The following is a 143,846-nucleotide window of genomic DNA, read 5'->3' on the forward strand; positions in this document are numbered from 1 at the left end:
ATTTGGTCTTCTGTTACATGCCATCACAGTTTCTTTTCGTGCATTTTTCTTCCCAATAACTGGAGAGATGACTTCAAATGTCACACCCTGCAAGGTATGCAAGTATTGTATATCGTAAAATGCTAATTCCTTTTTATCCACAATACTTTTTCTTCTCTGTTTGTTCAAACACACAGCCCCTAATATCCAAAATAACTATTTAAGATAAATTTTATTATTTCAAAATAACAAAGAGTTGTTGTCTTGCTGCCAATCAGAAATCCAAAAGTCTCTTATTCTTGGAATGTCTATCTTTCCAGCTTAACTAGAAGAATGAAATATCGCATATTTTTCTTGCTCCAGAAGAGCTGGAGTCAGCTTTTTTCCTACTGAAAATAGAAATATCGATGCATCTTGTGGGTATATCATCTGACAGCAGGATGAAAAAGATAAATCTAACTCTGTTGTTTCTGTTAGGTATTCCTGAGATTATGTTAAACTAGAAATATTTAGGAATATAGCAGTTGCCAGATTAGATCAGATCAGGTTATGGTCTGCTTTGAGAATGTCAAGTTACACTATACAAGAATCATATCAAAAAAAGTAACCACCAGACTATTATGACAGATTTTGTTGGAAGAAGAGAGGAATTCCTCTCTGAAGCACACAGTTTAAGTAGAACTGTAGCTGCACAAGTTCCTGATGTTTGCCTGGTCAGTCACAACAGGAGACTTGTCCTGATTCCTCTCCTGTGCCTCAAGGCTTTCACAGCTGGCCAGGAATGACCAGCTACCCACTCACTGTGGGAGCACTGTGAGTCCCTTCATATCAAATACTACAAGGTATCTGTGGTGCAGGCGTGAATGCTTGAGCTGATCACCCAGGCTCCTTCTGGTCTACCTTAGTCAAAATTAACTCTAGAAGAGCTTTCAGCTGTCTCCTGTCTCCTCTTGCAGAGGACAACAACGTCTTTCTCTGCATGTTCGCTATAAAGGCAACCTTGACAACTAGCTCAGCTCCATAAGCCCATGTTGTAAATGCCTAAATTTAGATATCCGAATGCCAAGCATACAGATAGTAATGGAATTCCCTGTGGAGCACATAGCTGGCTCCAGAGCTCTACAAACATTCTTCAGGCTCTGCAAGAGGCTCCTCATGGGCCTGTGTCCCCTGGCAAAAATCTCTTGCTCACGTACATTTCAGAGCTCAGGCCTTCCAGGAAACATGGGATGGTTGTTTGAAAAACAAGCCTGGGCACACGCTCTGGGTGTGGAGCTAGGACTCGAGTCCCTGGCAGAAATGTCTCCTGATCAAGTGATTCACAGGAAGGTGAAATATGCCTGGACGGCAGCTGTCTTTGCAAATGACTCAAACTTTCAAGCTCAATTCCAGAGTTTTTTAGACTCAGCTAGCTCTCTCTGGGCTGTTGACTTCTCAATTTACATCCACTGGTACATATTTCACCCTAATCTACCAAAACACGACAAAACCCAAAAGTGCAACATTTTTCATTTCCAACATTTCTTGGCAGAGGGGTAGCATCTCGAAAACTTTTGTTAATGACACTCACAGCTGATCTGAGTGGTAAGTGCTTGTTGCCTTTGTAGAATTCAACACCAGATAAGGACACAGCATACTCCTTGTTTCCCAAAATGTAAGGTAAAAAATAATCTATCACACATAACAAGGAACAGGAGGGAAGGATGCTCCATGACAAATTTAACTCCCAAGCCTTCAGAACCACTAGCTTGAAGCAGCTGGGAAATCAGGCAGTGGATAACAGCTCTAAAGACTCTGTCCCTGCTGTCATGGTGTGACTGAGCACAATGAGTGTTGGTTAGGGACAGAACAGTTGTTAGAAAATCAGCTTTAGAACATCAGCTGGCATTCACACGAGCTTTTTGTTTGATCAGTTCTGTCCAGGATGCTAACTGAGCATGTTTTTAAATTGAAAGTAAACATGGAAGCTTTACAGAACATCTCTTTGGGTAACAACCACAGCTGAAATATTTCTATGCCCTCTTCAGCTGGGTTCCTGGCCAACCCACCCTAAAAGCATCCTTCAGACCTATTTTCTTCTACATGCAATAGAGTATTTTTATATTCTGTTTTACAGGCACTTTGGCAAGAGTGAGTGCTCCTTCAACTTCTACTTTGACTTGCTGTGTGATTGAGGCAGTGAGTGCTAAGCTGGACCACGCTGTGACATTCACAGCAAGTGTTTGTGCCTTCAGAACAATTTACAAGATCAGACAAAAAAAGCCCAGTTTATGTGCTACAGTGAAGTTAAATGTGCATGTATTAACAAGATACACTACTCCGTGGACTCACTCATGTCCAGACATCCCACACTTTGATTGGCCAAATTCAACAGGGATTCAGGACAAAACCTAATAAACTGGTCCCATCTATGAATCTCATCCTTGTGAAATGCCAACAGTTCATCAACGACTGGAATTCCAGTGTTCATATACCTGTGATATTGTCGTAACTCCTGAAATTCATTTCAATGTGATCCCACTCCAGCACCATGCAGTTCTCCATGCTGGGCTGTGCAATGGCTACGAACACATCATTCTTTGAGTTGAACGTATCCACTGAAACGGACTGGTAGGGCAAAATCTGATGAACAACAAAATCTAGAAATATACATTTACAACAGTTAGGTTACATCCTTGCTGGAGACACAGAGAAATTGGTAGCTGATTGTAATGATTTATACTGAAAAATGAGTGAAATACTCTGGATTTTGTGTAACACTAGAATGGAAGTCTCAATGCTTATGTTAGGCATGCAGCAACAGGGGAAAGTGTCTCCTGCTTTAGCTATCATAAACTCTCCTAGGAAAATATAGTTGCCAAGGAGATCAAATAGGTAAATAGTGAAAGAAATCAGATTTTCCCGCTAGGCTGGCTACTATCAATGCAATCAGGATATCGAGAGAAAAGCCTCTTTTCCTACAGCTGGAAGTGGCTTTCTCACCAAGCAAAATGGCCTTGCCAGAATCACTTTGATGCTGAGAGATGAAAACTACCAGCTGAAGTCCAATAACTTCTTAAGTCGTGCAAATTTAATCACTAGCAATTTGTGATATGCTAAACCAGACAGAAAGTGAAATGATATCTGAAGTTTGTCTGGGGATAACCCCATTTCACCTAGACCATAGACAAAGTGGTGTAATCAAAAACTCAGTTAACACAAAGTTTTATGGGGCATTGTAATGTAGTTTAGGCATAAAATACAACCAACCTGAGAATTACTATCCAGTGGAAAACTTATCCTAGACTGAAGAATTGGAGCAACTTGTAAAAATTAGGAGTGCAATTCCGAAACTGAAGGTTTTTTTTCTCAAAACCTAAGTGCCTTTGTAGATTTAATTATAAAAGTCACCCTGGTGTAAGTCAGCAGTCAGCACAGAGCCAATCTGGGTCAAAGCAAGGAGACTGCGGTCTGAATTTGATCTTTGACCTGACAGCTGGGCAACGTCATCATCTTTAGGAAAAAACCCACGGTATAGCAGACCTGGCAAAGAAAAGCCAGCACTTGAGACTTGAATGGGGCGGGATGCCTGTGTTGAAGTAATGTATGCACAGAGATACATAGAAAAAGAAAGGCATCTTCTGCTATGATGGCATTTCTCTGCAGAACCACACACTACTCTGTTTTAAGCTCTATTTGCTACATGCCTTCATCACACACTCCTATGCTGGAAGGGCCTGAGCATCCAGGGATTTTGGTGAAATGGTAATTAAGTCCTCACTCGAGTCCCTTATTTTGGAGCATTATGAAATAATTGCTTCTGAATGAAGAACCCTCTGTTTCTGCATGCTTGAAAGCCTTGCCCTTGAGGAGTTACACTTCTGGAGAATAAAGATAGATGACTACCATTAAACAAACAGAGCAGATTCTACAGCTGCAAAAGAAATGACAGTCCTCATTCTTCGAGGGACTGTTATAAATAGAGCTTGGGCTTGGTTCATAAATGCTGTTAGGCAAACAGGAAAGTTATCTTCATTCCCACTGAGAAACTAAAAGGACTGGAGAAAACTGGCACCAAAGTATGTAGAAAGTAAAATTAACTGACCAATCATGAAAGGTAGATAAAGGATGGAACAATAGCAGATAGTCACAGAAAATAAAAAAAAAATCTTTAAATCTTGAGAAGAAAAAACAATAAAAAACTAATCCTGAAAAAGACATGTCTTGAAGTCTGAACAGTTGTGAAACACTTCGGAGAACTCTGTGAATTGAAACAAACCAATCTGTATGTAAAAATAGCTAGCAAAATCAGTTATAATCAGTAAAAACCACTATTTTTAGCACCTTCTGGAAATACCAGACTCTAATGTAGAACAGGGTTACACAGTAAAAAGATGCTGCCACATCAGGCTTGCCAAAAATTTAGGCTTTGGGGGCTTGCTTTAGTTCTACGTGCCTTGCTTTAATGCTAGACGGAGCTAGTACAGTAAATACAGGATTGAGGGGGCTCTTTTCCAACATTTTTCTCTTTTAAGCTGGATCCCCTGCATGGGAGAGGGAAGAGGATGCAGCCCCCACTTTCCCCAAGTGCTGCAGTCCCTCTCTCCCACTCCATACATAGTTTTGCTCTCCCTGTCTCAAGATGTGGTTTTCATGCTGGTTTTTGCTGGCTGAGGCTGGGGTGGTCCCCTTGTCCTCCAGTCACTCACTCTGCCTCTGCTCCCTCTGCAGCTGAACTGGCATGAGGAGTTCATGGATGAGGGACCCAACACTTTTATTGGGCTGATTTCTCTTCCGGCAGACCCTGCTCTGGCTGATCCCAGCACACAGGAGCATGGATGCTGGCAGAGGAGAGAATGCAGGTAGGACGCTGGAGGACACTAAGGAAAAGTGGCAGTGATATGTTTGGGCAGCAGCTTCTAAACTGCATCCTGTGAATTGGTCACACTTTCCTCACATCCCTTCTTCCCTGCAGTGGAAACTTCTACTCCAGGTGAGGCTACCCACGACCTGGATGTGCACCAGGGAGCATTAACTATCCCTTCCATTCTCCCAGCACAGGAGATTTCCAGCACAGGAGCACTTATGGAGCAGGTACCTATTAATTTGTAACCTACCTCCCTTCTAGCCAGTGGGGAAAGACAGGACCACCTCCAGAAGGCAGTCTCAGCTAGTTAAAGAAAGGAGAAAACAAGCTTCCAAAGCTCAGTGAGATGATCCCTGCCTGCAGGTCTGAGCAAAGGGGTGCTTACAGCCACAGCACAGCCCCCTTACACACTGTTGTGGGAGACAGACAAGAAATGAAGTGAAATGGCTTAACCTGCTTCCATGATGCAAGCACTGAGAAATGGAGAAGACAGATGTTATCACAAAAAGAGTTAAAAGTGCAGATCACCAACACTGAATCACTTTCTCTGTGAAGAAGCAACAGGACCATTTTGTTTTTTGTCTTTCTTTCTGTTTAAATTTGGCAGCACCTCTTTTCATCTCTCCTCCTGTTACCATTGTAGTAGTTCAGCTGATGCAATGAACTGACTGAGCCGACAAGATGCACAATTTATCAAGCAAACTGCTTTGTTACCACATCCTACATCCAGTCTTACTTGACAGAGAGTACTGGAGACCAGAAATGATGGAAAGTCTGATCCCACCTGGCAAAGGAGGGAAACACTAAAGTCTAACACAAATGAAAGAGGTTTGTAGAGCCCTTCCTGTCACTGACTGGGAAAGGAAAATACACCTACAACGTATGTTGCTTTACTTCAGAATATGGTATAAGCCTGAGCCTCTGACTAATCAATCCTCAAGCACTGAATATGGGCTCCCTTTGGAGCTGGGGGAGGCAATGGCAGAGAAGGAAAAAGGAGCAGTGGCTTGATATCACAGACCATGAGGGTCATACACAACAGTGTGTGACAGCTCTATGCTGTGCTGTGGAAGCACTTCTCCAGTGGCATTTGAACAAATATTCAGCTGGGCAATTCTAGTCCCATAGAACAATTTCAGTCCCCAAAAACTCTATAGCACATGAAATTAGATTTGTGCTTGATGTAATTTCCCTTAGAGCACACAAAGTGACAAATGTTAAGGGTGAAATTTGCCTGTAACAACTTCATAGTTTCTAGGTAGGAAAAGGTGAAAGACGGCAGGTAGGTCAGTATAGGTCTGAGGATCAGTATGGCTTGTTTTTGCACATTGTTAGTTCTTTTAAACCAGACTGCAACGAAATAAAGCCTGCTTTTACTTTGTACTGTTGCCTCTCAGTGATTTGGCAGTCATGGGAATGTAACTGTGGTACCATTCTAAGCTTCATTGCTCTCCTGTGCTTGACATCCTTATATGCAGCAGATTATTGCACTTTACCTCTGCTGCTCTTCTGTCATAATTTTGAATTCTGAGTTCATTCTCTTTTCCTTCACATATTGCCACGGAATTACCTTTCATACCTTTACCTGAAACTTTGTTTCACATTACTAGTAATCAACTTTTCTGTTATCTTTTAATAATGATGACTGACTCGATGACAGATGAGAACACGAACATCTCTGATATTACAGTGTAGAAAAAAGGCAGAGTGCTAACATTCTATACATAAAATGAAAAACAATACTTGCAGCTGATATTTTCAGTTATATGATGTGACTACATTTAAAGACAGGTAACTGCAGCTATTTGGTCATAAAATATAAGCATAATCACATGCAACTTTCTCTTCATTTCCTTTAGCATGCTTTACATTACCTAAAAAAAAATGAAGATCCTAAACAGACAGTAGTCAGAGTATTATTGGACATTTCTCTCCAACTTAATGGAGTTCCATGAAGATCTGCTGGCACTATTGCCACCACATTTGATGCTAATAAGTCGTGGCTTATTAAATAAATAGAACAGATACAGCCACATTTTTTAACTTATTTTTATTGCTTTCTGTGAAATACTGAGATTTTGTGAAGCTCATCTGCCATAACTATATGGCTTTATTCCAGATAATAGAAAGCATTCTGTGATGAAAATTAAGCCACAAAGTGAGTCATAATCAAGTCTTTTGGAATACAAATTGTCAGAGCTCTTTTCCCATTATCACTTAATCCAAATAAAAACTCAGTACTTACTTCAGCTTTGAAATGTAATTTTCCCATTTTATACTCGTTCTAGTACTTGGATGTACTTTGTATGTAACCCTTTCCTCCCCCCAGGTCATGCTCACAGAACAAAAGGGTATAGTCTAAATGTCTGATATTTAACCATTTGTAGTGTGCTTAGAAATATACATTCTGAATACCTGTAGTGATGCATTCATAATCAAAACTTGTCACATCATTTAACTTCTTATCCTGATATTCTGCTGGACCAATACACAGGACATCAGAAACAGTGGAATTTGTCATCTTTAACCACAAAAACAACCACTTGGCTTTGCAGTCACACTCAAATTTATTTCCCCTTAAATCTCTAAAAAACACACAGAAATAAACATATTTGAAAAGGTTGATAGCAATATGAGTACTACAGAACTGTTATCACCTTGACATGCTGAATTTCAAAATATCTGAGTATCCTTGAATTGTTCTGAACTGAGAACAGGGAAGTCTCTTAAGTTTTATTTGGACTCTCCTTCACTGAGTTTTTTTGAAAAATTGCTACAGTCTACTCTCACTTATAATCATAGTAATAGAACACTGTAATTCATGTGTAAAGTTAATTTTTGGTAAACTTCTATAGGATTAGGACTGTAATGTAAATAAATCCTGACAGTCAGGCTGTCTGCTGCAAGCCTCCTTCACACCACCTACCACTGACATGGATAAATCCCATTCCTTCACTAAGCTGTTCCAGTACTCCTGGTTGACCAAGTGGCCTTGCCGGCACCATTTCTGAGTTACATTACAATGCAGATGTAAGGCTTGTATTGTTTAAGTTGCTACTGATGTAGAGTCAATTTAACCTCCCTCTACTAATGTATGTGCAATTTCAACATTGTACTTGTTCTTTGATCCCTTGGCAAATTTTGTGGCTTACAATTATACTTTGCTGTTTGGGAAAGCCAGGCCAAAAACAGGGGAAGCCGACTAGCAGCTCAGTTATACAAGGAAACACTGACAGTATATTAGCAATGTGCTACAACTGCACAAAACCAAGGAAAAACAGCTTTTTTTTTTAATTAATGCTTTTAACTAAAATAATCTCAGGGAATGCATGCAATATTAACAGGGAAAACTGTTCAGAGAAACTGAAGTTTTAAAATTCATTGTCTCCCTTTCCCTAAAAAACAATTTACATGAAATATCAGAAGGAAGTACAATGACACAAGCTATACATGGCATCGTGAGGAGCAACAGTGATATAAGAAAAAGGAGTTACTTTAGAGGAATTCTATCAAGTAAATAATTATGAAATGAAAAAAGGTAGAACAAAAAAATACACTTTCTTTTCTTCTGTGTAGTTACCAGATACAGCACCACACCCCCAGAAATCTAGAACAGAGAACAGCAGAGTGACAAAAGCAGGCATTCAATAGAAAGATTGTCATTACTTACAGTTCAATTAAAGAATCTAAATAACTGAAGACATCCTTTGGCAGGGCTTTGAGGTGGTTATTGGCCAAAGAACTGGAAAAGAAAGTTAGAGCTTAGTATCATTGCTTTTTTCTGGTGGCTCTTACCAAGTCTGAGCTCACTTACAGGTTGTTAATTATCTGATATTGTCCTGTCACTGGCATTGTTAGTAGTTACCAGGAACAGGTGTTAGTTACTCCCATTCAAGAATGGGGATTGCTCGAAGATCACATAAAAGTAAAATATTTAAAGCATTTTTATTGCCGCAATGCAAATGTAGCACACAGAGCAATAAGTGAGATGCTGAAAAGAAGCAGCAATGTTAGTCACGGTGTGGCGGCCGTACCGGTGCAGCACTGGGGGTACCAGCTGCACCCCACCCCAACATGCTGCAGTGCTGCCTGAGCAGGAGCTGCTTTAAGGCCAGTTCTTAATTTATGAAAGGCACATTGTTGACAGAAGGAGGAAGCAGACACACAGAGGGAAGAGAAGGTTTCAGTGTAGTGGTTCCCCAGAGGAGTTTCATTCAAGTAGGAATTACTCTATCAAGTCTTAAACAACTTACAGGTGAGTCAGGTCTCGAAGGCCACGAAATGCATTTTTTGAAATGGTTTCAATTTTGTTTCCTTCAATGAATCTAGGGAGGAAAAAAAGTATTTTAAAATACTTTAATTAACATTATTATTAGCATCACTAGTGCTTTAAGCTATGGTTGCCAAACTCAGCAGGTTCCTGGGCAGCTCCTTCAGACTGAAAGGTAGGAAGTCTCAGTGGAGCTGCTCACTTTCCCTTATCCTCTTTCCTTGAGCAGACTGTAAGGAACGATGTAAGTACCAGGCAGCACAAGGGACAACACATAACAAAAAACATCCAGCAGAAAAGGAACAAAGTGAATAAGGCAAAAATAATTATTCCTCCTGGTTAATCCTCTTGGGATGTGTTGTGTGAGGCAAGAGACCTGCACAGAAGGGGCTCCTGAGGTGGGCTTTAGAAGCTAAAGTCCTACCTTCCCCTCACAAATCACCTGCCTTTTAAAACCATGGGGCAGCACAGAGGTGCTAGGGCTGCTCAGGCTGCAGACCAACACTGATTGGGAGCTCCAGTGGCTGCATGCACAGTGCCACCTCCACACCCACACAGCTGTGACTGGAGCTGCAGACATTCAATGTCTGCATAAACGGCACGACCACTGCCTTGGTTTTGTTCTGGGCGCCGCAGTTCAGCTCTCTCCAGCTGGGACATCACCTCTGCAGGGTGCCCAGCTGCACACCAGTCATGGCCCCATGGGCTGGGGGAATAATGACAGGCACATATCGATTCCAGGAGCACGCTACTCCTCCTGACTGCATGTCAGCATTTAAAGAAAGAGCTGATATTTGAGCATCTTGACCCCTAAGCACTTAAGGACACATCCCTAAATACACCATCAGCCCAGCAAAGCGATTGCAGCCAGGTGGTCATCAAGATATTGCTTGGTACAGCTGTACCTGGATGAAGACAACTGCATGCTGACTTTATAAAAGGTTTGATGAGATAAAAGTGCCTCCCTTCCTCCTATGCATCCTTTTTTTGCCTTCCAGAGAAGTTACAAGAAAAATGCTGTGAGACAAGATCTCCTCTCTCAAGAGTCAAGATGGGAATGCAGGAGATGGCAAGTGCTCTTGGCTCTGCAGTTTAGATGTAGCCAAGATCCTCCACAAAGTGACTGGGACCCTGACTGGATGAGAAGGTGCTGTGTCTAGGTAGAAAATGTCAGAAGCGAGTCAGCCATTACAAGACTGTCTGGGGTCATGAATTCAGTCTGCAGAGCAGAAAGCCACACTGCTTCCTGACACCTTCACTGGCATCTGGCATCTCTGCACAGCACCAGCTCACCAGTCTGTGCAAATACATAAGGCTTCACTGCAAATAGCACAGCAAGATGATGCAAATTTGGGCTCAGTAATTTGCCGGATTCGTGAGTCACCAAAGTTGGTCTCCAAGAGTGCTACCCTGGGAACACCACTCTGTTCACCAGCAAAGCTCCTGTCTTTATCAGACCTGTTTTACCCAGACTCTGTACATAGAGTCAATTAGTTTAATTGCATTGAATGCCATTATCAGTGCTGCAAGTGCAGCAGGACACAGCTGGTGCTCCCCAGCTGCTCTTCATCCAGAGACTTTGCTTTGTACACAAAGACACTTCTCGTTCTTGTTTGTCAGTGAGGTTTCCTTGTTCTCCATAAGGTCTGATCCCTGGTAACTAAGACACATGAGTTATGGAAGCTGTAATAGTCTTCCTGGCTGCATGGCCAAAAAAACGAACCACAGAGAAAGGCTACTCAGGGCCAGTTCCCAAAATGTGTAGGGTAGATTTGCTAGGAAGAGGAAGAGCTCTACAGACTTGGCTGGAAGGGCAACCACAACCAGTACCCAAGACCACTCGTTCAGCTGCTAAAGTAATTTGAAACTATAAGGCTTTACCAATCTTCATGCTGCTCCCTGGCTTGCAGCTGGTGACTGGGCACAGCTGAGGACAGTAGGATGTTTCTTTTGGACAGGGATCTGGCTGCAGTAACAAGCTCATCAGCACTTGAAAGTAAGTAATTAATGATACAACATAAAAATGTTATTCTTCCTTTTCACAAACATACAGTAAATAATTCTTTTTCCTATAGACACAAGGAAAAGAGAATACTTAGATAACTTCCTATCTGAAAAATCCAGATGTAGCTGAATCATGGATTTTAGCATACAGCATTTGCCATTATCCTCTATTTCTTGGTCTGCAAATTCCATTGGTGGCTGCTCCACATGTATCAGACTATTAACCCTGAATATTTCTAATTTTAATACCTATTTGTCTGCAAGACTTTAGCAAGAGTCAGTTTTATCAGCATTGGTCTGTCTTTAGAAAAGGACAAATGCTTTCCACAGCTACCTTTCAGAATGGAAAGGTGGGTGGAAAGAGGAATTTTTTTGAGGTTGTATTCATAGTTTCAAACACACCAGCTCATATCCAGTAACACAGAGAAATGCCAGTCCTTTGGAGTACAAAGGGAAGACAACCTTGTAGCAGGGCTAATACTTTTTTTTAAAAGAAAGTATTTAAAAGAACTAAAAATAAACACAAAATAAGGATCAGGAAATGAAAGTAATGTAGGAAATTAAAGCAATGTAAAAAATGTAAGTGAACTACGTAAACTAAAGGAGATTCAAATAAATTTAAATAATAATATAAACAATTACAATAACTTATGTTGTGTGACATATATTTATGTGGTTATGTATTTATAATTAATATACAAACATAAATAACATGGGCATTAAATGGGATATCAGAAAAAAGGAGAAGTTGGAGAAGAAAGCTGGGGGAAGAGAAAGAGGATGGTAATCAAGGTTGCTCTGGGCAGTACACGGATACTCTGCAATTCCTCTTCAGGCTGCCTGCAGGTCAGGACAGGCTTTCCCACCTCTTGTCTGAGGTTCAAATCCCCTTGGCAGTGATGACACTGTTCTGGAAAGCCAAGACAAGCTCTTGCTAACAATGCCTTTTTGATGTGCTGTAATTGCACAGAGACACCTTGCATTCATGGCATCTTTTAACAATGCACTGTAACCTTTGAAAGATCACGAGCCACCGTAAAGAACATTCGCACAGGAGTGAAACATAAATCCTTCATCTCCCCTGCTCTTGGGAATCACCGTAAAGACCAAGACTCCACAGCAGGAGCCTTGGCAACTTATCAAAATATCTTTATTTATAGGGGACATAAAGTACCAAACTTACAGGTATTCTAGATGGAAGAGACCAGCAAAGGCATCATCTCGTATAATAGTGAAGGAGTTGGAGTTCAGCAAGCTGAAAATGGAGAGCAGGCATTAGGAAAGCACATTAAAACCTGACACACTGGATTATGGCTTTTGTGTTTACTGCCCATGACCAAACTAATCTTACTGACTTGAGCCCATATTGCCCCACCAATGCAGCACACATAAAATATTGTGGAATGGTCTATTAAAAAAAAAAATCAAAGGCATTATGTGATGGCAGTTAATGTCCACTACTCTCCAGGAAAATGCTTGTTGTGTCACTGACCTTGACTAAATGCAACCTGGTCCTCAATTCTGTGGTCCCCTGAGCAGGACAAGCCATTATGAGATGGCAGGTCTGCTGAGTGTGGACGCCAGTTGTTTACCACCCCTCCTGCCCCAACGACAACTTTTAAGATCATCTCAGCACCAACCATAAGCTCAGAAGCACCAGCACCAGCTCTCATCTATGCAGTCGCAGTGGGTCAGTGCTCACTTATTCTGTGCTCCCAGGGAGATGCTCCAAGCTCTGTACCCCTGCAGATGGGGTACAGCCCACGGTATGGGAGGACAGCACCCAGTTTATCAGCTGGAAACAGAGACATACCCAAACCACCAGAGATGGAGAGTCCTGCTATCCTGATAAAGCAAAGCCCTGTGTTCGCAGGTGGTGTGGAGGAGCAGTGGTGCTGCCTCCTCCAGGTTCTGCCTTGCCCTCCTCCTGTGTGAACTTCAGGGGCAAAACATATTAGAGCTGCACCAGAGTGGCTGTCACCTGAGCCAGGACAAGGCAATCGGGGAGAAGGATGCTACAGGGGCTTTGTCAGCAAAGTTCCTTCCTTGTTGTATCAAAGTACAACAGTGGACTATTTCCAGTGTTGGTGTTCAAAGGCATAGAGAGTGATTTCCTTTCAAGAAAATAGCAAAACTTCTTATTTGGTATAAAAAATGAACACTACTCAAAAGAAATAATTTTTGGAAAATCTAAGAATTTTTTGCTATGAATGAACATGTCTGCACTAATCGCTTTATTAGAGTAACTTATTAATCCTCTTTCTCTATGGTTTTAGGCATTTCACTAAAATTAACTTAGAAGACTAACGAACATGAAATGCAAACTTTCCCTGTGGTCCTTGGATAGTATGCTAATGCTAGACAAATGCTCCTTAAATTATCCCAAAGAAATCTGACAAAGATGCAGACTGCCATCAAAAATAAATCCTTGCGTTACTATTTTACCATGACTACTGCCACAGAAGACATCGTCCTGAGGTGCCCAAGTGCTCAATTATGCATGCAGCTCTTTTGCCATTTAATCATTATTTTTTCTCATGTTTAAGGGAATAGTCACAAATTACACTAACTGACAGAATTTGTCAGGGCCCAAGGCAGTCACAACGGTGACAAAACCCTCTCACTGCCACATCTGACTTACCACATAAAGTGACATGACTTCTGACTTCCTCAACAACTGACCTCTGTCCACCATTCCCCTCACTCCAACATCTCCTCCTGGAAATCTACTACAGCTAAGGAAAATGGACAACTTTCTTCTGCTCTTTCTGCCTCTTCCTAATACCAGCACCCAAAAAAAGCCAGATTTCCCCCATTTCTAATTTTCCACCCACAGTTTCTCTTAACTCACCCTAGGATTCCTCCCTTTCTTTCCCAGATGGCACAGCTGTTTGTTTGCCCCCATTCACCCATGGGCAAAGTCCTCCTGCCCTCTGCTCAGGGCTCTGTACTGATCCCCAAATCTCACAAAACCTTGGGTTTGGGACTGATGTCACAATAAAGGAGGTGACAGTTTCCACCCCTTGCTTTGCCCACTTCTCCCCAGCATTTTGCAAGGGATGCTGCTGCCCCTAGTAGTGAGATAGGCCTTTGAGTCAAACGAGTTGGGGTGCCCGAGGAGAGGAGGCTGGCCATCATGCTACCAGATGCCTTTAGGCACCTCTTGCTAAGACCAGTTTTAACATTTAACTCTGTGGAAAGCACTCAGCCTAGGTTTCTGGCAGGCTTCAGATCTTTTTGCTGAATTTTTCCTCTCAGTGTGTCTTTGCCTGGGGAGTAAGCCAGTCTTTATGGGGTGGAGGGGGAGGCATAGAGAGTCTGCTTGGTATCCAGGCGTTCCTGGCAGCCTACACTGGGCTAGGCAGGGCACAGGCTGCAGCTCAGCTTCGCTGCAGACTACCAGAGAAACGAGTACCCAGGCTCCCCAGGGGGGTTGTACCGCAGTCTGTGTCTGTACCTTCCCTGCTACTGCCTCCCAGGACAGCTAAATTAAGCGAGCTTGGGTAAGCTCCTTGAGCTTCAGGCACGCACCTAACTACAACCTGAGCATTGCGAAGCGACTTTCCCGAGGACATGAACGAGGGAAGGCTGCAGAGTGCTGGGAGCAGGACCACTGTTTCCTGGGACAGTGGACCACTGGGTCAGAAGGCATCCAAGGGGCCACTCTCCAAACTGGATACTGAGGCAGAGTCATGCTGCAGACAACACCAGCACTTCACACACAGAGGCTTCCCTCTGAAGTGTGTCCCGGCAGCCTCTGCTTGCACCATCCTGCCTGCAACATCCGAAAGCCACTGTCAAACTCCCTGGCATAAAGTGAACAGGAGTTAGAGCCACCACATGACTCCAGAGAGGAAAACTCAGCCCTAAACTAATTAAAGCTGAAGTTAAAAAAAGAGAAACTTAGGGCATCAGAAAACATTCTGCCCTACTTCAGTAGCTAAATACACATTTTACAAAGTAGTTTATGAGCGGAAAATGCATCCCTGTTATGAAACGGCGGCTACATCGGGGGGCTGCGCAAGCTGGGGATTTAGCTGTTACCTCTCTTATTACAAGGGAAAAGTACTCTGTTTAGGAGAAACGGGGGGGCTCTATGCTTAAAGGGACTCTAGGAGAAACGGGCGAAGTGCTACTTGGCCGTGCTCCTTTCCAATGCCATACTTACAGCAGCTGCAGGGAGGGCAGGTGGGAAAACATCCTGTCCTTGACTTCGGAGAAGGTCCCGTTGACCAGGCTCCTGGAAAAAGAGATGCTACCCATCAGGCGGGACCGCCCCGCACCCCTCCATCATCTCTCCTCCTCCTCCCGCGCCCCGCGTACCCCCGCACTCACAGGGAGCCCAGGCCGGCGGGCAGGCTGCGCGGCGCCCCCGCGGCCCCCACGCACAGCGCGGACTCCCGCCAGCAGCTGCAGGGTGGACCGCAGCGCGGGGCCCTGCGCGGGGCGGCGGGCGGCGGCAGGACGAGCGCGGCGGTGCAGAGCGCGGACAGCAACCGCAGCGGCACCGCCATCCCGCACGGCCGATGCCCGCCCGCCGCCTCCCGCCCGCGCCCTGACATCAGCGCGGCGCCGCCCCCGCTGCGGCGCCGGGACGCGGAGGGGGGGTCCCGGCGGGCGGGGCGAGGCGCGGCCGGGGACACCTTCGCCCTCCGTCTCCCGGCAAAGCGAGGGTGGCCCCCCGCTGGTGGCTCCCGAGTGATGCTACCCCAAAAAATAGGAGTGGAGAGCACTGAGGTGCTGGAGGGTGTCCAGAGGAGGGCAACGAAGCTGGTGAAGGGTTTTGAGCACAAGCCTACTGGGCAGCGGCTGAGGGACCTGGGGGGGTATTTAGCCTGGGGAAAAGGAGACTCGGGAGGGACTTGTCTCTCTCTACAACTACCTGAAAGGAGATTGTAGTGAGATGGATGTAGTTTCTTCTCCGAGTTACCAAGTGACGGGACGAGAGGAAATGGCCTCAAGTTGCACTAGGGGAGGTTAAGATTGGATATTAGGAAAAATTTCTTCACTGAAAGGGTGGTCAGGCATTGGAACAGGTTGCCCAGGAAAGTGGTGGACTCCCTGTATGTGTTCAAAAAATCATGGAATCACAGAATCATGGAATGGCCTGGATTGGAAGCGACCTTAAATATCATCTAGTTCCAAGTCCCCTGATAGTGACAGGGATACCTTTCGCTAGACCAGATGGCTCAGAGCTCCATCCAGCCTGGCCTTAAACACTTCTGGGGATGGGGCATCCATAACTTCACTGTGCAGCCTAATGTGTTGGTGTGGTGCTTAAGGACATGATTTAGTGGTGGACCTGGCAGTGCTGGGTTAATGACTGGACTTGATGCTCTTCGAGGTCTTTTCCAACTTTAGTGATTCTGTGGTTCTAAGATCAACTCCAGGGATGTCTAGGTCATGAAAGATGCAGATGGATGATGGCACCACACAATTACATTTGCTTTGTGGTAATATGTTTGTGTTAAGTACTGATTAATTGAATCTTGTTGTATCTGAATGCTCGAAAGGTTTCAGAACTGTGTGTAAAACCACATTTGGGGGGCCCTAATTTAAATTGGACACATCATTCACATCAGTAAAAGAATTACTCTTGTAACTTTGTGGTACAAGTTACTTGTGTTTTAACATCAAAGAATTACTCTTTGTAACTCTAGTAACTTTCTCTATTCTCCAAGTCTCTCTCCTTGCTTTGCACAGCCCAGTTGCAAGAATCTCGTGACAATTTCCACAGTTGCAGCTTGTGCCTGCTGCCCCTCACCATTGCCCACACAGCTCCAGCAAAGCCTCCCGTTAGGTGACTGAAAACATCAGAGGGACTCCTTCTTTTCATGCTGAGCAGATCCAGGTCTTTTCATCTCCACTTATACACAATCCCTCCAGCAGGCAAAAATTCAGAAAGCATGAGCAACACCTGAGTTAATGGGTTAATTAATTTATTACCTGATTAGGCAGAAACAAAGGAGAGAAATTGTTTGAGATCAGTGTTAGTTCCAGTTTTGTTTGCCTTGTTTTATCTTTCCAGTGATTTAAATTATTTGTGTAATACACCTCTTTGCAGGAGCTATTATGCACCACATCTGCATCTTAATTCTACAATCACAATAATCTAAGTATGTTTATTTCATTGGCAAGCAGACAGAAATTGTTGTGAACCATGAATGCTGCTGGATTTTCCTGTCATTCTCTTCCATCTGGGTCACTGGTGCTTTATCCTGAGGTCACTGTAAGTGGCAGAAAAAAAAAAAATCACAAGAACACAACCAGAAATCAAAAAGGTTTTATACTGTCTCTCGGAGTATGATTCTGGACAAAATATCCAGCACACAGCTAGACAAGTACATAATTGTCATGTACACTGAGTAAGCAACTGACTGACGGGTTGGGCTCAAAGGATATAAAGCTATTAGACTGTGTCCAGAGGAGGGCAATCAAGATGGCGAAAGATCTTGAGGGCAAGACTTATGAGGAATGGCTGCAGTCCATGGGTTTGTTCAGCTTGGAGAAGGTTGAAGAGTGACCTCATTGCAATCTACAGCTTCCTCAAGGTGTCAGCAAAGGGGCAGATGCTGATCTTCTCTTTCTAGTGTCCAGTGATAAGACGCAAGAAAATGGAAAGAAGCTGCATCAAGGGAAGTTCAGGTTGGCCATTAGGAAAAGGTTCTTCACTGAGAGGATGGTCAGCCACTGAAACAGTCTCCCCAGGGAAGTGGTAATGGCTCCAAGTCTGACAGAGTTCAAGGAGAATCTGAATGTGACTTAGTCATATGGTTTTGTGTTAGGTAGTCCTGTGAGGAACAGGGAGTCAGACTTGATGATCCCTATGGGTTCCTTCCAACTTGAGTTATTCTATGATTCTATGAAATAGAAAAGGCCCAACAATAATTTCCCAAAACTTCAATGAAGTCATGATGTTCACATGAACCAAACAAGACATTTCTCCATAAAGTGTGACTGCTGTGGCCATCCAGGGATGCCACTTTGGGAAGCCTTTTACGCATTCACCCTTTGCAAGTGACTCTCAACATGCTGTCAGAAACACAGTTCCAGGGTTCACTATTGCTACGAGGTTTTAAGTGTCTCCAAATGCCACTTTGGCAGGTAAGGCATCTTCTCTAAAAGATACACAGCTATTTCACCTCAAAGAGTTTAGGACCCTGCTTCCACAACTCGGTTCTTCAATTTGCACTCATGCTAAAGTGTTTCATGCAGACATCCAAAAATCTCAGGGCGCTTCAAAAGGGAAAACTATTTACCTGCTAGCACTGCCCACAATTCATTCTGCAGACAAGGTGTTTTCTGATTTAACTGATTTAAATGCAATTTATCAGATGATCACCTCCACCTCCCCATGGAAGAGGAAGAAGGATTCTCTCTTGCTCTCCCCACCTGAGTGTTCTGTGCAGCTTAGTCTGCAGCATCCATGCTACTCTCAGTGAGGGGCTGCCAGGCACGGACCACCCTCTCCAGAGGACTTGAAAGTGTTGAGGAGCCTTCCTCATGAGTCGGAGGAGGAATGAAAGGCAGATGCAGCAGGGTTGGGGTAGTGGGCAGGAAGGAGCAGGTGCGAAGAGTGAGGGCTTCATCAGAGGCTGAGGAGAGAGCCTGGAGTGCCAGCAGGATGCAGCAGACGGTCCTGTCTTGCTGATATTAAAAATGAGTGATTGTTTTGGAAAACCCACATGACAGAAAACAGGTGTTTGGGGGGTTAGAAATATAAATATGCGTATAGATGAGCACATGTAAATTTTCTTAAAAGAACATTAAAAAAATTGCTTGTTTGAAAAAGTGATGCCTATTGTATCCATGCAGTAGCCTTTTATAAAAAAAAAACACAACTCTCTCTTTATTGAGAAGAAAAAAGGTGTTGATATAGAGCATCAAAGACTGAGAAATAACATTGAAATATGCATTTTGTAGCTTTCCTTCAAATTCCAGTTCATAGGTTCAGGTGATTTTTTATGTAGACTTGCAGGTGCATCCATTCAAGTCATGCCACAAATAAATGCAGTCAGCAGCATATGAAGGATTGTGCTATCCAATACCCATAGATAAAATCGCATTTCAGATGGGTAACACAAGCAAAGAAGCACTTAGGCAGTGTGTCAATGGACATGATATAAAAACCTGAACAGATATGAAAGATGCCAAGACTGTGCCACAGCTTTCAACAGTCACCATAACTGAGTGTGCAGAGGAACATGGGTGTCCCTGGGGACACAACATGTACCCCAGTGCAGATGGGTGCAGTGGTGCACATGATCTTCCAAGTGGATCTTAAATGGAAAATATTCTGATTCCCAGGTGAGTACAGCTGAGACATCTCATCACTGTGATCTATGATGTTATCACTGACATTTCTGCTAACACAACGACCCTATCTCTTTTCTGAAATCTTGGATATTTATCTTGAATTGCAAAGAGAAATGGAATCAGATGAACGTATAGGAGCACATAAATATTAAAATAAATATCCTGATGGGAAAGTTGTCTGCTCCGTTTCTTCAAGACCAGGAAGGCCTTTCTCATATGTTCTCATTTTTGCTTCTCAATCCCTGTTTCATAAACCCCTGCTTTGTTGAATAAATATTAATGTAAAGGTTTTGACTATATTTTTTCCTGTAACTTGACAGAAGTGGACAGTAGTAGATAGAAAGCTGCTGATCAGCTCACTCTATACCAAGCGAGAAGTATGGAAGGGAAGAATATTTCAACCTTCTGTCTGAGAAAATTTAATTTCTAGGTTAATTTGCAAATAAAAATGAGTTTTGTTGGATCACGCCCCACCACCTGCCCAAAGTAAGAGATTTGAAAAAAATTGTGGGTGAGAGGAAAGTGTGTCAGTGGAAGTGTTCCCACTATGAGGACTCTTAATTGCTTGTGACCCTGCTGGGGAAGAAGGTGTGGGAAAATTAATGCTCTGAGCAATATTCATCTTGCTGAGTGTTTTCCTTTCTTCCTTCACTCATGGTTGGTGTGACCTTTATGGACTCCAACTGCTAGAGGAGATGTACTGCAACATGCAGAGCACGTTATTATTATCTTGAATGTACTCCAGCTTTTTTACCAAATGTTTAGTCTGCTTGGTCAGGATTAAATGTCCTTTGCTTTTGACTCCTGAAGATTTCTGGTCCAGATCACACACCTGGTATGTTACTGCAGTTTTCCCTTAAGGAAGTGCAGAAGCAATTTTCTTTGCTGAAATGTAGTACTACAAGATAAGCTTTCATGAAAACTATTTAAAAAAATATTTTCAGAAATCAAACAAAAATACAGCTTGCCAAATCCTACTTTGTGGGAGCTAGCATGTCCTCTGCAGCGACACCATGCCCCCCAGCCCTGGTCTCTTACACCAGTGGGGTGCTGCATTCCATGTGTGGTGAAGGTGGTTATTCACATTACACCAGAAAAAGAGGACTTGCTCACATGTACTCTCCTTGCTTTCATGTTTTCCAAAGGACCTTTTAATAGGGATTCCAGATCCCTAGACCTGGAGAGGAGTCACTGCAGAAAGAGGAACAGGTGGAACAGGTTGAGGTGCTCCTGAGATTTTCACACATAGCCTTACCTATAGTCCTACCCTGCAATAAGGCTTCTCGAGAAGAGGTATTTGTACTATATTAGCAGCATGTAAGGAATAAAAAAATCAATAAACATAACAACCCACATGTCTTTCTTCACTTGTGAATGCCTGAGACACCAAAGGACCTGCAAGTTGTTCCTTGAAGAGCAAAATTAATGGAATCTGACTGAAGGCTGTGTATCCACATCCATCTGCACCTTCCCTCTCTGCAGCATTCTCACCCACCTGGGATCTGTGCTTCCTCACTATCCCAGTTTCAGTGACCTCAGGCAATGGCTGCCCTCCTTCCAACAGTATCCCATCTTTGTGCTTTTCACGTGGGCAAGAAACTGGAAGTACCTCCAGCTGGTGTGGTACTCTGGGTGTATTTTTTCCATGTTTGGACAAAGTTTGATAATCTGCAGCCCCTCAAAACCAGAGGCACTTGAAAATAAATCCTTAGATACCCCATAATTTCAGATAACCCACAAACAGACAGGAAGGCCATAGGAGAAGGAAAGCAGGTTTTGTGGGAATCATGGCAGGGGACTATTAAGATAGAAAGCTAGATTTTTCCTTGTATATATTTGTTTATAGACAAATTATACAATCAGATAACAAATTTTATCAACTGCCATTTGACCAACTGCAGTTCCTTGACCATTTCACCCCAATTCTGCTTGTTGATTTCATGTGCACTGAGCTCCTTCCAACCTTGCCATTCAAACCAGGATTCCTGGGTACAACACCCTTATGGAATAGACAGTCACTACATTTTAGAAGAGCATCAATTCTCTGCAGTCCAAATTTCCCTGAAAATGCCCCCAAATTGGTTTCTGCACGTTTGAGATGAAGCTTAAGATAATGTCCATCATTGGGCAGACATTGCTCAGCTTGTAGGTTGTACACATCAGTCAGACTTAATCTGACACATCTTTAGTGATGCTAAAAAGTGTTGCAATATTTTCTGAATTTCAGAAAAGTCAAGCTCTATTTTCTCAGCAAAGGACAACAGACAGAACACTAAGATTACCCAAAGAGATGCAGAGCAGCTTGGGTGTTGTCAGTATAGCATTTGGTACTATCTTTGTTAGATGTTTCTCATCTTCCTCCTAATTTCTGTGTGGTTTCAGTGTGTTGTGCAGCCTGGGCATGCTAAATGCTTCTGGAAGTGTGAAGGGGCAGTGGCAGTGCTGACCAAACAGTAAGGGCTCTTAGAGCTTAGTCAAGCTCTGCCTGCTCCTTTCTCCCCTATCCTGCTCCATTTCCACCACAGTATTTATATACTGAAATACTTGTAGAAGTTTCTGCTCTCTTGCCAGCTCTTTCTTCATAATGCAACTGCCTGAAGGTGGGTTACTCATTGTTGGGTGCTATCCCACTTGTCTTGTTGGCGTGGAGAGCATCAGGATGGAAGCAGACTCCTCTGTTGCTGCTTATACTCATTTCCATGTGAGAGTCTCTCCCTTCACTTTCTCTTACCCCCGTCCCATGAAAACTGTGTGTGGTAACCACTGTGCTACAGGGGGCAAGTAGTATTTTCACTAATTATGTTCTAGTTAACTAATTCATTTTCACTAAGTATATTCTGTGTTCAATAATATTACATTATGCTACATTATGCTAGAATATATTTTATATTTATAAAATATATTTCTATTTTACTACAACATACAACCTAATCCAGTGCACTGAAAAGCTTATCCCAATGTATGGTAGCAAAGGTTTAAAACCCCAGGTATTAAGTAGATGGAAATCATGATACAGAGACCATGAACTTACAGTAATCATAACATCATTGTGCCCAACTTGGCAAACTATGTCACTGACTAGATTTTAATCTGAGCAAAGGAAAAAATTGCCAAGTGCATCTGTATTACATTTGTCAACCAGTTGAACAAGGCTCATTTAAATTGATTTGAGACACCACAAATGCTCTAGTGTAACTAGATCAGGCATATACATGCGTGCATTTTAGCAATCAAAGAAGTGGCACATGTATGGGAAGGGCTGAGGCAACCTTAGCACTTGCACTGCCATTCCCCTCCAAAAGCAACACAACATCCTTGCTCAGGCTTTGAGTGAGGAAAAGCTAAAACTGACTTGGATGATGACTTTAAGTGTATAACTCCGAGTGCACTTTTCCATTCCTCCTCTGCCCATGGCTAGTTACCCAGTTTGGGGAAAACCTTCCGATATTTTTCAAAAAGTCTTGTAAAAGCTGTTCACTGTTTTGCACCTAAAATGTTCTTGACAAAAATTTATACCTTTCTTCTTGGATCTACTAGGCTGTTCCGTCCCCAGCAAAGAGGGCCTGCCGTATTGTTTCACCCCACTGCCAAACTGCATCAGGAGCGCAGAGGGTAGGAAAAGGAGGAGACTGGCAGTGGATGAGGACTGAGTCAGGAATCTCAAGACAACTTGGCCACAGGTGTCCATGGGACCTGATGGGCTGCATCTAAGACTGCTCACTGTGCTGGTTGCTGCCCTTGTAAGGTCACTCTCTGTCACCTTTGAAAGTTCTTGGGGAGCAGGAGAGATCCCCAAGAACTGGAGGAGGTCCAATTTTGCACCTGTCTTCAGAAAAGACCAAAAGCATAATCAGGGGAACACAAGCCAGTTAGCCTAACTTTGGTTACTGGTAAAATCATGGAGTGAGTTTTCCAGGAACACCTGTCTTCAATGGATGGTATTTATCTGAACTTTAGTGAGGCTTTTGACACTACCTCCTGTGATATTCTTGCATTGAAGTGAGGATATTATGGTGTGGATGGGTGGACAACTGGTCTGTAAAACTGCTTGGATGGCTGGGCTCGAAGGGTAGCAGTAAATGGACCATCCTATGTCTGGAGGCAGGCACGTGTTCTGAGACCTGTCCAGTTTAACATCATCAATAACACCATGAGTGCACTGTCATCAAGTTTAGAACAAACGAGGGGACCGTTCAATAAATGGGGGGACAGGTCTGCTATCCAGAGGGACCTGGACATGCTGAAGGAATGGGTGAGCAGCAATCTCCTGAAATTCCACACAGATGAATGCCATATCCTGCACTTGGGAAACAGGAATCCCCTGTGAGAACACAACTGGTGCCCAACTGGTTGGGAAGCAGCTCTCCCAAGATGGACCTGGGGAAGTTGGTGGGTACAAGGTGGGCATGATCTAGCACTGTGCCCTGGCAGCAAAAGTGGCCAGGAGTAACCATGGCTGTACTAATGAGAGCGTGGCCAGGAGGTCAGGGGGGTAATTAAATCCCTTTACTCAGCAGTAGTGAGACCATGTCTGCAGTCTTGTGCCCAGTTTTGCCCCTTTCAAATAAAAGGAAGAGGATGATGAACTGGAGTGAGTTCAGTGAGGGCCTCCAGGCTGACTGGGGCCTAGAGAACTTCCCTCTGAGGACAGGCTAAGGAAACTGGGCTTGTACAGCCCAGAGAAGAGATGGCTTTGGAGGCACCTAACAGCAGTCCTTCAGCAACTATGGGGAAGTCATCAGGGAGGCAGGGCTAGGGTTTTAACTCACAGAGGTACATGGTAGGAGAATGAGAGACAACAGATGATGAAACAAGAGAGGTTCAGATTGGATATGTGGAGAAAGATTTTCCCCAGGAAGACGATCAGACAGTGGGACAGCTGCTCTGAGAGGCTGTGCAGTCTCTATGCTCAGGGGTTTCGAGGGACAACTGTATCAAGCCCTGACAAACCTGGTCTGACCTCAGAGCTGGCCCTGCTCGGAGTAGGACTAGTCATCTTCTGAGGTTCCTTCAAGTGTGAATCATCCTGTGATCATATGAGTCTGTGGTAATGGAGCCTTGTTTATGGACTTCATAAACAAGGAGCCTGGATGTAGGTGGTATCACTGAGAATAAGAAATGCAACTTTGAGAGGGTTTGGCTTTCCTGTATTTAAATTGTCAATAAAATGATGGATTACTTCAGAGGGTTTTTTTTGCATCTCCCAATTATATCCATGTACACACATGTCCATATATATAGAAACAGAGATTGTCTGTGCATTTTCCTCTGTGTATTTATCCATTAAATGCATGTTTTATAATCCTCAGTGTTTTGCAAGGCTACAGGGTAATCTGCTTCATTCAGTAGTTACCCTTGCTCAGGAAATGCACAACAGCCACAAATGCTCCACAGCTTGGTTGCTGGGTAAACTGTAGCTCATTTGTATTCAGCACCCTGCGTAAAAGTGATAAGAAGCCAAATACTCCTAGGAAACAGCACAAATGAAATACAGCACGCAGGAGGCGAAGTATTTATAGAAACAAAATATCAGCATTTTCCACACATTTACACAAAGCAATTTCAGTCTTTTCATAGGAAAAAAAGAACATCTCTGGCACTCATTTACTCATTTCCCTGCAGTCATATATTTTGGCCAAAAAGCACTGACTACATGGAAAACCTTCAGGTCATAGCAAATTAAAGATCAATGACAACCTAAAATAGATGCTGTCATATTTTCACTCCTAACATGTCTTTGCAATAAGAGTGTTGTTTTAGTAAGTAAATAACATGACATTTCTGCTGGAATGGAAGTTTAGCATTGTGGCTGAACCCTGTCCGCAGATCCCCAGCCTATGAGGAAAGGAATTATATCTGTGTTTAACTCCTTGGGACCTCTGGTTTCATTAGCTGAAGCCCATAAAGTACAGAGGCTACAGATCAGAAAAGCAGATGACTACATCTACCTTCATGTGCACCTATCAGCCGTGGGCTCTGTTCAGGATGGTGAAGCCTTGCTGTATCCAGATGTGATGCCAACCACAGCCCTGGGGACAAGGGCTGCCCCAGCTAAGGGCGCTCCTGGCAATTGGGCCAAAATGCTTCAGCTGTGCTCAAGGGAAGTGAGGGAAGGATTCATCCCACTTTTGTCAAATGGGCTACACCGGCAAAGGGAGAAGCAGGTCAGGTCAAACCCCCATTGCCCACCAGTACCTGGTGTTGCTGCACAACCCTAAAGCCACCGAGTGCAGCACCTGTGACACTGCCTCTGTCACCTTGTGACAGAACAGCTTGTCCTCTGCCTTTGAATGAATAGGTAGGAATAGAAAACTGTTAAAAAGTGTAGGTGGTTGATTTTTGAGTCTATCAGTGAGGTTTTAAGACTCTGACTGTTATGTGTCATCAGCCCTCCTGTGTCTCATATAGTCTTATGAGTAGCATTAAGCCTATGCAATAGCCCTGGAACAAAAATACAGCTGTTTAGTCATTCCACAATAAAGTAATAGAATAGGCAACAATTTCTGCAGGAAGCTTAGAAAATAAGCACCTATGCAGATAATTCCAAGTATTATTCCCATTTGGCTAAGATGTGAGAAGACATCTTCAGCTGTATCTTCTGCTATGTTCCCTAGGCTTTAATCACAATTTCCTCTTTGTAGATTTTGGGGGTAGGAATTTGGGAATGCACGAAAAATATATGATAAAATCCCATCTGAAGTGTGAATTAACCTTTTATTGGTCTTTTATTGCTGCAGTTTTCATTAGGAACACTGAGAAGCAGGAAAGACAAGAGAAAATGTTGGAACTGTCTAATATGAAGTAAAGAAATAAAATAGTGGAAAAAAGCATCTGAACTTGGAAACAGCAGAAAGACCTAAAAATATCTTTTTGTTGCCATAGCATACAGCTGAGTCAAAAATATTTTAGACAGAAATTGTCTTATCTGTTAGTAGAAAAGACAATAAATTTAATGGCACTAAGTAATCATTTGCACATCTCTATTTTAACCTTTGCTCTCTTCAGTCTTTACCAACATTAAATAAGCAACTAAACACATAGCGGTCAGTACATGCCAGTGATTTATAAACAGAAAAATAAGGCTTAGACAGCACTGGAGGCTGTGCAGCAGGAGCCATGAGGTGCTGTTGATGGCTTATAGTTCAACAGGGTATTTTCTTGAATCTATTTTTATCTGTATCCTCACACACAGTGTCTGCAGGTAAAGCAAAGACATTTTAAAAACGTACTCCTGCAGCACAGGTTTCTTGCTCTGCAGGACACCAGCCTGCAAAGCTTCAAATCTGTTCCTACCTGGCAGAGGAGTGACAATATGTACCAGCTCTAGACAAGCCTGATAAAATGGAATAAACTGGGGAAAAAAAGGTTGCAATTATGAAATGTTTAAAAAGCTGATCCTGAAGCAACTGCAAAGCAGCAAATCCAAGACTTTCTGGCCAAAAATATGGAGGCTTTGCAAGTTATTCTGTTTAGGAGAAATTGATGCAATGCTGTTTCTTACAAAATTTTGGAGCCTGTTCCTTTGGGCATTAGAGGGATTAAGAAAACAAAGATAGTCTCGGTGCTTCTAGCAAGTCTCTTCCAGGCAGACTATTTCCAAATCTGCCTCTCTTGTCTTTTTTTCAGGATCGCACTTATTTAAAGTAGGTCTGATTTGCTGCTATGTTCTACTCTTCCTTTACATCTGTAGTCAAGGATCAGAAAAGTTCCTCTTCCCAGATGATTCCGTTTCTTCAGTGAATTTATATATGTCGTATATTGTGTCTGGTGCTGATACTAAGTTGAAGACAGTTGCTTCACCAATTTCTATAACACAGCTAGGTTAGTATGAAACTTATCAGAGATAAAGATGTATATTCATGTTCAGGACATTTGTTTCACCCTTCAAGACACTTATTGATTTACCGAGGTCTTTAAAATTAATGTGGACGCTCTATTATGTTTTGGATCATATGGCTAAACTGATCCGGTTTCTCCAGAGCTGTAACAAGGATGTCGATGTTTCTCAATGTGTACCCAAACAATATCTCTTTTCCTCATATCAGATTTCTATTTCCTGTGCTAGTTTTCAATACTCATAAATCATACTCTTGCAACAAAATAATTCCTTTTATTGTGAAGTGTCCTACTTGGTCAGCAAGATCTTATCTAGAGCAATGCACATTAGAAATTGCAGTTTAGGAATTGTACTTTTCAGTTGAAATAAAAAAGACAGGCTGGGAAAGTAAGCTAATACCTCTCTGTAAACAGTCTGGGTGCAGAGCACTGAAACCTCAGTAAAGTATCAGATGAACCTTGAAGCCCACGAGTGAGGGCAGAAGACACTTCCTTCCCACAGGCAGGAGGATAGATCAGTAATGACAACTAGCTCAGGGTAGGCTGGAGACAAAAAAAAGAAAACCCAACGTAGAGGTGCAAGATTAAGGCATTCTTTCTTGTGCTTTGTCTAGAGTCAAACAGGCTGCATAGCTTGGGAATTTGGGCATCACATACAGAACACAGTTTTTAATAGTGAGGTGGCCTCCTCTCAACAGTTTGTTTGTTGCCCAGCTCTGGTGGGTCCTAAGTTCAAAAGATGCCCATGCCCCAAACTGCCCAAGACTTAGGGTCCCAAATCAGGAGTGCTTAAATTCAAAGGAGACACAGAAACAGGATGTTTATTTGGCTCTGTCCCCATGAAAGCCTTGAGCCACTATATTCTTAAAGCACCTTAACATAACAAGGGATCAAGGCCTTCATGAAATGCAGTTATGCAGTTCCAGCCACTATTCTTAAAATATCGTTATAAGCACCACCTTCCACCCTCACACAACAGTTTTCTGATCATCATTTATTAAGAAAAGGACAAATCTGTTCTCAGTGTTGCCCCAAGGGATTCCCTAAGCCTTGAGGGAAGAGTCTTAGCCTGAGGCTTAGAGTCTCCTCTCTCCTCTGGAGGAGATGTACTTCATCTTTCCAGGTGTGTCAAACAGAAAAAAAATTCCTCTCAACATTCATTAAGCTGAGCAGAAGGAACAAATAGCTTGACAACCTGTGGCCTCATAACCTGGGGAAGGAAAGGGCAGTGTTCCAAGGATGCTGCTGCTCCCCAGTGAGTGGTGTACGTGTCCCAGCTGAGGCCCAGCTAGGGAGCTCCCATGGCTGCCCACACCTCCAAGCAGAGCACTCCAGTCCTTTTGATATGTTATAGGGCTCAGAGTATCTATACTTTTTAGGTCAAAGGGACTTCAGGCAGCTTCCTTATATACACCGTAGGGACTATGGATGCCATTCAAAGGGGTCACAGAGCATGGCATCACATGAAAGACTTGGAGGTGATGGTTGATGAAAAACTCACTATGACCCAGCAATGTGCACTCACAGCCCAGAAAGCCAACCAAAGCCTGGGCTGCGCCAAAAGGAGTGTGGCCAGCAAATTGAAGGAAGTGATTCTCCCCCTCTACTCTGCTCTTGTTAGACCTCACATAGAGCATTGCATCCAGTTTTGGTGTCCCCAACATATAAAGGGCATGGAACTGGTAGAGCAAGTCCAGAGGAGGGCCACAAAGTTGGTAAGAGGACTGGAGCACCTCCCTTACGAAGACAGGCTAAGAAACTTGGGGCTGTTCAGCCTGGAGAAGAGAATATTGCATGGAGACCCCATTGCAACCTTCCAGTATCTGAAGGGGGCTTACAGGGAAGCCAGAGAGGGACTCTTTGTCAGGAACTGTAATGATAGTAATGGGTACAAATTGAAATTTAAGTTACATATTAGGAAGAAATTTTTTTACTGTGAGGGTGGAGAAATACTGGAAGGGGCTGTCTGGGGAGGTTGTGGATGGCCCAACCCTGGCAGTGTTCAAGGCCAGGTTGGATAAGGCCTTGAGCAACCTGGTCTAGTGGGAGGTATTCCTGTCCCTGGCAGGTATGGCTGGGACTAGATAATCTTTAAGGTCCTTTCCAACCCCTTAACATTCTATGGTTCTATGATTTGAGGTACTCATGTCTTTGTTTCTGACCATCAGGAATTGAGCCTCGAGAGGAGCGGCCTCTTACCAGAAGTGTTCTGGCCTAGACATACCCTCTAAAAGGAATCAAGAGGCAGCTGAGGGATGTGGACTGGCCATACTGTGCTGCAGGGTGCTGGAATTGGCAGCTTTCCTTCTCTTACATATTATGTCCCACTCCAGACCCAGGTTCTCAGAAGTACCTCAGTCAACATATGCTCAGTGTTAAGTCTACTGCTTTTTAGAGGCAGCACTGGAAAAAAAAGAGGTTTACCAAAGCCACTGCAAATACAGATACATACCCCAAGCATCACAGCTACAAAAGGAGGTCTGTTGGTCTCCAGTGGGGAGGTTAACTCATGCAAACCCTCTGGTCCAGTGGTCACTGGCATTTCTCAGCTCCTGCACAGGGCTTGGAGCAACATAAGATGCAATGCTGACAGCTGGATAGCGACAAGCCTGGCTCTCCCCATTAATGCAAATCCAACATCATGGCTTTCATCAGGAGAATCATCACTACAGTATCTGCTAGCTGGAGTTATAGGGTATTGCCCCGAACCAGACAGTCACTGAAAACAGAAAACACCTATCAGTTTGAATTGTGAATCAATGAGCTAAAAGAATATCCTTGCTTAAGATAAAAGACTGAAATCAGTGTTATTGTACACCATTCTGCTTTCAAAAGCAGAATTTTATGGAAGTTCTGTTAAATGTGAGTTCGAACAAAAATGGTTCATTTGTTTTGGAGCAATGTTAAGACCCATTTCCAGGAAGAATGGAAATATACAGTAATGATAAAAGAACTTTGGATGAAGACAAAGGTAAGCTCTTCGGGAGTGCAGCCAAAGTTCTGGGCGTGGGAATCATGTTCCCAGAAGTTCCTGCTTGACAGCTGTCTGCAACCAACTGGAGCATAGGGAAAAACCAAAGACTAGCATGCAAGAGCAACTAAAGGTCATAGCAGCAAAGAAGGAATATGAAATTATGAGATTAATCTGTTGAGAATTGCATATTTTTCAACAAAAGGCTTTGAGGAAGATCTGCCAGGAAGATGAGGCAGGTAGGAGAATTTTGCTTGAGGAACAAACAGGAAGAACCTTGCACTGAATTAAAAAAGATAGCACCACTTACTGGTGAACATTTTAGGTGGGAAAATGCTGGCATATTCCCAAGTATGCTTATGCAGATAAAGGAGAAAAGCCACTGCTACTGTGATGTTTGTTTTTATAATGGACACTTGAAATATTTATGAAGACAGGAATCTTACTTGCATTTCTTGTGACATAGTTTAGGTCGATTCTCAATATGCCTTAAGTACTCAAAAAATACATAGGTTTGAGCTTAACAAGACATGATTATGCCAGCATTATATCTGACCTAATTTCAATTCAAATAAGAGAAAATCCACAGAAAAACCTTTCCTATGTCTCTCACACTTATTAGTATTTAAAAATACATGCAAACCCCTCCATATGCACTAACAAGCAGCAAAGTGGAAAAGACTACAAGATAAATATCTGTAATAAAGAATTTGGTGCCTTCTCTCCAAACCGTGTAATCAATCAAAATGTATTTTGCTCTGCATATTTGCCTATTATATTTGCTGACCTGTGTGAGTAAAGCTTACAAATATTGGCAGTCTTGTGCTTTTCAGGAAAGAAGGTTCCAAGTAAGAAGCCATCCATCACAGCATTGGCACTCTGTTTAGAAATAAGCTAGGACTTCTTGGGTTGTTCTGGGGGCCCTCAGAGAGCACTTGTCATTGTTGTAGGAGTGGTTATCGGAGGGTTATTCGCAGTAAAGGGGTTTCTATCTTGGCACACGTGACTTGGGCATGGTGTAGTACAGGTGCTGCCCTAGTAAGCCCACAATTTAAATGCATTAATTTGTCTATTCCCTGTGCCCATATTCTTTTATTTTTTTGGGGTGGTGGGGGGAGGAGCTCTGGTTTGGGTGGGGTTTTTTGTTTTATTGCTAGCCTTTTAGCTAGAAACCTCTACTCATAGGGACCAGACTTGTGAGGTTAAAAAGTAGCGGGAAAAGGATGTGTGGAAAGACTTGATTAAGGTCCCTCTAGAGCTGGAGCTGTTGCCCAGGCTGATGCCAAGCACCAGCTAGAGTATCATCGTTCCCTGAAGTTAATTTGCGGGTTGTCAGCAGCTGGTAGGATCAGGCCCCTCTCCTGCAAGCTCTGTTAACATATAACTGGATTTGTTCAGTGGCATTCCCAAACAGCATTGTTTTATGTCTTGCCTTAGTTATCTTTCATGCGTTTAACAGTCGGTTAAATGACAGGCAGAGGCAGGAGAGAGCAGTTCTGCTGGTACCTGCCTGTGCTTGGCCCAGTGTGATCAAGAACCTGCTGGTGCTTCTGCCCTCACACAGACACAAGCTGGCCTGAGACACAGAGGGCACCCTTCACGTCTCTATCTACCCCATGTGCATATAACTTAGAAGGAAGAGTGACTTAATTCTCCTAGGTTTGACATTTCTGAATGCAGTTGTTAGTTCTATTAACTATTATACTGTATAACTATATATACAGCTATAACTAATATAGTTATGATATAAATTAATATAACTATGTTATTATCTGGATTTTGCAAAAATCTTGGAAAAGTATTTGTGTACTGAAAGCATTCATGTCAAATGTGAAATCACAAGGGAAATTTTGTGTAGGTATTTATGGATTTGGCTTAGATGACCACAATTTATAGCATCTATATTTTAATAATTCAACTACTCTTTTAGTAGGACTTTTTTTTTTTAAATAAGTCTTATAAATGACTGGTTTTGGTAATTTTTGCCTTTAATTTTAGGTATTTTTGTATGTCTTCTCTTATTTTATTGTTGAGACTTCACAGTAGAACTGAAAGTAGAGTTCAACAACAGCCTGAATTTGGACAAAAATTATAACTCCATTGGAAAACAAACCAAGTCTCTGTGTATAGATGCAGCGTATGATGCTGCTGTTCTGCACTCTGTCTGTTAAAATTAAAAGATCTAGTCTGAGACAGAACCGGAAAGAGAATTAATGTTTCGAACTGATAGCACTGAAATTTTTGCTGACAAAATCTCATTTTAGACACCTTGTTTTCTTGAAAACTAAAAGTAACAGTTTAAAAAAAATAATGTTTTATAATATGACCAGACTTCCATAGCATTTGGATAAGTTATTTGCTTAACTTTCAGCGAGCTGTATTAAACTTTCCTATAACCATAGACTTCAAATGTAGGATTGGCAGCATGCAAGAAGCCATGTAACTATCATGAGAAACTTTAAATATTTAAGAAAAATATCTATTCATAGTCCTGAAAACTGGCATTTTCTGCACTGCATATTCAATGAAATGAGAGCTACAGAAATGACGATGGCTCAGTGACACTTCCTTGCTATTCCACTGTACCTCTGGAAGGAAATCAGAGGTCTTTGTATTTTCTAAACTCCTTTCATCTTAAGCCCTTTGACATTATCAAAGGAGCCACATAGTCAAAAACAGCAAAAAAGTGGGAGCTGCTTATTTTACCCCCATATATGCCATAATGAGGTATTTGGTCTTGTGAATCCTATAGCAAACCTTGTTCAGGCAAAAATTTATTTATCTTTATTTAAGTAGAAAACAGCTTAAAATGGAAGATTTGAAGCAATCTGCATGTGAAGGACAGAGATGCAAGGACAGGAACAGGATGTGTCCTCAGCTACCTGTCTAGGATCCCACTTTGACCTGCTACTTCTAGCTTCTGAGACAGAGTCAAAGTGCATAACCAGCATGAACCAGCAAAACTACATGAAAGGCAATCCATCCTCAGAGGTGATCCTGATGTCTTAACTTTCTTACCTATAGAATAGGAAGGATACTTACTCAGCTCCATCTCACAGACTGATGGAAAAATCCATGCTTTCAGGCTTTGTAGACCTCAAGCAAAAATAAAAATATACACAAGTGTTGTACAACCAAGATCATAAAACAAAGAATTAAACTGAATTTTTTAATTAAAATATTTAAGATTTTCTTCTGGTACATGCAAAGGTTTCTCTGAGATCCACTTCTCTTTTTATGCCAGCTGCTAGTTTCTGCTGGTCTTTTTGGAAGGCCTTGAAGCAAGTCCCTCATGATGTATGTGCTCTTAGTCTGAACCAGTGACATGACCAATCTTCTGAGTCACTGTCATCCTCTGCACTTTCATGACACAATGCTTACACTGCTGTATTTTAGTGAGGAAGTGAGATCACCCAAGACTCACAGACTCCTAAATACAAAGGCCTATTTACTGTAGTGTAAGGCAGAAAACCAGGAGCAACCTCAACCCCAGCATGACTGGAGAGCAAAGCAGCCTGCACAGCCTGCCACACAGGACACACAGCCAGGATATACTTGTGCATGGGGCCATGTAGCAAGACCCAAAGCACAGGATTTTTGCCAAGGAAATCTGTTTCTCTCCATCCAGCATAGGGATGAGGAAGAGAGAAAGGAGGTGCAGCACTGCCCTGTACATGAAAATAGTATCAGCACTGCTGTGGAGGAACAACAAAACTGGGGCAAACAGTGAGGAGGGGAAAGTTGAAGGCTCCTTATCATTTATTAAACTCATGCTTGATCAATAAAGAAATAAAGCAAATGCAAAAACCTTGTAGGCCTGCCTTTACAAAGGACTGGGGTAAGGCCTGAAGTAGGACTAGTCCCTTCACAAGCTCTTCCAGCTCCTCTGCTCCACACTGAGTTTAAGACCCACTTAAACCATATCCAAGCAATTCCAACCATCATTTTATGGACACCAGCTGCAGCCATGGCACTGCCAGCCATGGTCATGGTGGCCTAGGAGGCAGCATCACTTTTGTCTCCTCCTTAAACAGACCCTACCTCGACCGAAGGTGGGACATAGCAGAAGATGGGATGAAGCAGAAGTTGGAATGAAGCAGAAGGTCGGATGCAGCTGCAGAAATATAAAGCAGCAGCATACAGAAAACCAAATCTATAAAAAGCAGGAGAACACACAACCACTGTAAGAAAAAAGGTAGGGGGTGACAGCAACCTGGTAAACTAAAAAAGGAGGAGGAATCACAGAATGGATCAGGTTGGAAGGGACCACAGTGATCATCTGGTCCAACCTCCCTGCTCAAGCAGGGCCATCCTAGAGCACATTGGACAGGATTGCATCCAGATGGTACTTGAATATCTCCAGTGATGGAGACTACACAACCTCTCTAGGCAGTCTGTTCCAGCGTTCGGGCACTTGCACAGTAAAGCTCTTCCTCATATTCAGGTGGGACTTCCTGTGCATCAGTTTCTGCCCATTGCCTCTTGTCCTATTGCTTGGTACCACCAAGAAGAGCCTGGCTCCATCCTCTTGACACCTTCCCTTCAGATACTTATAGACATTGATGAGGTCCCCTCCTGGTTGTCTCTTCTTGAGGCTGAACAGGCCTAGCTCCCTCAGCCTTTCTTTGTAAGAGAGATGCTCCAGTCCCTTAATTGTCTTTGTTGCCCTCCATTAGATCCGCTCTAGGAGCTCCCTGTCTCTTTTGTACTGAGGAGCTCAGAACTGGACACAGCACTCCAGCTGCATCTCACTAGGGCTGAGCAGGGGGGCAGGATCATCTTGACCTGCTGCCAATGCTCTTCCTAATGCACCCCTGGATACCATTGGCCTTCTTGGTCACAAGGACACATTGCTGGCTCATGGACAGCTTGTTGTCCACCAGGAACCCCAAGTCCTTCTCTGCAGAGCTGCTTTCCAGCAGGTTGGCCCCCAGCCTGTCCTGGTGCATGAAGTTACTCTTCTCCAGGTGCAAGCCCCTGCATCTGCCTTTGTTGAATTTCAGATGGTTCTTTTCTGCCCATCTCTCCAACCTGTTGAGGTCCTTCTGAAGGGCTGCACAGCACTGTGGGATATTGGCCACTCCTCCCAGCTTTGTGTCATCAGTGATTTTGCTGAGGAGACATCTGCCCCTTTATCCAAGTCACTGACAAATAAGTCAAACAATATTGAGCCCAGTATTGAGTCTTGGGGGACAGCACTAGTCACAGGCCTCCAGCTAGATCCTGTGCCACTGATTAGGACCCTCTGGGATCTGCCATTCAGGCAGTTCTTAATCCACTAGGAAGGAGGAACTGTTAGATTTATCACTGAAGAAAAAACTCTGCTCTTCCCAATGTGTTTATTCTGGAAACACATTCATTGTGCATGTGCAGCTTATCTCTGTAGCTCAGAGAAGAGAATAGATCAGCTCTTCGCTGTCACCTCAACTGACAGACAGCTGTTGCTGTGGTAGAGTGACAGCTGAAAAGCCCTGTGATTGATTCCAACGGCGTCTTGCTCCATTGCAGCTAATGAGAGGCTTGTTTTCACTCTGCTTTTATTGAAGTGATTTCTTCTAATTGTCTGTTAACACATTAAAAAATACAGGGAGACACAGGTCAGTGCTCCAGTAAGCTGACGTTCGGGCAGTGTTTTCCAGGTACAAATGAAGATTTGCTTACACTCAACACAAAGGCTGAGAAGAAAAAAATTAATGATCTTATCAGGTAAAGCAGGTGGTGTGGTCACACCACCAAGGTCACTAGCATTAACGAAACACTTTGAAAACAGAGCTGTGGCATGTTCCCAGCAAGGTGCTGGAGTGTTGTAGAGATAATGTGCTCAGCCTCGAGGGAAAAAAATATGATGTGCTAACACTCACTAACAGCTGTTAATGGCAGAGTATTGTGGACAGGAGAAGGATGTTTGACCTACCAGTCCTCTGGAGGAAGATGTAAACAACTGGCTTGATTCCCCACTGCCTTGCCCCTGCTATGGCCTTCTATGCTTGTGCCAAATAAATGCATCATATACCCTAAATGCTTTCACAACAAAAGAGCTGAGTTTTCCTACCACTTGCACAGATGTAAAAATCTACAGAAAGTGCAAGGTAGGAGAAAATTAGGGCCTGAAAATGCAGGAAGAGGGGCTTATGCAAGAACAGAGCAAACAGGGAGACTCAAAAATGCAAGAACAAAGCAAACCAGGAGACTCAGAAATGCAGTCATATAGTGACTAAATGAAAAGGGCATCTTTTAACTCTGCTAAGTGGTGCCCCAGGCGTCTTGTGAGTCACAGCTACTGCCTTCCATGACAAAAATACATTGTTATTGCCTCTTCTTCCTAAGGCTGCTGCAGAGCCATCACATCTAGGAAAGAGAAAACAGTAGACTGGGCAACCCAAGGCCAGCTCTACACTCAACTTTTGCCCAGCCGACACCTGCAGAAGGGCCACCGCAGTCCCTGCCTCACTTGGCAGAGCCATTAATGGCGTTTCATTACATAGAGCACAAGGTACACCATCACTGGAGCTGAAAGACCCCTGGCCCTGCCCCCATTACCATATCCACACATGCCTTACAGCCTTGCTTAAGGTGGCAGCAGTGTTTCATTCACCATAACTTTTAATACCGATAACAGGGTAAGAGCAATAAAGAAGCATTTATTCTACTCATCTCGGTGCAAAAAGAGATGAAAGCTACTTACCTGTAAATGAGGACATGGATCCAGAAGACACTGTGTGAAGCCACCACAAGGCACTGTGAAGAGTGTATGTAGCCTACTAAGACCTCCACGTTCTCAGTTACAAAAAGTTACTGAGAAATACTTCAAAAGGCCCTGGACTACTGAGGTTGAAATTCCTAAGCATGCCTTCAGAGGCAGGAAAAGAACTGTGTGGGGTCTAATGAAACCATCCACTGCTAGGTCGACATGGCATGTGTCTTTTCTGAAACCTGGAGTGCTGCCCTGACACAGATTTAACATTTCAGCTGAAATTTTTAGAAACAAAACCAAAGAGAAAACCAGAGCGTGACAGCTTGTGCCATCTGCATGGGATATGAGTGTCAGCTTTAATGGCATCAGTTATATCATTATTAAAAAAAATAAGAATTCAAATGCATTTACTGGTTATAAACCCTTTAACAAAAAAAGGTAGTGGCATGTGCACTTGCATCTGCTGCCTTTGTGTGCTCCAGTTGACTTTGTGCATAGGAAGTTCTGCATCAGTGGGGATGGCAATACAATGGTAGGAATCCTTCCCCCCTCCCCATCCTTTTTCTGATGCATTATTACACTAGATTCTGTTAAAAAAAATCCCAGCCAAAATTACTCGGTGGGGTGAGGGGAGGACAGAGTACTGGAAATGCACAGCATTAGAGAGCAGGCTACCATTGCAATGACAAGAGCTACATTTTGACAGTATTCTCTGGTGCTTGCACTGTGGAGAAGGTCAAGACTTTACTATGCATACTCCAATCTTTCTGGAGACTCACCACCTCCTCAGCTGCACAGTAAGCATTTCAGGCTATTTCTATTTTTATGAACTTCCTAGACACTTTCCTCATCTTCCATTTAAAAATGTATCTTTACTGTATCCCAGGCCCCTCCACCCCCCTAAAGCATTTGCAATTTCCTCTACCACTTTTGAAATAGATACTGTATAGAACCAGAAGCCAGACTCTGCATTGTAGCTTCGCTACAGAGAGATCCAGAAAACAACGAGAGTAGGAAGCAGACTTGTATTTAATCAAGACTTTATATAGTATGTTGGAATTTTTTTTTAAAGATGCTTCTCTAGTTACATTTGACATTATTTTCCTTCAACAGCTACATTTCTTAATTTGACATATTACAGACCAAATGAAGCTCTCTTTCCCTCTGCAGTTCCTCAGACTCCAGAAAGACTAGTTGCAGGATTAACTGCTCAACAGTGTCCGTGTTTGCAAACTAGTTCTACTTCATATCTGCTTGACAGCCCACTAACAAAGCAAAGCAGGAATGCTTTCACCTGCTTGGGCACTGAGTTTTCCTGCAGCCAGACCTCAGAGCTGCATCAGTGATCTGCCAGCTGTGGTGCTGGAGCAGCACACCCTGGCCCAGGGGCTACAGAGGTGTCACGGCACAGAGTTCGGCTCCGAAACAGTTTAGGTAAGAGACAAGAGTGGTTGCAAACATTTTTTTTCATGAGTTTCCCTAGCTTTATACATATAATATAAGCTTTATTAATTGCAAAAGCCTGACACTTATAACCAATCTAGAAACCTTCCAGAATGTTGGAGACCTTGCTCCTTTTCCCTGTATTTCGTGCATGTGCTCCTCTGGTACACTTCAATCACAAGAAATGCACCTGAGAAACAGTTTTTGGAGAAAACAGATCAACAGCAACAGTACATGTTTGTCTTGAATTCGCAAGTGGTGCATTCCTACTTGGGATGTCTAGAAGAAGATCAATAACACACACACCTCTGTTGCTGTCATGTTATGTGTGCATGACCAACCTCCCATTCCAACCTGCAGTAGGCGTAAGATGGGAGCCTAATGTTTGCAGCCCTTTGAGAACAAATAATAGGAAAGGCAGCACCCAGCTGAAACCACTGTATTTTTTTCTATTCACATTAGGTTAAAACCCAAGCAGTTATCATTTTGCTATAGCTGACTCAGCCTGGATTTGAATCCAGGATCTAAAGGCAAATTAAATTTCACCATCCATGTTAAGAAAGCAATTCAGCTTCTGAACTGGATCAGCTTTGATGCCACATTACAGAATTAAGTTGAAATGTGGTTTGATGAAAGACTCCTGTTCAGCAGCAGATATAATTATCACACTGATCTTAATTAGATCATGAACTCGACTTTAGGATCCCCAAAAGAGTATTAAAAGCTTGGTCCAGTCACAATGAACTTGGTCCAGAACACTGAAGCTTATCCATCAAGATAAATATATTACCAGTTCTTTGATACAACAGATGCTTGATGAGTAACAGAGCAAATGCCTTTTTAACTATGATTTTTTAAAGGATTATTAAACTGCACTAAAGTGTATGCTGTTATCTTTGAAGGAAAAGAGTATAATACATGAAAAACAATTATAGAGCACATCAAGCACAATTTTTCAAGCACTAGTTTCAGAATTAAAAACATTTGAACAAAGGTTCTCTCTGTGGAGAGTCACTTTGTAACCAATTCAAGGTTTTAAATAGCTATTGTTTAAAAAAATTGTCAGCTACAGAAATTGTTTTCCCTTCAGATTCCAAATCCTGTCAGACCAGGGTGATTAAAATGTTGCATTAAAAAAAAAGAGGGGGGAAGGAAAAGGCAATCTAATCACACCTTATAAAAGTAAAACCAGCAACTCAATTTTTAAAGCATCGTGAACAAAAGGCTATAGCCCATCTATCATTCACATATGGATTCATGTAATGATTCTTCAATTAGAAATATTATCTGTACAGCAGCTGAAGACTGAGAACTGCTGATACACTGCAGATGAGAACATTTGCCGGTCTCTGGGCTCCAGCCTTTCTTAAAAAATGATGATCGCACAATATAGATTGCTCGGTTTATATGTGTATTAAGCTGCAATGCCAGCATTTACATTTGCAACATTACAATTTTGCTTTCTTAGGCTCAAGAGAATTTGCTGCATCTGGTAGATTTTATTTGCTTTGTATCTTAGGGAATTGTTATGAGCAAAGCACGAATAGGCAATATTATTGCTTAAAGTCCTTTGTTTTGTTGATTATCTCAGATACTACAAAAAAAATGTAAACTAAGAGTGGGCCTGTGAGATGGGTCATTCAGTGTCAGTTCGCTTGCATTATATTATCTCAGTGCTATTTTTATAAGGCATGTCCATCTGCTCCTTCATTTCTTCCACATGTATAGACCCAGAGAGTCTAAGATGCAACACCAGAGGGAAAGAAAAGCACCTCACACAGCAGTTACAGGCACTGTAAGGGAGGAAAGCCATTTTGGTGATTCAGACCACAGCAAGCTGAGTGGTCCCCGTGTACCCTTGCACCCTGCCCCGTTGCCAAAGGTTACCGTCTCCAGTAAAAACATCCGCGCTGCAGCAGCACGATGCACATTGTGCTGGCTCTACAGCCACTGCTTTCCCAGCCTGGCAATGCTCAAGCACACCCCAGCTTCAGTGTTTTAACACACTGTATGAACTGTGGCAGCTGCAGAGCAGGCTACAGGGCAGTAACTTAGAGCAGCACACTAGGTAGCATGAATGGTAACCTCCTAAACCTGTCTTTCTGAATCCTCAGCTCTCCTGGAATATTTCAAGCGCTTGCCTATTTCTATTTCATGGCTGGTAACCATGCTCCAACCTAGAAAATGATGGAGAAAGGTAGTAGCTGTGAAATAGCCTTACTAAATGGATATCTGTTCTTGGTGTTTCTACTAAGGATTCCTGCTCTATCAACCCCAAGTATGTGCTGAAGCCCAGGCAGCCTTCCCAGATGTCTCTCCAGTAATGCAGAAGCTGGAGACAGCAAGTTGGCTCTTGTAGATTTTTGAGCCATGTCAAAGTCTTTAATGACAGACATCAATGTAGAGATTAGAAAAAGGGCTGCGATTAATTAAGAAGCTTCTTACTTCAGTGATCAATCTTGGAAAGATCTTCATAGAAGACAAATACTGTTAATATATTTGTTTTACTCTGCATACTTTGACAAACTCATGTCCATGTTATTGATGTCACAGTACTGCTTTTAGTGGGTGAGACCTGCCATAGCCATGAAATCTCCCTGTAGCTGCTATACAAAGGAAATGAAAAGTCATGAGTGTATGCTCAGTGTTATTTCCCTACTTTATTACAGACATTAGTGAATAGAGAATAAGTAATTTACACTCTTACTTGAAAAATACTTTTTATCCTCTACTGAATCTCCTGTTCCAAATACGCTGTGAATAACCAAGTCTTCTCCATTTACTTGGAAGTATATTGCCATTTGAATTACTTAAAACTTCATTACATTTATATAACATTATAGATTGCTTCTGTCTGTAAAAAATTAATATTAACTAAAACTGAAGACACTTATGGGGACAAAGCAAGCAAACAAAACTGCAGACTGGTACAATGGCTTACCAAAGTAATATAACAAATATTTAGTTCAAGATTTTATACATCATGGTGGGACATATTTATCAAAATATTTTAAATTTTCTGACTTCAGGTGGCATCACTAAGATCCATGAAAAGTTTTAATGACGTAAAAATTTAAAATTTATTTTTGTTTTCAATTAAAGCCATCATCTTAATTTTTTTTTAATAAAAAAGGTTTAAGAGGTCAAAATCAAAATAAACTGCTTACCTCTTTCTCTGGATCCTTGTTTAGAGCTTTGTTGAAATTTTCAGCTTTGATTGCAAATGGGAAACATTTCAAAGACAGAAAAAAACACTACCCGAGGAAGTAGTTCAATTTATAGTAGAACTGGGTGAATTACTTGTAGCAGACAATTTATTATGAGATCACAAAAGGCAGAGATTTCTTCCTCTCAGAGAAGACAACTGCTGTTTTCTTTACTCAGTCAGGATATCATTCATCAAATGCTTATTTTAGCTGCTATCACACACCTCCCTAGACTTTTGTAATGATAGTTCTAACATCCACATTGTGTGACTGGTCATCTAAATCAATAATTTATACTCATTTAGCCACATAACAGCAATCTCGAAAACCAAGAAGAAAAGTATCACTAAGGCCTGGTGGTTTTCACTGGTTGCTCCAATATATGGAACACTGAGGCAGTGATCTGCAGAGATTTGACTCCAAACTTTGTGGAAGTTTTACTGACTGGAAAAACTGAGTTACAGCATGCCCTCAACAGGAGGAAAAAAAAAAAAAGCGTGGGGAAATAAAAAGAGAGAGAAAGACAAGACATTTACATCTCCTTACAGCCACAAGGGCTCAGTGGCCAAGTTAACTGACGTGTCTCCTAGGATGTGTTTGTACAGCAAATAACAACTGTGACTGCAGTCTGGGGAGCTGCACAAGCTTTAATCAATCTAATGTGTAACTCTAGCAATAACAATGTAGAAGGACCAGTTCAATTTAAGCTTAAGATACAATGGACCTCAATAAGTGAGAGCACTTTCATGATGATTAGCATATTATTAACTCCCACATATTAGCACCACCTCTTTTATCAATTCATTTGACCACACTGGAAAGACAATACTTTCAAAAGCATTTTGATTAACTGATTTACAAAGGGCTCTGAAGGATATATGTCTCAGTTCCCACTAAACAAAGCAACTAAAACATTTCCTGACATTCAGAACTCATTAATTGTGGTATCCTGAGCATTATTACATTACAGACAGACAAAGAAAATGTCTTTGAACGTTATGCTCACCTTGAACAGTAAATAGAAGCTATATACAATGTAGTAACTGCATTCAAGAATAACTACAAGTTTTGCAACCTATGGCACTGTCACTCCAGTGATATGGAACCTTTGTTTCAGGAACAGACTCTGAATCTATTGTTTGCTTAATGAATTCAAATCAGCAACTGCACAGAGCCACAGAAACAACAGTGCCAATGGCAAGAGACACTACAGAAATGGAAGTCTATAAATTTCAACATTAGACTAAAAATGCCAAAATATTCTTAGGGTTCACTAGGCTCTTGAAACTGCTGCATTAATCACATGGCATTCCTTCTTTTCAGTGAGTCTCTGATCTGATCACCCTATCAAAGGAAATGGGAAGAACAAAAATAAAAAAACAAAGCCAAAAGCCCCCAATGACTGTACCTCTCCATTCTACAAGCCCTGACTTTAAAGCTTCTATGGGCTGCTGACAAACGTTTTCAAGAGCTGAGTACTGACAGGATAGGAGGTATTCTAGGTTCTTCTTTGCCACTGGAGGCTGATTTGTTCTAGGCAGTTCATGACAGGTGAGAACACCGGAAAAACAGTACTACTCCAACTCTGTCATTTCCCCATGCAGTTTGAACACTGTATTTAGTGAGGGCTATCCCAACATTTGCATAAATCTTTGAAAAGAAATTAAAAGCGACACATACACTGATGAAAAACAAGATACTCTTAGAGCAGTGAAATGTGTTGTTTGGATAGTCTGTACCTAGGAAGGAATTCAATCACTGCCACAGACAATCTTGTTAAACAAAAACATGTGAATAAACATTCGGTGATTTGGTAAACACTGGTCCAAACAGCCATACACAGACTGAAAGGCAAAATCAAAGGCTTCACGAACATAAAGTTTTACTTTGGCAGGTATTAAGTGTATTTTGTACGCTGTAAAAAATTGTGACTGGCCCTCTGTCTTGAGAAGAGTATCACTTACTTTCTTAAAGCTGATTTTCACCCAACTTTTTATTGTTATTTTCAGATCAAGAATAGATTTCTGCACTGCAGATGCACAATTCTAATCCAATAGAAACCTGACATAATTCAGACAAAAAACCGTATCTTCCTGTGTTACTAAATCTGTATCTTCTAGTTTTCAAGCTGTTCTGTGGCTGCATTAGAATCACTTATTTCATTTATACTTTTTTCTTGATTTGCTTCTTTTCTAAAAGTCTTCAAACACTTGTCGAGTCTTTTTAGGAATACATCTACATCTTGCTTTTTAATTCCAATTGCTGAGGCAGCATTGAGGTAAGCACAGGGGTAGTCATTTGCATGTGACATAAAGCCTTTAAAAGTGTAGTTATTCACAGTTTGTACAGACCCACATGGAACAACCCTGAAACAAACAAAATTATGATTCAGTTAAAGCTGTCTTGGACATTTTATGGGATACTCTAGGTTGAACACAATTACGCAAATTCCTACTGAAGTAGTGAGTTGCTATTCCTACCACTGACATTCAGCACCAGCACAACATTTAAAATCTTTTGAAATGCTGGGTCAAACAGTGTATACTGCAAAAGAATTACATAAAAAAAGGGAAAACCTGAAACCTTTACATCAGGCAAAGAATTGGAGAGTTTTAACTTCAAAAATTCAACCTGTTGAATAATTTTACCAAAGATGGCTACAATTACAGGACAAGCCAAGGTTAGGACGGGCAAATTAAAAAGAGCATCTAACTACAGTACATATAGATTTACTGTCATTCATCTGTTCAGAAAGTGGAATAATCCAAGCTAATGAAGCATGTCTTCTGATGTGGAAACATTCAGCTCTACTACAAAAAAATGACAGTAAGTCTATGGCAGAAGAGAGCATGGCAGCAGTAATATTCAGATTAAGGAATGCTGCCAAAACAAATTTTAAAGCATTCTCTTCTTCTAAAAGGTTTAAAAATTATTTGGCTTGCGTTTCCATGTAACAGTGTCTCTAAGAATAAATTCACCTCAGACTGGCTCAGGTTGTAGATTTCTAATGATTTTGAATTTTTTTTTTAAAATACAATTAGTTCCAGAAAGCAGAATTTTCTTCCATATGACAAAAAGCTATGTAGGGCATTAAAAGCTTATTCCCCTGACAACCAGCATAACCATATTCATAAACAAAACAAATATCTTCCCTCAGTAGCTTACACCTGAACTATAAGATCGGACAAAATCTGGAAACTAAATGAAACCAAGGGGTACTAGGGAATAATGACACTAAATTAAATGGGCATAGATTATCTATTCAGCCTACCAAAGTTAACAAAGGGAGCCTCACCACTAACTCAGGCAGGGAGACATTAGTTGATAACACTGGTGAAGAAGGGTAATTATTCTCTGACTCGTTATTGTCTGACTGCATCCTGTAATCATGAGACAACTGGTATAAAACAAATCCTATCGGGTTTCATAAAATATATGCTAATATAACTGATATGCTAAAATATATTCTAATATAACCCCCACAAATTTTTCTAATTCAGAGCATCCTTACCTTGCTCCAGAAACTTGTCTTGTGAAGAGCATAGATCCAAGCTGGGTAACTGCAACATCATTACTTTCATCTAGATTCTTCAGTGACATGGCTAAAATAACATAAGGTCAGGTTAAAACTGCTACAAAGCTGCTTTTTCTCCAAAGAATCATCACAAAGGACAAATTGCTTTCCAACAGAAAGGATCTAGCCAAATATTTGTGTTCAGATACAAAGAAAAAAAGAAATGCCATAATTTTTAACTTTTCCAAAAGCTGTCAGAGATTACTTCTCTGGTTAGACTGTATGCAGATTCTGCACAGGTGGGTAGTACTACTTGGTGTTCAGCAGAATTTTTTGATTAGAACAAATACCTTGAGCAGGAATTCCATAATCTCTTTTACAACACTAAGATGACCAGTAAAATAATTACACTATAATTTATTTTTAAATGTACTTTATAAAAAGTATTACTATAAGCTAACATCTTCTGCCTGTCTTGATTACAATAAATGAATATGTTGGACGGGAGCAAAATAATGGGCCTAACTTACTACTCTACTTTTATAGTAGGTGACCTTATTGGGTTCAATGGTTTCACATCAGCCTAAGAGCAATTTAATACAGTGTAGTGAACAATGTTTAATATATAGGAATGGTATGTGAAAGTGCATTATGAATGCACAGTATATTAGAATTTTTTTAAAAGATGAAACCCCAACAATTACCTAAGGAAATGGGATTATGTGGTGTGTCTAACAGTCTCTCATTGTGGCTATCTGCCAGCTTCTTCAGCTCACTTGAAAGATAGGAAAACATCTCCTGCAAAAAAAAAAAGATGCAATTTCTTTTTATTAGCTATCAAACAGAGAAAATAGCACCTATTTCACAAAACTGTTAAGTCTCCATTACATGCTACAGGTGCCCAGCTGATTCTCTTTTCAAGTGTACCAAGTAAGTGGACTAGACAATTCTCTGACATAATTCTATAAAGTAACAGCTCCATTTCCGGAACACTGTTCTTATCTCTCAAGCTGATACAAAAGTCTCTATCTGGTTTAATATATGTCCTTGGGATGTCAGTCATTCTCTCTGTGGCCCTGAAATCTAGGGAGGTAAAAACGTGAAGAGATTCCCACTGCACAGCAGGTCTTACCCCACCCCACTGCTGCAAGAGCCTTCCCCTGCCCTGGCTCCCTAAACCACTGAGAATGAACTGCTGCCATCACAGACGGCCACGTTACGGCAAATTGCTCCTTACTTCGTTTTCTCTCTATTAATACATTCCAGACTACAACCAGCATATTTTGCTTCTAGTATCATACAATCACAATTCCCACTAGTGCAAAGACTTGCTTCTTTTTCTGTATGAGAATACAACTCCAGTCTCTGAAGGAGGCTGCGAGTGCACATTTGACTGTATTTTCTTTCACACAATATATACTCTCCTGAATACTCAGCTCTGTTGTGCAACCTGTCCTTTTCCTACGACCCCCCTCTTGTTCAAGCTGACTAAAAGAACAGAGATACCTGAATATCTGCTATCATTTAACTGGACTGCACCTTTATTATGAAAGTGTCATAAGACATTCATAAATGTTTTGGCTGAGATACAAGTCACACTGGACATAAAAGGCTGCTACTCTTACTTGATCTGTATTTTATTTCCTCCCTCTTCCCCAGTATTAATCTATGATAATTGCTCATGCTTCTTCTCAGTCTAATATTTTCCTTTTCAGATATCAGCTCAAAACACGTATTGACAGACTGAAAATAAACATCATTCTTCTTATTGTATGCTTTGGCTTTTTTCCCATCCTTTTTAATGCTTAGTCTCTCATAAAAATTAGCAAAAACATATAGATATTAAACAGTCTTTTTAAAAGATATTAAACAGCAGTTTTTTCCTCTTTCTGGTCATAAAAATTGTGCTGCTGATCTGCTTCAGTGTGACTGCCTGTTTAAGCAATTTCTGGACCTGACAAGTGATTTTTCATTCTTTAAATAGAGTTGCCTCTTCTGTTTGTAGACCAGTATCCTACTCTGACCTATGGACTCTGACAGATACAAATTATAGCTTGTGAGCAAAATTATGTTTTTGAACAGAACCTCCCCAAGGTCTTATAAAACCAAATGAGCTTTGTGGTACCTAAGCTGGAATACTGTTACAGCTGCTTTTCTTGCAAGAAGCCCAGTCTCACTTGATGAGTGACCAAATGAACACAGCTCCTGACCTATTCTTCCTGATACTACAGAACGAAATCAGATGGAGAGGAAAAAAGTATCCCCTTACTGTCTAAATGAATTAGGCTATTGATTCAACTATCAACAAGAACATAAAGCTTCTGTAATACTTGGAACAATAAAACTTTGGGGAGGAATCTATGGTTAATTATCAGAACTGGAAATTTGTGAAAATATTTCTTATTTCTTGTAAATCAAGTGATTTTATGGTTTCCATTCATCAGAGCTAATTTACAGTTCACTCACAGAAGCTGAAAAACATTTATGTTTTAAATGTTCAGACAGTTTTGCCCTTGTTCTAGTCCCTCGCTGAATATAAGCACATTACTTACTTGTTACTTGCCTTCCACAATAAGTGCTAGTCATGTTATTAGGATTTTTTTCATACAAGTAATAAATTAATTTGTACTCCCTCTGCTGGCTATTTACTTCTACAACTGAAGTAAACTATTACAGAAATAGATAAATTGTGTTTACTATGGAGATATTATTGGTGAAATTAGTACTGAGAAAAAATATACTAGAACAAGAACCAATTCCTAAGTAATTAATTTTTATGTGTTGTACCTAGGGAATTCTCTGATAAATCTCTCACAGTATTACTGAAAGGACTGCAAGTTGGTATAACAAGTTACCCACTGTATAAATGTATTAAATTAAATTACATTTATTAAATGAAATTAGGTTACTAGATGGGCTTTTACATACAGAGGAATTTGTTAAAACAAGGGAAAATAGAAAGATGGCAAAAAAAATTAAAAGTTATTTTCATTAGTTGGACAGAAGCTACATGAACACAAATTTATAACTTATTTTTAAGAACAATACTCTCTTGCATCTTTCCACTGGAAGTCCTCTAGGTATTTTATAATTTCAGAAGTTTGTTACAAAATAGATTAACTGCCTTTCCAAAAAAAGGATAAAAGCAATATTTTTGTGAGGTCAAATCTATAACCAACCTCTATTATAAAATATTTCTCTTATATGGAAAATTTATAAGCACCCTAAGCAATTATGTATAAATGAGCTCTTCCATAATAGATTTTCTGTAGCAGGCACTCAGGTTTTTTCCAAAAGAGCTAACTATTATGCTAAAGTTGCACCACACAACCTAGGCACTAAATGTCAGTTAAGTTTCATTATTTAATTCACTCTTTCCCCTTAGAAATTTATCACAAAACCTCATCAGGTTAGAGAAATGAATGCTAAACTATGTGGAAATGTCTTGCACTTCTGGTCCCTCCAGGACTAAAACCAACAAAACACTTTAAAAATTACAAAGAACAAGTCAGCAATGCTGTATGCACTAAATATGCCAATTAATTCAATTATTTGGACAAAACAGCCTAATTCCACACACATATAAAACATATTTTCAAGAAGTGTTGTAACAATCATTACAACAATCATTTGAATCATACCATATTTACATTATAAAATTATTTTTAATAGAAGCTACACTAGTATGGGTGATTCTTCATTTGATGCTCCACTGTAATAGGTACAATTCTTCTTCCAAATGAAAATAACTAAAGGGAAACAAGTAAAGAAAAAGCCAGTAACTCCAGAGGAAAAGAAGAAGGGGCTACTAAATATACTGTCAGTCCCATACCAGGTGACAAAGAGGCAACTGATGAAGGCCAGAAAAGTTTTTGTGGATGGTTGAAACTATCCTAGCTGGCCCTAACCACCCAGTTTGCTTACAGGGTGAGGTTGTAACACTCTGCCTTCCTCCTTGTTTGACTCTCATCTGAAAAGATGAGCCACCCTTAGAGAGCAGCCATATAGCTGCTTATGGCACTAAAGACGACACTGCACAAGAGTAATTTTACAACCTCTTCATAGTAGACACAGATGCCAACCCTCCTATGCTGTATCTGAGACCCATCTGGTCCCATCTTACTTTGCAGCAGCCCCTGCTGTTTATCATGCAACCATCACAGCCACTCTTCTGCTCTGTGTCAGACTGACCAGCTGCATCTGAGCTGTGATCTGATCAGACCACTTCCTGCAGCCAAAGAGAAGCTGCAGTGCTGAGGATCGAGATCTGTTAGTTTGTGAGAGCCCCTGAAGAAAGATTACTCTCTTGAAATGCAGGCAAACACGATAGAAGCTGTATGTGTACGTGTGTGACACCTGTATATACCACACGCCCTCCTGGATAGATCCTCCTGCCTTGCGAGGATTGTGTTCTGAATTTATACTAGAAAGTTTAAAAAAAGAAATTAATTACAGAACCTTTAAACCTTCGTATTATATGTATCTAACATATGTCATTAAACAGAAAGTACCCAGTAAGTCTCGCCAATCTGACATGGTAATGCTAATGCTGACATTCACACTTCTTAAAGGTGTTTCATCAATCAACACATTTCCTTTTCAGCACTTGTGAGACCTTGAGTTCAGGCTCCTTGTGATCCATACCTCTCCAATACATGCTCTAAGTATGTAAGCCTCTTTGAAATTTCCAATCATGCTTGGCACTACGCAACACCATTTAACACAATTTTCTTAAAACTATTTTGCCTCCAGCTACTCGAAAGTTTGAATATGGTTCCACATGTTTCACATGGGGAAAATCCTGCAACATTCCCACGTTTAACAAAATATAGTGTAGTAAGCAAACTAGACAAAAGAAAACAGACAAACAAACAAAAAAAGGAGTAACAAATGTCTATGTTACTTTAAGAATATCTGATTTTTTTACATTTTTAATATCCATCATTAAATGGCTTTCCTCTTCTTCCATCGTAAGTAGGACAGCAATATAAACTCACACTGAACTGTACAAATAATTTATTTCAATCAGAACAATTACATCAATGACAACTCATGAAACATAAGCCCAGTATTTTACTGAATTGTAAAACCCAAACAATTTCCTCCCACTCCATGTGATTTTAAATATTTTAGATACATGCTCAATAAGAACATAAAAATAACTCCAGTTGCACTCTCAGAAAATATACAGACAGATGGATAGCAATATAAAAAGCTCCATCACATCCCAACTAACACAGAAATACATTTAAGAAAATGAGAACTATCTTCATTGTTAGATTAAGGAAAGTTTAATGAGGAAATCCATAACTGCTGAAAACAAAATAAAGCCATCATCTCTCTGATAATACCAATATAAAAATTAGTTAAATGGATTAAAAGGACCAGTTATTAAATTTGGTCTGTAGGGTCCTGAATGTAAACCCTGAATGTAGGGTCCTCGCTCTCCATAAAAACTGAGGTGACAACTAAGTCTGCTGTTTATGCTATTACAGAGTGTAATAAATATATTTACTAAACGTGGCCTGGTTTAGACACACATACATGAAAATAGCAACTTTCATGATCTGGAAACACGTGATATGGGACATTTATGGGACCTGTACTGAGGCATCAAGGAAGTCGCTACAAAAACTTAACCTTTACATAAATGTTATGAGTTATTTAAAAGCAAAGATATTAACAAATTTGACTATGGACCACCTATCATCTGCATTGCAAAAGGACCTGGAATCACCTACTGAGATCAGAAAACCACTGTTCTAAACACCACAAACACATAAAAAGGAATACTGAAAATTCAGAACAAGTGAGAAAACGTTACTGTTGGTGGTCTTCCATCCTTTCTCTGGAATAACAGATAGATACAATTGTTGAAAACATCCCTTACTGTATTTCATATATAGCCACCTTCATTCAGCTACTTGGACAGCATGTGTGTGTTACTCCCTTTCTCTCCTGCCCTCAGAACCATTGTGCCATTTTATTCCTTCATATCATAATAATCCCATACTCTTGGACAACTGCACACTCCCCAACTGCCAGCTTGTCAGAAAAATTCCACTCCCTGTACTTGCTCCTCTCCCCTGCCTATATTTAACAGTTCACCCATATAAAAGAAAAACTGGGCAGACTATTTCTTTCCTTGGTTGTGTAAGATTTCTCTCTTTTCAGTAATATTCTGGTCTTTCTGGCCTAAGATCAAATAACCTGAAGTAATACCCATGCGAATAAGGATCAGGTAAAAAGAGAAAGAAAAAAAATACCTGAAGTTTTTTATAGTTGATTTTTTGTGTGAGTAGGTGCAGCTGCACCAATATAAAAACGAGTACTCAATGTCAAGCTATAAATAGCTCCTGCTGGAAGCCTAATAGCTATGCCTTTGCTTCCTCAGAGCACAGGCAATAAACTATCACTATTACATTTTTACAATTCAGGAACAAACAGATTTAAGCAAAAACGTTTCCATTTCTACAGCAAATCCAATAAAAGAAACATATTTATGCCATATATAAGGCCCTCTTTACAGAGTATACTCACATTTGAAATTGAAAGACATGAAGTTGTAAAAATGTAATCCTTCATTTACTTTAGAATTCTACTTCCAAGAAAGTGACATGACTCAAAATATACAGCTATTTGTTAAGATATGTTATTTATGAAAGAATTATTATTTATGATTTGGACAATATTTATACTGCTCATTATACATCAGCTACTGTTGTATATCTAACATCAAAATCAGCTTTCTGGAACACACAATAAACTCACTTGAGATTCCTTTGGATATGAGAGTAAAGAGGGAAAAATACAATTAGCTTTTAATGAAGACACAAACCATACGAGGCAATACATACAACAATCCAGAATAAAATGCTAGAAACCATATTGCAACTGTGGCAAAAGTGGCAACTGCTTTCAGTGTTCCACAAGCCACGTTTTTGCTTTAGTTGCACAGATTTTTCTTAGTCATTGCAAGGCAACTAAGTTGGTTTGGCTTTCCACAGTCTAACTATTCCTGTGGTATCTCAATTCCAGTACAGAATTTCTGGACGCCTCTACGAGCAGCTAGAAATAAGTCACAGCATCCAGCACTATTGCTCTGTCATGTAATCAGAGACAGCAGCAAGCTGTCAGCAAGAAACAACTGGAATGTAGTTTATAAATAAAATAATGAAACAGATAATGCATTGTTTAAAATCATTTAACTTAATAGTACTTAATTCACAGCATTTCCTTATCTAAAGCCTCTACAAAAAGAATCCTCTCTGTTACTACACAGAGCACAAAATCAGGCCTCTATTATTTCCAGAATTAAGGATAACTCAAGATGTACAAATTCCAACCCAACGCTCATTGAATTTTTGTGCAATGCAGTTATATCCAACTTAAAACACATAGTCTGTGAAAGGCAGAGAAGAAACCTAGCTCTGTATCTAGATGAATACCTTAAGTGACAATATTCTTCTCTTTTTGTGGCAATGTACAGTATTTATAACCTAACCAGAAGTTGTGATTCTCCAGAGAATATGGTACACAATCATTTAATTAAACACTATCATAGCACAAAGGCACAATAGGGACAAAAGAGGAAGAGCACAGACCCTGGGTTACTCTGAGTGTCCAATCTCAAGTCCCTGAAGCACTGTGACCATGATAACACAGTACAGTACTTCTCAGATTAATCTTCCGTGGACAAAATTCTACTGTATTAGTTACACACAGGAACAACAAATATGAATACTGTACAAAATAGTACAGGACCTCAGTTTACCTATCTGGTTTGAACAAACAACAACATGGAAATCATGCTTACTCATAAGTACCATTTAGCCAAGAAGTAATTACATCATACTGCCTTTCCAGATTCACAGCTGTGAGCTCAGAGTAAGTTCAATGGCTTTCTAGACAGAAACTGGATTTACTAAACAAAGCAGTTTTGCAACAAGACTTTGTTAAGAGCTGACTTCAAGAAAATGCTGCTTGCCAAAAAGCTTACCTTTCTCTCTTTCAGTAACTTTTTGTAGCCACTGGTACCCAAAGATAGAAGTGTAATGAGGACATCTAAGGAAGGAGACGCAGATGCTCTTCCTGAAAAAAACCCCAATATGCAGATTAAAGTGGCAGAAATAAATTTTATGTGAAAGAAAGCTGATTTCTTTCTGAAAGAAATCAGAAAACTGATTTCTACAGTTATTTCATATGGCTGAAATCAGACCATGAACTAGTTACCTGGATACATTTTGCTGATCTCCTGAATGAAGGACTCGTTGAAGCCAGCAATAATAGCACCACCTACTGGAACCATAAAATTTTTGTCCAAACTCTGAACAAAAGCATCTATTCTGCCCACTCGAGCACCCTTTGTCAAAAACAAACAAACAAACAAATCCACAGCACATATTAGAAAAAAAGAAAACGTGATAGCATCATAATTACACAACAGTGTAACAAACCCACACATAATTCCTGAAACTTTCTCAGATCCTGCATTTATGAAAAAAAATAAAAATCATATCATTACCTTTTCTTAGCACTGCTCACTATTAGTACCGTTGTCTGCTTAACACAGCACCTTACAAATTCCCATTTTTCTGTGATTTAAAATACTGATTTTAGTTCTCGCAAGTCTAAGTGGAGCTCATTTTCAACAACCCCTCGAAATTTAATGGGAATTTTACAGTTAAAACTGTTCAACTCAAAAGACTTTTCACAGATTCTCACAGTAAAGGACTACAAGTTAATGCTTCATTAGCAAAGATGTCTCTCTATACACGTATAAGTTTGCATTAAAACAAATGAGCTGTTACAGCACTTCTAAGGCTACTTGCAAAATCCAGATCCCTATAACTTCTTACAGCAGATATCCCCCCACTTCAGAGAAAAAAGCATCCTTATACCTAACCACTCAGATTTTTCTTAAACGAAAAAGTCTATATTCTGCAGTATACCTTCAATTCAAGTAATATGCAACAGGGGACTGTACAATTAAAAACTATGCAGCATAAAAGAATCTGAAAACTATATTAAACCCCATAAATACTAAAACACATGCAAATACATACAATTTAAAGTGCTACAAGCTGAATGCAAGAAAGAACAGAGTTAATACCTATGGCAAACAGACTGAAAAAAGTAGATCCAACTAAACCACATTTATTATTTCTATGTTTTGATAGCTTAATGCATGTGAGATAGGAAGAAGCACTCCAAGTTTGTCAGCTTTTTGATGGGAAGATGAATGCCAGAAGCTACTGTTTGATTTAATTGACAGGAGACCACCACAGGAAAAGCATGGCAAATGAAATGGTCTCAAAAGCTTTTCCCCTGCGATACTCTTGCAAGTTCTATTCACAACTGTGCTCAGCATGTACACGTTCCTAAGTATTCATTAGTAACTACTTCCTCATAAACAGCACATTTTCTAGCACACTAAATAAATTTTTGTAAATAAATGTAAAACAAATCAGAGCTCAAATGTATACATTTGCATAAGCAAGGAATAAACAAACAACCCATCAAGTCTAGAAAAAAATGCAGAAACCAAGACTAAAACTTCTATTTGTAGCTTTATAGTCTGAAATGTTTATCACTAGATACACTCCATGCAGCAAACCCCAGCATTTCCACAGCCCCCTTCATGTTAGTTTCTCACTAAACTTCTGCAAATTAAATAAACATGTACCAAGTACATTACAAATAAAGCACATACCCTTTTCTATTTCACAAAACACTTCAAGTTCTGTTAAATTCCCTCTTTCAAAATTTATAAATGCCAACATGATGTTCCTGTTACAATCATGTCTGTGCCCTGTTAATAACGTCTTAGCAATCAGAAAAAAGATTACCAGCGTATTTTAAATTAATAATAGTTCAAGATTCCCTGGATCCTGTTAAAATATAATCCCCTATTTTCTGAATAGGCAGAGAGAAAGGAGAAATATTGAAGAACACCACACGTACAATACAATTAGCAAAAATGCAAGAATTCTGCTTCATGACTGATCTAAGATATCAAGCAACATCCTCTTCAAACTAAACAGCATCAGAAATTAAACCTTTTTGAACATAATACTGAACTTAAACCAGTTTCCTCAGCTGTTCTCCATGCCAACAATATTTCAACATCTATAAAGTGTTGCTGTAGAATCCTGTACCTTCCATTGAAAATCTGTAACTCACATTCTGTTGAAGGTTTAACCCCTATTCAAGAATGTATTTTACTTTTAGTCAACAAGCTTATGAAATATTTTAAGAAAGCTTACTAAGGACATTTTTTCCATTATGAAAGACACATGAACATACATAAAACCTAACTAAAAGTAGGGTTATTATACAAAAAGCACATAATAGAAAAAATATTATTTTAAAGTTCTATGTCCCTCTGTTTTTTTTCTCAGAAAATTGTTCAAATATCAGACATGCATGGGATTACTCTCAACAGCATGAGGCATCTGATAAAATCTGCTAGGTTGTCTACAATCAGAGATTTACTTTACTTGCTAAAAAATATTATTGGAAATACACAGCTCCTACCTGCTGGATAAGATGCATACATTTTGATGACTGAACTCCATATGCATTGTTGACAATATGGGGAATGCCATAATTGGCACAAATCACTGCCAGTTCCTCCAGCCTGTGAGCATAAAATTGTAATTTAGAGAAGCATTGGTAACTGTAACTCGTCTTACAAATCAGACCATTAAAAGACTGAAGAGTCTACAAGGAGGTCGGAATGAGAAAGGTAATGTTTTGATTAGTACCTCAAGGAAGCACTTGTCACCTTAAACTATAAAGGTTAAGGTAAAAATTCTATTGCCTTTTACATATATTGCGAATTGTTCATCTGGTCTGAAACTTTTCATGCTTCTCTTTTTGTCTGGACACCAGTAATTACATCCCAAACCATTTTGTTTCAGGTATAAGTTTTTTTTTTTTTGCTACTTTAAAGTTAACTAAGAGAGCTTTAGCTAACCACACTTTTTTTAACTTTTCCTCTAGTATTCAACATGAAATCAGTCTATGGAAGTTTCAAGAGTGTCTTGGGAATAAAAAGCATCATATAACAGGAAGTTTTTACATGCTTCTGTTTAATTCAAAGAACTAGTATTTCAATCCTTTGGGTGGAATCTCTAATTAAAAGAAAATTCTTTAAAGGAATGGAGAGTCCTAAAATGTCTGAATATGGACATTGACAAATTGAAACTTTGTTCAACTGTTTACAACTTCACTTGCATTTGGAATCACCTGAAATCACAATGAGCTCAGCCTGGATTGATTAATCAGTCAAATTAAAATTTATGTGAGTGGAGAGATCATTTTAGGTAAAGGCCTTCAGCATTTTAAACATACACGGAACTTAGTACCCTTTTCTGAAGCACTCCAATGATGCTCTGTTTTTTAAAAAAAGACTCATGATTTTCCCCAAACTTGTGAACCTATTTTAGAAATAAGATCTATTTGAAAAAATAAGGTAATATATAGTCATTTAAGTGATGATAAAAGTAATATTGCCTCTAAAAAAACCCCAGGAAACTCTACTTCTAATGTATTTTTACTCTCTTTCTGTACAGCCTCTCACTGCAATGTACTGACATTCATATAAAATGTGACAGAGTATGAAAACATTTTCCAAGAGGTGACATTCCTTTGCATTCTATTTCTATTACATTGTCTAGTGTTGTTCTGCAATACAAAATTCAGCTGCAAATGTCATAGTAAATTTTCTGAATCTCAATCCTTAGGAAATCATCACTATCACCATATTATCCTTAAAGAAATCAAAAGTATTTTACAATTAGGAAACACCAGTAATGTAATGTACATGTTGATCTTCTACAGTCAAGATATTTGTCAGGAGCTGCATGTCCAAAAATTTTTCATATTTATTAACATCCTGAACTCTCTAACAGTAACAGAATACTTGAGGCAACATATGCAGGGCAAAGTTTTTGCCTTCTGATCTGCTGATCTTAATCACACTCATTAGTCACCTTCTAGAGAGAATCAAAGCAACACAGTTCCCCTCTTACAAGCTTTTTTTTGAGTGTAGGCAGAGAATTTCATCAAACACAGAGGGTGTACAGCTATATATGTTTGTCTCTCTCACCTCTTGAGACTTAAAGGAACAATAAGCTAGCTTCTACAAGTACTGAAAGCAGAAAAATCTCTTATTTTCTTCCTAAAAATATTCTACTGAACAATTAGATCCATGTTACAATACAGAATGAGAATTCTACAGTTTGAAGAGAGTGTGTTAATATGCAAGAGAAGCAAACAATGATGCACAGCACTTGTCTGCTTCCAAGGCTTAAAATGAGCCATTAACAGTTCTGCTAGTCATATCATAAAGCATTAGTGCAAGTTGGCTATTACTCAAGTTCTTAATAGTCACAAATACAGAAATATTTCACAATTTTTTCTCTCTTTCTCCCCTGTTTGTATAAGTTCATGAAAAGAAAGCTTTGCCCTTTTTTTCTATTACTGAAAGTAAAAAGATACAGAATTCTGCTAAGTACATAAACTAACTGAAAAATAACACTTTTTTTCCTTCGGTTCTCTTAAATCAGTAGTTTCAGAAACACCTCACAACAAGAGCAGGTAAAATACTCTCTGAGAACTGATGTCTCTCTGAGCAAGAGAGTTTATACACTAGTGAATTATTCCCACAAAGTTAAACAGTACTTCAAAGGAAAGCTATATGCACACAGCCCTAAAACTACTTGAAATTTTAAACCACCACCACCACAGCTAAATAAAGCCTTACAAATGCAAGATATGTAAAAACAGACATTTAAAATGGCACCCTCCAGAAATGCTGTACAGGGTTTTCCTTCCTGCAGGAAGATGAATGTTACGGCCTTCAACAGTTGACAGTATCCTTTAAATAGAAAGTGCATTCAAATCCTCCTATATCTGTGGTATATCATAACACAGTGCCACTACCTAATAATTCATCTCTTACTTGTAGAGGACAAAACAATCGCACGTCAAAAAGAGGAAGCAGATAAGGAAAAGATTCATTTACCTGAGCTATAAAATAGACCATTCAATTTTGATAGCTGTGATTTAAGTTAGCCAATAAATCTGCAAGTCAACTTCAAGCCATGTTCATACTACTCTGACAGAATTATATGGTTTTAACTTCCCTCTAGCAACTAGGTTTAACATATGATAAATACTGGGGTTTTTTTTTAAAGGTAGGAAAAGAGCGTGAAACATATCTTTACTTGCCACATTTCAGAGTCAATAATTTTCTTTCACACACTTGCAAATAGTCAACTAAATTTTCCAAAAAACAAAGTAATGAACAAAGAAGCACACACTGCAGAGGAACTCTAAATGTCAGTCTTTTCAGTTTTGTGATAAAAACAGTTGAAATGAAATTACTAAGACACTACATTCAAAACCATGTTAAAAAAGACATTAATACCTCCTACTTTAACATACTACATAAAAGCTCATAAAAATATACCTGTTGAATCATAAAACCTAAGGAATTTGCTTCTTCATACTTGTTTTGCAAGCAAATACAGAAAGCAGGTTTTGCAAATAACAACAATGCTCATTTTGGGCAAATGACTCAATATGCCAAGTACTTCAGGCACCCCTCCTCCAACATTACACTTTCAGATTGAGAACTTTCATAACCAATGCACAGGCTGAAATAATGTCCCTGATACTCTCTATTTTTCATTCATAACCACAATGTTTTTGTATTAACAGCTTAGGAAAATTTATCATTGGTTGTAGGAGAAAAATAGAAAAGGTAACAGTAACATTAAGATGTGCCATTAGTCGTGGAGCTATATTTACTGGACTATGTCTCTGTGAAAGTCTACTTTTACTACTTCCATGAAATTATTAAAAAACCACTACCAAAAGTCTACTTTTACTACTTCCATGAAATTATTAAAAAACCACTACCAAATTGACATTAATTTCACCATAAGAGATTATCATTAACCTCAGTTATATGGCAGAAGAAAAACCTTCTGCATTATTCTCACCCTTTTAATATACTTTTCTTAAAGTGGAACACTCTTCAACCAAGGTGATTAAAGCACTTTTATTAATTGTTGGCAGAAGCAATTTTAAGAAGATGGACATTCAAAACATGAAGGTTTTGGTCTGTTGGGTTTTGTTTGTTTTTACTGTAACAAATAACACACTTCTTACAAAGACTGCTTACCTATCAGGTACCCTTGGAGCAAAGCAAGATGTTGTGGAATGCACACAAAGAATATTTTCAGCACCAAGAGCCTTGATTTTGGCCTCCACTGCTTCAAGGTCTGTCCGTAGCTCATCGCCTTCTAATGCATTTTCTATCACCACAGGCTCAAAACCTGACCAAAGAAAGGAAGACCTGAATGTAACTCAACAAATCTGACTAATTTTGAGGTTTTAGTTCCAGTATACATCTGAAAAACCTTCTTGCTTCTGTTGTTTTAACAGATTCTTTCTAATAGAAAAGATTGTGCAAATCAGAGAGATTGTTACCTGATCACAATTCCTCGGACACTTACGCTTTTTACATAAATTCAAGAGGGAGAAATTTGAATCATGGGCTTCGGTTTCACATAATTCTCAGGAGAGCAAATTAGGCATCTTACTTTGAGGATGAACTGTAACTTCCTTAGTACTGTGTTCTCTGTTGACTAATTTATACACCTCTGTGCCTCAGCATATGCCTGCATTTTACAAGGCATTAGGATGACAACTCATACGTGTGATTGCATGTTAGAAATCAGGAGTGTAGAAATAAAGCAAAACTAACCATGCTTTTAGCCTTTTTTGGATCTTACTGCAAGGATATGAAACTCTGATAGTTGTAGAAGACCACGCTCTGTGTGATCAATCAGCTTCTTCTTACCTGCAGTTATCATTGATTTAAAGCAAGATTTCTGGTCTATACGTGGCCAGATAATGTATTTTGCCTTTGGTCTCTTGTGCCGCAATGTTAAAAAACACAGAGTCAAACTCATGCCAGTTGCCATGGGAACCACAAAGCAACTGGCCACTGTCCGGACACCTGCACATAAAAAGCAAGGCAGAAATTAACATGAAGACCCCATGACACACCTCCATGAACAAGAAAGATTTTTCAAATTTACACCTACCAGCCAGCTTTATAATATCCAGAACGACTGAATTAGTAAGTTTGTTCAAAAGGCTCGACCCTGCAGCTTTAGGCTGGACTGCGGAAATATCACCTGACCTTCCAATTCCATGGATCAATCTAAACAAAAGAAGTTGAAAACATACATCAAGTTTTTCCACATAGCAAAGCAATAATTCTTGCTGACTAAAAAGAATTTGATATACAATTGTGGAAAATTTTGTATACAATGCAACATCAATACCTGCATCAATATTTGCATCTGGAATTCATTACAATGAATTCCATTGTAACAAACTACATATATTTGCATGGAATTTGGGGTTTTTTAAACATTAGATTAAAAATCTTCCAGCATGCAAGTAAAAACTTTGAGAATACCCACAGTAGCAACACCTTTAGCATCTGGCAGGTTTCCTTTTAAGCGCACCTCAGCACTTCTTGATGTTTGTTGAATTAGCATTATAAATGCTGACACATTCACACACACAACTCCAAGGAAAACAAAAATGATTTGCCTATAGTGTACAGTATCATAGGCATAGTGGTATTATACAGATACTCCCTTGACAAATGCTTCATCTCCTTAAGCCAAGGAAATAACATACACTGTGACAAACATATATATATATGCTTTGCCCATCTTCTACATCTTCATCTATCTCATTGTGCTACTCAATATCATCTATCATGGAATACCATGTCTGTCTGCATTCTGTTTATAAATTATGTTTATAAATGGCATTTATAAATATTGAATATTATTTAGTACCTTCCAGGAGTGGAGGATCCTGGAATAATTTATAAAATACAAGTTTATAGAACTAACTTTGGCCATGGTTGAAATGCAGCAGCTGCTCAAGTAAGCTAGTAACAATACACACCTATTTATGGCTTAAATTCGGTTTTTATCTTGGGAATGGAGTAAAATGCACTCTGATGAGTACATGGAATTCAGAACTTCTTGGAGCATAGTTTTACAGCTTAAATTTATTTCCCTGTTTCAAGCTACAGGTTGAAATCAACAAACACTTGATAATTAGTTGAAACTTACATATAATCCCCACTGCACCTAAAATATCTTCTTTGTTGTTCCAACTACATTTTTAACAACTTTCTTATACCAGCACTTTTTATTTTCTGCACATAAGCACCCCTTCCTAAGGAGCAATCCTCCGTAAGACTGGCCCTTAGAATTTAAGCTGAAAGGAAAAACAGTTTGAAAACCATCACTCCCACAGTCACCTGTAACACTTACTGCAGTGGAGGACACCTTGCTAATGCTGACACTCACAGGTGAAGCGAGATGCCAGGTGACAGAGCCGCATGCGAACAACAGTAGCTAAATGCCAGTTCAGGCTCCCTCTGGCCAGAAGCCAGACAGGATTTCTCCAGCACTGTCAGAAAGCAGAACTTCCTAGATACTCTCCCCTTCCATACCACATGTATCCTAGTCTAAAGAGCCGTACACAAAACTAAAAAAGCCAAACTGATGTATAACTGGTTTCCTGCATTAATTTTTCATAGTACTGTAGCACTTACGAAAGCCATTAAGCCAAAGTAACTCAACCTCCATATGGTAAAGCTTGCTAAATTTCTGGTCTCTAATATGCTTTTGTGTTAATCTTTCAAGGAGAAACTTCCAGGAAAGTTCACTTTGTTCCATGCCCGTTGGATAAAACATCACAGCAAGGTACTCAGCACAGAACTCCACACAAACATACAAAAAAGTATATTCATAAGGAAATTAAAGCAGAATCTCTAAAATTATAGCATCCGACACACCCATCAAGTGTCGGAAGGGCTAAAAGCTATTAAAAGCTCTTTGTGTCTTTACAGATCTCCTACTTTATAGATGAGCTGAGCTTTCATCTGCCTATCAACTAATAACGTTATAAAGCTACTAATAAATACGATAAAATACAAATAGCTGTTCACCAGGAACGTTCAATACCGCAAAACTACAGTGTGCAGTAGTTTTTAATAAGATACAGGTGAAAGTTGTACCTTGTTGAAAAAAAAGTAATGCATAGTGCATTTTAAAACAGGAAGATCTCTGCTTCCCTTGTAGAAGCTGAAGATACTGAGTTGTCTTCTGCAAGGGAAGCATACAAGACATAATCCTGACAAAACATTTTTGTTTCATTCAAGACTTTCCAGTGAGTTGTTAATGAAAATTAATACAGAAAGTTGCATCAATTCAATTATTGCATTATTTTTCTCAAATGCTATCAAGGTCTTAGATAACAAAACACAATAACATATGCTATTTGAAAGCATTAATAATAAATCTGAATAATTGAAACTGTCAGTAATTCGTACCTGTAATGCCTTCGGGCAACAAGTCCTGACACCACTCTTCCTTCCCTCTCACCCACACCACAGTTGCCCAGGAAGTTATTGCTATCCATTATAGCAAGTTCATGAAGAAACAATTCAATGGTGCTTTCATCCCATCCATCCTCAGGACATTTTCCCTTAATAATAATAATATAAAGGTAACTACGAAACTCAGAAATTAAAAATGAACAAAACTTTATGCAACTTGTTTGACTGCTACCCTTCTTTCCCACAGTTTGTATTTTCATTATGCTGTTTTATGTTATCTAATGTTATGAACCTGTATTCAGAGAAAAGGTAAATGATTTTTCCATGTATTAAGTACACTTACAGTAGCATATCCTGACATTAAAATAATCAGGATATTTTTCACCTTGAAGTGTTCTTTATGGTACACGCAAAAAACCTCTGCAAGGTTTTTATCTAGTTATTATCTAATAGGTAAGGAAACGACTTCCAGATTATGCCAAAACCCGCAACCAGAAAAACGCTTTCTTGTGGTCTTTACTCCTCATCTTTGCCAATTACAAAAAATGAACCTTAGAAGAAAGGAGCACATAAACCCATGAAGCGCTGCTACAGGTTCAGAGGCTTTTTCACACGTCCCAGTAAGAACACAACAAATTCAGAATTTCTGAAATGCAGTATCAAAGTTAAATCGGAAACAGCAGATGACATGATTAAGGATGGCCAAGAACAAAACATTTGCTAATTCATTGATAATTACTGTTATACACTGGACACAAAGAAATGGCACGTTAGAAGTGTATCACGTTTTACCTAACGTAGTAATGTGCAAATATCTCAACTGCTTTTAAACATTAATTGTTCGCTGGGCCTTTTACATAACATAAGGCGGTCGCTTATTTTTCCCTCTCAGTCGTGGCCTTTCACCCTGGGTGTCCGTAAGGTCTCCGTCCCCATGGCCGCGGCTCTCCCGACCGTGCGGCCCGGGGTCGGACGGGGCGGTGACACCGCGCCAGGGGGGCGGCGAGGCCCGTGAGCCCGGCCCGGCTGCGCGCTCACAGCGCTGCGCGGCGGCTCCGGCGCGGACCCCGGGAATCTCAGGGCCGCTCTGTCCGCTCGGAGCCCGGTGCGCAGAGGGCGGGCGGCTCTGCCGCGGTGCGGACGCCGGTGCGCGGAGCCCGGGCGGCTCGGGGCGGCCGTGCCCGGCCGGAGCGCGGTGTGCGGGGTCCGACCCCGTTACCTGCTCCAGCAGCGCCCGCAGGCGCAGCTCGTGCGCGCGGCGGCCCTGCGCCCCCTGGCGCACATAGGCCGCCGTCACCAGCCGCTCGCTGCAGCCCTGGTTCTCCGCGTTCATGGCCACGGCGCTCCCGCCGCCGCCGTTCCCCCTCGCCGCCGAGCAGGCCCGTGGAGCCAGGCACTTTCCGCCGGGAAGGGGCGGGCCGGGGCGGTGCAGGCGCACGGAGCGCCAGGGCCCCGCCCCGCCCCAGCGCCGCGCCGCGCCGCGCCGCGGGCAGAGCCCGCCCGGCCCGGCTCGGCCCTCCTCTCCCTTGCCTTGCCCTGCCCGGCCGCGGGGCGGAGCTCGGCCCCCCGGTGCAGGTGTGGGGCTGCGGCGGCCCCTGGCCCTGAGCCCCAGGTGGGCGGCCCGGCGGTTCGAGCTCGGGGCGTCCTCTCGTAAGGGGCGTGAGGGAGGAGCCCGCCGGAACACAGACTGCTTGGCTGGGAAGAGCCTATTCGTGGATTGTTTTTCCCTGCCCCGCAAGGTTTGGCATTAGGCTGTTGGTAACAGCGTGCGTCCCCGAGGTCCCCGACAGGGCTAGGGCGTTCTGTGCTCTTCGGGATGTGTTTGTGGAGGCAAGTGGTTGTGGGACTGTCCTCAGGGAATAGCAGCAACCTGCCTGTGGGGCCGAGGAGTGCAACCCAAAACTGCGTCGCAGACATGCTATCAGGAGAGACCTAATTTACCTTCTTTTTTTTTATATATATTATTTGAGAAAAGGCAGTTACACCAGCAGGAGATCTGGGACAGCTTTGCATCTTTCCTAGGGATTGCCAGTGAATCCTCAGCAGGTGGAAGCTTCCCTGGAACTGGCCTTTGCCCCACGAGGCGGTCGCAGGGGCTGGCAGGTTCCCATTTGCTTTTTTAAAACAACCGGGAGCGAGTACAGAAATGGAAGAGGCGCGTTAGGTATATGGTGTGTTTGTTCCAATGTTTGGTTTTAACCAGCCTGTATCCGGTCAGCTGAATTTGTTTATGAAATCTTATCTGATTCTTCTGTTCTACAGTTTTAAGATCAGACGGCTAATTGGCAAGTGAAGAGTGCATATTGACTGTCCTGCTTCTGTAAGTTTAATTAGCCTGATTAGGATCCTTTGGGCGTTCTGACAGAGTAATCTTACACCCTGTTTTAATTGTTGGCTCAGGCTAAAATTAACACAGTTTCTTAATCCTTTAGAACAGAAGAGAGCTTTACAAGTTGAACTGTCCCGCTCCTCAATCCTCGCAGTCACGCCGCGCCTGGGCTGTTGGCGTGTGTCGTGTTGCTGGTGCTTTATGAACACGGAGCAGCTGCTCATCTTGGTCTGTATCACAAGAGGGCGCTCACCTAAAGCGAAAAGCGCAGGGTTGTGCGTGAATTCCCTTTTTTCCTTCTGTTTTTCCTACTCCAATATTTCGACATAGTGCTCAGATACTATGATATTATGAACAGATGACAAAGTATGCTCTGTGGGTTAGAAGGATAGAGATAGAAGCGTTAGCATGAGGAAAATGATCCAACTTATTTGCGTGATGTAATTGTTAGTAATTTTAATCCATGTGGCTAATTGAAGAGTATTATCTACTCGGAATTAAAATTAATGGTTTGTTAATAACTATGATGGTGATGTGTATTTTGTTTAATTATGAGCTGTCGTAGTGTTTGAACTCTGCACTAGTGAAGAGTGAGGCAATGGAAAGGCTTTGTTAGATCAAGACCTATGAGCAAGTTACAGAATTCTCATTGCATCAGGAGAAGAAAACCACCAGTTCACTGCATTTAGAAGTACAGTAATGTGTAGATGAGCCCATAAACCAAGAGAAATATTTTTTTTTATTCTTTACTGTGAGTCGGGTGAGGCATTGGAACAGGTTGCCCAGAAAAGTTGTGGATGCCCCATCCCTGAAAATGTTGAAGGCCAGGTTGGATGGAGTTTTGAGCAGCCTGGTCTTGTGGGAGGTGTCCCTGTCCATAGCAGGGGGGTTGGAAGGTCCCTTCCAACACAGGCCATCCTATTATTCTATGAAAAATAACTAATGAGTTATTTCTTGTTTAGTTTTATCAGAAGAAAGAACTCTCAAAGTTTTTAGAAGCCCTTGAATGAACTGTTTAATGGAATGTTGTTGAAACAGTCACAACTCACTCGTAGCTAAAGGGAGATGCAGTATTACTTAGCAGTCTGCTGAGAAAAATGTCAGTTTTCTCCCATTTAATCTGATCTTTTTGTTTGCTTCATACAGAAATTAACATCCATAGAATTTTCTATACAGAAAATTGCATCCAGTAACATTCATAAATATGTTTACTAGGCACAAAATGGCTATTCATCTGGAGTCATAGGTGACTGGATAAGTTCACTTTTAATTAAAAGGAATGGAAACAGAAATGCAAGTGTGAACAGATTTTATCAAATGTTACAGATATTAGTAGTTATATCAGTAAATGACACAGCTTAGTTCCAAAGTCCACTGGCTGACAGGTAATCTAAGACAAAACAAACACAAGTCCAGCATTTCAGTAAGGTTTTATTTTGTCATAACCAAGCAAAGTGATTTTCTTTCTGTGATCCAGGTTATGCACAGAATGAGTCCTTACACCATGCATAATTATGAGAATACTGAATAATTAATATATACAGTTACTATTTTAAGCTGAGAACTGATGTGCTCCTGGTATAACCCAGAATCCCAGTTCTATGCAAGTACTTCAGATGTACATCTTTCTCCCATATTTCACCAAAATCTGAGGAAAATCCCTCTTCTATAGAGAGGTGTGGGACAAGGCATCCAGGTCAAAATCTGATGCAGTGTGTTGGGGTTATAGTTGTATTCTCTTTCTTCTAGTCAAGATCGCATTGTTGTTGTGGGAACATGAAAATGATGACAATGTGTTCAATGTATTCATACTGTTTTCACTTACATTATTTTTAGGCTTCGTTTTGGAAGCTACCGTGATAATATAGAACAATGTCGTGTAAAGCGTGGGGAGGGAGAGCGGCTGGCTGTGGCAAGTGGTGGCCAGGAGATAAACCTGTTCGAGATGTAGAAATAAGGCGAGTTCGAGGGGTGTTTTTGTTAAACTACCGGGTGCTGTGCGCGCCCCGTGACTGGTGGCTGGCGCGGCGCAGACTTTGGAGCCGGGCCGGGGCGCTGGCGGAGCTGCGGGCGCGGCCCCTTTAAGGCAGGTGGCGGGGCGGGCGCGGGGCGGCGCGCAGGCGCGGGGCCGCGCAGCCGGAGCGGCGGGAGAGCCCCCAGCCCGCCCGGCCGCGCCGCCGCCCGCCGCACTCGGCCCCGGCCCCAGCCGTGCCGCCCATGGCGGAGCCGGGCGCCGAGGAGCCCGACGAGCGGCTGCTGCTCCTCGCGGACCCGACGCCTCAGCCAGGGCCGCCCTGGCGGGGGCCGCAAGGAACTAGAGCCGCCCCCGGCGGGGCTGTGCGACAGTGTGGGGAGCCGGGGCTCGAGGAGGAGTCGGACTCGGAGGACTCGGACTCGGGGCCCGAGGGGGATGGAGAGGACGAGCCCCTCCTGCGGGCGTCGGGTACCGGCCGCGGGCGCCGAGCGGGCGCCTCCTGGGACAGGGAGCCCCGGGCCGCCGCAGGTACGGCCCGACCGCCCCCGCCGGGCTCGGCGGCACCGCGGGAGCGTCCGGGGGGGACGGCGCGGGTCGGGCTGGGCGGCTGTCCCGGGGAGGGGGGAAGGCAGCCCCTGCCTGGCTCTGTGCTGCCAGCAGGGCTACAAACACAGCTGCTGGATGCAGTGCGCTCGGTGTGCCGTGCCCAGGGGCGCAGCGTCGGCGAGGGGCAGAGACGCGTTGCCCTCGCTCGTCATGTGGGCTCACTGACTAATACTTAGTGAAGGGAAGGTGCTGCGAATCGATCGAAATGCAGCTGCTTTGTGTCTCTGTGCAGGGCTGCACGAACTCATTTACATCTTGATGAGCGTCTCCACTGTTACTTCTTCTCCCCGTCTGTTTGCTGTTTTGTTGGGCCTTGCTTTGTTTGTTTCCGTCATGTTTTTTTGAACTTGTGTCTTTATATGTTTTCACAGACGGTGTTCTGTGGTGGGACTGGATGCTACTTCCTGAACACTTGTCAAACTGTCAAGTTTCCTGTTTGTCTCGCCTATCCTACTGATTACTTTCTTGTGACCCCCATAGTTTCATCGGGAAAAAAAAAGCTTAGTCTGTGCCTGTTCTTTGTTCCAATCTGTTACAACCCACCCCAGAAGGCAAGGGTAACCCAGGCTCTTGTTAATAGATCCCTTGGAGTAGATTAGAATGAAAGGACACTGAATGATCGCTGTTTGTAAGCGTATATTTGTATATATATATAGGGTTTATTTTAGAACAGCTTGGTTGCTATGGAAAGCAGATACGTAGCTCTTTTGGCTATTATTATCTGTACTAACATAGCAATATCAAAGAATAAAAACATCACTTAAGACAATGTGTAAGGGAAAAGAAAGAAAGAGAAAGAAAGAATAAGAGTAGAAACATACCACCACCCATTAAGCTTGCGACAAGACTTGGTTGTTGCCATTTGGATGTCCCTTGGTTGAAGTGATGATCACAGTCTTGATCTGTGGACTGTGAGGGAAGCTCTTATGCTCAGGACAGGTGGGGATGCCCAGGTACCTCCCCTGGGGGTAGGGAGCATCAGTCCTCTGGTGAAAGGCCTCAGAAGTGAGTCTGGGGTGCTTTGGGGGTCTTTGGTGGTTTATGATACCTTCTAAGACATGACAGCTGCCTCTCACATCAATGTAGTTGAGCCAGTTATGCCCCATCAGGAGGGATGAATACCCTCAGGCCTCTGTGTTATCCTGACCTTCCCCGGGTGGAGGGAACTGTGTTGTATATGTGTGTAAGGGAGGACAATTGGCATGATAAAAAGCACTATTCTACTTCGCAGGATCTGCTGCTTACCTGGCTCAAAGCTTGGCTTGTAGCCTCTGGTGGTGGGTGTCCACCCTCTCTGTCTTGTGTGAATCGCCACTACACACCCAAAACCTCACCTCCTGCAAACCTGGCCTCAGCAAAGCTCCCTGCTGCCTCCACCAATGGGCAATTGTTTTGAGTCATTAACCGTTCAGTCTCTCACACAATCCTATGTTCACTTTGTACCATCACATGCTTTAGGAGTTTTAGATGTGGACTCTACTGTCATAACTTTGGTTTTCGTAGAAATTTATCTTTCCATGTTTTGAAATCTGGTCTTGAAGAGAGAAGTATAATGTGAAAGTTCAGAAATGCAAGAATTTAATGATCAATTTGAAAAGAGGCATAAGTGTAGCCATTACCTAATTCTAAATGTACTGGCAAAATCATAAATTACATGTTATTTATTGCTTACTTTTTTTTTCTTTAGGCTTACAACCTTTCTGATTCTGTGCAAGTTTCTAAATAGGTGTACATCTAGGATGGGTTTGCTGCCTGAAATCTGTGGAGTTCTATCACTTCATAGTGTTTGCTATTGTAATCATAGCATAGGATTTCTTGCCAGAGACTGGCAAGACTGTTCCTTTTGCAACAATTGAATAAATAAAAAATAAATAAATAAAAAAGCAAACAAAACTCCTATCAAGTTAAACAAAATAAATTGTGCTAGTAACTTTATTTTAGTAGCCACAGAAAGCTTTTAATAGTGTATAGAATTTAACCATAAGGAAAGAATAATCTCTTCTTTTAACCACTGGTCCCAAGTGTAGTCCACACCTGTAATGAGAACATGCCATTAAACATGCCATCCTGTCTTGTTTCCACAAAGATGTGTTAAGGAGACAGTGCTTCTAGCAAAACACTTCTAGAAAAACTTCAAAAAACACTTCAAAAACTTCAAAACACTTCAAAAAAGAAGTTCATGCTTCATGCTCAGAGTGGAGACTAGAGGTGTGGCTCTGGCAGCACTGGGGCAGTTAGGACAGCGAATGCAGGGTACTACTTGGAATCTGCCCGAAGAATGTGTGAGAAAATCTCAGAACTGTGATTGATTGCAGCATCTCATCCCTTGCTTCCCTGTCCTTAACTTTTTTGTATGTATAACACTTGAAGGTACAGAATTGTTTCACGAGTCAGGTGAAACCAACATGCAACAGATGTTGTTTGTGCATGTTATTGCAACACTGAGTGTTTTCAAAATGGAATTATGATCAGAATATGAGACTTTGTATTGGAAAAGATGGAATTGGTTGAAGGGACTACCTTTAGTCATGTTCATGTTGAAAGTGTATAAATCTAGCTTAGTGCTGAAGGAGTTCATACATATTACTCTTGTAAAGTGTATGAGTTTAGCTTATGTCACGTTCACTTGATGGAAGAACAGGCTGAGGTGCATATGTGAATGATTGTATTTGTATCTTCTTCGGTGAGTCTTCATCATTCCAGTATAGCAGCTTCCCAGTCTTGGGCTTACCCAAATTAATTTGAAAAAAGTTCTTGAACTTGGTAGTTAGACTGTGTGTATGTGAGGCCTGTTCTACTTAGTGGCAGTTTAATGAGAAGAGTAGTTTTCTAGAGTAATTGCAAGAGAAACCTTGATTAGTTATAAAACTGGGAATAAGTTGTGATATAACATACTTTCTCAGTGGAAAACTTGATTTAAATGATTTTTGAAAAAGAAACCAACTCAAAAAAAACCCCCTGCCACATTCAGCAAATACTGTCTTCAATTAAGATGGTTTATTTGCATAGGGAGAGTGTTGATAAACTTTGAACTGTCAGTTTCTTTTTTGTCAGCCTATATGTTTTTGTACAGTGACCTCACTGTTGTAACAGGCTTTCTCATGGCGCAGTAGCATTACTGAACAAATCACGAGTTTCAAAAATTTCTCTCTTCCTCCTCGACTGTGCAGCATAATGCGGCTTCTTTGCTTTCAACTTTTTCCTGAAGTTGTCTTTTATGTTAAAAAAGACATGGTTGAAGAATTTCCCCAAGGCAGTGAGACTACAGTATTAGATTGTGGAATAAATGCACAGAAATCAAAAACTGCCCTCTGAATCTTCTGCAGAGACAACTGCAATCCATGTGAACAACTTCATTTGTAGGTCTTCTTCACCTGGAAGATCAATGTGCAGTGTGACTTAGCGTGGATATTGCATTTTGTTTGGTAACAGTGCAATGCACAACCCTGATTTTGCTTTCACTGACTGAAATATGTAGTAGTTGCAGCTCCGGTGTGTGGTGTGCTGGAGATGTGTAGAGGTAGCTGAGGCTTGAATATGTAATAAGAATCATTGATTCAAAGTGACTTTTTCCATAAAAATAAATGCATTGTGGGTCTTTGGGTTTATTTCTGTAACTCACTTAAATACTTTGTGACAGGGAAATCTTTGAACTCTTTCCTTGTCTCTTGTTGTCTGATTCTAAAGTCTCAAAGTGTAGTTTATCACAGCAGTATTTGCCGAGTAGTTGTAAGAGATTCTGATCCAGGGGGCCATAGCTGTTGATCCTTAAGAATGACCTGCTATTAGCTTTAAGGCTTCTCTTCCCGTTGCCAACTTATACTAAGGTTTTCCTATTTTTTTAATGCTTTATAGTTCTTTTGTTTGGAAGCCATATTATTATTTGTGAGTGGTAGGTTGCACACAAGTGCTAGTGTTCTAGAAAGCTTCAAAGACTGTCCTGTGCTACAAAAAGGTGTTTAGTTTTTTAATTTGACTCTCCACAAACTGTTTAGGAGTATCTTTTCTGATTCTGTATCAGTTGCATTCCAGAAGGATGTATGCTACATTTTTCCAATTGCTGAAATGGGAAAAAAAGCGACTCTTATCTCTAAATGTTTAATTTAGAATAATGTAGCCGCTTCTTAATGTGGAAATGGTCCCTAATAAACAGACCCATTACAACACACTCAGTGAACGTGTAGAATAATCCCAGCCTTAAAAGTAAGGTACAATAATCTACAGTTTCAAAACTTGTGAAGAAGTAGTTTGAAAAAATTGAAAGATCAATAAATCCTGCAACTTCCTTTCTAGTTGTCTTCCTAAATGTTTGTGTAGTGTTGTAGAGTTTGCATTATGAGTGTCTTCATAGACCTGATCTTTTGGTTGGTGTATAAAGAAACACTACAAGTTGCTTACAGTGTTCTAATGTTGGAATGGTGATGGCACGTGGTACTCCACGGGGATGTTGATGCCACTTTTGAGTGCTACTTGTAACAGATTTTTCAGTGGGTTAACTTTATTGTGTCTCAGCAGACAATGAACGTTTGCTAAACTCTTGACTCAAGGGTGTGATGCCATCCTAATAGTTAGTGGGTAATGAGCAGTTTGCTTTCAGGTAGCTTTCTCTGCAGAAGGACACACAGATAATATGTAAAATCTTTAGCACTTTTTTTACAGTTGTGACTTTAAATGTTTTTGTGGTTTTTTTGGTTTTTTTTTTTTTTTTTTTTAATCCTTGAAAGTATAAACACTTAGCAGTGGTAGTCTCAAATTTGCTGTTGCGGGTTTGGCTGATTTACTTTAAACAAAAGGTCAATTAGACATGGATAAATCAGTGGAAAAACTTGCACTGATTTAATGGACCAGATTTTTCAACCTGCTGTTGAATGGGTGGCAGCAGGGGAAGGGTGTTGGCTTTTCAGTGTGTTTACTTATGCTGCTGTTAATTAGTAGTACAAATTGCACTTAAGACTCCTTGTTTTCTTATTTTTCAGGGCATACAGGACATATTGCTGATATGAATATATTTTTAGATGATCCAGAATTTGCAGAGATTATTCTGAGAACAGAACAAGCTATAGAATGTGGAGTTTTTCCAGAAAGAATCTCTCAAGGATCCAGTGGGAGTTACTTTGCCAAGGATCCAAAAGGGGGTGAGCATGTTACTGCAGAGTCAGGGACACTATCAGCAGTGAACTGAAAATGGACATTTAAAAATTCTGTTTAAATGGAAATTCATTTAAATAAGTTGTTTAAGAATTTATTGTATGCCAACATTGATGTTGGAAAAATCAATGCAAGTAATAATTAGATCTCTATGTCTTGCAGCACAAGGTAAGGCAAAATAACTATTATTTCTCTGCTGCAGTTTTGTCGTGTTTGAATGATCTGCATCAAATAAATATGGAGAAAATAAAAGGACCTCTAACATCTGAAAACAATTCAGGAATTCCTTTGTGCGAAATCTTGTTCTCTGTATGTTTTAGTTGATTTTTGACACAACTGAGCTTCCGATTTCAGTACTGTTTAGGCCTCCTACATTTTTATCTCTTTTCTTTTTAGATAGTCTTTTATTTAGGTCATGTCTCCTTTCTCCTATATGATTGGTAGATGGGTGAGAAGAATGATATCAAATCTACCTTTTTGCTTGAACTTGTCTGCTGAATCTTAACTGGAAAATTTGGTTTCCCTTCCCGTAGTGGTAGATGGTACCTTGAATAGTGGTCATCAAAGGGGTGTCCTAAGGTTACTTTGAGACAGAGAAGTAACAGTTACCTGAATATCTGGCTTGAAAAGTAACATTTGGTCAACAATATTTAGTAACAGAAAATGATGTTTCAGACATATTTTCACATTGTTTTCTTTAAATTAGAAATACTTTGCTACCCACCTGTTTCATAAAATAAGAGTTCCAACCCCTCAACTTTTGTTAATTTGTCATATCTGATTTTATTTTAAGCTCAATCAGGAGTTTTCTGGTCTTAGATAGATGTAGGTGTTCATGAATCCTGAAGATCCCAGTTGCTCAGTTGTGTTGGACTTGGAAGTTGTAACATTTTGAGTGCCTAGGTTTTCAGAATATATTCAAGATTGTTGTTATTCTGTGCATCCCCATAACAGTCACTTCCCTTTCATTTAGGAAGTAGTTTGGGTTCTGTTTAGCTTTTAGTCATATTATTGATCATTATAGAATATATTCCTGTTTTGTCAGTTAATTTTCACAGTTGTTTAGTTTGTTTTAATGCCAATTTTCTGGTGATAGTTTTTACACTTTTTTGAATGAGTGATTTTTTAGAATAGTTACCTGACTTAATATAAATAAATATGTAAATTTATGATTTTATTAATGAATTTATTGTGATGGAAGGTGGCAGAATTACCCTTCAGAATCTTCTGGAAACTGCACATTGCAACTCCGTTATTCCGTTGTAACCTGTGTTCCAGGAACATTTGTTAGTAACGATCCCCTTTATTCTGCTGGAGAAGAGCAAAAGTAGTTGGGAAGGAGGGTCTCTCTCTTTTTGAAACTGGAAGGAAAAAGAATTCTTCTCTGATGACTTTGTGGGATTCTTGCTATCACATACAATGCTGTAAATATGAAAACCTTTTCAGATTTTCATCTGACTTTTTAAATGTTACGTTACTTCCCGATTTCAGTAGATCTTTGTAGATTTCCAGGTTGTGTACTTATATACACATATTCAAACTTTATTCTATTTGTAAAGAGGTATTTTAAATTAGGTTTATATCTTATTTAATATGCAATAGGAAAAAATCTGAGTAATAACCAAATACTGGTTTAAATTAATACTTTTTCAAAATTCAATGGATGATGTATCTAAAGAGTATTCTACAGTGTCATGCTAAAATACTTTACAACTGATTAGGTGGCCTTTTTTGGAGGTTTTTCTTAATGCTGTGCAGTTAAGATTTTTTTATTCTTAGAGAGTTAGTAGAGAAATTACTAGGGGAAAAAAAAAAAATCATACTTGTTCTGTATTCCCTATCTGCAAATCTGTTTTCTCTGAAGCTTCTCCAGACTTGATTTGCTGGATTTTGGTGATTAGCAGATGCCTGAGACATTCACCTGTGCCCTGGCGCTAGTGAGAGACTACTTATACATCGTTTTTGTGTAAACATAACCGTAGTATTTTGGGTGGGGCATATTATTCCTAGCTTCTTATGTGGTGATTTTTTGTTGGTTTACTTTCCTTTTGCAGTAAATGTTGGTTTGTTCCTAGTTAATTTCTTAGTAGTGACTTGCCCTCCTCCTTTATGTAGTCATTGATTTGAATGTAAGTATTTAGGAGAAATGATTTAAAAAAAGAGACCACTTATTTTATATGGGTCAGGAAGGATTCATCACAAAATATGGAAGTATTCGTCAACATGGGACTGTGAGAATAATGATATGGAGTTCTTAGCAGACTTCCAATTTTGCTTTTGTTCTTTACAATAAATTAAGAACTTATCTATGTTTGCTATCCATATTAAAGGTCTGATAAAACTTAATTTTGTCAATAGTACTATTCTAATTTGTAGAATGGATTTCAGATCCTGTTGGACTGAGTATTGCATCATTCCACTTCAGACCAGTTTTGTGAGTTGCCTTCTATTCTTCTTGAGTAATCTCTTCCTTATGCTGGGAAGGAGCTCATTAAAGAAGTGCTAAGCCTTCTTACTGGTCAGCTTCTGAAGTGTTTACACACACTAATGCCAAGTTACAGGTAAAATAAGCTGTTTCCATTAGGTCATCTGGTTTGCTGATTTGAGTCTATCAGAAAGATAAAAATCAATTTGCCTAATTAAAGCTAGCTTTTTTGCATTTATTAACAAAAATTATATAATTGTATGCTGATATGGAGTTCTGTACTTAAGCAGTACTATTGCTGAAGTATTGGATATTTCTGTATTTGTTGTTCATTGTGTAACCAATAAATACAAGACATTGTGTCTGTTACAAATTGTTCTGCAATAGGTTCCTGGCAGTTTAACTACTGGCTAATTGGTAATGCTAATGGAGTCAGTCTGTAAATTAATTTTGACTGGCAAAATTAAGACTGGCCTTGCTAGCTTGTCCTACATATTGACCTTTCTGATTCTACTCTAGTCCTCAACAGTGGTGGCTCTGCAAAATTTGGCAGGGTGTTTTAACTTCAGTGAAACCTTGAAACCATATCTAGATTTGACAGTATAGCACAGTACAGTCCAGACAAGTGATGGAATGAGCCAAGCTCCTTTTTCAAATGGGCACTTTGTAGGAAGTATTTTCCAGAGAGTAATTCAGAAAAGAGATAATTAAAGGTTTGGAGTGTACTACTATATACACCACAACATTTCTGGGAAATGCAAAGCTGGTAGCTTTGTTTTAAGCAGGTAGATACATGTGATTCAATAGGAAAAAATTGAATAACTTTTTAACATTTCTAAACCTCACATTGTAATTTTGATTAAAATAGTGTACCAAGTGTTGTGATTTAAAAATAAAAAATAATAATAAATAGTAATGTATTTAAAAACATGATGTCCTTTCAGATTATGTAGAATATTTATTTAAAGTGTAACCATTTTTGTAGGTCTAAATTGAATTGTGTCTGCAGTTGCATAGAACTTGTTCTTGGTTTTGAATGGTTTTATCTACAGTCATAGATAACAGCATACCAAAACCAAGAGAATTCTTGTCAATTTTTTTCCTCTGTTGATAGGAAACTTATTTTACAGTTTGAATGCACATAATGGTATTTTGCAGTTTAGTTCTCCTGGAAGTTAATGGGAATGAATCAAAATAGATGGATGAGACAGATGATGCTGCTAATGCCTGGTATCTTGTGTATCTGTTTTCAAACTGAATGAATTAAGTCATCTGTAGTTACTTTGTCCTGGACAATCTTGGACAAAGCAAGATTGTCTAGGACAAAATGGGTGAAAATTCTCTAGAAGCTAAGGCAGCTGGTCAGACCTGTCCCTAATACAGCCAAATCAGCAGTTACTGCAACAGTCTTCTGACTGCCAGCAAACTTGTTCCTGACCTGAGTGCAATCAGCTCTGAAACTGGTGCAACAACAGGCAGTGTTTAGCTTATTGAGAGGTCCCTCTTTTGATGAGGATTCAGTAAGTACTAATATGAAAAGGCTTCCTAAACAGTTGTTCTTAAAGATTTATTAGAAAGAATTTGATTCGCTTGCCATTGTACTGTGAGGAGGGGATGAAGATAAGCATTTCTACAGCATTCCACGTGATTATAGAAAAAGTCATAACATGGACTTTATGCAGTAGCCAGAGTTCATCACAGGCAATTGAAAGGTTATATATTTTAATCTGGTAATAAGCTTGTGGTTGAGGTCAACAAATACAGACTCATATGTAGAAGAACCTTGAGAAATCATCTATTTAGTGCCTGTGCTGTGGAGCAGGATTGTTTAACGTGAGTCCTGAAAATGTCTAACTAACCTCCAGTTAGCGATGCATCCTGCTTTGGAGACTCCAGAACCTGGCAGTCTGTTCCAGTCTTCAGCTGCTCTTAAGGTTCAAAAGGGTTTCTTCTTTGCACTTATCTACTGGGATTTAACCTATCATTTTTTGGCTTGTCAACAGTCAATGTGTTTTTTTTCCTATAGCAACCTATCAAGTAGTTCATAAGGCCTCATTTTCTCTTAGCCTAAACAACCTTTGTTCATACCAGCTTTCATTATTCACATATTTTGTGCTATTCTCATTTTTTTTTCAACTTTCTCCAGTGTGTTAACAGATTTCTTGAAGCGTAGCGTCCAAAATTGGACACCAGTGCTCTGATTAATTTTAGTATTTACTACATGTAGTATTTACTACAGGTAAATGGTGGCTGATGGTGTGAACCATTGTCAACTTTAAATTGAGGAATCTACAGAAATGGTAAATGACACCACTCTTGGGACTTGCAGAGTGCAGAACCTTTTGATCCATTCAAACTCAGAGCAATAGGAAATAGATTTAAAAGAGAAAATGTAACAGTCAACTATTAATGTTCTTTACGTTTGTCACTTTCCTGGAGCCACTATGTCTCCATCTGAAATAGCCTATCAGTGGAGTTAATTGGTGGGCTGAAAAATTGCTTTTGAAGCTGCTTCTGTAACCTCCTTTTAAAAAAACTTAGAATACAAAAAAATTATATTTTAAAATGCAGTCTTCTTAAATTTTGAAAAATATATTTTGGAAAAAAGAAAATAGTAGTTGGTTTGGATTTTTTTCTTGTGAAGAGTTTATTTTGAATTTGTACTAATCCTAGACAGGCATTTGATGATAATGTATTTAGCATTTCATTTTGTTTGTTTTATTATCTCATCATCTAAAAAGAGCAACTGTAAATGCTGTGTATAGGATCTAACCAGTATTTTCAAATAACTAATTTTTAAACTAATTTTGCAACCCAAAGTGCTCATATTTTAATTTTGTATTATTTATCTTAGAAAATTATTGGAGTGTTCAAACCAAAATCTGAAGAGCCTTATGGACATCTAAATCCAAAATGGACCAAATATTTTCACAAAATTTGTTGTCCTTGCTGCTTTGGCAGAGGCTGCCCTCGTTCCAAATCAGGGATACCTCTCTGAAGCTGGTGCCTATCTTGTAGATGAGAAAGCTGGGGCTGGGAGTTGTACCTAAAACTAAGGTAAAGTTAAAACACGTAAATTACTGAGTAAAAAACCCCTACAGTCTCTGAACTGCCGCTGTGTAGATATCCTTGTGTATTGTCATTTGTAAACTGTTGCAAGTCCAAAGGCACAGTGGTTTGGTGTAGAAATAGTGACTGTGACTTCTTTTAAAGGATAAGTTTAACTGAATCCCGAATTGAATCTTTTCTTTGGAACCCACTTCCGTTTCTATTATTTTCTGACACCTTTTGTGCCTGTGTTTTGGTGAGATGCAAATTTGCAAAAATCAGCATATAAAATTCCCATTTTTGTTTGAGATCTGTAAAATAGAAAATATTCACCTCTATAAATTTCTGTTGAAATGCCTGATGCTTCTTTTTGATTTTTTTTTGTTTTTTGACAACTGAGCCTAAAATTTAATGTAAATTTATAATGTAATAATAAGGGAATTCTGAGCTGTGTTTAACTTTCATATTTTAAGGTCGTCCTGGCTTGTCAGTGAGACCTTTAATTACAGTGCAATAGATCGTGCAAAGGAAAATCAAGAGGAAAAAAGTATGCTTTAGAGAAAGTGCCAAAAGTTGCTAAAAAATTTAATCGAATTGGACTTACCTCCTAAGGTAAGATGAAAAATAGGTCTTTGTGCACTTCCTGATTCTTACAGAAAACTTTAAGTTAAAAAAAAAAAGAAGATTTATAAGTAACTTAAACAGAAGAAAAAAATTGTTGCTTATTGAAAACTACCTCTAATGTCTGAAATTTTGATAATATGACTTTCTGTGCAAAATCTTTTTATATCATTCCTTCTCTTGAACTACTTTAATAATCTTGGCACTTTTTTGTTTCAGTTTACAGTCAAGCTTCTGCTGGAACTTGTTGTCCATTTCACTTCTTTTTTGGAATTAATTGATTATTTAGTACATTTCCTTTTAGCTAGCAATGTTTTTATATTGTCCGTCTTTTTTCCACTGAAATTTATCTAGTTCTTTAATTTTTCCTAATTTTTTTTTTTTTGCTTTCTATTGTTTGTTTTATTCTTTTGGGATCCTGTTTGTTGTGTTCTTCTTACCTTCCTTTTGTCTTAAGTTGCAGACTATGCTACTAAAACGTGGCATCTTTCTACCTAATGAGCCTTACTGTATCCCCAGAATATCACTTCTACACTGTTCTAATCCTAAGCTTTTAAGCACAGGTTACATACAGCTTGTGTAATCCACTTGTATCAGTCCCAGCAATTTAGATCCACGTGACACAGGTTGCAAGCTGTGCATGAGCATGGTTATTCCACGTGCTCTGTATTTATCCAGGTGTCTGCATGTGTTTATCTATCTGCATTTTACTTCCCAAATGTAAGTTCTTTTTTGAATTTTAATCTTGAGCACCTCTCCTGTTTCACATACGTATGGAGCCTGTGGCGTCTCGACTTTTCTTCCTTACTCTTTTGGGAAATGTATTTCAGCCAATTTTGTGCAAAAAGGATCTGTCTTGAAAAAAGTGGTTAGTGCTGCTGTTCTCATCAGTGACGGTTAAAAGCGATCGGAGAGGAAGATTTTTCTCTTGTCATTTTTACAGTTTTCTCTGAACTATTGAATCAAGTGCTTCCAGTGAAAAAAGAGAATAGATATATTTCTTGTAATAGACTGTTCGTTTGTGTTGAGCTGTTGGCTACATTTCGTTCCTGGTAAACTCAGTGAGTGTTTAAACAAAGATTAAAAAAAACCCAAAAAAACCAAAACCACCAAAAACCCTAGAAAAACACTCTCATGATTTGAGTCTTTCCTTTTTTTTGAGTTTAGGAATGAAAAAGAAACCACTTAGCAATCTTTTTTTTTTTTTAATGTCGTACTTGCTGTGTTCTGAACTTTTAACAGAAAAACTCATTATGTACTTTCAAAATTGAGATTACTTATGTGACCTGCCCAAGTGTATTTTCCAGATGCTGTTTCTTAATATTTCAGGTTGGCTCCTTCCAGTTGTTTGTTGAAGGGTATAAGGAAGCTGACTACTGGCTCAGGAAGTTTGAAACTGATCCTTTACCTGAGAACACAAGGAAAGAATTTCAGTCACAGTTTGAAAGATTGGTTATCTTGGATTATGTCATCAGAAACACAGGTATTTGTTAGTGTCTCTTGGTATCTATCTACTTTTGTGAGGCAGAAATGGTAAGCAATGCTGGCTGAAAGCTGGTGTTTAAGACTTCTGGTACATTTCAGATACTTTTCTCAAAATTGAAGGCCAGAAAGTCACATTTTAAATTTAAAATAATTTACTTTAGATTGCAATATGAAAAAATCCAAACAACCCTTTTAAAGTGTTACTTGATATTTTTAAGCAATGTAAGACTTCAAGAACAAATACTTTCATTATGCTTTAATTCTGTGTTTAGGGAAACTAAAGAAATACTACATACCTAAGAACATTTAGTATGTTTGTGGTCATTCACTGAATCAGTTGCCTATACATTTCAGTAAAGCTAAAACAGGTGTATTGTGATGGAAAGAAATTTTTTGAACAGTTTTGCCTGACTTACATGGGTGAAGTGTCAATTTACAATATTAGTCATTGTGTATCACTTTAGATGATGCTTTCTTTATATGTGTTATGTTGTGACATGCATTTTTCTCTTTAAAGACAGAGGTAATGATAACTGGTTAGTCAGGTACGAAAAAGAAGATGACGGACTTGATCTTTCAGATAAGGTAAGAAAATTGTACTATTGAAATTTATATTCTTTAAATTTTTTAGTTTTGTACCTTGGTCTTGCTGGGGATTAAGGGCATGCCTTTAATCCTGGTGCATGGTTTCCAGATATATGATAACTGCAAATTATTCTAGGCAAAATGAGGGGAAAAATTATTTTCTTTAGACTAGTCTATATAGAACAGTGCTAGAAGTTATTTGTATTGTTCTGTATTTTGGCTTTACTAGATTGGGTTATAATAATAGTAAAAGTGCCCACTGTTGCTCAGGGACATTTTTTCAGCTCTTTATGTACTCAGCTTATCTTGTATTTGGGGAAGGGCTCCTCTTTAATGGGGTTAGAGTAAGAGTTATATGTACTTGAGTTTATTTGGATACTGCTTTATATTAAGCTGAATTTAACCAGTGAAGCTAAAAAGTATATTATTTAATATTTTTAATGTGTTTCACTGTTTTTGTAAGCACATAAATATCACTTACTTTTTAAATATTCCTTCAACAGGATAGCCAATGGACTATAACTAAAGAATCTATTAAAATTGCTGCAATTGACAATGGTTTAGCATTTCCTTTTAAGCATCCTGATGAGTGGAGGGCATGTAAGTATTGCGTTCTTCTATCATCTTCCTTTCAGGAGAGTAGCTTCCAAAGAAATATTTCTTATTTGAGTTGTTTTAGTAAGAAACTAAGAAATCATCACTGTAGTGATTTAGTCCATTTTCATATTTTTTACTTTTAAACGTTAATACATGGACACTTAGAAGCATAGTACTGTATGTAAACTGACTGATGGTGGAATTGGAAGAATTTAGCAACATGTTTTTCACATGTGTTTTCTTGAAAAACATGGTGGAAAAATTACTTGGGTGAAAGGATATGCAAGCTGTCTTTCTAATGGCCAAATTTCTGTTTCAAAATGAAAGGTACTGTCATAGGTGGACAAGTAGGCAGGTTATTTTTTTCTTGTTCTCATCTTTAGCTTACTTTCTAGATGTTAATATTTAGTTATCAATTTTTACTCTGCTTGAAAATACTATTACTGTTTAAGTGAGATTGCTTTTGACTACATCTGTGATTACTTATAGTTTAGAGGGAGGTGCCCAACAGGGTTTCCAATTATTTCTGAGGGCAATTAGCCAAGCAGGTAATTATGGCAGTTAAGTGTGGGCTAGTTAGACTCTCAAAAGGCTAGTTTATTACTCCAGCCAGGAGTAATAAACCAGAGATTTGTATAATCTCTTTATATGTTGATACTAAATAGTTACTGTCCTACATATCTCTTGGCTACAGTCACTTCTGTAGCTGTTCTAGAGACACAGCAATTATGGCTTATTTTATACCATCTATTACTTCAGAATCAAAAGTATTAAACTTGCATGATCCTTTAGTATTCTTGTGCAGTTCTACAGGCATGTGATAATTTTGTAAAGGAAACTTGTAGCATGGCACATATGCAGCCTCTTGGCTGCATAGAGCAAATTTTCTTGACTAGTGCTGGTTGGTCATCCAGGATAACCTTCTAAAAGCCAGAGAGCAGCCTATGCAAAAGGCAGGAAGTTGGTCCAGCATGGATGAACAGGGAACTCCTGCCTGATTTGGGGATGCAAATATTAAGTACATTAATTAAAAAAAAAAAAAGAAAAAAGATATAGAAACTCCTCCGAAAAAATAGAGACTTTGCCCGAAAGTGCAAGCACAGAGTTTGGAATGTCAAAGCTCAGCTGAAGTAAAGCTAGCAGAAGACATAAAGAGCAACAAGAAAGGATTAAGTAAATTAGAAGTGAGGATGGGACTGAAGAAAATTGCAGCAAAGACCTGAAGGCAAAAGGTGAAGAAAGAAGTTACTCAGTGCTGACTTTGCCTCAGTTTTCAGTTGTAAGATTTGCTCTCAGGCTCTCTTGGGTCTCAAAACTCATAAGCAGAGCCTTGGGGAATGAATCATTACCCAGAGCAGAAGAAAGGGAGCACTTAAAAAAATGGTCGTGGAAGTTTATTACTCTTGCAATATATTTTGAAAAAACCATCTAGTAGCAATTGAGTGAAAAGTTAAGAACCTTCTCTAAGCATGCTTAGAAAGCATTTTAAAGAACTAAAAATTATATTAAAAATAGTAGCTACTTTTTTGTTAATTCATAAACGAGTCAAACATGTGAAAGATTTCTATTTTATTACCGCTATTATTTTACTCCAAAGGGAACTGCATTGCTAAACTAGAAAAGGCCTCTTCTCATGCTTACAGTGTTTCATTTGTATACTTTTTTTACTTATTGCTTACTATGTTTTTACTGTTTGGAAAAAAAGGATTAGCAACTGTAGCCAAAAGGGGTATATGGGGAAACCATGTTGGGAAAAAGTGGTGTGTTACTGAGAACATGCAGCAGGCAGCTCGAGAATTTAATTTTTGCGTGTTGTTAATCACTAAGTGTACTGTTTTCCTGTATTAGATCCCTTTCACTGGGCTTGGCTTCCTCAAGCAAAAGTTCCTTTCTCTCAGGAGACCAGAGATCTTGTTCTTCCTCGCATTTCTGATATGAACTTCGTACAGGACCTTTGTGAAGATCTTTATGAACTGTTTAAGGTGAATCAACTGCTTCTTTGAATTGAACATTACTGAAATAGCTGATACCTGTAATGGAACAGTTAAAGTCATAAAAGGAAAAAAATATAACTTTTGTATATCACGATATTGTGCTATTTTAGCTCTAACATTGGCATGGTCGAAGGGGTTTATGTAATTATAAGGAAACTGTGTTGCCAATGTAGTTAATTCATAGTAATCAACTCATCTGAATATATAATCACCTATTATATATCTAAGTTTCACATAATCAATTAAAGCCAGTTAATTCTTATAGCACAAATTTGTGTAAAAACTCCATTTAACATACCTATATGGTGTGTATGCACTTAAGCTGTAGCAACCCGAGGAAATTATGTATTTAACATAACTTAAAATACATGCAGGCCTTTTGTGTGTGTATATATACATATATATACATATATGTGTGTGTATATATACATATATATACATATGTGTGTGTGTATATATACATATATATACATATAAATTTTACGTACATATATTGTGCTAAACTGATGCTGAAATCTTGACCGTGTTTAAAGTCGAACTCATTTTAAAGACACTAAAACTGTGCTACAGTATTGACGTGTAAAGAAGTGTCCTTATCTGAAATATTCCTTAAACAATTGTGTCAGGTGTTCAATTGAAATAATACAAATAAGCATTGAAAGAATTTGAAATTTTAAACTTTTAATGAAAGTGCAGCTGTAATATCAAAACTGGATCCTGAAACACAAATAGTTGTGTCTTTGACTGTGGGTTTGTTCGTTGAAATATTTAATAAATCCAAGGGAGGAAGTGTTCTTCTACCAGAGTACCTGTGAGAGAAAGAGCAGTGTGAACATTATGTAATGGTATTAAGTCTGGTATCTACCAGATATTGAGATTTACCACTTGCCAAAAGAGATATCCACTGATGTATTTTACTTCTATGATGTGGAACATTTTTCATTTTCACCTATGTAAACTTGCTGCAATAAATAGGTCTTTCTGTGGGTCATACTAGGATTCTATTTGAAGCTTTCAAAAATTATTGTAGTGTTGGTAAATATGAGTATGCTGATTATGATACTGATGATTTTACATACTAAATATATAGCTGAAAATAAGTGGGTCATTTCCTATAATAACTGTTTGTTTTCTTAATAAAGACTGACAAAGGATTTGACAAGGCTACTTTTGAAAACCAGATGTCTGTTATGAGGGGACAGGTAAGTCTGCTTTTCTTAGGTTTTTATTTGTGTATTTAATTTGTCATCACTTCTCAGCTGCTTTTTTTAGAGGAGTAAAAACTGACTCCTGTTGAATGGAAAGACACTTGAAGGTATTTTCACCTGAGAAGACTCAATTTCTTCTTAGAGTTTGTTCCCATTTGCATATAGATGAGACAGCAGAAAGTATATGCTGGGTTTTTTTTAATAGAATTTTCTTAAATATTGGATTTTATTGGTTTTGTGGGGGATAGGGGAGAAATTAACTGTATATTCTTAGAAGGCATTTTAAAAATGAAGTACTGGAGAAGAGTCATAAATTTGGATGGAAAACTTGATGTGTAATTTCATTATGCTGTTAAAATAAATGTGACTTTATTTTGGAGGATTGACTTGATTATTCAAATACCTCTCACAAGAAAGCATATTAGTAATAAAATTTCTTCATCTTATCAAATGTTAAAACTATACTTCAAAACAGTCTAGCCATTTTCAGATTAGAAATTTGATGATTGTTAAGTGTTGGGCTTTTTTGGTTTTTTTTGTTGTTTGATTGTTATTTTAAAACACCAAAACAAGAGAGAAGAGGGTTTCTTCATCTCCCTGCAATTTTACAATTTAAGACAGGTGTGAAATATTAGAGAAAAAGCTTTAGCTAAGAACAAGTTATTTAGTTCATTGTAGGCATAAAATGTCATTTCTGCAAATGTAATAGTCCCGTTTGCACTAAATATATTGATACTGACTTCTCTATGTTCATAAATTCAACATGGATAGTTTGAAGCCAGACATTCACATTCCTAGAGTGGCTTAATTCGCTGTTTTCTCTGTAGAATTTCCTATATCAGAAAGTACCTTGCACAAGACTGCAGCTCTGCTTGGTTGTCTAAATTAGTTTTTCGCTCTAAAAGCTACATCTGGACCCTTTTTTTGTACCCTGTCCCTGAGGTGGATTTCAGCAGAGATTTGTTGTGTTTGTTTGGTTTTTTTTTTTAATCTCTCTCTAGGTATATAAGAGTATGTTTCACTGTGGGAAATGTCAGGTTTTCAGGCATGGAAGAAGTGTAGATAACGAGTAATTTTGGATGTGATTGGAATACATCAGCAAACAATGCCTTTTAGCACTGATTTTAGACTTGATTTTGGTGTAAAACAAAAGTATGTTACAAGGGCATTATAGAAGAGCTGGCTACCTAGATCTCATGATAGTGAATGCCTTCAGTTGGGATGAATTTGCAGGATAGCCAAAACATCTAAATACATCCTTAAAAATGGGAATTTAAGAATAAAAACTAAGAATCTAGTTGATAAAGATAAGGAGACTGTAGATAAACATATCTTGCATGTAAGGGGTGAGGTCTTTAAGGTACCAAACATAGTTAGAAGCCTATTTTTGTGAAGCGCAGGTAAAAAATTTGGGAAAACCCAAAATAACAATTCTCTCAAGATGTAGTCTAAGCAACAGGTAACACATATCTACAAAGGATCGCCTCAGAACTTTGAAAAGTGCAGAGTGAGCAAGGATCAGTAAGTTTGACAAGGAAGAAAGGGTCATTATGCAGGGGACAAAAAGGCTTGATATTAAGGATAATGCAAGTGTGTCACCAGAGCTAAAATGAATACTTGCCCAGTTTTCAGCAGGATAACATTGAATGGAGTAAGTTTCAGGGCAGTCCATGAGCACTGAAGTTTTGGAAGGAAGATACAGACTCCCGTGAATTGGGGGCTGAATGTGGATCTTAGCACTGGGTTTGGTATGCATTAATAATATGGCTTCATATCTTCTGATATGAAATAATTTTGGCTAAACTGGTGATAGATCCTATGTTAAATCATGGCTTTCTTGTAGGTTGGTTTTTTTTCATTAAAGGTGCAGTGCTTTCAAGAGATGTGCTAAATTTAAAATGCTCTTTGATTTTGACTCATAACATTTTCTGAAAATTTGGAGAGGATTGCATGAAATATTCAAGAAAAGAACGGAAAGGTAGTCAGTGGCAGGATGTCTTCATGTTACCAAAGAAATAGAATATTTCTACTTGCAATGGAGTATCTTTTAAAATTCATTCATTCATTAGCACAGTCCTCTACAGAATTGATTTGAGGGCATCTAAATTTATAAGCCTGTTAGCTGCAGTTTTATTTGTGTACTCTAACCTCACCTGCTTTTACTCTTTTTAGATACTAAACCTTACTCAGGCATTAAAGGATGAAAAAAGTCCCATTCAGCTTGTTCAGATGCCACGTGTGATTATAGAGCGAAGTAGCACTGGAAGTCAGGGCCGAATTGTTCACCTGAGTAATGCATTCACACAGACCTTTCATAGCAGGAAGCCTTTCTTTTCCTCCTGGTAGCAACAAAAATACGTGGGAAGAGTAAGTTCTCTTAACTTTAGAAAGCTACTTTTGTGTAAAGGCTCTGCAATAACGTACTTCTGCTGTATACCAAGAGCTCTGACTGCCAACACCTCAGAACTTAAATTCTAAAGACTTAAGAAATGTATTTTGAATGTAATAAAAGTTTACAATTTTTGTGTCAAAATTGTGAATTCTTACGTCAGGGAATGAGAAGAGTTTGTCCATACTGTATTTTTATAGGCTAAATTAATGTATTCTGAATAAGGGAAGCTAGTTTGCATATGCTGAGAAACTAATTTTGAATACAATAGGATTTTTTTTGCTTAATATACATGTGAGAATCTGTACACTATCAATTTCTTTTTATATGGCCTTTGGAAAAAAAAGTTCAGAATGTTATCTTTGATTGTGAAAATGTTTTTCCTTGAAATTTTTTCCTGATATTTTAAACTGGTTATAGATTTTTGTAGGTTAGTTCTTGAAAAGTCATGCACTTAAAATAATAATCTGTCCTTGACAAACAAGTAGGAGAAAGTGAGAGGGGGAAAAAATGCTCCAACTACATTTTTTTTTTTTTGTTTTGCACGCAGGGACCAAAAATAGTTAAGTAGGTGAATTACAGCAAAATTCAGCCTGAGTGAATACACAGTTTCTACTGTGACAATAGAAACTGAGTGTACATTTCAGAGGTTGAAGTTTCATTGTAGTGTTTAGAACTTGTGTATTTAAGCACATATATGGAAATTTGTGATATTTCTTTATAGATGCATCACAATGAAGGAATTGCACCGTGTTGTTAGGTTTGTTTTGCCATACACTATAAATGTGTTCATCGGTTGTCACCAAAGTGGTTCTGCATTGTTAGTGACAGAATCACTAATGTGTTCATCACGAAGCCAGTTTGCCTTCTAAAGTTTCTAGCTAACACATTGTTGGTTCTGCATTGTTAGTGACAGAATCACTAAGTGTTCATCACGAAGCCAGTTTGCCTTCTAAATTTCTAGCTAAACACAGTTTTTGGTTTTTGACTGGAAAAAAGAGAACACTTCTTTTTTGACTGGAAAAGACTGTAATACATACAGCAGAGAATTATTATTGTGCTCTTAGAAATGTCATGCTCACCTGCCAATTGCCATTTGCATTTATGCTTAAATTACCTGGTTTAAGACTTGATGGTCATGTTTCTAGGTCTGCGGCTTCTGTAATGTGATAAATATTTTTATTTTAGTAATTTCCTGGACATTTAAGACTGGGAATGGGAGAAAGATTGCTGCTTTTATGAAACTTTCAGTATTTCAGACATTACTGTATTTTGTAATTCTAAGCAATACTGTTGGAACTCAGAAATAATAAAATGCTTGTATTTTATGTAATTTTGAGTGGATGTAAATATTAATGTAGCACGTTAGCAAAGTCACAAAACTGAGATGTTTAAGCCTTAAATGTAAATCCCACCGCGAGGTGGAGCTCGAAAGGAGATGGAAACGCCCACCTTTATAAACTTGCCATGATTGTTTTTATGCAAACGGATTATTAAAAAATTAAAGACAGTGTTGATGCACGGGGTGCGCCTGCTGAGGACAAGGACTGCCCAGTGGGACCGGCTCGGGGTCGGGGCTCCGCCGTGTCCCTTGTCCGGGGGTGGGGGGGGTCCCGCCGGGGCCTCCGCGCCGCTGGGGGGCGCCGCCCGGTGCAGGGCGCGCCGCTCGCGGTGGCCGTCGGGACGTAGGCGGTGCGATGGCGGCGGGGGAGCGCAGCACAGGCGGCATCGCCCTGATCGGGCCGGCGTCCGGCGCGCCCAGCTGCCCGCACGGTGAGCCCGGAGGGGCGGGGGCACCATCCCAGCGTCCCGGGGCTCCCGGCAGGGCTTGCCTTGCAGCAGCCGTTGGGAATGCCTTGTTCTGGGAGCTCGGCTCTTGCAGCGGAGCGGTGGAACAAACCTGCGGGTGCCCCCCGTGTCATCGTATCGTCGCGTTTGTCCCCAGGTCCCGCGCTGCTGTTCGTGAAGACCAGCCAAGGAAAAGAGGAAGGGAGAAGATTCTATGCTTGTTCAGCTTGTAGGGATAGAAAGGATTGTAACTTTTTTCAGTGGGAAGATGAGAAGGTAAGAGAGCGTTGCTTAAGACTGCTGGAGATTCAGGACTACGGAGGTGATCCGAGGGTTGGAGCACGTCTCCTGTGGGGAAAGACAGAGTTGGGGCTGTTCAGCCTGGAGAAGAGAAGGCTCCAGGGAGACCTTTTATAGCACCTTCCACTACCTAAAGGGGCTACAAGAAAGCTGGAGAGGGACTTTTTATAACGGCATGTAGTGATAAGACAAGGTGCAATGACATTAAATGCAAAGAAGGTAGGTTTGGATTAGCTGTTAGGAAGAAATTCTTTACTGTGACAGTGGTGAGGCAGAGAATTGGGGATGCCCCATCCTTGGAAGTGTTCAAGGCCAGATTGGATGGGGTTTTGAACAACATCCTCTAGTGGAAAGTGTCCCTGCCCATGACAGGGGGATTGGAGGTAGATGATCTTTAAGGTACCTTTCAACCCAAATCATTCGATGATTCTATGAAATACTGTGAATTTTTTTACCTATTTAACAGTTAAAAAGTATATTTTGTTCTGGAAATCTGTGGCAATTGTCACTTTCTAAACTTTATCTAATAGTTTATACTTAGCAGAGCACTTATTTCTGTTAGGAGAACATATTTCAAGTATAACTTTTAAGGAAGGCTATGTACATTTTGAGCAAAACTGGCATTTGTTACTGTATTGCCAAAATGCATAGATAATTAAGGTAAGAAGTTTGCTAATGCTATGCAATGTTGAACAAAATGGGATACTTCTGATCCCAGGATGCTCTCATGTCCCATAATTAAGACAGAGAAAATCTATTGGATGCAAACAAAAAGTGGGATATACAAAATTCTGAGGTGGTGGAGTTCAGCATGATGCTCAGCAATTTCTCATTACCTAAAGACCTTTGGTCACATAATTTTGTAGGGTAATGAAATTGGGATTGATATGTATTCACAGAGAGCTTGCCATGTTTTTTTCCAATGTGTTTTGTGTTACTTTTTCTACTCTTCCCTGAGTAGAAGATACGTAGTAGAAGAATGAAATCCTATTTATTTTTTTGCATGGTTTAACTTCTCAGTGAGAGACTGGTGGTGTTTTGCAGTGTGCCCCTGTGCTCCAGTCATGCTTGTTCTTCTGAAACAACAGACCAAGGAATGTGGTGTTTTTTCCTTGCAGAGTAACTAAAGCATGAGACCTTTGATGCACCCCTTTTGTTTAATGTTGAGATTTGATGTACAACACAGAGCAATAGCTGTTTGTTTTGTAACTTTTTACGTACACAAATTTTACAGGTGTCGGAAACAAGACTTGCAGCACGTGAAGAATATAATAGAAATCATCAACCTACTTTCACACACAGACAGAATGTGGAAAGGTATTGTTATGCATGTTTCCTTTAGTAGAAATGAAGTAATACAAGTTTAGGTACTCTGAATGTAGAGAAGACATTTCAGGATTCTTTAAAATATGAAGATGTGGCAGAGGGATTTGGACAAATGGGAAAATAGCATGAAACAACTAATTAGAGCACAGTATTTTCAACCCAGGAACTGGGGTTTTTGGGGGCTTTTTATGTTTGTATAGTTCTTCTGATGTTAGTGCTCATAATGTGCTAACAACAGATCAGTAGTAGCTTCAGTTAATTTATGCCTGACTTTAGTTTGCAAAAGTAACAGGCTTAACATTGTAAAAAGAAGCAAAGGTAATACAGTAACAAATTTTTGTGTATAAACATACAGGACTTTGCAGTTAGTCTGTGAAATCTTCACTCTGTAATCCAGTTATTTTGTGGAGACTCCCAAATATTTGGTTACCATATATTAGTGCATTTCAGAGTGTCCTTTGAATATTCTTTCATAAATAATACTTAATTCACATGTGGAGTTTTTCAAAGGCAGTGTAAACTGCATTGTCTGTTTAAATATCTGAATACTTAAAAAATGTGAAACTCCCTCTATAACTCTGCTACGTGTCTTTCATAGAGGCTTTTTGCAAAGTTTGTTCCCTATTGTCTTTTCTATTTAAAGGTACAAGAATTTTATTCTGCTGCCATTATCAAAGAGGAGGTTTTGCCAGGAATGCCAGCAATTGCTATTGCCAACAGAATGGGAAAAACACTCGAATCACCAGTTACTGTGTGATATCTCCACTGCCCCTGAAAAGTCCCAGTCAATTTCTGTATCCACTGAGAATAAAAAAACAATGCACAGTATTTATTTGCAGACAGAAGTTGCCAGTTTCTACTTAATCTCCTTACTGATTTAGGATTCAGACGAGTGCTCTCTGTTGGAACCCCGTACATCAGTGAAGATTTTGCTACAGTTTCAAATAATATTATATCTCAAAACTGTGCAGCCTTGCTAATGATTACATAATCATGATTCTCCCATAATGAGAGGTTTCACTATGCTTTATTGGTTGGAGTTATCCAAGCATCTAGTGGGGTCTTGCTTTGAGCTAAAAAATACGGAGAGCTGCAGCAGCACTGCAAATAACAAAACCACCTACACACTTCATGTTCTGCTTTATTTCTTACTGCTGCTGACATTTCTTTGGCTTTGTTTCAGGGGTGGTTTTTATGCAAGTGATCAACAGGTTTCACTGACTTTTCATCTTTTAAGCTAACCTATTTTTTTAACTCTATATCGACCAAGGGAATCACCCAAATTCATTACTCCATTTTTCTTTATCTGTTGGTTTTAGTTTAGTAAGTACCAGGCATTTTTGTCTTGCAAGATCATTTTTGAAGTGATATTAGTGTATAAATTTTTTGCTCCAATTATACTTCGCTTCATGAATGATCCAGTCAAAAGCATCACAAGAAGAATATTTCAGAGTTAGAAGCCTTCTACTAGATATTGATTTCAGGTAGGTTTTTACGTTGTTCTGTCTGAAGAATAAGTATAAAGATTAGTGTTTCTTACTACTAAAAGATAAATTGGTGGTTGTTTCACTTTTCTTGCTCTGCATCTTAGTTCATGCAACACAAAGAGTACCAATGCAACCGGTTTATATGAAAAGTAATTATACTTAATAATTCCTCAGTATATATGTGTTGTCAGTAATCAGAACCTAAAGATGTTGTTTTTTCTTAAGCCTGTTTTCAGTCTAAATGCCTTTTAGGACCACAAGAAGTTGCTTATGTTTTTTTCTACTACTATTTGACTTATTTTACAGGTATTCACAATTTACAACGAGGATAATTCTGCCACTACAACATGTTCAATCATTATTTTTTTGGTGGAGAGGTAAGGCCAAGTATTTATTGATTGCTTTTGATAAAGGAATACGTGTTTTCGATGCAAAATTTTGTAAGAAGCATAGTCTAGTAGAAAACATCACGACGAAAATGGTCCATAGTACTGAAAAACCCAAAGATGACAGTGCCCTCTTCAGTAATTCTCTCCCACTTGATTCAGCAACTTATATTTATGTTACTAATGTTACTTAGACACCTTAATTGATGCTTTTATTAAAATGACAGTGTGATTGAGCTGTGCCTCAGTAAGTATTTCATTACCCCTTTTCTTGTGTTGCTACAACAGAACTCATTATTTATTCCCAGCCTTACCAGCCCAGTGGATGCTACAAGACTTCATCACTGTGCCTTGAGATGGGAGGAAAACGAGTTTTTATGCTTTGTTCAGAAAGCAAGGCAAAGGTTACCTTGTTGTCATAAAATGATTGATTTGGTAATGCTCAATGAAAGTGCCGAATTTCTTGTTTCTTTTATATGTCACATGAGTGCTTAATTTGAGTCATTATTAGGAACCTGCAGCTGTAATAGGATGTCTGTTATAGCTTTGTAAGAGAATCACAGTCTAATTCAAGTCCAAACATTAATTTTAAACTCTTGTCCCAATAATATACTCACTCTTTGCTCTTCCTCTGCCATTAGTAATATAATGGTTATTTATATAAACATGTTTCTTTCAATACCGTTCACAGCATGTAGGTAATTTTCAGATTTTTCCATTCCAAAGGCTACGTTTGAATGAGATCTTGAAAATAAAAAGAATAATTTAGAATGAAATGGGAAACTGGTCTGAAAGCCTGAACTTTAAATATTTGTAATCCATCACTGTATTAAAGTTTTGTATTTTTCAATTAAAACTAAAGACTCTGTTCATCTACATTATAAATATTGCCGTTCTTTTCAAGGTGTGCAAAGGTGACACCTGTAATGACACTGTTCTGCAGTGTATTCATGGACTGAATTGCAGAACTTTCAGTTGCATATTAGTATTAAAAATCTGCTTTTGGTATGCAATAGAATCTAAGTAACAGATGATAGAACCCTGCAAGATGGCAGTGAATAGATAGGTTTTTACATTGCCTTTAATAATAGAATCCAGGTTGGATTGCTACAATTTGAATACTATGTATTTTTATAATCAGTATGGATTGAATTGGTTTTCAGTAGTTGCGTTTTTCTCCTACTGCTTTGGTAATGCTTTGCAGAATAGAACTATAACTTAAAGGGCATGAATACAATGTATTCTGAGCCTGAACTTTGTTTTCTTGCTATGAATAACATAGTTTTTTCTGAGGTAAATTTGGTATCCTTAGGAAGAAGACTGTCTTAGGAAGCTTGAACTGCATCTGATACATTAACTGAAAAGGGCACTTGTTTTCAGTGCTTCAGATCCAGTAGGGTTTTTCTGTTTGGGATTCTTTTAATTTGTTTGGGGTTTTTTGTTTTGTTTTTTAAATGCTACACAAGAGGAAATTCACCTCCACAAGAATAAAACCTGAAACTTCTACAGTGATCATTTTATTGCTGAAGACAATATTTTTACATTTCTTTAATCTGTATTTCTGGAAGTTAACCTCTGTTTCTTACAGGCTGCACATGAAACTTGTAGGAAATTCTTGTATGAAGATAATGGTGAAAGAGTCATTATGGTAACTGATCCCCCATTTGGAGGTTTAGTGGAAGCACTGGCTTCTAGTTTTAAAAAACTGATGGCAATGTGGAAGGAGACAGGAAAAGAAGGTATGTATTATAGCCAGATAGGTGGGTTAAGCAGTAACATCACTATGAGAAAAGTACCTATTTAAAATAAGTCTGTGATTCTTGCTGCTCAGGTGAATGTGAGCACACTCCTGTTATAATTTCTGAAGGCGAACTACCATATCCTGTTTACTCTCCTGATATTTTTAGTTTAGTAATGCCCAGTTCTCTAAGTCTCTCTTAAAACCTTTTACCATTGTTTTCCAAATCTGCTTTTCCATTAAAATGGACTTAAAAGGTAGAGAAAAATAAGCTATCAAACCATTTCTTACCAACGTAGGCGGGTAACAAGAGCTGTTAGTTACGTGGCACTTTCAGCTACGCGTATATAAAATATGCCAAAACTTTGTTTCCTGCAGAAACTAGTTTTTACGCCTAGCATGACATACATATCCATGTTTATGTATACTGAATGCTTACTGTAAAGTTCTCATGCTTCACATACCTTGTTTTTCTCTTATGTACATCAAAGCCTTTTCATTACTAGGTCAAGACAATGAAGAGATGCCCATGTTCTGGATATTTCCATACTTCTTTGAGTCTCGTATTCTTGACTTTTTCCCAAGCTTCAGTATGATGGATTACCAGGTATGGCTGAACCAAATGAATCTGCTAAATATCAGTTGTGTGCAATGTGAACAGGAATATGAATGGAGCAGATACAGTGGTAGCACTTGTCTGTAGATGGGCTGTGTCCTTGAACTTTGACTGTGTTGGAGACACTACAAAGCCCGTGGTGCTCACGTGAAGCCTGCATTCTGTATTTCTGTAAGTCATACCTTTGATAACTTTATCATGTTCCTGTAGTTTATATATGAACGTGAATGTTTTATAAGACACGTATAAAGATAATAAATATGTAAGTAGCTCTGCCCGTGCTTAGCATTCAGTTTAAGGCTCTTTTTTATGGTTTTATTTTTCTAGGTAGACTATGATAATCATGCACTGTATAAACATGGCAAGACAGGTCGCAGACAATCTCCTGTCCGTATCTTCACAAACCTTACCCCAAGTACCATTGTACTTCCTGTAGAAGAGGGTTATAGGTAAGATATGTTAATGCTCAAGTAACTGAAAGAGTGTCTTTGTTCTTAGTTAGGGCAGAGAGTCTCTAAAGGAGTTTGGGATGGTGCTGTTCAGTGTTGTCTTGCCTAACTTGGATGCCAGGCTCGAGCATATTTTTCTGTTTCATTCCAAAGTTGCATGGTATATAGACAGTGTGTAGGAGAGCTGAACGCTTAAAAAGAAGCTTATATTTTCCATTGTGGAATGATGAGATGCCTCAACTTCTCTGTGGGAAATGTTATATACACCTACAAGAGGGATTTACAGCTATGCATGATAATCAGCTTTGTTGAGATAGTAGTTAAAAAAATGAACCCTAAGAGAAGCATCGAGGACAGAGGAATGGATTTAGTTTGATTTACTACTGATAGTGTCAATAATTCAAATTCAAGCTCCTGAATTTACTATGTGGATGTGTCTAAATTGCCTAAGTATCATTTATGCATCAAAGATGTAATCTTTAATTCAGCAAAATGATTTTACAGCCCTTATGTTTATTGTTAAGCTTGTGTAAAATTAATTGTTTTGTTAGCAAATGTGGACCAGTACATTTTTTTTTCCAGGTTTTGCACCTTATGTCAGCGATATGTTAGTTCTGGTAACCAGCACTGTGAGATGTGCAATTCATGTACGTCAAAAGTAAGTATTTTCCCTTCTTTCTGAATGGCAGTTTTAGCAGTAGTCAGATAGGAGTCTCTGTAATATTTGCTCTGGTAAAAACCTATTCTGATACCAAGTTCCGTGGGAAACCCCCAACAGTTCCAGTTTTGTAGACTTATTATTACCTTCACAGGACATCTTTCATAACCCACTGGGAATTAATTTCTGGTTTGTGTTGTAAAGAGGACAGGAAAAATTTACTACTTGCCACTCACACCATACTTATTCACCCAGTGGTCTGTTGGCACATACATGTTTTCTATCTTGTGAAGTTTTAGAACTTGATAATTTTAAAATGCAGCCCTTTGCTGTGGTTGTCACAGATTGTCAGGTTGTTGTTTCTGAGTTACAGTCCTTTCCTACAGAGGACTTGTTTCTGTAAACAGTGGGGTCCATACATCAGTAGTTTAGTTTTAAGATAGAATCAGTGTGTGTGGGTTAATAAAAAAAACATTTATTTGTCTTCTGTAGGATGGCAGACGATGGAAACATTGTGTTCTTTGCAAAAAATGTGTAAAACCCTGTAAGTTACACAAAAATACTTTTCTAAATAGAAATGCACCTAGTCCAAAGAAATTGAGGATAACAATCAGGAGAGAAAATATAGAAGTAAAATGTAGTAGAAGACACAGAGTAAACGAAAAATCTCTATTTTGCACAAGCTGCTATTATTAATTTAAGTGTATTTGCACTGTGTGGAAATGTGATAACTTCTTGTCAAGGCACACTAAATCTCATATTTATTATGGGAAAATTGAAATATTTTCATTTGTCATATAAGTGTTTCCTAATTATGTAAACTTTTTCATTAGAATTTCATAAACGGGGAATTACTAAATGCTTGAGAGGGTGGAGTAAAATATGTTTCATGTACAAATTTAGTTGTATATATAGCTCTGTTCAAATAGCTGAAGCAATAATTTTTGTTACTGTTAAAGAAATCACAATCTGTAAATACATTGTAACATCTGGACTTTTTTCCCTCTTAAGATCACATACATGATAATAGTTCTCATGGCAAAAAATTTCACACGTGATTGTGCAGTATATCTAGTGAGGTATCTGGCTGCCTTATGAGATGGGATAAGGGACCCAAAACTGACCACGTTCATCTCTGTAAAACTAATCCAGAATTAAAAACTGGGTATTGTGGCCTATATTTAAACCTCATTTTCAGAATTATCGTTAGAAACATTTTCAATATAATAAATCATGTTACTTATTTGCAGCTTGGCTTCACTGTAACAATTGCAACCTGCTGTGCTCTTCCAAACACAGTTGTGAGAGACTGATTCTGGCTGTTTTGTGTGTGGCAAGGCAGGTCACAAGCGCAGTGCCTGTCCCAGTCTCTCCCGCACCAGAACAGCTTTCCAGTAAGTGTCATATTGCATTAATATAATAAAAGATAGCAGTCAGGTGAGATCAGATCTTATGTCATGGAATGAATTTAGAAAGAGATGTTTTTTGGCTTTAAGTGCTGATGTCAGCTCTCAGTGTTGCTCTCCCACTCTGTTGCTGGGGAGTATATACTGAAGGGAGGATATGATAAATGGCAGCTCCTGTGGCTCCCAATTCCCTGTCTGTGGCTTTTCTTTCAAAACTGATTTATATGGATCGCAAACTTGGTGACTGGTGCACAGGAGAGCTCTGTCAAGAAGACTGAAAATTGAAGTAATAAAATGCTTTTATCCCCTTCAAATTCCTCATGAAAGGTCAGAGAAAACACTGACACTGTTTTATTGCTTCCTGTTTCTTTTGCTTTGTTGTGGCATATTTTGCTTTTTTCCATGTGGTATTTCAGGTGCTTTTTGTAGTGTGATTTAAATCTCCACCATTAATCAGGATCACATTGAGTACTTTCAGTCTTCCACGATTGTCCTTCTGTAATATACAGAATGACATACTTGTATGTGTCAGAAGTCCAAAAGAATCACGTATAGTGGTCTTCAAATAGAACTAACTGAAAAGAGGAAAGGGAATTTGCCAAGAGATGATGCAGCAGTTGTCTCAGCCTTTCCAGTTCCGGATAGTTGACCTGCACTTTGGTAGCTCCTCCAGAGTCATGGATTTGTTTGTGATTCTTGACTTGAATGGCTGTAGCAGTGGAAATGCAAGTCTTCTCTCGCAAAAGTTGTACTTCTTGTTGCATAGTGAGATTCAGATAATTACCCTCTTGGATCACTATCAAGAGACTCACCAGATGCCTGCTGGATGGTAGAGGAGTACAGGAGTGTTGCTTCGTGTCTTACTGTGGCATTAAAACAAGTTTTGGTTAAGGAGTAGTAGAGATAAAAGGTAGTAATGTTTCAGTTTATGTATCTCTTTTAAAAATTCCATCTCTTAATGTTTGGGTTTTTTTTTCTTGCTTCAAAAGTAAAAAGGATGCTAAAAAATTCATGAGGCCTCATCTGTTTCTTCTGTCAAGTAAGATACTATTTGGTCAATTGTACCAGAATGGTTTAGTCCTTTCATGTCATCAGTTACTTGTTTTGTTGACTTATTGCAGCATATAGCTTAGCTTTCTTTTTCTAATAAAAAGTTCTATATGTTTTATTTATTAAAATTATTCAACATTTCATGTTGTGAAATACATCCTTTGTCAGAGACAAAACAGTCCACTTGCTAGTTGTATTTAGGTCCTGTATTTGCAGGAGTCTTCCTAATGCAGGAGTCTTCCTAACTTTATGTACTGTCTTCTAAGCCTTTCTATTATGTATTTGTGCTTTATATGTTCAACATGAAACTCTGTGCTTTTTTGTGAGGGAATTTCTTAAGTTTTCTATATCCTTTTAAAGTTAAATGCTGAATAAGTACGTAAATGAAAGATAATTAATGGCAATAAAGTGGAGAAACAGGTTTAGGAAGTTGAAATATCATAACATTGTAAGATAGAATGTTCCTTGTTCTTTTTGTGCCGGTGCTTCACATACTGTCACTACAGTTCATGTACTTACACGGACAGATTACTTAAAATATCAGCAAATGTAAAAGTTCATTCTCCATTTTATTCTAATCTCTATGTTCCTTTTTTCTTTACAGAGATGACAAAAAGAAAGGGCAGAAAACTTCAAAGAAGGTAAAGATGGGGATCTGTAAAAGATCAGCAATGAAACGTGCCATATTCTCCGGGAAGAAAATAAAGAATAAGAAAAAAAGACATGATTTTCTTGCTGCTACTTAATTATTTATTTTTTATGGCCAACCTTTGTTTCCATTTTCTAAAAATGTAAATATTAACATCCAGAATAAAACCTGATTCAATTAAAAGTGGCAGTTCCTTTATTACACATTGTTACTGGCACCAAAAAAACCCCCCAACCTAAGTGAACTATCACAGCCCTTACCGTGTATTTGTATAAATTAATAATTTTGTGTGTTTAGGATTGGCTATTTGTCTGATTTGGTGGGAATCTGACGTTCAGGGGAGTACTGCTGAGAGGTGAGGTACCGGTGGATGCTGTGGTTTTGTGGTAGGTGTTGGGGACCTGGGCAAGGGAGAAAGTGAGGGTAGGTGACGGAAAGGTAAAATTCTTGGGAAACCAAGCTCTGTTAGTTACAGTCCTCTCAGAGAAATGGTTTTGGGTTTTTAAAAAATTTTTCTCCAAATGGAAAAGAGGCTAGGAATAAAAAGGTGTTTAGTAAGCTTACTGAGAGGGCGGAGCAGGAGGAGCCTGACCCGCCCCCTGCGCCCGCCCGGGCTCGGCGCCGCCCCCGGAAGCGAGAGCGGAGGGCGGCGGGCGGGAAGGGCCCGGGGGAGCTCTCGGAGCCTCGCAGCCATGCCCGCCTTCAGGCAGGTGGGCGAGAAGCAGCTGCCTCAGGAGGTCGTGTTCATGTGCTGGTCCCCCAAAAGGGACCTCATCGCCCTGGCCAACCGGGCGGGGGAGGTGAGTGCGGGGCCGAGGGAACAGCGGCTGCCGCCGGAAGGAGGGCCCTGCCTCTCCCTGCAGGCCAGATGCCGGTGCTGCTGCTTGTGGCATCATTCCTGTAAGCCTGGCCAAGCATTTAGGAACAGCAGGGTTTTCTTTAAGTCAAGCTGCTTAATTCTTAGTGCCCCTTCTCTCTTTACAGTCTAATTTCCAAACAAATTCACTCGTGATGCGCTCCTTGCCTACAATTTGTGGGATTTAAAGCGCGTGAAATTTCGTATTTAAATCTATGGTCAAGTATTTTTTTCTGCATGTGGTCATGCATGAAGACAAGACTGTTGTGCTTTCAGGCTGTCTGCTGGAGAGGCAGTTGTTACTGGCTTCTATCCTTGTTCAAGGCTCAGCTTATTTCTCTGTAGTGCTGTAAACAGTGGGCTGCCTTCTAAAAGAACATAGTGAATCATCTGCTAGAGGAGTAGGTGGTATTTGCAACATGAGTTATTAAAAACTGGTTAAAAAAATGCATCTTGAAGTGAATTACAGAGTGGTGTTAATGGGAGAATGTGGTTTAAGTTTGTCTTCAATGTATTTATTTACTTGGTAGGTTTTACTTCATCGGCTTGCAACTTTCAACGAGTGTGGAGTTTGCCTCCAAATGAAAATACAGGAAAAGAAGTGACTGCTCTTGCTTGGAGACCAGATGGCAAAAGTAATGTCAAGTATACAAGGTGACATGGTACAATAAAAATCCCATGGGAAATCATGAATGTTGTGGTGATGATACGTTTTATCTGCGGAGGAAATTTTCAAGTTAACTGTGTTTGAAGAGGAGGATGGCTTAGTTTTATGTAGGTTCCATTCACAGTAATAGAGAGATTAACACTTTTGAATGCAGCTGCAAGAAAGATTTGCAAGACAGATTTACTTCTAAAATACTGCTTTTCAGGGTATAGCAAAACTTCAACCTCCTAACTAAGCAGAATATTTTTGTATGAACTGCAAAGTTTATTGGAAGAGAAGAGGCTGACTGTCTAATCAGGATTAGATTAGAGCTCAGTTTATTTGGCAGAGGCAAGACTTCAGAGGCTAAAATTGCTCTCGTAATAGACCAGAGAAAGAAACACCTTTATCAACAGAAATAATGTTGAAATTAGTATCTTAATAGACTTGTGCTGGAAATTAGTTAATTTTTGATTCATTGGAGGTGGGAGAATGAGAACAATCTTTCATGATGTGGACAAAAACTACCTACATTGTTTTCTGATGGCGTCTGAGGAGTTTAAGAAACTTCTTTTTAAGCTGGTTACGTGTGATTACAAGGAAAAAAGTACAGAAACCTGTGCTTGCCATATGCTGTTAGGGATGAAGACAGTTAGGAAGAAAGTGATGCAAAAGTTGCTCTGTAAGTCCTAACTTCTGTTGCGATAAAACCCAAACCTTTCTGATGGACAATCTTTATGTGTAATATTGGCCTCAAATTTGCAAAATTGGAAACCTCTACTTTATCGGAACTGTTGTTAGAAGTGTTATAAGCATGTTCAGTTCAACATGCAGGTAAATAATTATGAAATCAGGCCTTTGCCTTAAATTTGCCACCTAAAACATGACAAGAGTTCAAACTTTAATAAGTAGATTCCAAATGAGAGTTTGAAAGGACTGTAAACAGACCAAGAAAACTGTCCAGTAATTGGCTTTGAAGGCACATTGTTTTCTAGGTCAGTGTAAAATACAGAGTTTTGCACATTGGTTATTTATGCATTTTATTTTTCTTTCTCTAGTTTTGGCTTTTGGCCTTGCTGATACCAAGCGGATTATTCTGTGTGATGTAGAAAAACCTGAAAGCTTGCACTCCTTCTCTGTGGACTTATCTATTACATACATGCATTGGATGGAAGTAACTGAGGAAAGCAGGTGAGTCTGAAAAACTCTAGAAGTAAATTACAGGCTATGTAGTGCCCACCTTATTAATAATTTATACTAAGTGTGTTAGAAGCAGTCATATAAAATAGTACAAAATTCCATAGCTGTGACTTTTTTTCACCACTTGGCTAAAATTTTCCTGGTTTTTTTTATTTTTTTTAGAATAGACACTTTCCATATGCTTATTTTTAGTGCTGATACCTTAATCTTATGGTTCTTCATGCTGAAATGTAATGTGTAACATAATCTTGAGCGCCTGCCTCTTGAGAACTGCTTAATCTAGTGGTAGTTTGTACAGCCTGACTTCTGATACAGTTTACGTCAATACCAATGAATTCATTTAACTAATTGCAGTAATGTTATGTTCTTCTATTTTGTTAGAATAATTATATTGAAGTATTTCTTCACCTGTGTTTTCAAGATCTTAAGTTTGATGTTTACGTCTTTCATGGTGTGTCTTTGGTGTTACATCCAATCCCATTGGCAATTCTGTTGTTCAGGAAGTCAGATTGTCACTAGTGACCATGAGCTCTGTGGGATTAAACAATTCTCAGCAGCGCCTGTGAGCTGGAGGACATCATGATCCCTACTTCTGTGGTCTTACAGAAACCTCTGATGTGCACCTTATTGCAGTGCAAGAAATTAATTAAATAAAACATTTATTTAAAAGAGGGAGGTGTTGTAAGCCTGACTTGGAGATTTTCCCCCCTACCTCCAGAAAACACCAATCTTAAAATAGCATGAAAATAACTGCATCTTAAATCACTCTAACATTCTTCTCCTGATGGGGACAGGCTTAGCTCTTTGTGGGGAGGTCTCATCCTTCTGGCATGTCTGTGGTGTGATATTAAGTATTGTATGTTAATGTTCTTATCACCACAATGTGCCTTTAGCAGTTTTGAGGTGTGGGTAGGTTGTACTGCAGAGTTTAAACAGAAATCCTCTGTCAGTAACTGCATTAGAGATGCAGAAGGATTTTGGTGGCAAGCCTCCAAGCCAGCAGACACAAACTTTTTTCAGTGAAAATAATAAAAAAATTACGGAGTTCTTTTATTAATTTGATCACTTGATAAGTTATTAAAAATCCCATAAGGGATTACCCACTGATATTTGTAGCTCTGATATACATGATGCATTGAGTATATGCTCTAACTTTGAAGTTAAAAAGAAAGTCTCTTCTCATTTTTACAGCTTGGGTAGTAAAGACAGTGTTGCTTCTTTTTCAGTGTTCTCACTTCCTTTTACAATGCTGAGGATGAATCAAACCTCCTTTTGCCTAAATTACCAGCCCTACCAAAAAAGTAAGTGTTATACTAGTAAGCTTGAGAAGATACTATTTGCCATTTGTTATCGTTGTTTCAGTTCATCTTTAGTGCTCTACAGATGTCCAGACATTGTTATTGATGGTAATTATTTTGTTTTCAGTTACAGTACCACTGCAAAAATTTTCAGGTAAGAAACTGTCATCTTATAGCTCTCTGTTTTCTTGTTTTATTTTGTTTTCTGGTATTGAGACAAGCTACATAAGCCCTAATTACATGGTTTGTATTTTCAGTGAGGAAAAGTCAGATGAGATTATGAAGCTTCTGGGTGATGTCAGGTAAAATCCATCTGTGCATTGGTGTTGGTTGAGGGTTTTTTTTGTTTGGTTGGTTGGGTTTTCAAAAGTATAAAATAATGCATAAGTGAGTTTACTTTGAAGTTATTAATAATTGTTTTTAAGGGTCCTGGAGAAATTATATGGAATGTCTTTTTTTTTTTTGCATACAAAGATAAAGTTCAAAGAATATGTTAAAAAAGAAGTCTCCCCTCAGTTTAGAGAGATTATAAGGCACTTGATCAGCAACTGCTGTTGGTGCCATATCTTCTTTTTCTTAGAAGATTCCCTGGTGTACATTTGAAGGCTATTTTATGTTACTGAAGCTGGTCTTGGAGACGTTTGTGGATGCTTGTTATAGACAGGGAATTCCTGGGGGTTTATATGAGTGTGATAAAGCTAAATTTAACATTAGCTCTGAAATCAGCTATATTAGTGTTACTTTAGAATAAACATCTGTTATTAGGACACACACCAGGAGCAGCTGGAGGAAGTGTAGTTTAGCAGACTGAGACTGGCTTTGTGCAGTGACTGTGGTGCTGTTTTGAGGAGGGCACTTAATGTCTGTGCCGTGTTTTCCGTTGGCTTTTGCTGTTCCTTACAGTCTTACCACTGAGAATCATCCTCCTTTAATCAAAATTTACATCTCTGTCTATCACGAGTTTTTCTTTTTTAAGGCTTGATGCCTCTTCTTACAGTAGAATTTCCTTGCTTGAGAGAGAGATGTGGCTGTCTGTGGTGTAGGAGCTTTGTGGATTCTGTACTCCCTTCATACATTCAGTTAATCAAACCAAACATTTTTCAGATACTGTGATTGCCAAGTTCTGTCTTCAGACAGAATGTTTCTTGAAACATTCTGCTTCAACATATTTAGGTGTGTAAGAGGCAGAAATTGCAGTTAATTTTCTGGTATTTCTGGGTTTCTGTTTCTGATGCTGTTACTTCTGTGGCTGTTATTGCTGCTGCATTCATTTCAAATGCTTATTTCCTTTGAGGTTTTGTTGAGGAGCTACTGAGTGGCTGTGGCCAACTTACTCTGCCTGTAGTTAGGATAAACTCAAAATAGCTTTGTAAGAGTTCTTGGTAGCCTGTATTGGTAGGTGGACTGTAGCTTGTTACTTTTTTTCTTCTGGAAGGTATAAAGTTAGTGAAAAAGGACTCTGTGACTAAATTGTACTATTTTTCCCTATTCTCTCACTTAATGTCGTAATTGATACTCTTACTGTAAATGTTAGAAGGCAGGTTTTATCAATAAAATCCAAGCTAATTTTTTGTTTGCTTTAGATTTCTTGGATCATAGACAGTAACACAGTGTTTCCTTTTGTGCAGTGATTTGTTAGAGGAACATTTATTAAAGGGCTGGTATATAAGTATTAAGAACTGTATCTGCATGCATTTGAATTTCTTTCAGTATGCTTATCAACACACTGTTCTATTTTAATAGGCTTAATGCTCTTGTCCTTGGTGGCAGCTCAGGATTTATTGAGATTTATGCATATGGAATGTTCAAGATTGCTACAGTAAATGGGGTATGTTCCATTCCTTTCCATATTTTTTCTTCATAAAATACCGAACTTCAGCTGAATTGAGTGGAAATATACATATGTGTGCTTATACACAAGTGAGAGTGGGTTACTGAATTTTAAAGAAACTAGTTAATTGGGTTATTGGTTATTGGAAAATTTAACATCTTGTTTTACATGAAGCAAAGTTCAGTGTTAATTCACAATAAAAAGAGTAGTTTTGTTCCTGAGTAGTAGCTGAGAATTACCCTTTGTCTTTATATGTTGTTGACTGCAATCATCTTTGTGTGTCAGTGTGTTAGAGCAGTAAGTGCATCTTGGAGGAAATGCAGTATTTTATTAACTTTCAAACTGGAATCCCTCAGGTGGCAGGTTCTTGTCGTGGACTGTGTTTGTCTAGTGATTTGAAATCACTGTCAGTTATTACAGAGATACGAGACTCTTCAGACAGTGAAGCAGAGATAACGTATTTTCAGGCAAGTAAAGTAATCTTAAAATGTTCTTTAAAAATAAAACTGCTTTTTAAATTGCGTTCAGGTAGCTTTATTGCTTTTCCGTTATTTGCAAAAAAACCCACAAAATAATGTTTTGAGCCTTTCTGAAATTTGTCCCAGTTTAGCTTTTAGATTTATGATGTTAACCTGGTTTCACTCATAAGACTGACGGTGATGATCTGAGGCATTATTTAAAATCCTGCTCTTAAAATAACATTGATTTATTCAATTACAGTTAGTTATTCAAATTTTCTTCATTCAACACACAAAGGCATAACAGCAATGCTTTTCATTATCCCACCTATCTAGAACAGTCATCCTTAAAACTATTCTGTTAGAACTCCAGAATGAGAAACCTTATCAGGAGTTTTTATAGATGAATTAAAAATATTTATTGCTTCTTTGAATTACATCTCTTTTCCTCTTAAAATCAACTTAAAGGGAATGAAAGCTGACAGGTTTTCGGTGGGTCCTTTCAATCTGTTTTTTAATTTCTGTAATCTAGAATTTTTTAAAAGACAAATCATCTGTTGACTGTTGCTTGTTTCATTTGTTATAGTTGGACACTAGTCTATTATCAAGTTACTTACCTGAGGTAACTCGAATGGCCCGGAAGTTTACTCACATTTCAACTCTGTTACAGGTACAGTCATGTTACTCTGTCCTTTTAATATCACAGTTCTTACAGGCTTCGATATTCTTAATGCAAGTAAAATCAAATGTTTTCTAGTAGGATGCTTAAGTTGGTTTTAAGTAAATGTAGAGCTCTAACTTGGAATTTGATAATAAATTTTACATAAGATCTACAGTGTGTCTTCCCTTTGTATTGTAGCATTCAGTTATTGAGTGTGATGATTAAGGGGAGAAAGGAAATAATACTAATGTCTGTTTCTGTATTACAGTATATAAAGTTGTCATTGACGTGCATGTGTGAAGCATGGGAAGAAATACTGATGCAGATGGACTCACGACTCACAAAGTTTGTACAGGTACTGTGGGATTAACCATTCTTTTGGAAAAACTTTTGAAGTAATTCTGTTTTTCATGTTAATGTAATGCATATCTTAATGTTTAAGCATGATGTCTCCAGCTGACAGTGTCTAAGTTCGGAGACAACCTGGAAGCTGTTGTGTGTCAGGTGCTCTGATGCTGAAGATGCATGAGTGCAATCAGTCATGATTGTATTGTGATACTTCTTTGTTTTATTTATTCTGAGATATTCAAAAGTGAGGCTTTCAGCTTGCCCGGCTGTTATCAGTTGGTTTCTGTTTAAGGTTGTGCTCTTTGTACTTTATTCATTGTTAAACTGATTACTGTAAATGTTGAGTAACAACACAGCCTAGTTCAGTGGAGCTTGTATAATATCCATGATTAAGATGGTCTTGGATTTACTTAAATTTTGTGTTCATTGCCCATGGCCAGAAGTTAATTGAATAATATGATTTATTTTTTTTTAAATAGATTTTTGGTGATGGTAAACTGCTTAGAATTTTTATCGGGTAATACAATTGAAAAAACTTAAAATACTAGAAAATTTTCAGTGCTCAGTAGTCTGATTTCAACATTCAAGGATATGGGTGGGTTCTCTGATATACTTTAATTGAAGTGTTTGTGAGATAATTTGGTAGCCTGGATTTAATCTCTTCACCAATCTTTCAATCATTTTAACTGACAGGAAAAGAATACAACCACTTCTGTTCAGGATGAGTTTATGCAGCTGTTGTTATGGGGCAAAGCAAGGTAGTTACTGTTGTTTTATCTGAGTATGCATTTGCACTTGATGTAGAAACACAAAGTAAATGCATATTTGGTTCTCTCCCCACCTTCTTCAGTCTGGAACTTCAGGCGTTACTAATGAACCAGCTGACGGTAAAGGTATGTTAATACTTTTTAAAACATACTAAAACAATCTCTTTCAATGTATTTTAATCTTTCTTCTGTTAAGTTAACAAAAAATTATTATATGTTTGTATTTTTTTGTTAACAGGGTTTAAAAAAACTTGGTCAGTCCATAGAGTCTTCCTATTCCAGTATACAGAAGTTAGTCATAAGTCATTTGCAGAGGTAAGTCACAGAATGTTGAATGAATTATAGATTAAGTGGCATATTATATATGCACTTTACACAGTAAATGATAAAGCATTATCCTACTATTATCATTAGCACACAGCAAAGTCCTGAATTTCCAAAGGATGACTAAAAGATTATACTTCTTTCCTCTTCCTTCCTAGTGGCTCTGAGGCTCTGTTATACCACTTGAGTGAATTGAAAGGAATGGCTTTATGGAAACAAAAATACGAGTCTTTGGGATTAGATGCATCTGGAATTGAAGGTGCAGTAGTGTCTGCTACTTACCTGATCAGATTTCACTTTTGAAAGCTTAATAATAATGGCTAGCTTCTTTTGCAGAGGCCATTACTGCTGTTGGTTCTTTCATCCTGAAGGCGAATGAGCTACTTCAGTAAGTATAAAGTCTGGAGAGATTAGAAAACATTCCTATGAGTTTTGTATTGAAGGGGCTGCATGTAGCTGGGAATAGAGGAGGTTGAAAGAACAAGGCTCCTCTGTTGGTGGTGGGCTTTGATCTTGTCTCAGTGCAGGAATAGTCTTACTTGAAAGGTTGCACTGGGCATTTTTAAAAAAACTGATAGTGCTTGTAGGCCTTTCTGTAGTAAAGATGGGACTTAAGCCTGGAGCAGCTTGTGACATTTGGGTCTTGTAATTTCTTTTGTTGTTTCTTGCTCAGAGTTATCGACAGTAGTATGAAAAACTTCAAGGCGTTTTTTCGGTGGCTGTATGTTGGTAAGCTTGATGACGTAGTAATCATCCAGTGTCTGTTTTATATTGTAAGCATCAAAATGTTGGCAAGTAATTGGGCCAGTCTTAGTTATAACCATCTATTTATTTCTATCATAGAAAAATTCTGGACATCTGAAAGGATACAGTTAATGAGACGAGTAACTATACTATTAAACACATAAATCATAAACTTAATAGTTCTTGATTGAACTTATTGTGTGGAGTGGGTATTGTACATGCTTGACCTGCAGTGTTGCTCCAAACTGTTTTCTGCTTCATGAGCAATTTGCTGGTCTCGACTTGGAGAAAATAAAGGACTTTATTTAGTTTACACTAAATCTGAAGTATAGTCTAATTCTCCTTTATTCTGTTAATTGCTCTTTTTTCCTGTGACAGCCTGGGTAGCTGTAAGGTTCTGCACAGAAGTAAACAGTGTCTGAATGTCTGGATGCACTTGGTAGCCACCTTCAATTGTGTCTGAGTAGCTGCAGAGAAAATGTTAGAAGGAAGGGCAGAATGCTGTATTTTAGCCTACTTGTTTTTCTGAAGTGATTATGAATAAGTTTGTAACTTTTAACTGACTACTTTACAAAACCTAAGTGGTCTCACCAGATACTGTAAAAACACCAGAAATGCATTGTTAGCACTTACTAGCAGGAATATAGTAATTCTAATTTTAAAAATTGCAGAAAGCAGAACTATCAGAGTTCTGTGTTATGTTCGCTGTTATTTGCTTGTTTTGAAACTAAACAGAGAATTTTATCCAAGCCTTGCTGATTTAAAATTACTTCTGTGTAATTCTCTTCAAACACATGATTCTGGGCATGACAGTATTCATGTATTTTATGTATACCCATTTTACTACTCTTAGTATGTACATGAATAAATTCTTATGAACTCTTTTTATAATAATTTCATCTCAGGGTAGAATGCAGTTGGAAAAGATTAAAGATAAAAATTCTACAAGATTTGTATTGTAAGCTAGTGGGACTAGTGATGCTTAATTTCAGTCTCAATTTGTAATTCTTCATTCCAGACTCTTTTGCTTCTGATAAATTAATCTATTTTAATGGCAATCTATTGTTCCATAGACATGAGAAATTAAGAATATTAGGAAAACAGTATTAATGCAATAAGAATATAATTTTTCCCTCAGCGATGTTGAGGATGTCAGAAGATCATGTGCTTCCAGAGCTGAACAAGGTAGGAGTAACATTTTCTGATAAATGCTGATGTAGTCTTTATTCTGCTCAACTGGAAAGCAGAATTAAAGGTTTGGTTTTGTTCTATTCCAAAACTTAAAAAGATAGTGTCTGTGTTACTTTTTTGAGAAAGTCGATGCCTTTAGATTCACACTAATACGCTGTCTTGCATGAATTATTTTTTCTGTTTTCTTTGTTAATACTGCTGTTTTTAGTGCACTGTATGTGAATGCAAGGCCTCTGTGTATAGCAGCTCTTTGTATGCCCTAAATGACTAAATTGACCAGAATGGGGTTTTAACATCTTTACCAGTGCCCTGGTAGAGGAGATGGAATATACCTGCATTGGATTTGCAACCACCATCACACTGCCTTTGCTTGAGGGCAGAGGTGCCTTGCAGAGGGAAATAGGCTGGTGGGGTGGGGACCTCCCACAGTTCAGCAAGTATAAATGCAAGGTTCTGTCCTGGGGAGGGGTAACCCCCTGCTATTGCTCAGCTGGGCCTCAGCTGGCTGGGAAGATGTCAGCTCTGCTGAGATGATCTGTGAATGTCAGAGGGTATAAGCTGGGTGTGAGCCAGCAGTGTGCCCTGGCAGCAAAGGTGGCCAGGGGTAACAAGGGCTGTACTAACAAGAGCACGGCCAGGAGGTCAAGGGAAGTAGTTACTGTCCTTATTTAGCACTTGTCCGATTGCTCCAGCTTGGGGCCCTCCTGTACAAAACTGACTGGGCTGAGTTCAGCAGTGGGCTCCCAGGCAGGGTGGAGGCTGGAGCACTTGCCCTGTGAGAACAGGCTGAGGGAGCTGTGTTTGTGCAGCCTATAGAACATGTGTTCTGTTTTCATTGAAGTGTATTTTTTACCCTTTGCTTTTCTCACTGTTTTTGGGTTTGGTTTTTTCCTTTTAGATGACTCAAAAAGATATCACATTTGTTGCTGATTTTCTTACTGAACACTTCAATGAGGTAAGTGATGCTGGTTTTCAAAGTACAGCATCTGACTGTATTTTTGTTGCCAAGAACTGATTGAAAAATCTTATAAAAAATAATTCAATCATCTTTTTGTTCACTACTTCTTATTAACTTTGTGTTTAAATAATAGGTTTGTTTGCATTATTTTTTCAGGCACCAGAACTTTACAATCGTAAAGGAAAATATTTCAATGTGGAGAGAGTTGGCCAGGTAAAGAGCTGAGGAATAGATGCAAAAAGAATAAATGAGAAAATTCTTAGATGGAGAAGCTTTTTAAGCTGTATCCCCTTTTCTTCCCTAGCCCTTTGGTCTGTGTTGCACATATCAATGATGGTAAAAGAGAACATTTTATTTGTTTCTCCCTATTATTAAGAAAAGTAGTGTTTAAAAACGTGCCTTACAGTTTCACCTTACACATGTTGTGTTTTTAGGAAAATGGCAAAACTTCTTTGCAGCCAGCAGCAGTGAAACTGTAAAAGCCAGCTTCAGTAAAACTGAAATGTGTTTGTTGTCTTTATGGCATTTATCACTGGATTTCAAAACATTTTAAATCAGACTTGATTTAAATTATTTTCATATGGAAATATCACCATGTGATCTTAGGCAGTAGTTGATTTTTCTTACTGTTTCTAGAAGGGGTGGAATATCTAGTTTTAAGACTATGGCATGTTAATTTAAAAGGGAGTGTCTAATACACTTGCTAGGGGCAATGGTGGAGGTGAATTCTAATGTTCTTTATTCTTCAATTACAGTCTTAAAAATTTCTGTCTCTTTTCTAGTACTTGAAAGATGAAGATGATGACCTTGTATCACCACCTAATACAGAGGGAAACCAGTGGTTTAACTTCCTTAAAAATAGTACTCATCTTAAAGGTAATCTGCTTTCATAAAAAATAAAAGTGAATCAAAGATATATATAGAATGTAAGAAATTTAGAAGAGTAATCTTTTTTTTCATGCTTACAAGTTACTTCTGCAGTGCTAATCGTTGGTCTTCATCTGAGTAGAATAAAATAAACAGACCTTGTTATTTTACACAGGTTTTAGGTAGTTGCTTATCCAGTTTATTACCATTTTCTAGGTATTAGTAGCTCCCTATTTTTCTGTACCAGTCTCCGAAGTGTTGACTTGGAAGGAATCCTAGAAGATGTCTATTTTAGAATATCTTAATTCCAATTCAAGAAAATAATAGTTATGCTTAGGTTGTACCTGGGTGAAGTGTCCAAACTTGTTCGTTTTCACTGGGGTCTGAGATTATTTTGTTTATTAGTGGTGAAAAAGAAGTAAGAGACTATAATGAGCTGATGGTGGAAATGATTCTTGTTTGCCTTTAGAAACCATAGACTGTAAAACCTTGACAGCATAAGCTGTGTAACAGGATCTGCCACAGTTACCTTTTTCTGCCTATTTAATTCAATAAAAAGGGAGGAAATGATAGCTTTTCTGTTTGGAAAATAGTATTTGGAAAATGTATTTTTAGATATACTTTAAAAATATGTTTGATACTTCAGATATGTAGATGACTGGTCATTTCTGTTACTACCCAAGATTTGTGATGGTTTGTAAGTGCTTTTGTTGGTATTAATTTGGCAAGTATTGAGATATTTATAGGATTTTAGGACAAGTAATGCTTCTGTTGTTGACACTTTCTACCCTTCCATGGTGTTTTATATTGCTTTGTTGGTTGATATAGTTTTTATTACTTTTTCCAGCTAAATACTGGAAAAGAAATAGGCTATAAATAAGTAAGGAGTTATATCTCAAAAGCAAAATGTCTTCTTACAGAGTAGTTCATTTCATAAGAAGGAATCAGTCCTACTGAAACCAAATCACAGCTACTACAAAAAGTGTGGAAATTGTTTTGCTTTTACAAGATATTTTATGACAACTGCTTTCTAGCTCTTGGGTGAATGCTATTCTATCTTTGCAATTTTGAATGAACTATGAAGAAAAGTGGAAGGGGCAGGCAGACCTTCATTTCTCAGTTGTTTGTCTAGTTTCATATTGTAATCCAGTGAGTTACTTGAGTTAAAATTTATAATCAGGGAGTAATTTAGACTATCATCTAATTCAACCAAAGCAGGGCTAATTTTGAAGATAAACTGTGTTATTCAAGGTTTGTGCAGTCAAGTCCTGTATGTCTGCAAGGATAGAGACCCCACCTTCTCTGGGCACCCTGCTCCGTGCTTGGACTAACCATCCTTGTGAAAACGTTTTTCCTTATATCTGACTGGAATTTCCCTTGCTGGGGCTTATGACCTTATATTTTCTTCTTTCCCTGTGTGCAGCTTTGAAAATGATTTCTGTGGTTCCGTCTTAGCAATTGCATCTCTAGGCTGAACAAACCCAGCCCCCTCAGCTACTTCTTGTAAAGTTTGTGCTCTAGCCCTGTGACCATCTTACTGACTCTTCACTGGACTTACTTCAGTTTGTCACTTTAATAATGGTGTAATATGTTTTTATAGAGGTACAAGTATTTTTTAAATTAACTTTATTTGTTTACAGAAAGCCCGCTTCTGTTTCCCTACTATCCTGAGAAATCACTGCATTTTGTCAAGAGGCAAATGGAAGGGATCATTGATCAGTGTTTACAAAAGCCAGCAGTAAGTTCAGTTTTTATAAATGGTAACCTTTTTTTAGGGTTAGTGGTCAACTGAAGGTGGTAGTTACACTTAGCAAGGCCTGATGCTTTAATCTTTGAGTGCCTACAACTTAGGCGTAGTCTAACTTCACTGCTGGCATGTCTCAAGCCTTTGGCTGGGGAGAGCACAGCAGGGGATTTCTTGTTTCACATCTTCTGTTCCCACATTATTGGGATCTGGTTTTAATCTTAATTATCTTGGTGTATGTACTGTGTACCAAGTAACAATGTTAGTTGGCAATACATTAGTCTAATATTATGAAGAAATGTGAAACAAGTGTATGAAGTGACAGTATTGTTTGCATTAGGAATGTTTATTCCAGCATAATATTGGTGGATTTCTCTTTCAGGTGTACTCAGGGGTTTTTGGTTAGTTCGTTGAGGGTTTTTTGTCTTAAAAACCTCTATAATTTTGAATAACTGCCTGTATTTTATGGCCTGTTTTTCTTATATTTGTTAGGATGTAATTGGAAGGTCAGTGCATCAAGCAGTCTGCTTGTCTCTCTACAAAATTTCACAAAGGTATTTCTGTACTAAAAGAAGCTAAAGATATGTGCAACTAAAGCTCATGCATGAGTAGCATTTTGTAAACTGTTTTGGTTTTTCCTTTTCAGTGAAGATTCCGCACCTCAGTTATTTAAACTACCATTTCTGTAAGTATGCTGCTATTCCTTATTCTGAGTAGTTTACCAGTTATTAGAACTTAATCTAGATTTTCATTTCTTCCCATTCATTGCAGGTGGAATGACAAAACATCCAATATACATTATGTCCTCTTCACCATACTAGAAAATTCTATTTCTAAAATACACATTTTGAGGAGACATACTGACACTTCCAGGTAAGACAAAAAGGGGAAAAGTGGCTTGTGAGCTTTGGTATATGTGTACAGAGACAGTTACAATTTGGATCTCTTGAAAAAGATGGAATGAGTGGCATGAATACAGTCTTTCTTTTATATTAGAGAAAATGAAGAGTACATTAGGAAGTGCAGCAGGAGTTTGTGTTGTGTTAAACTCAGAAAATCTAATCACAAGACCCAAGATGGTTCTAGGCTAAGGAAAAATATCAGACTTGCTTAGTTTTGCTCCTCACAGAGTTACTTTTATCTGCAAACTTCTGAAAAATTGTGGATAATCCTGCTTCCAGTGTTACTTTGCCTTTGATTAACCCCTTGCAGCCTGCAATTTAATACTTTTAGGAAAAATGGGTGCATCAAATAGAATTTATCTCTTTGGAGTGTAGATTTGTGTACCTTCAGGAGTTTCTGTGTCCACAATGCAGTTTGTCACTGCCTAGTTGTACTGATACAACTGTTTAAGCTGCATTCTGTTAGTGGGATGGCTGAAATGAGCTGGGTTTAAAAAACAAGAAAAACTATTCCTCTTTGTAAAATACTAATTTTTATAATCTGTGTCATTTAATTTGAGGACACAATAAACTGATGAGGTGCGAATTTTTGAAGCAGTTTTACTACTAAGGAAAGCACATGTTGAAACTGTCTTTTGTGTTCCCAGTTGAGAGCTGCTGATGACAAAATTACTGCCCGGTGGTGTGACTTATATGTCCTCTCTCATTGATACCTAAAACAATCCAAACTCTTTTTCTGTAGAGTAACAAGTAACTTAACAAACCTGAGACTAGGATAATTGAGCCAGGAGTTCAACAAAGAAGAACTGTATCCCGTAAGCCAGATGCAGTTTTCCATTTGACTCCATTAGTCATGTTTTCCTGAGGAGCAGAAGAATTTAAAAGGTTCCCAACCACCAGTTATGTCATTTTGGCATGTAGCCATGTATTGTGCTAAGCTTAGATAGGCTTACACCATTTTGTACCACAGTTACAGATTTTGGATTCTCCACAAATGAAAAGAATTAGTCACCAAGATAATTAACACTGTTGTTCTAGGTCTGTCAGTAACGGGATTCTTGCAGTGGAGTTTGGAAACATCTTGAACAACAGTATAAATGAGAGCTCAGACTCCAGGTCAGTATACTTGATTTTTCTTCCAGAATTGCAGATTGCTGAATTAAAGATCATGTTTTCTGCTATTTATTTTGCATTACATTAACGTCTAAGTTAATGCACGTGGGTGAGTCAGGTTGTAAGAAGTGGCACAGGTGCATGAAGCTGCAGGGTTGTGGGAGTCTTATTTTGCACTTCATCTCAAGGTCAAGTAAATTTTAGTTTTACAGTTGAAAACTAGAGCTTTAGCACATGTGCAAAAGCTAGCTGGAAACATCTATTGCTTTTATCTGTGATATTCTTGAAGTAAGATAAGAATGGATATGCCTGAATGTAGCCATCTTAGAAGGCATATGGCAGACTAAGTTCGTCCTTATCATGTAGAAAGGCTAGATGTGGTTGCCCTCAATACCTTCAATTATGTTTCTAAATTTTCTTTGGTGTTTATATTTACTGTTTTTTACATTTCATCTGAAATGTGAAGATTGCTAGTAAGTTTTTTTTTGTGAGTTTCTTTTTTTTTTACCTTCAGAATAATTTTTCCTGCATGATGCGGGAGTCTGCCACAGTTATGGCTTTCAGTGTCACAGCTGCGTGGCTGACCTTTTTAACATTTACAACAAAGCTCACTGTTAACTACTGAATACTTTTTAACATAAATGCTGTTCAACCTTAAAATATGTTAGTTCTGTATTCCCTTTTATTCCTCGATGCTTTCTGAATTATTTTCCTATAGATGCTACAGTTGTTTGGATGCTCACTTTTATGATGATGAAACCGTAACTGTAGTTCTGAAAGAAAATGTGGAACAAGAGGGGAAGGAGAGAATCTTGGCTCAGCTGCCCTTATCTTCAGTATACACAGATGAGGACCAAGATAGGAAATTCATCTGGGATTCTACGGAAAGGTACTGAAAAGCTTAGAGCAAATCTGAAAATGCAGAACTGAAAAGCAAATTAAGAAAATGTTCTAATTGTGTACAGTTACTTGTGCCTTGTGTGTGTGTAAATATTGTAAAGACAAACTCTTTTTGTGCCAGGGAGAGTAGGATGGGGCGACGGAAGCTTCCTAAACTGTTTTGTGGGTTTTGGGGATTGTTTTTGCTTTTTTGAGACTGATACTACCCATGTACTTGGCTGTCATGAAATGCAAGAATCAACTGAAGGCACCCTGTAGAATCAGAAATCGTCCTTTCTTTAAAAGATGCTAACTTTGCTGGTCAGGATACTTCAATTTAGGGTGTTTTTGGCATATTTGCTCAAATACTTCTGTCTAGTAATAAGGATACACAGGTATTTCTTCATCTTTCCCCTTGTAGTCACCCTTAGAAACACTGTCAGCTTACCCTTGAAACATCAGAATTGGTACCTCTCTCTGCATTGTCACAGGGAGAAGAGAGCACCTGGAGAAGTGAACACACACACAAAGACCAATGCAGTTCAAGTAGTAAATCCAGTCTCTTAGTTGCTGCGTCTCCCTTGCTTTTACTTTTTTCTTCGTATTTTTCTCTGGTGATTTGCTTAAGATGCATTTCTGCCTCAAAATAAAGAGCCATACTGACCTGTTAATATTTTCTTTAAGCCACAAAGATAGTGTGTATTAAAGAATGAACAGAAAACATTAAGAGCAAGTTCAAACTAATCCTGGCTGCTGTAATAGGCAGGGTTTATCTTCATAGAGTCCCTGTGTGAGTGGGGGTGAACTGTAGTGATGCATCTTTGAAAGGCCATGGAGGCCGAACTTCTGTGTCAGGAGAGGCATCCAGGACTGTGTTCAGAAACAACTCTTCTTGGAGAGGAGAGGTTTTAAAGAAAACCACCCTCATCCTCCTGCTGTAGCTGTTTCTTGTGGGATGATCAGACTTTACACTTCTCACCTTCTGGTAATGTGTTTATCTCACTTGAACGTGCTGTGTCTCCACAGTTGGATCCCCCATCTAGAGTATCTTTAGAAGCATTATGATGATTTCAAATGCTCATCTTGTTGCATATGATATGATGAAACTTAGACATAAAAACCTGGAGGTTTTTCTTAGAACTGCAGTTGTTTCTTATGTACTGGCTTTGGTTTCTTTCCTTGCTATGTACAGGCTGGATGAGCGGAGTGGTGAGATACCCACATGTACTGTCTTCTTGGAGAATCAGTGGAGAGTACTGGAGAATATGAAAGCTCAGTATGTTTCTGTAAATGGCATTAGAAAAGTGTCTTGTGTGGTAAGTGCAGTATCCTTGAACAAACCTGTAAGCTATTAAAGAATATGTGCTATGACTGAAGAGAGTGGTAATTTAAGAGTTATCAAAACTTTTATTTTTTTTTTTTAAACAAATAGATTGTTTTCTCATGATCTGCTATAAGTGTGTCAGGATACAGTCATACCTATCTCATAGAACAACATGGAAAAACTTTAACAGAAGTTAATAAATCTGCTTGCTTTACATTTCAGCCTGTAGAGCAATAAAAAGTTGCTAATTCCCTAGATACCTCCATTTCAAAGATAAAGGCTATTTTCAAAGCTATTGGCTGACAATTAAGATAGTATCGGTGCTTTTACTTATTTATTTATTAACAGAAACTTCTTAATGTCTGTGTAGCTAAGTTCAAATCTCCGTCACGTGAGGGTGTTTGAGATGGATGTAGAGGATGATGGGGAAGTTGAGGAAGAAGAGGAAGAAGAAACAACTCAGGTTGCAACTGGGGAACCCGATGAGCTAAACCAGCCTGCAGAAAACCAGGACAATATGTGTGGTGCTTCTGCTGAAGAACTACCTGATGAAACTGAAGAACATGAAACTGGTCTGGATCCTTGACACAGGCTTTGGTCATAATAAGAGGACAGGACTGAACTGTAAATATTTTTTTAATGGCACAAAGAAATTGTGTATTGAAGAATGAACAGAAAATATTAATAACAAGTTCTGACTCATCCTGGCTGCTACAATAGGCAGGGACCTTATTCATACAGTCCCTGTGTTTGGGGGTGAACTGGAGTGATACGTTTAAAAGATCATCTAACTAGTTAGAAAATAATCTAACTTCAGGCTGCTGAGATGATGGATCCTGTATCTCCTGAAGCAGCTGAGTCAAGTCAGAATTCTGTGTTGCTTCTCAGCTAAGACTGTATTGTAGGGAACCTTTATTGACCCTTTTCTTTCTGGCACATGTTTTGGTGTCAGCTAAAATTCTTTGAAAGCTTTTCTATTAGCCATTTTTGTAGGTGAGGAGAAAAATACCAACTGATGTTTTTGTAGTTAACCTGTTCAGTCCCAAATACTCTTATAAAATAAACTCGTATATGAAAAGAACAAAACTTGGGGCCTAATCTTTGCTTCTCAGACTTTGTGTTCTAGTAATGGGTATGGAAGCTTCCTGTAGAACCAAAATCTAAGACTGCAAATCAGCATAAGACTAGTTAGACAACAAAATTTAGCAGTCATCACTTGAATACTTGGTTTTGAAAGCTCTTTTGGTAACATCAGTCCTCAGTAACAGCATTTCAGTCTATGCAGCTCTTGACACCTCAGCACAGCACTTGTCTGTGCATGCATGATTTGTCAAATGGTTGCATTTCTCAGCCTGCCTAGTTTCTGTGAGTTTGTTCATGAAAGTCTGTCTTCTCAATTTGGAATTTTTTGTAATGTAAAATTACAATAGACTATATTTTTTTTATTCTGATGTGGCATTGTATATCATGTGCAGCCCCCAGCATAATCATGTTGCTTACAATTGATATATTACTGTAGGTGTGATGTAGTGCCAAGCAGTAGAAGCTAGAAATAGTGTTTAGAAATCTAAAATGTGTTCTTCTTCCCTATTAGCTGTCATTCTTAACTGATTTAAAACTCATCTCTTTGAATGAACAATGCTGCTAAATGCATGATCTTCCTTCAGAACAGTAAGTGTGCCTTGTGTTTGTGGAGAGGACCAAGTCTTATGCATGTGCTCCATTCTGTACTTTGAAAATAAAGAAATCTTTTGAAATTGCTATTTGGCACTGCAAAACTCAATTACTAGACTTATCCTCTTGTTTTGAAAGACACCATTTTAAGTAATTTTTTTAAAGTGGATTTCTGAAGGTTTTGGACTGTTTGGGGGAGACCCTGGTAAACATGCTTTCAGTTTTAAAAGACTCATCTTTTCCCTTTCCTAACAGCCTCCTTTGAAAGCTGCTTGCTGTTCAGCATTCTCAGCTAACATGTGGCAATGGCTGAAGGCACAATGAAGCTGTAGGACAGGAGGGCCAGAAGTGCCCATTCAGAAGTACTGTGATTTTCTGTGTAGAGCAATTAACTCTTGATAAAAAATTGCTGCTATAACAGAACCCACTCACCTTAAACCTGGCCTTGTGTTCTTCCAGGAAACTTCTGCTTCTGGTCTAACTTAAAGTTGTTACACAGGAGGGCTTAGAAGTAATTCTTTTCCTGTAGTTTGTACTAAGTCGTTTTAGTCCATGGGCATATAGAAATCTGATCTGTCCTGCATATAATAGTTTCTAAGTTTGTGTTAGTAGCAGGTGTGTCCTGTGTCACAGGGACATGTCCTTCAGAAATCTCCCTGAGGTTATTCAGTGCATCTTTCTAGTCCAGCCTTGGATAAATTTGAGTCAATGGGAATTTTGTGTCTCACGTGGATAAATACATGTGCACGTTCTGAATTTCACAGTGATACGATACAAAAGCACCAGTTTGAGTCAGTGCTTCGAATGCATTGCTGACTCTTTCTGTCAAACTTTTTTAAATTTTATTTTGCTGACAGATTTCTATCATAATATGTTGGTAATGTGTTTATGCATCTGTTTTCAAAAGGATGATAAGAAGTACTTGATCCAGAAGTGTTGCAGGATTTTGGTGGTGTCCAGGTGGGGATGGTCTCACTTGGCATTTTGATCTCTTCATCATCTCTTTTTTTATGCTAACTGAAAGCTCACCCTTTTTCTCCGGGGAGTTGTCCTAATTTCTGGACAATTTTGTAGTCAAAAAAACTTGTACTCTCAGCAAGCATGCACCCAGTCCACTCTGTAATACAAGTCTTTAGGTCTCTAAGAAACATTTACTGCTACCTCTTATTTAATGTCTACCTGTTTTGTATTTGGTGTTGCTATTTTTTTTTTTAAAGATCTTGGGCCACTTTTCTTTTATTTTCTGCTCTTTACCTTGTGTAATGCCTTTTCCAGACCTTTTATCCATGCCTTTTCTGCCTGATCTCTGACTTCAAAGCTTGCCACATTGCTGAGTTTGAGCTTCAGTCTCTCACCAGCTGATGCTGTTTTGCTTCAGAACCTGGACATGCTGTGATACCATTGCCTCCCACTTATATGGATTTCATGGCACATTTGTGCCTTCATAAAAAGCCACTTGAGCTGCTCAAAAAGACAGGAGGTGGATGCAGAGAAATAGTGAACAAAAGGGTCCTTTATTATTATGGTAAGTGTTCTTTTTTGCAGAGGGGAGAAGGGATGTGTAGTTTTGTAGCAATACCTATAGTTGGTTCTAATGCTGCTTGGCTTTGAAAAACCTACTTAAAAAAGCCTTAAGCCTGGATGTAAACCTTGACAGAATGGAAAAGCCATCTCTGCAAGCACTGAAGTTCTTTAGTAGGTTTGCGGTGTGTGTTTAATATCTGTAGTCAGAATTGGTTCATGTGTCCCGTTACCTACTACAGTAACATCTGAGAAGATCTTTCCTGCTACCTTGAACTAGCTGTTGCTCTTGGACTAGGATCTAATTTCTTGCTTCACCAGCTGGTTTAGGGGAAGAGTTGGCTTAGCTTGTGCCATGGAGCAATGATAGCAGTCTAAGAAGCCCATATTGGAGAGGGGAAGGAAGACTTCACCATGGTTCGCTTTATAATTATAAAGTAGTAAGAAGACTGCATATGAATGAGGAGTGAGGATGAAAGGAATTGTCACAGGACGAGTCTCAAGGAGGGAGATGCCAATGACTTAGGGATCTCTAGGGAGAATGCCTTGGGGAGGAATTCCAAGAAAAAACAAATTCCAAGAAAAAACAATTCCAAACAAAACAACATACCACCTCTGGCAGTCGAAGAGAAGAAATGCCACTTGTAGGTGAATAAAATGCATTTAACAGTACCTTTAGGTTAAGTAATGTTGCTGCTAGGAAATCAGCCTGTAGACCATTGGTGCCAGCAAAGTCCAGAGTTGAAGTAAGTTACAAAAGGATATAAATGTGTGGTGTTCAGCATTTTTCCTGCAAGGGGAGTTACAGGTTCTGCTCCCAGCTGGCACTGTTACTGCTCTGTTGGCAATTCTGTAATTATGTAATCATGCCTGCTCCTGATTTTATGCAGTTTTCACATTTAAACTAGAGGATAAAATAAAGAATCCAATCAGGGTTAGTCCTTACAGCTCTCCCCAGGAGCCTGACCTCCTCAAGAGAGCCTGTAGTTGCTGAGAACTTAAAAGCTGGTGTCCCTTTTTCTCTGTGTTGTCACAAGGAGTCCTAGCCAGACCTCCTGTGTTCAGGAGTCTTGTCACCTGAATTTTGCACAGACTACTTGGGCACGCACATCCAGGTGCTTTGTGAGTATGTAGATATGAGGGTGTGAGTTTTATTTTAAAATGAAATCACCTTCCCTTCTTACACTGCCTGACTTTATTGTTTGCTATGCTACTGCTGCAGGGTTGATTACATAAGAAATAATGACAAAGAGAATGAATGGATGTAGCCAGTGTTTTTTAAAAGTTGAAAGGAGGGACCAGTCTAAAGAGAGTATAAAGGGAAAGTGGAGAGCCAGAACTGAATGGAAAGAGGTTTAGCAATGTATCTGATGAGATAATTTTAGCAATGTATCCGTTGACCAGTCCCTGGAGGTGTTCAAGACCAGGTTAGATGGCACCCTGAGCAACCTGATATAGGGAGTGGCATCTCTGCCTATGGCAAGGGTTTTGAAACTAGATGATCTTTAAGATCCCTAAAAGCAAATTGCTCAAGGCCAAATTCGATTATCCCTGTGAAATGTCACTGAAGGCTCCTGGACACAATTAAAAGCAGAATTTGTCATTATATTCCTACTATGTTTATGACAACAATAAGTTCCCATCTACATCTTGGTCTGGTTTCTCACCAGAACTTATGACATACGTTGACCCTGCACGACCACAGTATGTCCAATGATACCATGACTTAGATAAATGTGGATAAAAAAGGGTTTCTCATACTTGGTATCAACGTCCAGATTACAGTAAATAAATAAAAAAAAAGATACAAACCAGCAGAGCTGAGTTCTTCATATGAATTTAAAAAGACACCAATGTTCCTAAAATGGTGCCCTACAAGTGATAAGTGACCAAGGCTTTCAGTTTCCCAACTGCATGTTTCACTTCTACCTGTGTTCCGAGTTGAAGCTCCCTGCTTAGTAGGTAAGTCTCAAGGTTGATCTCTGCCTTCTAATAAAAGCAGACCCTAATCTGAAATCAGAAGTGACTGTATGACTGAGCTTTCACTTTTCAGTTACTATAGATTACTTTCATTGTTAGGAATTTTGAGTATTATTTCAACTGCAGGAATATCTACAACGTGCTGTGCTCCCAAATAAGATGACATGGTTTGTATCTGGGAGATTCACATTAAAGACTTTTGGTGGTGATCTGTAAATACATGGCTCATTATGATGTGTCTTAGTTTTCTCCCTATTTAATGGGTCTTAGTTTTCTCTCTATTAAATACTTTTAATAATAATATCAATATTTTTTGACATGAAGAATCACTGTAGCTGGCAGAAGTATTGAAAAGATCACATGTCAAATAATGGATGTCAGATCCACTTATAAAGTTGTAGTCTGTATTTTCAAGACGTTTGAAGGGACTGAATGTTTAGAGAAAGTAGGATCTGATGGCTTGCTCAGGAGGAATGACACTGGGAGTGTGTTTGACTTAGTTTTCAGGGAGGCGATAGAAGTTGCAGCTGGAGGAGAGTGAAGAGACACTGTCCCCAGTTTCCTGTCTCCTCAGTGTGTTTTATCTTTCTAGATTACTGATATTTCCTTGACCTGAAGTTTGATTGCTCCCTATTGAGTGAAGGAACAATCTTATCTGTCACGGTTGGCTGTACTGACATTTCACTGGCGCAATCTCAGCTCTAGCCAAAGTCCTGTGCCACCCTGTCCTCAAGCCAGCAAAATTGATCCAAGGTTAGCCTTTGATTCTAAAGTTCTAATTGAAGGAGTTCTCCCAACAAGCGGAGATTGCTTCTCTCTTCTCCCCCCTGAATAGCTACAAAAGCAAAGCTTAGAAGATGTCAGTGAACATCCTCATCTGAGTCACTTCTTAACATTAACAGGAGAGATCTGTGTGTCTTTACACTCAGTAAGAGTCAAAGAGGAGTAGTAAACAGATAAAAATGTTTACAGTTTGTTGAAGTGCATTAGCAAAAGTATCAGTTACATATTTTGTAGAACGAATCTATCAGGAACTCTATTGCAAAAGCTGTCTTTTAAAGTGAAGCTGTGCCAAAGTCTCTGTAGCCATGTTGGAATTGGGTTGTCTCAAAGTGAACCAAGGCAGAACTTCAAAGCAAGTGCATCCTTGCTAATTATAGCTGGGGGAGGGTGTGCCAAAGAAATGTAGGTGAAATTTACACCTTTCATTTTCCCACAATGTTTATTGACTAACTTCTCTTCTTCCTGTGTCACAACTCGAGACTTTCATATTTAAGGTTCTGTTACAAATCCAAACTTCCCATGTAGTTTTTCTGCTTGCATTAGAGATTACATTACTTTTTATTCCATAACATCCCTCAGACACGCAACATGCTTGTACTCATGGCAACAGTACATGCAGCTCAGTCATCGCTGCTTTGAATTTGTAATCTGAGTTGAATTTGACTTCTGAGAGTGGAATTGTCCCATCTGTAGTGAGCCACTTTCAGTGAAAATCAGAAGCACCATTCAGTTTGCTGGGGTGGCATCCCCTTTCTGCTACACCAAGTATAATCTGACCAGTGGATGTGTGGATGTTTAGGACTGTATAATCTGACCAGTGGATGTTTAGGATTTAGGCTTTTGAGAAAGCACACAGGATCACTCTTGAGGAGAAAAGACAATGCAGAAAGAATCGTGCCTTGCAGAATATACCACCTAAGGAGTCTTTCTGCTGTGCCTTTTGCAACCGGACGTGTCTATCCCATATTGGCCTTTTTAGCCACCAGTGCACCTGCAACAAACGTGGGTAGAGCCCTCCCCAGATCTTCGTTCACGAAGCCCAGCCATGACACCAAGTATACACAAGGAGTATTGTAGATGGGAAGAATAGTTCTCGGTGCAGTCAAATCTGGCTGGAAGTGGCATTTCTTGCTTGTTAGGTCATATTCAAGTAGTTGCAAGGTGAAGTCTGTTTAAATTGAACACACTTTGCTGTGTCTGTGGGTGAAGTGCTGTGCTCTACCCTGCAGCTCCAAAGCTGTGCTAGTGACAGCCTGAACTCACAGTGGAGCTCTTGGATCCTCAGGCTATTCCCGAGTGTAATATTTTCTTCACGTGAAAAGCTGCAGGTCACTCGTAGTGAGTCAAGTAGCATCTGCAACTCGCATGCCTCTGCAAATACTTTTAAGAGAAACCTGTCTTCGGTGTTCTCAGTTCTCTCTCAGACTGGGATCTTTCAACAGTTTGAGACTGGACACCTACTTCTCTTTGTGCACAGTTTGTGCCTTGGGGAGATAACCAAAGTTTGTGTTCAAGTAATGACATTTTAAAACAAATTGTTGAGTTTACATCAGAGAAAGGTTTAAATCTGGAAACTATTCTTACCTCTCTTCCAAAGGGCTCCAAGGAAAACGAGCACATTCAGACTGAATCAGCTTGACTTTTGCAAAATCAACACTTGATGGGAGTTCTGCAAGGTCATGCCCTGATTTGAATATTATCAGTTATGGCATTATTTTTTTGTTACACTTTGATGCCATGTGTTTTTGAACATCTTAGGATGCTTGAAGTACAGAATCATAGAATGGTTTGGGTTCGAAGGGACCTCAAAGATCAGCTAGTTCTAAATCCCTTGCCATGGTCAAGGACACCTTCCACCAGACCAGGTAAATGAGAATAACTTAACTTTATGGAGCTGTGGGAGGGGAGGGGTTGGAGAAGGGGTTTTTTCAGTATGTGATTTGTTGCTTTCTGGCTTGGTTTCTCTTCTTAAACACAAATCAGTTTTTATTGGCCATTCTAGTATCATTTGTGATCTAGGTTTACGGATTTATAGCATGTGTGTTTTATCAGGTAGTTTTGTGACTTTGTTTTCAAACCTATGATAAGGGAGGTGAGGAAGTTCAAAGCTTTAACAATCCTTAAAAGATATTTGGGAGACATTTTATAGCAAACTGCTGTGATTATCTCATAAATTAAGTATGACTGGACTGAGGCAGGAGTTGAGCAAGAGACTTCTAGATGCTACACAGAAGACCATTGGTATTTTAAGGGGATAGCATTTTCCCCGAGTCCTCACTGAAGGCTCCTCACTTTGCCTTGGCAACTACATTATTTTTCCAAGCACTTCTATTGACTTCTTGTTTGTTACCATCACTTCTGGAATGGATTTTCTAACTGTTCCTTAGCTGACCTATTGCAAAGTCAGTATTGCTTATTCCAGTTTCTATCCAGCATAAGCTGATCCAGGTGTCTTTGCTCACAAGAACTTTTCTGCTACCTGTGCTTGAAGAGTAGTAGTAAACAATTGCTCAATTTAGATTCTCAAGAGGATGTCAGACTTGGCAGCAAAATAAAACTTCATCATGGTATTATGTCTCTAAGGTGTCTGCTCTGGAAAGTGATGTAGTGATGTCTATTGAGGTTGTTTCCTGAAGCTCCCTCTCCCAAGAGAGTTTTATCAGTCTCTTTGCCAAATACAGTTTGGCAGTGTTACTGGAGTTACTAGCTTTGTGTGTCAGCACTTCGACAGTGCAGGAATATCTCACCACTGTGACATGTTGAGGTCAGGAAGTATGATTATCAGTTTTGCAGGATAAGAAAAACTGGCAGGACATGCATCATGCCACACATTACCTTCCTTATCTTTTATTCTTCCAAGTGCTGCTTTGATATGGCAGATTTTCTGCAGTGAAACTCTTTTCCAACCAGCTATTAGTATGAGGTGAGGATTGGCTTTCTCTGAGGGCTTGGGATTTGCCCATAGGGAAACAGCTGTGGTGGAAATCCTGTGCTGGTTTCTGCAATCAGAACACTGGATTGCTATTGTCTGTCAAATCTTTGGAGGCTGCTTCCACTGCATAGGTCTTAATCTTATTATTCCTATGGCAAGATTCATAGTTATTTGCCATAGTCATAGAATCACTGAATGATTTGGGCTGGAAGGGACCTTAAAGATCATTAGTTCCAACCTCCCTGCTGTGAGCAGAGCCATCCAACTTGGCTTTGGACGCTTGCAGGGGTGGGGCATCCACAACTTCTCTGGACAACCTGTTCCAGTGCCTCACAGTAAAGAACTTCGTAATGATCCTAAGTACCACACATCAGCATTGTTAATGCATCAGATTGTGGCCTGCCTGTGATTTTTTTTGTTTGTTTTGTAGAAGGAAGACCTTTCATTGATTTAAATTTTCAGTACTCCTCCTACATATTTAAAAGCCCTCAGAAAATGTGGGACTGTAGCACTGTAAGGTGCTGTAGCTTCATGATAGCTGGAAGTCTGTTTTGAGATGTGAGGGAATGTAGCCAGCAAAAGTTCAGGCACTGACTTAAAAAAAATACTCAGAGTCTTGCAGATGCTGTGTAAGGTGCATGGGTGACACTCTTGTTTCAACTTTGTTCATTAGTTCTGTAGAAAATGGAGAAAATGTCATATGACAAAAATAAATAAACAGTGCTTTTATAATCTAGTAGGTTCCTTAGTTAACTTAAAATTTTTGTTACAGGTAAAACTCAGTTCTGATTTTTTTCTGCATAATCCATACTCATGTTCTCCTATATTAACCCATGTAATAGTAAGAACATGCTTATATAACTGCATGCTTGACAAAACTCTTAATTTAATGTTTAATTTTAAACACTTGTAAATCTGTAATTGATGATTTTGAGGAAGCTGGTTGTTAAGGTGAGTGAGACTGCATTTTTGTTTTCAAGGGATTTCCTATTAGATCAGAATTGTGGGTTATTTTAGGTATAATTATTTCCAGGTTTATGGAAGTGTTTTAAATAAAAAGGAAAATATTTGATAGTGCCAGTTAGACTAAGCAGGGAAAAAACAAAGAGGCTTTTTCATTCTGGTAGGCTTTCCAAGTGTTATTTAAAAATATTTTTCCAGAGTTGAGAAATTCTCTAAAAATAGTTTTGTTTTGTTAAAGCAGCAAATAATTTGGAACCATTAAGAGGAATAGATAAGTGAGAACATCCCTGAGAAATTTAAGTAAATACAAAGTCTGTTCTCCTACACAGACGTTATCTACATTATGGTGAAAGAGTTTTTGTTCCAAATGTTGCCATCCTCCCAGTGTCTTTCATTTATGATTGCAGTTCTTGATTATGGGATTGCTTTTAGACACTTACTGGAGTAACTATGTAAGGGAGGTACTATTTTTGTTACACATTGCTGGAAGTTGCTTCATTGTTGGATGGAATTTACCTCGTTTTTCTCAGTCATATAAACATTTGGACAAATATTCATAGTTTTGAATAACTCAAAATCATTTAGCTAATAGAAGAAAAACTTCTTACCAGAAGAAGCTGATTGTTTCCCAGAAGCTTGCAGCAAGGAATGTCACAGATCCCTGCAACACAGCATTTGAGTTGCACGATCATTGCTTGTGCTGCAGAGGCCTTCTGGAGAACAAAACAGTAAACAAAGTCCTTTTTGTCTGTGTTTCCACACTTTGGATTGTAAGGTTTTTTTGAGTTTCAGGAGGAGTAGTGACTGCGTGTTCCTCTCACATTATGTATTCTTGTTTTTGAAGATGTCATTATTTCATAAAATATAAACCACAGGCCACTGTGAAGACATCATAAATAGAAAAACTGGTTTTTTAATCAGGAAAATTCCATTTGACTCAGTATTGAGATAGAAAAGGGAAAAGAAAAAACCCCATATATATATATCAAATATGTACCAAATTTCTGCTTTTATTGAGAAACTAAACCCAGATTTGTCACTCAGGGAAAAAGAAAGTACTGAAATAGTCTTGTTTTTCTTTTCCTTTAGCTAGCAAAATATTTTTTTGTACTGTTTGTTTGTTACCAAACATATGCCAGATAGATGATCAGACAAAAGGCAGGGTACCTATCAGTTCATGTTTTCTACATATTCCCATAATTTTTAACAGTGCAGGTTTTTTCAGGACAGAAGTTTTCTGAGTGCTCTTGATGGAAGGAAAATATTTGGTAGATCCTGGCTGAGAGGTTGTTTCTACAAGCACAAGTGGAATATAAAAAAGTCCTCATTTGGGAGTGGATAGAAAAAAATCCAAAAGGGTCAGTCATCAGTAATTTGGGCAGAGCATGGAGAGTGGGAGGTGAGTGTGAGAGGAAATGAGAGAGACGTAGGTGGAGGCAATATTGGGCAAAGCTGATGACATGGGACCTTCACACTGACAATGGGAACCAGTGAAGATCTCTGGAGCAGCCCCAACTTGACAGATGCAAGAGAACGTGTTGGAGCAATGTGGTTTCGCTATGGAGTATACCCAGAGGGCTAATTCTTTTTCTGGTTTATTTCCACATTATCAAATTGCAATTAAAAAAAAAAAGGAAAAGGAAAAGAAAGAAGTAATTTCCTTTAGCAGACTTCCATCAAGTAGGATGTCCAAACACGTTACTGTTCTTATCAATGTTGACAATTTTGTCAGCCATTCTGCAGAATTTCTTTATCTAACAGAATGTGTTAGCCCTTACTAAGGTGCACCTTTTGCTATATAGGAGTGGTAGGAACATTAAAGGAGTATAAAGTTGCCCTACATCTAAAAATAGAAGTTCCTAGCAGAACAGAAATGGAAATCTGCGTCATACATTTTTATTTGAACAAAATTAACTGTAAATCAGATATGAACATAAGAAAGGATTTGTCTTAAAACTAACACAGGGTTTCTGTTTGCAGGAATGAATCTGTAAATCATGTCTGGACATAATGAAAGGTTTATTTTCAAAGCGTTGTAGGCAAATGCTGATAATACTAATGCAATGCCAAGTATGCAATGCCTCTTTTAAAAAATCTAGCTGAAGTTTCTTATCTATCTGGAAAAATGTGAATTAAAATACAGCACTCCTTTTTGTTGACTCCCACTACCTGCTAGTACTGTTTCTGCATGCTAATACGGCCATCTGTTATTAGCTTAGCTCTGGGTATCTCAGAAAGTTCACACAGGCAAGTGGGGCTGTGCTTTAAAAGGTCCTGTGCTGTATCACTTAATTAAAAAAGCAAATCTAGACAGTTGTCCTTGTAGTACAAGCAGTGACTTAACACAGTCTGACTTTGTGTCACTCCATTAAATGCTTAAGGGCCAAGTTAAATGCCTAAATTCCTTTAGAAATCGGGACCAGTGTGTGTGGACCTACAAACAAGATATGGCATAGCCGTGGAAGTGTTTGGATTTATAAGAATAAACTACTGGCTGGCGAGTGCCTGCTCACACACACACACACACACACACACACACACACACACACACACACATGCTCACTTATAGCACAGGTGCAGCAGCCACGCTGCAGTGACAGCACAATGGCACCATTGATGAGGGCATGCTCAAGGGTATCTTTTGTGAAATGCTGGGTGTGTGCTGTAAATCCACACCTTACCTCAGCTTACAGCAATTTATTTCGTAGTCATGTCTTCATATCTTTCTATCAAATAGAATTTTTTTAGGTAAAAGAGCAACCCAGACCTTCTCTTTAATGTAATTCTGATGAACACGCAGAGAGTATGTGCAGAAAACAAATGTTCCAGTTTTGTTGGATTATATAAATCTACATTAGTTCTAGTTATCCCTGGGTTCACCAGGACTAACTGGATGCTTCATGTGGCTTCCTGGGTTCTGCACACCAGGAAGGTACCTCTGAAAATCTGGGCTTCAGTCAGATTTCCTGAGAACGGGACAGAAGCATTTGGGCACATGCTGCTATGGTTATGAGCACATCTGAAATATATGTGGACCTGAGGCATCCTCACAACAGATTGCTGTAGATTTTGGTGAGAGGCTTGATTTTTATTTTTACTGTTTTTGGATAAAAAAACCCAAACGCTGACCTTCAACTTACTTGCAGTGACTGTGCACACATTGTAGGGCTGGTCTGTATATGCAGAGTGGCCATTTGTCAAGGCTTTTTGCATATGTGATAGCCCCATTGAAGCAGCAGTTACCTAACATCCAGAAAACACAGAGAAATGGGCAAACAAAGTACCTGCGGGGGAAGAAGAGGGTCTGTGTGGGCAGAAAGATTCAGAAGTTTGGTGACTGCTTCCTGACTGCTGGATAATTTGCATGTTTTAGTACATAAAACACTACAATTATTTTAAAGGTTCAGATGCTTGGCCTATTCATTACTTTCTCAAAGCCAAACTTTACCTTTGTACTGAGGGATAGTAACCATGGAAGGCTTTTGATACTGTCCTTTTTCCTTTATGTCATTTCTGTTTCAGCTGAAGATGATATTTGTGACTTAAGATTTCTGGTTAAACCTGTACTTTCCCATTTCTGACTATTTGTGATGTGATACTACAGGAATATTACCATGCCTTCTTGGCTGGTCCTCCAATTGTTAGACCCAGCTAGGAATGGGGTGGTTAAGAGTGTTAGAGCCCAACTGGAAAAGAAAGACAAAAACATTTTTCTCTTTGGGTAAGTGCAGTTGTTTAAGAAGAAGCCAGAGATCCAGCATCTTGTATGAAACAGATGGGGTGGGGAAAAGAGGAATTATATTGTGAAGTTTGATTTCAGAAATGTTCTGTGGGATTCCTGTATTTTCTGAGGAGACTGGGAGCGTGTGACTAGACTGAATATGGGCCTTAAGAAGCCAGATCTACCTATTACTTTTATTACTTACGTATTTTGACGACACGGAATTGCTTTTCCTTTTTCCCCTGTTTGCTTGGTTTACACTTGTTCAGCCTGCCTTCAGTGTGTATGTTTACTGCCCTACATTCAAGGTGATCTCTTCCTAGTAATTGCTTTAATGTCAGTTTCTAAGAATATTCCATGGATCCAAATTGTTTGCAATAATAAGAACAGAGAGCAAATGCATAAAATGAGAACACAGATTAGGTGGATTTGTTTTTAAATTAAATGAGTGGAAAATATTTACGAGATTCATTGTTCTTCCGCTGTAAAAGCTGCTGCTGAATTCCTGTTTGTCTTCATCTTCTATAAACATTTATTTCTGGGAACCTTCAAGCAATGTTTTTCTTTAATGTACATTTCAAATGCCATTGTCTTTTGCTTAATGACCTGCCGGAGGCCTAGTTACACTCTCTCCTTTTTCTAATCATCATGTTTGGGAGTATTCTGATATGAGGGTGTGCAGGTCAGCCAGTGTCAGTAATCTTGTCCCATGCTTTGAATATTTGGAGTTCATCCTCAAAGTGCTTTGGGGAAATGTACTTTGCTCACTAGGAACTTAATTTGGCCTATTTAAATCTACAACTGTCCTCACTTGTGCAGTCTGAAATGCCACAGCTGCATTATCAGCACTTCAGAAATACAGATTTAATCCTCCCTCAGAGTTGGACCTAAAATGATTCCTCGATATTAAACCTATCGTGTTCAGTGGTAGTGATAGTTTTGATACATTGAGGATGTTCTGAATAACAATATTTATAAGGGAGAGATCAATATATTTTATCAGACCACCAGACATAGCTGGGAAAAAAAGAATTACTTTAAGGAAGAGAAGTGCTTCTTCAGCCTCTGAAAGTTTGTTACAGCAGTGGACTGTTTGAAAAAAACCAAAATACTCCTTGTCTCTAAAAACCCATTTGTGTTATGCTTTGAAAAAGGCTAGTGACTTTCTTCTGAGGACATTATAATCTGTTACTCCACTCAAATAATTGTTCTAACTGAAAGTGGAGCTTGTCTGAATTAATCATATTAAGAGGGGAGAATGTTTTTACCTCTATATGGATTCAAATGAAATATCAGAGTTGTTGTGAATGTTTCATTAGCATCATGTTCCCTAAATTTGTGTCTGATTCAGTTATTTGGTTGCTGTTTCAAGATGCTTTTCAGAAGATGCCTGAAAGAACTTGAAGAAAAGCAGTGTGTGGTGTGCTAGCCCAGATGGAGGGCTGTGGGGGTCCAGAGGTGAGAACTTCTTTCTTTTCTTTCACCTGCACAGGGATCTGCATTCTAAGTCATAGCATGAGGGCTGCTCTTTTTTTAGGGAGTTATTACTGTGTTTCCACAGTCTGTGTGAGCAGTGCTACTTTGGAGATAGGTGCTAGTCAGGTGCAAAGAAAGGGAGACAAGCCAGTTTTCCTGTTGCAGAAATCCTACTGTGCTGCAGCGCTTTCTTTCTTCCCATCTCATTCACCTAATGTTGCTGCTGTAACTGGAAGAATAAAGCATCTTTCAGCTGCATCTCTTTGTTGCCCCCTCCCAAAAAAAGATTGGGAAAATAATACTGGATTCATTCTGCCATCCTTTCCTGCCAAGATTAGTGGATAGTGTGTGCTGAAAGATAGTTAGGAGCAAAGCAAATGGGAAACCTGCAGCTAAATATCGGTTAGACACCCATCACTTGGTATCAGAATACAATTGAATATTGGACCCACTATCTAAACTCATCCAGTACAAACCTCTGACTGTGCTGAAATGTGATGTTTGGGGTGGATTAATGATTCCCTCTGTTAGAAGTTCCTAAATTAAAAATATGAGCAGCCTTTCTATAACCAGGAAACCAGGAAATACAGGCTAATTGCCAGAACGGTTTCAAAGGGAAGAATTTGATTGCCCATCAAAATAAGGGGACTAAAGAAGCTGATAGAAACAATAGAGGACCTCAGTCTCCTTGTAAGACTTGCTTTGAAAATATCTAATAATTAAAGATGAGTGAGTGACTTGTAATTGCTCATTTATGATGCCTCTTCTGGATCTGCTTTTTCCTGTGAAGCTTCATTTGGACCTAAATGAATTAGATGACTAATTAAAGGAAGGTCTTTGATTTGAGATCAGGAAAGCATGTTTGCATGGAGGCTACACCCTCTTCTTTATCTGACAGCATCTTTGAATATTAGCGGCATATAATAATTAGGTGTGTCAAGTTACGAGTTGATTCACCTTCTTTAAGTGGTCCCAGAGGAAAGGGTGGAGGATGACTATTCTCTAGAGGAGGCTGAAGACAGCAAGATGCATTATGTATCCTCAGTTCCTGGTGCTTCCTCAGAATACATAACTGCTAATACTTAAGTTCTTGAGCCCTGCAACATCCCTGAAGTGCAGATATGAAATAAAAGTTAGTATTCTGAGCAGAAACACAGCATGTGCGTGAAAGTAATGTTAGCTATGTTGGGGAACTAGTCCAAAATCAGTTCATTTTATAAAGGTAAAAAGAAAATCTTTGGCATGCCAGTCATTGCAGCACTTGCATCCCTTCCATATGTTTTGTACAGTTTACTGTGTGTTCAAGCAAGTGTAAACACTTGGTCCCTCCTGAGAGACCTGATAAAAGTAATGCATGCACTTTTGAATATGGAACCCCAAACACCACAAGCTTTATGGATTATTTGTTCTATGGGGGGATTTTCCAGAGTGCTAACTACTGTTGATCCAGCATTGAATTAATGATTGAAGCTAACAGTGTTTTTTAGCTCTGACTTTGGATTGCAATCCAGCTATGTGTGGGTGCAAGTGCATCCTGTAAAGAAATTGCTATTGATTATAAAGCAGACTGAAAATACAAAGTTATGCCCATGGTTCCCTAGATTGTGAATAGCATCCAGAAGTGGCTAACCTTTCTTAGGACGTTTTAGCAACTTTTTGGTATACGTCAAATTGACAGCCCTAGCACAGAACTTTGTCTGGAGTCCTGTGGTTGGGCCAGTCCTTCATGGTGGTCTTCATACACCTGATGTGATGTCAGCAGCTCTGGTACTAGAGAAAGAGTAGGAGCTGCAAGTGTGAAGGAGGGATGATGGCAAGCTCCTACCTACAAGGTAGGAGAGCTTTGTTTCTTAAGAAGAGTGTTCTGTAAATAGGAGAATGAACAAATAAGAATAATTATTTTTCTCAGTTCTCAGTCAGAAGTAACTTGACTGAAATGAGGGATGTGAAAGAAAGAAAATTGAATTAGGAATGTGTACTACTAATTTCTATTTGCTTTATTTGCTTTTACAAGGACTCTGACGCTAGAAATAAACACCCCAACCCACATGTTACCCTTGGAGGAAAATTATTTTTTTAGTGTTTTTTTTAATGAAAACTTCCACAGTATCATCATAACTTAATAAAAAATTAAGTAAAACCTTAAAAACTTCGTCACTGGAAGAAGATGGTTACACATGGAAAAAATTCACAGACACTTTTACTGATGTTTTGAATCTGTAACGACTGTAAAATGAACAAATGGTGTAGGATGAAACCATGTGTCTGGGGTATCAGAACTGTTGCAATTAAATGAGATCAGACCCCAAAAGCGAAGCTAAGTCCAACTATATCCTCTACATGAGGTCTGGGTTCAGTCTTCAGATAATTCAGTGTGATGATGAGGCATAGGCATTACTTCTCAGACATAAAGCAGAGACAGGGTGACTTCTAGCGAGTTTCTTCCTGCTCCCAAAGCAAAACTATCAGCTTATTTATCTTATTTTTAAAATGTTAACCTCAAACACAGTAAAGAAACTCTGAAAGCTGGCATAGAAATAATTGTCAAGAAGCTTTGTCAGTATTAAGGCCATTTGTACTGAGAAGGTGGTACTAAATGAAAATTTCAATTCATTCTAAAATGGAGGGAGTGAAGGTGGGACTCAACCTTCCCTCATCCTCTAACTTGCCTTAGGAGATTTCAGAACTTGTTCATACCTGGCTGAGATGTTGTTGATGGAAAACTTTTGTTCCCAGCTCCAGGTAATGGGCTATGTCTGGGAACTCTTATCTAAGGAAGGCAAAAGTATCTCAGAAGGTAACCAGCTAAATATCAGCTGTGTTGTGTTCTAAACTTGTGATGCTTTTGTTTTCAGCCTCCTAGCCTCACCTGAAATCTTCCTATATAAATTTTGTTTTGTCTGGAAGATCACTTGGATTCTTGGGGTGATATCAACCACCTTTGGAGGCTGCAGATCTGGAAGAAAGAAAAAGAAAAGGGTGTATTCAGATACCACTATGAGAGGGCCACGGTCAGGTGAGCGTGGGAAATGCAAGACCTCTGAGGCAGTTTGGGATCACAGCACAAAGGACAATGCTGGGGTAGACCAATAACAAATGCCTCTCCTGCAAGGGGCAGACAGGAGAGCGACTACCCCTTGCTCTGGGGAAAACCCTAAGCCACCACCTGAGGGGCTTTGGACAAGGAAGGAAGTTCAAAGTATTGGGGTAAGTAGGGGAGGGACAGGAAAGTCCATGATAATGAGGTAGGAAATACAACTTGGTTTTACAGGGTATTCTGTGATAATGAATGCCTTCTTTGAGGGCACTGCATTATCCTTATCTGGTTTTGGCAAAAACGTATCAGTGCGGGTTAGTGAGCAAATACGTTTTATGGTCGCTGTAGGTTCAGTTTGGTTTTGTCCTTCCTAAGAGATAACTATCTGGACATGCAGCTATCAAGCTGCATTTCACAAAAAATACTTGTACATGTGTATGTAGGCATAGGTGTAGTAAAAAGAATCTGATTCACATTCAAAAAAATAAGCTGTTTTGTTGTGAACACTGTTTCTATTTACTTTCCAGATATAAGTTGTATATCCCAAGAATAATAGGAAAACTGGGTCCTCTAGTTATCATTGTGTGATCTTAAAAATTACTGTTTTTCTTTCCTAAATGCAATTGAAATGTGGGGGTTTTATCTGCAAATGAAACAGTTTTGTGTAATACCCAGTCTCTCAAGCACAAATAGAAGTTATTGGAATACAGGTGTACAGTTGACTGTTATATTCCAAGGAGTCAGTCTTCATTTCTGATGTAAACTGATCTGAGAACAGGTTGTCACCACAGTGTAGCCCTGTCCTTCTTCCCCTGCACTGGCTATGTGTTCTTACCCTGTAGCTAGATGCTCATAGCTGCTGAAGGCCAGACCAGAAAGACAATCAACAAATTCATCAAGCTAATATCTAATTGTCCAGTTTGAGATGACCTCCTCTGAGCTCAACTTCATCTTTGTAAAAAAACCAGTGGTTTAGAACTGCTTTCCTATTCTGATAATAGTGTTTGCTACTGCACTAATGAAATTAATAATGAGATTTGATTATTTATACTTTTCTGCAATTTAATATTTTTCTAAGATTAAAATAATGTGAACAGGTTTTTCTTCCGAAGTCAGGCATTACCTCTCATGGCAAAACAACTCCTGAAATATACTTAATGCATTTAAAACTTCCTTAACCAGGCTAGATGAACCATTAAATAATATCAATAGTTCTTGTTTACAGTTTCTCAAGTTCCGTGTTCTCACTTGCTACAATGAGTGCTAGTATAGTAAACGGCTTTGTACTTTGGTTAAAACTCACCACTGGAACTCACAGATCAGAAAAGAATGTACAAAAAAATACAACTTTCTTGTAACAAACTGTAACTGCTTCTGGGCTAGGAGGTGGTTAATAACATGATATTAACTCAGTCCTGCAGGCACTCCCATTCAAAGCAAGTGTGCTACTTTGAAATACAAAGTAGCACTGTATTTTGGACACAGAGAACGGCTGAAAAGGCTCCCAAGTGCTGGTTTGTATCCCCGAGGATGAAGAAAACATGGTGTACTTAGTGGCGCAGACTCAATCACTCCTTCATCTCCTCCCTCTCTCCAAGCTGGTCATGTTCTCTGTCCAGCTCTCCAATCTGAGCCCAATCTAGACCCTGTCCCTTGTGCACCCTGGTTTGTCATCTCCTCTGTTCTCTTTAAGAATCTCCTCCAGGCAATCCCAGATGCCACCCTTGAGCTCTCTATGAAAATCACTATCCAAGCTCTTTGAGCTTCCTACCTATAAACCTCTCTCGCTTCTCAGACACTCATCTCCTTTCTGGGTCTCTACAGGTGTCTTTGTCCTGTCTCCCATCACTGCCCCCATATCTTTTTACCGTTTTGTTTGTTTAGCTGGTTCCTATTGCAGTCTGGATAGGAACTGTGAAATCTTTCCCTCCCTCTCAAGCATAATTTCTTACCACAGTCTGCCTCTCCATGCTAAACTTTCCTGTTTCCTGTCTCTGTCTCACACTCTTTACCAGCCTTACCAGTACTCCTCAGATTTGTCTCCCTCCTTGCTCATCCTAGACAATTCATCAGTTTCTAAACCCCAATCTCCTTACCTAGCCAACCCTGATGACCAACTATGACTGCAACTCCTCACTATTAGATAATCAATTCATGCCAGACTAAATCTGTTTCCTCTCCCAGTCTGTTGTTTCTACACAACTCTGTTTAGGTTAAATGGCACTCCTGGTTGTGGGCAGTGTCACTGAGGCCACCACAGACACTGGAGACCAGGCTTCCACATTCCTATCTCCAGTGCTATTTCCACCTGCTGCTGCTCCTGCCACTCTGGGCTGGTGCAGGCTTTGCAATGGTGGAGCACAGAGTCTAAGAGCTGTGCTGAGATAAAGGCAGCTCAGATGACTTCATGTCATTATTACTTTTTATTGTTGGTGTTTTTAAGAGCTGTTATGTTGTTTTGCTCCCTTTGATAGTGCTTATGGTTCCTGTAAGCATAGCAATCCTCTCATCTAATGCAGATGCTATAAAGCTTCAAAAATAGGCCACATTGGGTTCAAATGTGATGATGAAAAGCTAGCTGGAGTTGTCAGTAGAGATTTTGACACCTCTTTCAGAAGGACCAAGAGTTATCTCACAATGGGCATAGCTTCTTATTTCCATGCTCATAACTCTCAAAGCATGGCACTTGACAGCTATCTCTGTAAGTAATCTGTGGGTGCGCTTCTCAAGGAATTATCTGAAAACATAAAAAGCCTGTAGCAGGAACTCGTAAGTCAAAATGCAGCCATGTTAAGCCTGCATGTGTAAAACTTATGCTGCTTCTTGTTTACTTGTCTTCGTCATATAGCATCATGTCATCATCATGGCTAGGCTTTGCAAATGAAGATTTAGGAAGGCTCTATCCACGTTTGTGTCATATAGCATACCATTTATTAAATAATACACTATCAGGTCACATTTTTTTCTGCATCTTTTTGGAGTGGGAGTTGATGGTCCTTATGGATCCCTCTGAATTTGAGATATTCTATGACTATGAAACTGAAAGCACATATTTTGAGACTAAACACAATTGAACTCAGCTCTATGATAGCTTTGCATTGTTTAATTTTTTATACTGTATATAAAGTTTTAGGTAAGTCACACACAAAAGCAGTCGTCAAAACACTGGAGAAGCTCTCTAACACAAGATGCTATTTTTGTTTTGTGAATGAGTCTAACTTTAAAAAAAGAATCATTAGGCTTTCTCTACCCTTAACACTTCAGTGGTATGGAAATTGTAGCTATAATTTGCTTGCACTTCTAGGTGGAATTTTTGAAGATGAAGAGAAAGCAATCAAGGTCAAAGACTTGTAGGATGCTAATAGAAAGTGGAGGAGAGTTGCAGGACTTGGAAAGAAGAACACCTTTGATGAGAACTGTAGGAGAATTACAAAAAAAAAAAGCAGAAGGTTGGCAGTGAAGGGAAAGGAAGGTAACATAACTAAGCATAAGAGTTCAGGTGCCTGTATCAGAGGGAGGTGGGAATGCACCTGGGCTGAGGTCATTGCAAACTTTGGCAAGACAGGTTTCATAAAATTGAATGTTGCATTACATCTGAATGTCACCTAGCATGAGATAGGGTGTGGCCCAGTACCTTTTGTTTAGTAAGTGTAGACGTAACAGAAACAAGTTTGAGAAATCCTGCTTCTGGGGTAGCCAACTTTTCACAAACCTGGGGCTGCAGCACTGGAGCCAGTGTGGGACTCCCCCTTACAGATCCTTTGCCTGCTCATCCATCACAGGGATTAAAGTGGTTGGCTGCACCACTGCATATGGTGGGGATTTTGGTCTCTCTCACTACAGCTTCTGGAGGTGGATGGTCCTTGGCAGGTGCTGTGCAGGGGAGCCAGGGACCTGCTGTGGGCTGTGCCGGTGGGTGCAGAATGGTAGCACCCGTGGGCCTCCAGTCCCACCACTCTCCTGCATGGGGGCAGGGGAGGCACCTTGCACACCCTTCATCTATGTGTCTGTGCATAACCTGGCACTTGTTGTTACTATAACAACCCTTTTGATTTATTTATGTAAATACTTTCCGTAAAGAACAAAGATTAAAAAAGCAAATTCAGTAAAAAAAAAAAAGATGCTTGGTTGTCATCTGTGGTTTCACAATAATCCATTGTTAGGCAAAGGGGCTGCATTATCTCTATGGCAACCATATTGATTTGCTGTTTCTGGTAGGAATATGTAGTCTTTTGGTGCACCTCTGGTGACATTATAACTGAGGGATGGTGAAAGAGCTGAGTGTGAACAAGATTTGTGTGATTCAGCTGTTTGCACAAAGGGAACTAAGTCTGTTGATCATCAGGCAGTGTAGCAGATGTCAGATGGTCACAGGTGAATGCAGTTTCAAATGTAAATATACAGTGGAGATGAATTAAAACTTTACCAGCTGTGGGAAAACTGTGTTAGTACAGATACTGATTTTCAGCCACTGCTGTTGTAGTCTTCAATGTAAATACATGACCAAGCTTAATAAAAATTTTATTTGACGTGGGAAAGGTCTGGTAGCAGGAATGTGCAAGGTAAACAATGGAAGAGAAACCACAGAATAAAACAAATAGACATAGAAATTATTTTTTAATTTTTGCAATGGTTTTTCTTCCACATTATATAATAATTTATATTTCTTATCTGTGAATGTCTATTTGCAATTTTAAAGCCATTTAAATTTATCTTCTAATTATAAGCATACTAGAATTAATAAAGAAAGTGAAAAATGGATTTTTGCATAGATTTGACCGTAGCATTCAGTTTTGAAGTAAAAAATTATCTTGGAAAAATTACTTGCTCTGCCCTTAAATTCTTTTTTTTTTTTTTAACTTTTTTTTTCAATTTGGCAGGGTGGCAGACACAATTTTAAGTATGCTCAAGCCAGAACTTGGTTAGTGCTAGATATTTAATTTCATTGCATGAGGAAAAATATTCAAGATATTAATGATGAACAGAGGGGCTTGGAATGCATTTCAGGTTTTTGACTGAGGATCATTTACCTGGAAACAGTTAATTCAAGGACTTATTGACTTTTTCATCTTCTGGTCTCTTTAACCAAGATTTAGTATTTTCCGTAAGTTAGATGCTTCAACTTAATCTAAAATTTTGGGGTTTATGCTAAGTTATTTGGTCAAACTGCAACTGCACAAGTCAGAAAAGAAAATAAATAATAATTCTCTCATATCTATATAAAATTTTTCCTCAGTTGTTACTCTTATAGAGCTTTACACTTTCAGGGATATAGAGCATGTTCTCAGGCACTGGAATAATTAAAATTATCATCACAATTGAGCAACAAGGTATGGCAGATGCAGTCTCAGTTTGGAGGAGAAAGCAGAGTGGATACCAGTCACCAAACTATTAGTAAACTAGTGCCAGTGTCATTGCTTCTTTCTCCACCAGGGACAAATCGCCTAAATGTTTTGCTTGTTCTCCCTCCTGAGTTATTAGGGGAGTCTTTAATCTTGTCTTTCTGGAGCAGGTCCAGGTCTGCAAATGGAAAATACATCTATTAGATTCTGATATTTATGTTTAGAAAGCTTTTCTATAGGCCAGGTTATCTAAATACTCCTACTCTAGAGAGAAGGGGGCTGTTTGCTGTGAGTGAGGACATGAAAACTGCAGCCCTTCACCTGTCCCTCTTACCTGCAATGTGTGCTATGCAATGCTCATTGGTTTGTACTCACTCAGCTTTCTCAGTTTTCCAAAATAAGACCTATTCTTTGGGCATCCCAAGCATGCAGTCCTTAATTGGTCAGCATTGCAGATACCTGCAGTTCTGGGTATTACACAGCTTTAAAACCTGGCACTGGTTTGTTGTTGTTCCCAAAGCTGTTTCTTGCAAAGGCTATTTTATCCAGAGCCATCTCTCTGGGTATTGTTTTCTTTTTGACCACAAGGGAGGAAGCCTCAGATCTTCCCTGAGAAGTCAGGGAGTGGTAAGCTGCTGTTTCTGACATACCTTTTGATCACTGGCCCAAGAATCAGGATAGCTGGGGCCTATTCTGTGCCAGCTAGTACCTGTACATGTCTGGCCGAGGCACAATACCTGTAAACTTTGCAGGGGGTGTTATTCATTTACTTGGACTCACTCTTTCCATATGCATAGTCTTCCTTGAACAAGGCTGGGGTGCTGTATTGTCTGCTTGACTTTCCTTTCATTGTAGGAATGTGATGCTGCTTGTTTCTTTAATATTGAGAGAAGCACGTGGTTGGTGTTAAAAACAGTAATGAGTAATCACGACTTTAGAGCCAAAGAAAACAAACAGAGAATCTGGGAACCTTGAATATGTAAGTCTTCATATTTAGGTGGTGTTTGCTTGGCCTTTTAATTTGGATTTTTTATTTGCAATCAAATAAAACTTTGATAGATAGGTTTGCAGCTAAGCTGACTTTATCTCAAAGGCTAACAAGCTTTTCAAACAAAACACTTTTTAGAATTAGATCATAAAGCTGTCTTTTGTGGTACTGCTCAGGAATGAAGCAATGTTAGGTGTTCAGTAGAGACTTAGCCTGCAGAATTTGACATTATCAGAGGCCAAAATAACCACAGGCTTCTCAGCTTCTTTGTCTGTTTTTATCTGTGGTTCATTGACATCACAGTGGAGACATTTGGTCATTCAGATATTGCAAAGTACTGAGGTAAAAAATTCTCACACTCCTTTTTCATGTTCTTTTCCCATTCTTTGAAATGGGGAGAATCCATTAACATCACTCTTCTACTGGAGCTGTATTTGAGCTCCATCCGCTTGGCTACAAGGGTATTAGCACAAGGATAAAACATAAAAGTAAAATGAATTGTTTTTAGCAAAGACCTCCAAGCATGAAGGTTATAAATTATGGAGAAAATTTATTATCTGTGTTTAGTGAAAAGCTTAACAAGTGAATACCAGGGCTGTAGAGCCACAGAAGAGGAGGGATGGCTCCACATGAATTTTGTACTGAAGTGCAAGCAAATGTCCAGAGCCTAGATTTTGGTATTTAACACCCCCAAAACCTCAGAGGTTAAGCCTCTCATCAGCTAATTATAAGCATCCTCTATGTTGTTCTGGAAACTGCACAGCTGTTAAATATGACTCTGGAGCCCTGTTGCCCATGCAACACAGATCTGGAAAGCTGTTATCTCACAGCCTGTGATTCCACCCATGCTTCTCCTCTTACAAGCATGGGTGGAATCACAGGCTGTGAGATAACTCTCTTTTTAAAAATTTTTTTAAATGAAACTCTTCTATATTATTCTATATGCATATTATTGTTATTATACTGCTTTATTATATATTTTAATTATATTCAAAGTCATGAAGACTGTTGGTCATCAACCATATGCACAGCTAGGAGAATAAGGGATGCTGAAGAACTACCCTGAAACGTGGGATGTTTTGATTCCTCATGTGTGCCTGTGACTTGTCTGTTTTGGCCAGAAGACGAGTATTTGTCACAGTAAAATGAAGCCCTTGGTAATGCCAAAAACAGTCTCATTAGATGTCTGTGGAATTTGGGCTTTTAATTCACAGAGGACAGGTCCACACCAGCCATGAATGATGGTACAAGAAAGACTTGAAGTAGCGCCAACCCAAGCTCATCTATTCATAAAAAGTGCCTTTGCACAGAGTTGCATGCTTGGAGTAAAATCAAGGTAGTTGTACTAGAGAGATGCTGCACCTGTCACGTATGACCTGGTAGCTGAGACACCACCTGGCACTGATGTGACAGCACCACCAACTGCTCTGAATTCTGCTTTCTTAGATGTATCTGTGCTCTGTTTTGGCAGTTTGTGGAGGCCAGTGTAAGAAAGGAGCCTGAGACATGCTGCTGTTCAACAGTTGGTAAAACCATCTATTTTCTTAATGCTACTTCTGGAATAACTGAAACGACTTTAGAATGCATGTTGAATTTTGGGAGTAGTTAAAATAAGCATAAAAGAAGTTTGCAACATTCACATAGATCTGGCCAACAGGTATAGGTCCTTAAAAGCTGAACTCTTTCAGGTTCTTTTAGAGATACCAGAAATGAACTACAGAAAAATTGCCCTAGAAACCTGAGCTAGGACAAATGGTGAAGCTGGACTACTCTTTACATTGAACAGGAGTCTGTTATGCTTTTAGTCTGTTACACTTTTTTTTTTTTAAATCTAAAAAGTTCCACTACTAGAGAAAGATGAAAACAGTGGAGTTAGACAAGAAGCTCATATTTTATGGTGTTTCTATTTTAAGTCTAGTCTTCCTTTTACTTGGTTGAAGTTTGACTTGCTTTTGGATCTTAACTATATAGAACTGTAATCCCCTGATTACTTAAAAGGCAAAGTAACACTCCTTAAAAAGGAAACATCTAATTTGCCCCCTTTTTTTTTTTTTGGCTTGCAATCATAGAAAGTTGGCTTGTAATCTTCCCCATTCCTTGCTTACTCTTTGTCATCAGAGGCAAAGTTGAGATTTCTGTACAATCAACAGTTGGGCATAAATTAGATTGCCTGAGAATTTATTTAGCATGTTTAAATAAACCATGACATTTCTTTCTTGAATTGCATAATTCAAAAGTCAACATCCAATCTTTCTTCACCCTGGTGATATCTGCTGGTGTTTGCCAAGCATCATCCCAGCCAACCTCTCCAAGAGAAATCAGTGTGGTACAATGCCCTGACGCGGCCCTAGTGCAAGGCCACCTGGATGGTGTTGCTGCTGTAGGATGGCACTATGTCCCGACTAATTACAATGTCCTCTCTGCAGCACTACTTAGGTGATACTTGTTTGGCAGTAGGTCAACAAACCTAAGTACTGACTCCATTGAACACGAAAATATATCTCAGATCTCTGGAAAGATAATTTTA

At 39.1% G+C, this 143,846-nt stretch overlaps 6 protein-coding genes and 1 long non-coding RNA gene across 12 annotated transcripts in view; 5 read left to right on the forward strand and 2 right to left on the reverse strand.

Moving 5' to 3' along the window:
- The window catches only part of LGI2 (leucine rich repeat LGI family member 2), a 16,619-nt gene extending 1,006 nt beyond the window's left edge, over positions 1-15,613 (reverse strand). The window contains exons 1-7 of the mRNA XM_032685201.1: positions 15,435-15,613; positions 15,268-15,339; positions 12,283-12,354; positions 9,079-9,150; positions 8,496-8,567; positions 7,241-7,410; positions 2,454-2,618 (exon numbers count right to left, since the gene is read on the reverse strand). Of these exons, the coding sequence (XP_032541092.1) occupies positions 2,454-2,618; positions 7,241-7,410; positions 8,496-8,567; positions 9,079-9,150; positions 12,283-12,354; positions 15,268-15,339; positions 15,435-15,613 (802 nt within the window). The remainder of the gene's footprint in view (positions 1-2,453; positions 2,619-7,240; positions 7,411-8,495; positions 8,568-9,078; positions 9,151-12,282; positions 12,355-15,267; positions 15,340-15,434) is intronic.
- A 25,390-nt stretch (positions 15,614-41,003) lies between these two features.
- Positions 41,004-63,896, reverse strand: SEPSECS (Sep (O-phosphoserine) tRNA:Sec (selenocysteine) tRNA synthase). 2 transcript variants are annotated; one of them, XM_032687044.1, is made up of 11 exons: positions 63,748-63,896; positions 62,523-62,677; positions 60,202-60,320; positions 59,955-60,113; positions 59,274-59,427; positions 55,616-55,718; positions 53,312-53,441; positions 53,079-53,170; positions 45,784-45,877; positions 45,077-45,167; positions 41,004-43,931 (listed from the first exon to the last, which is right to left on the reverse strand). In XM_032687044.1, exons 1-11 carry the CDS (start codon positions 63,859-63,861, stop codon positions 43,682-43,684), a joined length of 1,461 nt encoding a protein of 486 aa, XP_032542935.1. In that variant the 5' UTR covers positions 63,862-63,896; the 3' UTR covers positions 41,004-43,681. The 2 variants fall into 2 exon arrangements, with proteins under 2 accessions (XP_032542935.1, XP_032542936.1); XM_032687045.1 differs by lacking the exon at positions 63,748-63,896 and adding an exon at positions 63,321-63,515.
- Positions 63,897-64,088: 192 nt separating this feature from the next.
- On the forward strand, positions 64,089-65,638 carry LOC116786463. Of its 4 annotated transcripts, none has more exons than XR_004356945.1 (4): positions 64,089-64,140; positions 64,504-64,631; positions 64,791-64,848; positions 64,966-65,638. It is a non-coding gene; the product is annotated as an uncharacterized LOC116786463 (long non-coding RNA). The 4 variants fall into 4 exon arrangements; XR_004356944.1 differs by having other exon boundaries at positions 64,107-64,267; XR_004356943.1 differs by lacking the exon at positions 64,089-64,140 and having other exon boundaries at positions 64,477-64,692.
- A 1,421-nt stretch (positions 65,639-67,059) lies between these two features.
- PI4K2B (phosphatidylinositol 4-kinase type 2 beta) lies at positions 67,060-87,082 on the forward strand. The gene is given in 14 exon segments (XM_032687049.1): positions 67,060-67,360; positions 72,415-72,572; positions 77,866-77,979; positions 77,981-78,034; positions 78,036-78,073; positions 78,533-78,584; positions 78,587-78,658; positions 78,660-78,671; positions 80,010-80,163; positions 80,683-80,750; positions 81,254-81,350; positions 83,196-83,329; positions 84,484-84,543; positions 86,722-87,082. Coding segments are annotated over 14 exon segments (1,473 nt in total). The 5' UTR covers positions 67,060-67,074; the 3' UTR covers positions 86,896-87,082.
- Positions 87,083-88,602: 1,520 nt separating this feature from the next.
- LOC116786460 (rRNA N6-adenosine-methyltransferase ZCCHC4-like) lies at positions 88,603-91,757 on the forward strand. The gene is made up of 5 exons (XM_032687048.1): positions 88,603-88,711; positions 88,884-89,002; positions 90,261-90,343; positions 90,996-91,273; positions 91,671-91,757. The coding sequence occupies exons 1-4, from the start codon at positions 88,636-88,638 to the stop codon at positions 91,231-91,233; spliced, it is 516 nt and encodes a 171-aa protein (XP_032542939.1). The 5' UTR covers positions 88,603-88,635; the 3' UTR covers positions 91,234-91,273; positions 91,671-91,757.
- Positions 91,757-98,848, forward strand: ZCCHC4 (zinc finger CCHC-type containing 4). Of its 2 annotated transcripts, XM_032687046.1 has the most exons (9): positions 91,757-91,836; positions 92,146-92,216; positions 93,814-93,964; positions 94,470-94,570; positions 94,907-95,028; positions 95,611-95,686; positions 96,179-96,230; positions 96,937-97,080; positions 98,747-98,848. In XM_032687046.1, the coding sequence occupies exons 2-9, from the start codon at positions 92,187-92,189 to the stop codon at positions 98,785-98,787; spliced, it is 717 nt and encodes a 238-aa protein (XP_032542937.1). In that variant the 5' UTR covers positions 91,757-91,836; positions 92,146-92,186; the 3' UTR covers positions 98,788-98,848. The 2 variants fall into 2 exon arrangements, with proteins under 2 accessions (XP_032542937.1, XP_032542938.1); XM_032687047.1 differs by lacking the exon at positions 92,146-92,216.
- Positions 98,849-99,397: 549 nt separating this feature from the next.
- On the forward strand, positions 99,398-118,663 carry ANAPC4 (anaphase promoting complex subunit 4). The gene is given in 29 exon segments (XM_032687043.1): positions 99,398-99,591; positions 100,178-100,202; positions 100,205-100,282; positions 101,352-101,484; positions 102,720-102,794; positions 102,919-102,945; positions 103,049-103,093; positions 104,535-104,619; positions 104,979-105,089; positions 105,667-105,750; positions 106,010-106,096; positions 106,783-106,847; positions 106,940-106,982; positions 107,095-107,171; positions 107,339-107,439; positions 107,517-107,568; positions 107,854-107,909; positions 109,063-109,109; positions 110,014-110,070; positions 110,230-110,286; positions 110,856-110,949; positions 112,581-112,678; positions 113,177-113,238; positions 113,331-113,369; positions 113,456-113,557; positions 114,625-114,702; positions 115,418-115,588; positions 116,771-116,894; positions 117,273-118,663. Coding segments are annotated over 29 exon segments (2,397 nt in total). The 5' UTR covers positions 99,398-99,483; the 3' UTR covers positions 117,489-118,663.
- Positions 118,664-143,846: the final 25,183 nt, after the last annotated feature.

Source organism: Chiroxiphia lanceolata, chromosome 4, assembly GCF_009829145.1.
Source record: "Chiroxiphia lanceolata isolate bChiLan1 chromosome 4, bChiLan1.pri, whole genome shotgun sequence".
In the NCBI taxonomy this organism is placed as follows: domain Eukaryota; kingdom Metazoa; phylum Chordata; class Aves; order Passeriformes; family Pipridae; genus Chiroxiphia; species Chiroxiphia lanceolata.

Bases quoted from the DNA above. Each gene is read 5' to 3' on its own strand.
- SEPSECS (XM_032687044.1), bottom strand. From the start codon at position 63,861: ATGAACGCGGAGAACCAGGGCTGCAGCGAGCGGCTGGTGACGGCGGCC. The intron at 60,114-60,201 runs GTAGGTGTAAAT...TTTTATGTGCAG, and splicing joins GGATATTATAAAGCTGGCTG to GTGTCCGGACAGTGGCCAGT. The intron at 53,442-55,615 runs GTAGGAGCTGTG...TTTTTGACAAAG, and splicing joins GTATGCATCTTATCCAGCAG to GGTGCTCGAGTGGGCAGAAT.
- LOC116786460 (XM_032687048.1), top strand. From the start codon at position 88,636: ATGGCGGCGGGGGAGCGCAGCACAGGCGGCATCGCCCTGATCGGGCCG. The intron at 89,003-90,260 runs GTAAGAGAGCGT...CAAATTTTACAG, and splicing joins TTCAGTGGGAAGATGAGAAG to GTGTCGGAAACAAGACTTGC. The intron at 90,344-90,995 runs GTATTGTTATGC...TTCTATTTAAAG, and splicing joins CACAGACAGAATGTGGAAAG to GTACAAGAATTTTATTCTGC.
- ZCCHC4 (XM_032687046.1), top strand. From the start codon at position 92,187: ATGTTCAATCATTATTTTTTTGGTGGAGAG. The intron at 95,687-96,178 runs GTAAGTATTTTC...TGTCTTCTGTAG, and splicing joins GCAATTCATGTACGTCAAAA to GATGGCAGACGATGGAAACA. The intron at 96,231-96,936 runs GTAAGTTACACA...ACTTATTTGCAG, and splicing joins CAAAAAATGTGTAAAACCCT to CTTGGCTTCACTGTAACAAT.